We start from the raw sequence: 144,179 nt of genomic DNA, 5'->3' as shown, positions 1-144,179 counted from the left end.
CTGTAGGATATAACGGATATGGGACATGGACCAATGCTACTTACACATGTTTAGTCAATGAAAAATCACTTTTGAGAAACTGGAGTACAGATTCGGATTATTGGCTACGGTACTTCATGTATGAAGAAGGTAAGATAGTTAGTATACATTTAATGTGTACAGTTTCAAGTCAGAAGTAAAGACACGTGTGCAACGTATTGCTATAATAATAAGTATACAGTCGGACTTTTAAAAGCGCAACACTAAATTTATTTTTTTAATATTAATTTCAGATTATGCAATACTTGTTAAATACATATAGAAAAGTAACTTTTATTCATTACTTCATCGGCTAAATGAAGTTTGCAATTTATGGTGACTTCCTTAAATATATATGTTGACTGTACTCACATTGAAATAAGCTAATTGAACTTGGCAATACACTCTAAAACACAGAGTAGTGTGCAATAACACTTTTCAATTTGTTTCAGTTTCAGGTGCAAAAAAAATTAATTGTTTTAGATCAGGGAAATGCTGAATAGAAATATTTAATAGTAAGACATTCAATAGAAATTTTAAGTTTTTCTTGGTATTGTTTTGAATGCCTTTGTTATAGACAGTTATTGTTTTTAAGCGAAATACACATTATCTGTGTGTAAAAGCGTCTGAAGTGATAGTTCGGGTCATTTTCTTTGACTGAAAGTGTTATAGAAAAACTTCGTTATCCGGTATGTATTCTCTTTCCGACATATAAATGAATGCTGCCAGTGAAGGATTGTACAATCCAGAGCTTAGCTATTGAAATGAATAAATTTTTCATGAAATCGTTATTCATACTTTCAATCACAATCAATGAAAATTCTGTAAATTTTTAATACCATAAATAAAGCATTGACAGAACGTTACAGCTCTTTACTAAGACACGGGATTGTATATTTTCCTTTGGCATCCTTCTTGGACACAAACTATAATCAATGTATATAGACCTAAAGTATAGGAAAAATATCTGCATCTGTAGATTCTTTCAAATATGGCACGAGCGCAGTAAGGCACGAAGTTCATGTCAAATAAATAACTCCAAGTTGGGGAGCATTCTATTCCTTAAAAGTTAATTAAATTAACGTCACAGACACTGTGAAGTTTAAGATTTGAATATAAATCGTTGGATACTGTTTTTTGTAGTAATTTTATTCTTCAGTGTTTGGAAATTGTTGAATCTATACGATATCCATCTAAATTTAAGCAAAACAATCAAAATTACAAATGGACATTTTAGCGCCGACATCATAGCCCATTTTAGCGCCAGATTAATCCATTCACATGTATTTTCGATAGCCTGACTTACCTCACTATACTAAAAAAGGTGAACAGTATTAACCTGTTTTTTGGAAACATGAAGGAAATAAAGTTTCTTAAACATGTGGCAGCTACTGTTATGAGATCAACAAAGTATTTAAAGGCACGGAAATAGAACGGATATGTTCGGTAAATGTTAGGAATCACAAAAAATTTTTTGCCAAGGATGAAATAATTCGACTATTTAAGTATTAAATTTTTTCCATATAAATGCTGTCTTAATATCAGGCTAGAACAGAGTTGTAACAGTTCATTTCACAAACGGAACTAATCTTTGAGATGCATGGTTTCATGCAGTATTTTATTCAAACTGATATGACATTTTTACATTGTGCTTTCTTAATATTAGATTTGAATATTTTTTGCTGTAAAGAAGGAAAATATGGATTCTTTTATGTTGTGAAAATGAGCATTGACAATTTACCTTTTCGCTAAAATGGGATAAAACTTTGGTGTTGATATTGGTTGTAACGTCAGATTATTTTCGATTAAAGGCACTACGTTGATTTAGGCAGCCGACAAATTAATGAAAGTTAAATGCATCTTAACTTTTCTAAACATTGACAATGCTATCCTTCGTATATTTTGTTTCTGTTGTTATTCATACTATATAATCAAGAAAAAGTCAATTGTTTGCTGAAAGAAAAACTAAATATTGATTAGAAAAAACACATTTTTGTGTTTTAACTGTAAAAAGATATATATTTTAGTTTTCTGTTTTCAAATCAGTTACGACAGTCATTATCGTAACGCATTTGGCTAGAATTATACAATTTGAGGGTACTGAGTTGTTTCATTATGTATGATATTCAAGCATTGTGAACTGTTCACATAGTATAGCACACTATTTCTTTTCTTTTTTTAAGTTGTTTTCTTCTCTATTGTCAAATGTATGCAATATCTTTTATATTTTGGTATTACTATTTATATGATTTTCATGCTTATTTTATAGTTCAATTGTTATGATTTTGTTTTGCTTTCGAAATGTCGAACGTTAAGTTGTTCAATCACCGATTACTTTTATTATATTTTTTATCATTTCAGTCAAGATAATGACCTAAATAGGTTTATATAATAATGAAACTTTCATGTTTTTTCATGGTTTAACTATTATCGGATGAAATATGAGCCCACACATTATTTGGTCATTGATACAATTTTTGAACGGATGTTATAACTTTGTAATACATAATCAGTTGACTTAAAATCTTACACTTTCTATTTTATAAGTAACTACATTTGATCTTAATAATAGAGATGTGAAGTCAAATTAAACGAACCACAAACAAATGCAAAGGAGGTAACACACCGCGTTTACTAGAGCAAACATATAAGAGTTTTTATTTAAACCTACGGACAACATTAAATTCAACTACAGGCAATTATAATGAATCTTTGAAATCGTCATATAAATTTTGGCCGGTTTACAAATTTTGTTTTGAAAAAGTCTTATTTATTTGAAACGCGCGTCTGGCGTTCCAAATTGTTAGCGTAATGGATGTTTATATATACCAGTCATTTTGAAGTACTTTGAAAAGCAGGGAGTGATAATTCGTTCCTTTGTAAGTGTTCCCCAGAGCTCAGCAAATGGTGTGATTGTCTCCTTTTTTTAATAAAGAATATCAACAATATTAGTCATGACCTCTACCTGGGTGTTGATCTTTATCTAACGTGAGTCAGTTTTACCTCCCAGTCTCATAAGATCAGAAAAATCAAATCGCTGAACAACTTCTTTGCCAGTAATGCCAAAGGTTTAAATGGTCTTGACAAGTCATGTCTTCTTTGACTGTTCATGGCGTTAAAAAACTAAATCCCTGGGGTGTGTTTTAGTTGATTTTAGTCTCTGATGCATGTTTTTTGGCTTTTAACTAGCTTTCAGTAACTGCGAGTACTCTCAAATCGTACTTTCGTGTTAATTTGACCTGTTACACAATTTGTAATGCACTTTGTTATTCAATGTTTACTTATTTTGTGTTATATCTCGTCTCACTATTTTTAATATGTGCCACCTTTGATAAGTATTTAGTATGACGATAAATTTTGACTGCTGTTCTCGTACTATGAACAACAAATTTATTTATTTTGTAAAAAATATCTCTGTACTCCTAACAACAAAATTATTATATTTTTATTTACCTGTGTACGTTATTTTATTTAACGCCATTTTGTCCAAGGTTATCGTTGTCTTTTTGGCATTGTGTCATGGATCACATTTATTCGTTCAGTGTATGTTTACTTGTTTTTGTTAATTTGTCTTTTTGATTGAGTTAAGCCATTTCAATTGACATTTTATAGTGTGTCTTTCTGTGTGGTAATGTTATACCACTATTTCAGGTTAGGGTGAAGATTGACGCCTGTTAAAACGTTTAAACCCGCTGCATTTGTTTGCACCTGTCCTAAGTCAGGAACCTGTTTCAGTGGTTGACTTGTGGATGTGGTTTCTCGTTTTTGATATAGATTAGACCGTTGGTTTTCCTGTTTGAATTGTTTTACACTAGTCATTTTGGGGTCCTTTATAGCTTGCTGTTCGGCGTGAGCCCGTGTTGAAGGCCGTACTTTGACCTGTAATTGTTTACTTTTTACACATTGTGACTTGGATTGAGAGTTGTCTCATTGGCACAAATATCACATCTTATTTCTATTGACGTTTGTGTTGTAGAACGAAATTTAAATTTTAAGCAATCATAAGTTAGTTTGTATATCTATTTGTTTTATCCAGGGCAATAATATATTTTTGTTTTTTTTTTCACGCCTAGAAAAAGGAAATGAACAATGTGTTGCGATCTTGAAGAACAGTACTTCTCTGTCACTGGCCTACCAGTTCAGAACTTGTTCAGATCACTTGTCTGTTTTATGTAAAGACGAAAACGACTCAAGTAAGTCAATGTATTTTAAAAAGTTTGGTTTCAGGACAAAACTGCTTGAAAGAAAAGTAATATTTTATCAAACTTGGCTTCTGGCCCCTTAGAATGCGGACGACATTTTATGAATTGTGATCAATTAGTTAAAAGTCAAGGTCACAACAGCTATTGAGGCAAACGTTTGGTTTTCGGATGGTCTCTTTTGAATGATATTAATAACCGGATTTGTACTTGCATTGACTTGATGAATGTAAATCCAGAAAAGCGCTTCGGACGAATGGATTTTATAAAGCGTTGTTTTCATTTTTTGAAATTTTGAATGTTTCTTATGATTATACAATTAATTTTTATTCTACACTTTGTAACATATGGATTTGGCTTGTCGAAATTTTTTGATTAAATAAATAAGCTTCAAAATAAGAATAATTCCAACCCTGTATCATTCAATCAGGAGTCCTACGTTATCTTAATCTAAGTACTAACTTTGATTAACAAAGATGCCGGTAAAATGTTTATAATTTATTGCCCAGGCAAAGATGGAGATTGTCCCTTGGAAAGAACAAAACTCTATTGATTATGGGTCAATAGGTAAATGCTCACGATCAAAGTACCTATTGATTAAATGAAAAAGACAAATACACAACAAAACAGTACATAACAAAAGTAAAAACTGCGCAACACGAACCCCACAAAAAATCAGAAGTGATCTCAGATGTTCAGGAAGGGTTAAATGATCCTGCTCCAATAGAGGCAATCGTCATCGTGCCAATGGTAAGTACACATTGGGTGAAGTTTCTGTTATATAGATACAATGGATAAGCGTTGATTCTTGAAAAAGAAACCATGAGCCCGGTGGGCGAATGGTTTGTTTTTCATGAATCAACGCTTATCCATTGTATCTATAACTTAAACTATTGTGTTAATGTTTTTTCAAAATTAAAGCCTTTTCTTAATTAGAAGGTATTGTGAGTGAGTTTAAATAACCATGTTATCGTGTCCAACGATGCATTAATAAATCTAAGATCACAATTAATTGGTTAAAAAAATACAAATATAGCACAACACGTCTGCCTTTAAAGATCTTTATATTTTCAGGCATCTGAATATTATCTGTTTTTACAAAATAAGACATATTCGAACTTATTTCTAATAAAATTGAGAATGCAAATGGGGAATGTGTCAGAGAGACAACAACCCGACCAAAGTATGTTACCGAAATTTCTAGCAAGAAGCCTAATTCTAGGCACATCACGATTTTCTCGCATTGGAATTTGCGAATAAACATTCGTAAAATTATGTAGTAAAACAGATGAAATCATACGATATTTATAAAACAATAATGGACAATTAGAATGTAATCATTTCGTTTTAAATATGTGAAATAGCCAATAATACTCCAAAAATAAACGAATAAACTCGCTATTATTACAAAAATATCGACAATAGCATACAAAAGAGGAAAACCGCCAAGTCCCTACCTTTAACCCATTAATCTTAACCATGCTAACCTCGCGGCTACCATCTTATACTATACGATGGCCTATTATGTATATATAAAGGTACAAGCCCTTTGTGTTCTTTGTACCGATGTATATCATATGTTCGTTTATATATATAAAATAAACATAAAATTTAAGTTGTAACCTATTGGTAGCCGAGAGGTTTCCTCGATATGTTGATGTCAGTCACACATAACAGATTTCAGGGACGGGTTCGATTCCCAGTGAAGGCATATAGAAATTACAAAAATTAAAGGTAAGTTTTTAAATTAATTCCATTAGTGAACAGAAATCAGTAAATTAGCTAATTCAAACTTAATGAAATTAGGCACACAAAGGAAACAATAGAATATAATTTGGTGAGTCCATTTCAGCAACAGATTTAGGAAGCGTTGATTCTAGAAAAAGAATCCACGGTAAATGAATAGACTGACGTCACGACAATGGTTTAAGATTTGGTGATGTCACAACTGATTAAAAGAGGACTGTATTGTGATAAAGACAATTGGAACTTATCAGTGGTGATCTGTGACATACACATTCCGTCAAGGTCAACCAACCTGTGATGGCGATCGTCCATATCCCCGAGGTTATCAACATCCAGTAGACAGTACTTCGTTACTGACATGAAATACGGATATTGTTTGATTGAAATTAGCTGTTATAAAATATTGGAAATTATGTTAAATTAAGGAATATATCTCCCTCATGCAAAGCTCTGATTGCTTGTCTGCATTTGGCTAAACATTCTGAATTTTTGGTTGGATCAGCTTTTCAACGTTTGTAATAAGTTTTGGAATCTAAAATATTTTGGACTCCTGCATCACTGGAGGAACATTTATTTTCGAAATGTTCATCTGTAAAAGTGTTTTTTTCGCTAAAGATCAGATAACGCAAAAACAAAAACAAAAATGTGCACACAAAAACAAATATAAAAGAATTGTAATCCTAGACAATCTTATTCCTAAATTTTTCAATAAAGGGAAGTGCTCTCTTAAACTATGATTACTTGTTGTTGTTCAAAGTACAGTATCAACAAAGATACTTCAGGTATATTACGAATAAGATAAATAATTTATCGTTAAATCACATTAAGTAGTATCTGTAAAGTCTGCTGACCTGGCGGAAGGGTGGGATAGTTGGACTGCAGCTCGAATTAAAGGTTGTTTTTTTTTATGGATTGGGCCATTAAAAAACCACATTATTAACAGATCATCTTTCAGAGTCCACGTAACGGTTCTTTTACATTCGAAGAGATTGACACTATTCCTATCTAAAGTCCAAATTCCTACTAGATTGCGTATTTGGCATAAATCAATAAGGTCGCCCCCTGCATTTACATATATTTGGGCAGGTTTGCAAATGTTTGATAAAGCTAGGTACTTTTCTGCCAGATATATTTACAGAACTACATGTGTACTGATAAATGTATCATACCTTTAATATCCTAAAAGAAATGTTAAATATAGCAATTTTATTTCCATAGCGTTCCGCATTTTCTTAAGATATGTAATCAAAGAAAATAATTTACAAAACGTCATTATAGTGGTGTAGGCAGTTTTGAGAGACCACGGTTGATAAAAAATTTACAAGCACAGTACATATAGATAAATATTTGTGTAGAAGAATTTGCAAACCTTTGGCTTTGAAGTTCATGCATGTAAATTTATGCGTTTTATTTGGAAAACTTTCTTGCATCAAAGTTTTATACAGAGATATTGATAGTTGCAAAATATCTTTACAGAGGTACAATGTATGTACAGTTTTGAGAGACCGCAATTTACGCAACATTTACAACCAAAGTAAATGCTGTCAAATATTTGTGTTATATTTGCAATCATTTGTCTATGTAGTTCAAGTATGTAAAGATACGTGTTTTATTTTCTGAGACTTTCTTGAATCAAAGTTGTATATAGATAAATTTATATTTGCAAAATACATGTATATAGATATTTAATCAACTCTCAATTTCATTTCTCAATTTAAATATACTTTTATTTAGAATGTGATCAAATGTAAAGGTTTTTGTATACATTCTTAACCTTTCTGCGCTCAAAATGATGCAGGTGAAATGATATATAACTTCTAAAGGTAGCTGTATAGCACCATGGCCGCTATGATTTCATGTTAGTCATGAATTTATACAAAATTTGCATGTATATTTAGACGCGATTTGAAAGTCACGTGATTTGAAATAAAACATTTTTTCTGTCACCAAAATAAAACAATGATTGTTTGGAAAGTCAACCAGTGATACTATTGTTCAAATCAACGAAGTATAAGTTCACAGGCGCTTTGTTTTGTTCAGAAAAAAAAAAACACCAAGTGAAAAATGAATAAAGGAAACAGTAGTATACCGCTGTTCGAATTTAACATCAGAATTGAAAGATGATTTCGTCGTCTTTTGTGGTTTCTTTTTTTCTTTAATTGACAGGTTTTGTCAATTCCCCCTGTCTTTGTTTCAAACCGGCGAAGACTCAAAATGAAAAAAAAAAACAAACTAGAACTTGAGGGTCGTAAAACTTTAGTAAAAAATGCAAAACAAACAGCGTACATTTGGGCGTCCGCATAATAGCCCATTCTTTCGAAAATCTTACCTCACTATAGATGATACTATCTGATTCTATTACGATATCCTGAGCGAAGGTGAAATTTCACTAGATTGTGTATTTCGGCACATAGAATTAGAATTGAACAAGGTCGTTATCAGGGTACTTCTCGACAAAACAGATTATGTCTCAGGTGCACCTCAAACGAAATTGATAATGAGAAACGTTTTTTATTTTCATGTACATCATCTCAGACTAAGATAAACTGCATATATTCCAAGATTAACTCATTCTGTTCCAACTTTAACCACTTGATTACTAGTTGATATATCAATTTCGGTGTGTGATTTAATCGATGAAGGAAACATATTTATCTAGCATGTTTGTACTAGGCAAGAGGATTGCATGGTGGTACCTGGACTCGTCAATAATAGTATGTCTTCTGTATGTTTATAATCATAGACAATCCACAATATTCCATTATATATAAGTAATTTTTCAGTTTGGTACTATGTGCAATTAAGCACGTCATTAAGAATGCCCCTTGGTGACTCCTGCGGTAGGGTCACCTTACAATATGCATTGACCTCTCTGCATCAGGCACGAGGATAACAAGCCAGTTTTGAGCATGTACACCTAGTATTTAACCAAATTATTAATACAATTGTCTAACCACATATATGTACATACATGTATACCTGATGCATTTATCACCCCCTTGACTTGCAGCAGCGTCCCTTAGTGCCTTTTGCAGTTCAGTTACCTATCCACTTAATTCCCAATTAATAAAAGTATGTTTGGGATATGCCTGAGACGGTGGTATTATACAACTGTTCTTTCTTTGTACGTTTACTTGGTTATTGCTTTTGTTTTTGTCATAAGTTAGTTGTTAATAATGTATAAAAGAGAGGCGAAAGATACCAAAGGGACATTCAAACTCATAAGTCGAAAATAATCTGACAACGCCATGGCTAAAAAAAAGAAAAAGACGAACAGACAAACAATAGTACACAAAACCAAACATAGAAAACTAAAGACTGAGCAACACGAACACAACCAAAAACTGGGGGTGATCTCAGGTGCTCCGGAAGGATAAGCAGATCCTGCTCCACATGTGGCACCCGTCGTGTTGCTCACGGTAATAGGTCAAATTCGGTAGGTCACATTCGGGAAAAGGGGACGGGATTGTAGTTACGACATTAGGAACATATCCGCTATCGTCTGTGAAACGGATATTCCATAACGGTCAACCAACTCGTGATTGCGTCCGTAAAATTTATGAGGGGATGATTTCAACTTCACCACTTGTAACTCCTGGTTCAATAGCTTCCTTGTGAGCAGCAACCCTCTATCAAGGAAATCATGATAGAAAATACAAGCCCTGGAATATCGTATCAACTGGGAGATATATACTCCGTATGCAGGCGCTGCTGGAATGTTGCTACATAGAAATGGAAAGTTCACAATTGGGAAGACGAAATCATCTCTTCTGTCGTAAATTTTGTTTTCAACCTACCCTCATTGTCAATTTCTAGATGCAAGTCAAGATATGAGACAGACTTAAATGTATCTGTTGTATCCTTTATCTCAAGTTCGATGGGATAGATGCGTTCAACATAGTCACCAAATTTTGAATTATTTAGTGAGAGAACATCATCTATATATAATCCATTTAATGGAAATACAACAACTTCTATATCGATCGTCCTCAACCTCAACGTGCGCAATCAACAAATAGAACGACTGTTAGACAACCCGTATACTCCTTACTTGGAAAAGATATTCTCAAGAGAAAATGGTGGGTTATACATGGTATAAAGCTTAAGACATGAATAGAAGTTGGGTATCAATCATTTCAAAGCACTGTGTAGAATTAGTTCGAGAGAAAAATTATGTCTGAGGTCGATTTGGGTTTTTTTTTTTTACATGTTTTGTTTTATAGTTGAAGGACGGAAAATTGAAAGATTGAATAACAATTGTGATAAATGCTTTAAGGATCATCGGTTCAATGGAAAACTTGCGAGTCGAGAAAAATAGAAAAGCAACTATTAAAAAAAATAAGGTGAAAAGTCAATAGTTTATTTCCGTCGGTTACCACACTCAGTAAAAGTAATCCTAAAACTACAAGTAATCTGTTGAACCAGTTTTCATTATACATGTAATTGCAAACTCATAATCAATAGCGTACTTACATTTAATTGTTCAATTTGCCCCTGTTTGCAAGGGCAATAAATTTCGGTCTCTACAAACACTGCAAAGGACCTCCTTTGTGCACAAAGGAGCATAAAGGACCACAAAGGAGTAAAATAAGAGCACAAATGACCTGCAATTCTTTATATAATGGCGGGAAAAGAGATTTAATACGAAAAAAATGTTTTTATTAAATACTTGCGTTAAATCGGTATTAAAGTTGAAGATTTACGAAACTGTGTTCCAAAATCGGTACGGATATGCATAAGATTACGGACATTTTCAAGAAGATTTTATTATTCTTATATATTGAGAAAACATAAACATATCAATAAAGACTGGACATTAAACCAGTAAAGAACCTTGTAAATAAAAATGGTGCCAATGGTGGTCGGGAGTTTAATAGCTCTCGTAGTTTTTTGTGTAATATGTCGTTTACCACTAAAGGAAATATACCTAAAAGAATATTATCAGTATTTAAATCATATCAGCTGTGGTAATTACATCGTAGAAACTGATAAAAACATCTTCAATTAAATGACTATGGTATTACATCCCTTAACCACCGCACGACCAAATCATCAATGGCGGCTATGACAAAACAAATCTATTATAGAAGTAAACAAAGTGAAAAGTCCACGATTATACATGTATCTTTGTATTTTAATTCTTTTGATCGGAGATTTATTTCTAAACTCAGGGCTAATTAAATTCCCCTGTTGAAACTGTGCATGGTACATGTAGACCTGTACGGAGTTATCAAAAAGGTATTCTGTGTGAATATGGATGCAATCAATGGTTTCATCTCAGGTGCATAAATTTATCACAATTAGAATATTTCAAACTTTCCAATAGTACTGACAGTTGGTTTTGTAGACCATAACACCACAGATAATTTATTTTCAAACAACTGAGGGAAGTGTGAAAGCTACATCCCCGAAATCTAGCAGTGGCATACTTGAATATTAACAGCATTAGATACAAATTCGATAAATTTAAAGAACTTCTAACCGATCGTATTGTTGATATGTTATATATTGCCGAAACAAAGCTAGATGCTACTTTCAATGACGATTTTTTCACCGTTGAGGGCTACAAGCTTTACCGACGGGATAGAAATTCAAGAGGCGGAGGCATCTTATCACTCATCTCCTTTGACTTACCATCAAATAGAAAGGCAAATTTTGAAAGTGACTTACCAATAGAAAAAATTTCACATGAAGTTTTTATTAATGACAAAAAATGGTTAATTATGAGTACATGTATGTGTAAACCTCCATCTACAATTGCAAGTGACAATGACTTTTTAGATAAATTTTCAAAAAATCTTGAGCAAATAATTATTGTAAATTATGATCATAGCTATATTGTTTTTGGTGATATTAGTTTTGACATGTTAAATAATGACAAAAGCCAACCAGTAAAAGATGCTTGAGATATTTTTGATTTCGATCAACTTTGTGAAAAAACCAACATGCTTTAAGAAAGATTGTTATTTGTTAATGATATTTTAACAAACAAAAATCCATCATGTCTCAATACTATAAATGTTCCAGTTGGCATCAGTGATTGTCATAATTTGATTTCCACAACTATAAAATGTCACATAGCATCTTTACAAAATAGAGAAATTGTTTACAGAAGTTTTGATATAGTGAGTTTTAAAAATGATGTCAGTAAAACTGAGATTAAGGAAACCGAAGGGGTAAAGAGTGCTGAGCAAGTAAATAATATCTATCTGAAATATGAAGAATATTCCAATGTTTTGAATAAACATGCACCACTGCAATCTCGAAGCCAGAGCTAGAAAGCAACTTTTTCCATGTATAAATGGGAAATTGAAGAACAAATGAAGAAGGCTATATTGAAAACATATGCTGTATTCTCAATTTACAAATGATAATAATAAAAATGAAAAAAAATTGGATAAATACTAGCAGCAGAGAAATTTAGTTAATAAAATGAAAAAACAATAAATGAAAACTTCTTTTTAGAACGCTGTACTGGTGGGACAAAAAATGTACATTTTTGGTAGACTGGCAAACCATTTTTTTTCAAAAAGTTGTTTTATGTGATGACAGCAGAATCATAAATGATTCTGTAGAAGACTCAAATATTTCTAATGATTTTGTTTTGATTTGTTTCTGTTGCTGAGAAGATAGGAAATGATGTACAATATATCCCTTCCAGTCATCTTAGTATTTTAGAGACAAAGAAAATAATTAGAGTAAATGAGACATCAGTTTTTAAAGAGTGACGTGTGATAAAATTGAAAAAAATTGTGAATAAGATCAACATTAAAAAGGCAACAGGTCCAGCAAAAATTGTCAGGGAGAGTAAATCTGAGATTGTACCTCAGCTGATAAGGCTTATAAACTTTTCGGTTTATACAGGTGTTTGCCCCGATAAACTCAAAGAAGCTCAAGTGACATCGCTGCATAAAAAGAATTATCCTCTTTTAAAATATAATTACCGCCCTGTAAGTGTTTTATCCATTTTTTCTAAAGTATATGAAAAAGGTTTTGAGATACAGTTGTATGACTTTTTTTATTCGATATTTAATCCTTATTTTTGTGCTTAGATAGGAGGTTAAAGAAGTCAGACTACACTGCTCAGATTACTAGAAGACTTGCGTCAAACTTTAGATAAATACCATTTAATTGCAGCGGTACTTATGGCCCTTTCAAACTTTTTTGAATGTTTACCTCACGATATTTTACTGGAGAGGTTACTAGCTTATGGTGTATCTGCACATTCAGCATCCTTCTTGCATTAATATCTTTCCAACAGAAAGATAAATCAAATCAAAGTAAATGGTGTTCTGAGCAGTTGGACTGACATCCAGAAAGGTGTACCTCAAGGTCCAATTTTAGGCTTTCTATTATTTAATGTTTTCATAAATGATATTCTTTACTTTGTGAAACAGAGTTCTTTATAAAATCATGCTGATGGTAATACCTTGTTTTTCAGCAGTCCAGATTACAATTCACTTGTATCTACTAAAATCTGAGTCCCGAGTGCTTATTGACTGGTTCAGGATAAGCAAAATGCAGGCCAATCCTGAAAAATTTCTGGTAATTGGCGTCGGAAAGAAAACCTTTGCAAAAAGTCCAAGCATTCAAATCCAAGAAAATGTTCTTTCTTGTGAGGAAACTATCAAGCTGCTTGGTATTGATATCGATTATCAACTGAAATTTGGTGCCCTTATAAGCAGCTTGTGTAGAAAGGCACCACAGCAACTAAATATTATTAAACGACTGGGGTCTATGTTATCGAGACTAAATAAACTGACAATTTTTCATACTTTTGTTTTAAGTAACTTTAATTTTTGAGCGTGGCACTCCAACATGGACACTAACTCTAAAAAGTTGGCAAAAGTGCAAGAGAGAGCAATCCGTTTTGTATATGAGAATTATACCTCATCATATAAAGCCCTAGGCCTTCTAGATGTGGCAAAGGTTACAACTCTGCAGGTGAAAAGAATCAGGACAATGGCACTTGAGACTTGCAAAATCCCTACAGCCGATTGCAATGAGTGTGTAGGAAAAGGTTATATCTTTGGTTAGCTTGCTTGCTAGCTGAACCGTGAAGTCATTATTAGGTAAGGTAAACTACCCTCCTTTATGAGTAGACTATAGTCCCACAGGTAACCAATTCTATCTGTCTGTCGGACTAGTCTACTCAAAAAGGAGGGTAGTTTACCTGACCTAATACTGACTTCACGGTTCAGCTAGCAAGCTAACCAAAAGATATTACCTTTTCCTACAAACTCATTGAAATCGGCTGTAACAGTAAGGCTCCGGTGTGTTTGAATGACTTCGTCAATCTAAAGGACTCAAAATATGATTTTAGGTATAATAACATCCCACAGGTAAGAATTAATATATACGGTAAGAGATCATTCAGATATGCAACCGCTTCACTCTGGAATAGCTTGCCAAACAATTTCAGGACTGAAAATAGTTGTTCTCATTTTACGAGTTTGCTTCAGTCCTGGAATGGTTCGAACTGCCGTAGCTCAGCCTGCAGATAGTTAAACTCAGCTTATGATTGTCTCTGTGCATAATTATTGGGCGGGGACTCATAGAGGCCACTGCCACGTGAGTCCCCGTTTGGATCTATGCTCAGCATACCAAATGTTTCAATTTATACAAATCTGAAGTCTAGCAAATATTTATTTTTTTTTGCTTGCTGCAGACGCTTTGTTGACAGTTAAACGCTCATGCTTCATTTTATTTAGTTTTTAATTATCAAACAGATCTTCAATATTAGATTTCTTATTAATATGTTTAAAGTGTCTCATACTCTTATCTTTTAGTGCTAATCCTTAAAATGAATTTCTCAGTTTTTTTTTTCAATATCGAATTCATCTCATGATTTTTACCTAATAATTCAAAATTTTCTTAGTGCTTATTCCAAATTTCTAGTAGATACATTTTTATCATACCTCAAAATTGCTAAAACATGTTTAACCAAGTCTTTCTCGTATAAATGCCAACTTTTGAGTATGTCATGTATGTTGTTATTATAGTTTTTATGTTATTTATATGTTTTTATAATGGTCAAGAGCTCCTTGAGCTTGTGTTGTAGTTTTTATATATGCCGAATCAAAATAAAGTTTTCTTATCTTATTCTTATCTTACCGAAAAAAAATAAAACAATTAGTCAAGATTTCAATTCTACAAAGAATAAGTATTGTATATTGAGGACTTGATTGCGCAAGACATGAACAAATAGAAATTCATAATGATTGCAACTAATTATCAGTGATAAAAGCTCTCTTTAAAAACAAGAACACCGTTAAAAAAATAATTATATGTATTTAATTAATATTTAATGGATTTCCCATTAAGGAAAAGAATTTTGTTCATCTTTCTAACTATCATTACTCATTGAAAAATATACAAACATAAATTTTATTTGTTCAGATACTATTCTTTAATCCTTGACTTATAGTAATCTCATTGGCAATTATATTACATTTCATAATTACATAATTTTCTTCTTTTAAAAAATTCTTTTAAACATCAACTTTTTGATTAACTTCTCAAGTGTAAGCTCGTGCTTGTCTGTCCCAATAAATTAAATTTTATATTTTTGATAACGAAATATTTTTTTTTTTGAAATGCATGTACTTTCTAATTATCTCTTGTCTGTTGATTTCTATAGATGCTTTTTTTGGTTTATTTGTGTCGTCAGGTTGCCGACGTATTGTCGTATAACTCGGCCCAGATCTCTTGTTTCGATAGAGTAACAGAGAGATTAAAATTAACTCTTTAATATAAGTGTTGGGAGGAAAGAACTCTTTTGATTAGGCATTTCTGGTCCAGCACATCTTTAATTAGGGAAATTTATTTGTCTATTCACTCCCTCTTATAATCTATTTCACTTAAAATAAAAAACTGATGTAAACGATATTATTGCTATTCGGCTTTTGACTGCGACGACTTACTTTTTAACGGATTTGTAATACTTGACAGGCGGATACCCAGTTGAAATTAAACAAAAGAAATGGAACTCTTTGTTAGAGAAGGTAAAATAGCCATTTTGGTATATTTGAAGTGTTTACATCTGTTTCTATGGGCTTTAAAGGTTTAATAAAGCTTCATAATTTAGGACTTTATGCATCTTATATACGTGTTTTTACTTAAATAATAGACAAATTTTCATAAAACAGTCGATTTTGGTAGGTGCAAATAATAGTGGATCTTTTTTGTGCATACGCATAAATTCCGCCGAAAAAAATTCCACAGAAAGATAATAGATTGATCTTTCTAAAGCAATAAATTGCATCTCTGCCACCCGGCGACAGCTTTTTTGGGAAAAAATCCTAATTATGGACAATAATTTCATCGAAAAGAAAAAGTCAAGTGCACCTTTTTATGTTCGGGCGTGTTTGAGGTGACTATTCTGTCTTGAAAACGGAAAAATATTTGATACATCATCTCGCTTCAGATTCTATTATTTTTATATCTTTAGGCTACAGGTTGATTTAATAACATTAAAAATTCACAGTTCTAAAAATGAAATATATGGGTCAAGTGAAATATCTTTCTTATGAGTCATAACAACAGAGTAGGTGTGCGAATAACAAATTTTTACTAAAAGTACTTGACGACCTGACTTTACCAGTGGATCTTAAAAATGCATAACTTCAAAAAAAACTTCATTTTTTGTGTGTGTTATCTAGAATTATTAGTCTTCAACCTCAGAAAATGTTTAGTCTGCCCCTCCACGAAATATTTAATAAGATTTTTTTTCAATGTTTTTGAACTTTTGAAAATTCCACCTGACAACCGATCAGACAATAAATAGTTGACTAAATGCAGAAAAGTACATTAAATGATGCTCAATAGCTAGTAGATACATTTGTCTTTTAAAATACAACTGGCATATAAGGCTCGTAATGGTGCTATGTGGATAAATTTATCGGTTTTCAAGAGCTAAATTGGCAGCGCGTCATCCCTACAATGGCTTCCATTTTTACGATTGTAAAAATTAGTTGGCGTGATGAGGAGATAATTTTGACGTAGTAGAATCCTGACTGTTGAGGTATGAATGAGGTGCTCAAATGGGTTGTGATGTTTCAAATTTTCAACTGAAAATGTAATGCAGTTTGAAAACTAAATCCCAAACCAACAAAAATATTCCAATTTACCATGACAAGAGGAATCACGTATATTTAATATAGAATATGTTGTTAGCCAGCAAGTCACTCCTGTGATAGATAATGGTTTGAATTTTAATAATGAATAATAATATATACAAACTACCGTGCCGAACCATATATGATCTATATTTTAGCATAACAAAATTGGTCTAACACTAGCAAACAGGGTCGATATCATAGACTTGATAAAAATATTTTACTTACCTCTTTCAAAATTATTATATATTTTATTTGATCTTCATCATTGACAATGTAACTCTTGGTAATATTAATGATAATCCGATCAACATGACCGCGGTTTACGAGTGTCTTGTGTAGTGTGTTGTAAACGTAAAAAAAAACTAGTGGATAATCAAGTAGTTATATACTCTGTTTAATCAATTGAGGTAAGACTGACTCTGTGTTCCGGGCTCCATCCTAATTTTAGCGTTGTGCCCCAGGCTCCGCATTCATTTGTTCAATTAAGTAGGAGTTCGGAGACAAGATACGTGTGCTCCGGGATACAAAGGGAGAGAAGTGGTGATATAATTAAAACATTGTACTCTTATTGTGATAATTTTTACACTTAACTGATGATAAACCCCGTCGATCGAATAATATTTTACCATATTGTTTGATTTCATTGGTAAATTTCGTATACACATGTCAATCATGGCACGTGATGCACTGATCTTAAATCTTAATTACATCCAAACCTCGTCATTTTCCACAAATTGGAGAGCCGTTGCAGAAGGCAATTTACGAAACACAGCGATATCAACAATACGTGACTGGTGGACTAAATGGATAAAGAAAACTACCGCACATTTTTTATCGAGGATTTAATGTTTGTTTTCTGTGCAAACTAACTGAACTTTTTATGTCTAACGTTCAAGAATTCTGTTTTGCGCCGATATATTTTTGTATAGCGACACACTTTAAAAACGACTTTCAGACTTATGATTTCGCAAAACTGGGACTTTAAATAGTATGATCATTAACTGCTCGGTATTTTTCGGGTTGTTACTAATTTACAAATAAATGTTCATTGTTTACTGAGACATAATGGTTTGGTATCTATACTACTAAAATTAGATATGTATTTTCGGTGCAAAATATATTTAACATGCATTTTGTGTCCGGGGATACACGGACATGTCTAAATTAACTCGATCGATGTATGGGGTGAACAAATGAGTAAAATTCTGGACAAAACGTTATCTGTGGTATCCTTTATTTAAAGTTCGATTGGATAGATGCGTTCAACATTTTCATGCAACTTTTAATTCTTTAGTGAGAGGACACAGCTGTACACAGTGCAATTTGAATATAATAATTAAAGAAACATGAGGATACAGGCGGACACAAGTGGACAATGTGAATTCTATATAAAAATTATAGAAACTGATGGCTACAGGGAGACACAGCTGGGCACAGCGGAATTTCTATATAAAAATCTAAGAATCAGGGGCTAAAGGCGAACACAAGTGGACACAACGTTAATTCTATACAAAAGTTATAGAAACTGGTGGCTACAGGCAGAACACAGCTGCATGGACATAGTGCAATTCCTATATGAAAATTTAAGAAACAGGAGGATATAGGCGATCACAAGTGGACGCAACGCTAATTCTATATTAAAATTATATGAACTGATGGCTGCATGGGGACACCGTGAAATTTGAATATAAGAATTAAAGAAACATGGGGGTATAACGGACACAAGTGGATACAACGTTAATTATATATAAAAATTATAGAAACTGATGGCTACAGGGGACACAGCTGGACACAGTGCAATTTCTATATAAAAATCTAAGAAACAGGGGCTACAGGTGGACACAAGTGGACACAACGTTATTTCTATATAAAAATTATAGAAACTGGTGGCTACATTTGTTTAAATATGTATATATGCGAGTGTGGTGGTTGGTTGGTAAGGGGGGGGGGGTCTTCTTTTCTGTATTTCTATATCTATTGATTTTTTGTTTACTTTTTCTTTCCTGCCAATTGTCCTCTATTCTTTATATTTCATCACACCTGTATTCTGTTTTCCATGTTTTTCGTCCCGTTTTTTCTAAGCTTTATTTTTTTGCCCATAATGCTCTAATCTGTACACCACATTCATATCCTCATTCACGGTAACACATTCGTACCCTCATATATAGTAATTGAAACAAGAAAATTATACATATTACTGTATGATGTTCCCATATCGATACCAACATTCTTGACACTAAATACCTAATTGTACCTATTCTTTGTAGACCGATTTTAGTTAGCAATTTCTCTCCTGGTCAGAAGATTCCCAATGTTAATCGATCTAAATCCTGTAGTATGGTATTGATTATTGCCGGATAGTTTTTCTGCACGAGTAGTCAGGTGAAGGTCCGAGGCGATAGCCGAGGACCTTGACCTGACTACGAGTGCAGAAAAACTATTCGGCAGTTTGTTTCCGGCCTGTTTTTTGTTACCTTTGTTTTGTATCTGACTTGTACGACGTTTCAAGAAAGAAGTAGTACATTTTGCATGTAGAAGAGGTAGCAAAATTTAACAGATTCGAAACTTAAATGGCCATATACCAGTTAATGTAAGTTACAGTAAGACAGTGTAAACAAACTTTTTTTTCACTTCCCTTCATCCTATAGTTTTTTCTAAAGAAATTCAAGAATCTAATAATTTCATAAAAAAAGAACCATGTGAAGTAAAAGATGAATGTCGTACACATTTGAGACTTTTAAAAATGCATCTTCGCAAGTAAGTAATGTATGAAAAAGATTTCAGAGGTAAGCAAGCTAACATTTGATTTTTATTTGGGGGAAAACGGAAAGGGGAGCTTGGGTTTTAAAATAAATTTAAAATAAACAGGCTTGATTCTTTTTTGTTGAAAACATGCAGGATGTGTCATTCCATTCCCCCATTCCGCCTTAAAAAAATAATAAAAATCGTAAGTTTGCTCCCAAATATATAAATTCAATAACAATATAAAAAGAATGAATTTCCTATTTCATTAGTGAATGAAATGGTACGAAAAAATCGATTTTGTCTTGTTAAAATCACCAATATAGGCATATATTTTGGATTTTTTTTTTAAATTATGCTTATAGGTTTTTATATATGTCTCTATTAATAGTGTTGGTCAGGATCAAACACGTGTCACAATATGATCCAATCGCAGCTTACCGTCCAAAATTGGTGACATAAGTTGAATGATTTTCTTCAAGATTTGCTGCCTATTTGAACATGTATTACACGGACACTTTTTATTTATAGGATCAATCGTGCATTGGTGAGTTGAAAGGGATTTTATCTTTTGATTAGATTTGATTTTTTTTATATATATTTCCTGTCTTTTTTATTGAAATATAAACGTCGGTATCAGCACTTCTTTACTTTCAGCATTGTCCAGAATACTATTCATGTCCATATATTGAAAAAATAAATACATTTACGGACCGACCTTTAGCTACATAAGGGGGGTATGTTTTTTTTTCTGAGTAAGAAAATGATTTAGTTTATCAACGCTATCACCCAAATATTTTTTTTCGAAATTAGCACTTTTATATACGGTATTCGGAAAATCAGGAATCAGAACAAGTTTTGTCATCTGATTGACCACAATATATTTTTTTCTCATAAAATTGGGGATCAGAATATTTTTTTAGGAAAAAACATAACTCCCCTTTTGAAGTTAAATGGTCAATCCCTTAGTGTACTGATATGAATAGTAATATACTGGAATTGTTTGAAAAAAATATAGTTATTGAAGCCAACGTAAATATTTTAATGAAAAAGACAAGAAATATGTCGGTGAAACAAAAAGTTCAAATCTAATTAAAATTTAAAGTGCCCATGAACTCACTGATCATGCACGAGTGATTCTATTCATAAAAAGTGTCCGTGTAACAACTAAAAAGTGTCCGTGTATCATCTAAAAAGTGTCCGTGTAACACCCGTTAATGTACTGTTTTTCTATAGCTCTGCTGGGGGCAAAGTCGTACAAGAACGGTATTATTTTGAAAAAGGACGGATATTAAGCTATTGCGGATTTTCTTTGTTTTTTTTCCTTTCTTTTATATAAAACTTATAATATGTTAGCATTTATTTATAAACCATTTCTCTTTCAATTCTATAAATCGAAAAAAAAAAATAAAAAAAAATATCGGCAATCTATTCATACGCACACGGTTGTGCTGTATGGCTGCCGTCGTCAGTCTCAAGCAAACAAATTCTTGAAACTTGGCAATATAAATCGGCGAAATTTATTTTCAGTATTAATATGAATATCCCTAAATCGGCTCTTTTCGTAGATTTAGGTTGGGAACCGATAAATGATTTCCTTGATAGACAAAGGGTATCTTATTTTGCTAGAATTCATGACCTAGATAAGAATCATATTTGACGAACTAAAGGGCTTAACGCTACATCGAGGATGGGAATATCCCCAGTATATGAAAAATGTGTTCAATACTGTTGGTCTTGATCATTTTTACAATTCAAATGTTAACCTGAGTATTTTCAAACAGTTTTTTTGGAAGGTTTGTTCGTGAAAGAGAATTTCAAGTTATAGGAAATAAAAGCAGTCTAAATGCGTTCTCCAAACTTAACCTTGCGCCTGGTAGACAACCTTATTTGTCAAACTTGCTCGATTTTAAGTCTACACGGTTAAAATTGTTAGCACGAACAAATTGTTTACCCATGAATCAAGTTTTGTATAGAATGAATATGTGCGAGACTCCCATTTGTCAATGTGTTCATGCAAATCTGAGGAGTCCGTGGAACACTTCGTTCTCGAATGTTCTGAATATTCCCCTATACGAATTAAGTATTTTGCCGATATAAATGAGTACCTAAGTACTAACTTCACCGACTTTTGCTTCACAGAGTTACCGTCTTACGAAAAAATAAACATACTGCTAGGTGAATATTTCCATAAGGTTGATCCAAATGTTTGTAAACATGTTGACACTTTTAGTAAAAAGATGTTGAGTGAAATATACACTTACAGGTCTTCGATTTTAGAAAATTAAGCGAACTGTGATTTGCATGTGCAATTTAATTGATGTGATCTCTAAATGTTGAGATGTTATCTTAATATATAATGCTGTTATGTTTTACATGAAAGTTGACTTGTTTTAAAGAGAATCAATTTTTAACTCTGATATTGTCCTATGTGTATTTTATTTCATTGTACATTATTCATTGTATATGCTCTTAGACGCATTTGTAGGTACCCTGCCTGCAAGTGCCCCCGTTGTAAAGGGGTAGTTTCTTAATAAATATATATATATTCACATCCGAATCCATTGCTTCTTCGGTATATCATTATTAATATTTAGTTTACGAGTTTTCCATGGAAGACCGCACCGCTTGCCAATAGCCGTTAACTCGTTTTTGCAATGTTATTTTTTGACTCTACATTTTATCATCCCCATAGTAATTAAGTTACGGAGAGGACATTGTAACCGTTACGCGTCCAAAACACACTTGTGGACATCGTAGAGGTTGCGTTTTTCAACAGATCTTCACTATACTCCTGTACATATTAAATATAATTGACTGTTATAAGTTGTCCCTTTGTTATTGATACATTTTACCGGGCATAACATTTACGAGAAACACGTCTAGTGTCTTGTCAGAAGCTAGTACTACATAGCCTGTCGAAGCACTTGCGTTTAAGCGTCACGCCGTGTCAGTTTTTACTCATATAACTTTGGTTTTCTATGAGAAAATTGCCCTTTTCTCTTGTCCCCGGATTTGTTTTTGTTTCTTGATTTTCCCTTTTGTTGATCTACGCTTCGGTTTTCTACTCTTATCTTGTTTCACTATGCTTCCCAATTGTCTTTTTTAATTCACCTCTGACCAAACATAGGGGATCCAATTATATAAGTAAAACCCCCAGCCGAATATGTTGGTCAATGGTATATTCTTTTCTCGGAAGAATTTTTATTTTACAATACTATGCTGCGGCATTGGATTTGATCTCTTTTTTTTTTTGTCTGGGACGATCAGATCTCGCTGCTTGGTAATGATTACCCGACAGTATTGAAGATCACGTGGTAACTCTAAAGTGTTGCATTGTGAGGTTTTATGCTTTATTCCTGTCGTGTCCATAGCCCGTGTCTGCCTTTTCCCATTATTGTCAAAGTCTGTTTTGTGCTTTTGGGATTGAAAACAAAATATAATCAAAATATGAAATAGGACATTCGCTTTATCTAAATGTTCTGTACAACTTGTCACTGAATACAAATTTAAATTGAACATAGTGTGAGTGAATTAAAAAAAAACCTGCTAAGTATAAAGTACATTACGAAGGAATCTTGAGTAAAAAAATAACGGACTTTGTACAGAAATGTGCCGCCCATGTCAATATACATAAAACAATTGTCTGTTTAAATATTTACACTACTTTTATTTTTTTCATTTTCCTAGATTAAAGTAGCTTTAATCTCATCCTCTAAAAATATTGCATAGAATATTAAAGATCTCCCTTTTATTCATTCATGGGGGTCTGGATGGGGTCCCTCACTTCTGTATTCTCTTACTTTTTAAGCCATTTTCTATTTTTATTTATTTTGTCCATTATTCTCTATTCTTTATAATTTAGCACCGTATTGTTCTCTATTTTTTATTTTTTTTTGCCTATTTTTCTCTATTCTTTACTTTTTTGCCCCACGATTCTGTTGTATTGGTCCATTTATGTCTATTCTGTAAACCCCATCAAGACCCTCATTCAAACTCAATTCAAAAATAAAATTAAAGAATTTAAATCAGTAAATGGTTTACAACCAAAAAAAAAAGAAAAAATATCGTTGTGGTAAATACATATAGGCAACAAATAAATCCTTTCAATTCAGTTTCTTGTAACCATTACATCTTTGAGACGACCACTTACATCTTACCTGTCGTAGTCGTTGTCAACTGTAGGTGTAGACAATTGTTGAAAAGGTCTAATATGCAGCAAATCGTGAAGAAAATCATTCAACTTATGTCATCAATTTTGGACGGTAAGCTCTGATTGGATCATATAGTGACACGTGTTTAATCCTGATCAGAGACATATAAAAACCTATAAGCATGAACATTTTTTTTTAATCCCAAACATATGCCTATATATATATATAATAATAACGAGAAGACATGGACATGGCACATCCTGCATTTTTTCAACAAAAAAAAGGATGAAGCCTGTTTATTTTAAATTTATTTTAACCCCCCCCCCTCCCCCCCCCCCCCCCCCAATATCAAATGGTAGCTTGCTTACCTCTGAAATCTTTTTTATACATTACTTTCTTGCGAAGTTGCATTTCAAAAAGCCTCAAATGTGTATAACATTCACCTTTAACTTGAAATGGTTCTTTTTATAAAGTTATTAGATTCTTGAATTTTTTGAGAAAAAACTCTCGGCTTTAAGAATGGAAGTGAGAAAAAAAAATTGAGTTTAAACTGTAACTTACATTAACTGGTATATTGCCGTTTAAGTTTCTAATATCTTTAGTTTTGCTACCTCTTCTAAATGCAAAATGTACTTCTTCCTTCTTGAAACGTCGTACAAGTCAGATACAAAACAAAGGTAACAAAAAACAGGCCGGAAACAACCTGCCGTATAGTTTGTCTGCACTTGTAGTCAGGTCAAGGTCCTCGGCTATCGCCTCGGACCTTGACCTGACTACTCGTGCAGAAAAACTATTCGGCAACGGTTGTTACCGGCCTGTTTCTTTGTTACCTTTGTATTGTATCTAATATCTAATACAAATTTAAAACCAATAAAAATATAAGAGATCTAATCAGCATGACTAAACATATAGTTATACATGAAAGCTTTTGGAAATAGACATTATTTACACACCCATCGATAAGTTGTCATAAATCATTCATGTTGACGCTGGAGTCAATTAATGGCCAGTTTAGGAAGACAAATCAAGCTTTGACATAATTTCCGCTCTAGATATGCAAATTCAGTGGCAATGAAATTATATTAAAACTTTTCTTGGTGACCCCGACTGTGGAAAAAGGGGGTGGGGGTGGGTACGTGCCCCCGGTAATTCCGCCACTGTTAAGCCTTCAACTGACAAAGGCACTACCGAGGGATATATTTATAGTATTCTTACTTTAGAATTATTGCACTGACGGGTTTACAATTTTGAATGTACGCTGGATTACTATAATAAGCTCAGATGTAAGCTCGATTGTTGGTCTTATAACGGGCCTCAACAACACATGGTACACCCGAATATATTTTAAACATGAATATATTTATAATTACAATAAAAGTTGTTGTTAATGGAACATATACAAGTCTGTCAAGAGCTTACTAAAGTCAGCAAGAGATTATATGTTTTGAATTTCTGTTTTGAACCTCAAAGACTTCTAACTGGAACATATTTTTTTGTTTTATTTGTTGTTAGTATATATCGTGATGCAAGGATATTTTATTTACAATAGTTTCAACAATCGAAACAAAGAGGTGTGTTTATCAGAGCAAATTGACAATCAAATATTTGTATAAAAAACAAGTAAAAATCGCTAGAATGTCAATTGTTGCATGTGCCTGCGCAATGAAAATCGAAAGTACGTAAAGTATTTAAAAGTAAAAGTTGCACAAGTTTTGCTAAAGTGTGTGTTTACATCCTTCATATTAAGGTATAATATTGTACAGACGATTAACTTTTTGTCTTAAATTACGGCCTTAAACAGGAATTATTTGAGTATTATTGATAATGGTATCCTAGATGGCTGTGTCCGATTCCTACACAATACCACTGAGTTCGAATTTACAGTATAATTTGTGTTTTCGAAAAGTGTATCAATATAAAATTTACATTTCTGGCATTTTACATTAAAAACGATCAATTGTATCATATTACAGCCTTTAAAGTGAATTATTTGAGTATTGATATTTATGATTTATCATTGTCATATGTCCGGCTACAAAATGTATACCAGCTAATTTATGCACCGGAAGCTTGCCACTAATGACTAAAATAACGAGATCTAATTTGTTAGCCGGTATGGCGTAAAAACGACGAATCAAAGAATTCAACTTTATATATAACTAATATAGGACAATGGTGTTGATTGAAAATTTTATCATTCCAGGCCCTTTTGTTTTACACATAACTAATATTATCAATAATTAACAAGTTCCGGATCGAATCCGATACCGATACAAATAGTATATGTCACATGTAGTTTCAGGTTGCATGTATGTTCTGTATCTTCCTCCTTCGATAGGAGCACCAACATGGCGTTTGATGTAAAGGAGGAAAATTAACACACTGTATCGGTACAGATTTAATGTGAGCATTTGCCTACCCAAATTAACTATATTCATATCATGATATACTGAACACTAAATTAAAATTATGATTTACTGTACTTTGGTATCCGAAAACGTGGATAATGACGGATTTTGCTGGAAAACATTCAGTCAGTTCATCAAAGAGGGAAGACGATTGAGCACGGCCTTCAACAATGGGAAAAACCCATACCGTATAGTCGACTATCAAATATAAAGAAGATGCATGATTGCCAATGAGACAACTCTCCACAAGAGACCAAATGACAAAGAAGATAACAACTATAGGTCACCGTACGGCCTTCAACGATAAGCAAAACTCATACTGCATAGTCGGCTTTAAAAGGCCCCGAAATGACAAATGAAAAATAATTCAAACAAGAAAACTATGTACAAAACAATGAATGAAAAACAAATATGATATACAGCAACTAACGACAATCACTGAATTACAGGCTCCTGCCTTGTGACAGGCACATACAGAATGTTGCAGGGTTAGACATGTTTGCGGGCGCCCAACCCTCCCCCTAACCTGGTACAGTAGTGTAACAACACAACATATGAACAAACTACAAAAAACTGTTGAAAATGGCTTAACTCATCAGATCGATACAAAGCAAAAGCAGAGAAAACAAGTAACAAAAACACACACCAGACGTGGTAGGGTATTTATATATCCCTACAACTAAAAAGACACTAAGTACAGATCTGAGAGTACTCGCAATTACTGACAGCTAGTTCAAAGCAAAGAACAACTAATAAAAAATCATGTATCTAAGACTAGTAACGTATCAATCAGTACACATCCAACATCCAATGGATTTAATGAAAAGACGGCATTAACAGTCGGAGAAAAAACATGACCTTGTGCAATGCCAGTTAATTGTTTACTGCACCGTCTTTGAGATAAGATATGCTTACAATTTCAGCCATTACATACATACGTCGATTTTCACTGACCTTTAGGGATCACATCAAAACTTCAATGTAGGATTATAAACTACATTCACATAGATTTTTCCTGGACCCCCTCCCCCTGTAACCACTCATGTAACTTAATTTGGAAAATATTGATTAACCAATTTAGGCATATCCGTTTAAAGAATGTTTTAAATGCAAGTTAGCATGCAGTATTATGATGGTTGTTTCCTCAACAATGATTGATTCTTAGTTGTTTAACGTTCAGTGGGAAATATTTCATGCGTGTTCAGGACGAGAACACTACATGCAATAGGTATACGTAGGTCCTGTAATAGGGATCAACCGGGATAAGGGCTGGAAATGTGGACTACTACTAAAAAATTAGGGTTAATTGGAAAGAGACAGAAATTTAGCCTAGCAAAAGGCATACTACAGACCACTCAAACAGTTGTTGCAAAGGTTCTTAACATGCAGAGAGCGTGGCACTCTTTACATGTGGCATCGAATTTAACACCCCCTTCAAATTATACATCCCACACAACCGAACGGACGTCCCACTGTTCAATATTTTACTGGCGGTCGGAAGAAGACCGCCATTGACCATTTCTTATTCCCAAATCCATCACCCTTGGGGTTCCTCAACAATGAATGGTGTCTTCTGTTTGTATGGAATTTGGGCATATCTGCATAACTGGAAATATTGATGTGCATATGCTGATGCATCAAATGATACTCGTATGTGAATCATTTTTTACCTTTACTACATACAGTCAGTGTAGAACCTGCCTTTTTATGTGCCAACTGTGGGGAATCGCATAGTGTTTGGATGTTGTTTTTGACTTATATCTGATTTTTTGTTAAAAATGCTTATTTAAAAAAAATCATTGTTTAACAGATATGTAGCTTAAATTTAGTAGGGAACCATTTTTATTGGTAATTTATGGTAAGATGAGGAAATTTATATGACTGTAAACTTTTTATTAAGCATAGGTTTTATTTTATTAATCGAGACAAATCAATGTTTCACTGAGATTAAAAATTACCATTTAATTACGGTTCGAATGAAATAGATACATTTACCTGATAAAGTTTATTTTTTGAAATTGTTCGTTTTTAATGCTCTTCAACTTCATATTTGTGTGGTCCTTCAAACTCTTTTGACAAGAGCGCCACTGATGAGTCTAATTTGATTAAACGCAAAAAATGGGGTATCCAATTATTGTTAATGAGATTTCGCCTAAATTGACTATTCTGGACGATTTATTACCTTTGATTTGCATGAAAGGTCCAAACACATTTAAGATAGAACTTTCATATGTATTTATTTAACATCGAAAAATCAATGTAGGATAACAAAACTTGCAGCCGGAATGACACCCCTCCCTTTTTTTTACCTCGTAACTATGTGAATTAAGTTTTTTTCTATTCTACGTCGATCTTTAAATGTGATTCCTTAAGGGCATACGATACAGTTTTGATCCCATAATGAAATTTTGATGAAAATTTGCATATAGGCTATTTTTACCTGATTAAATCAAATATGTAATAAAAAATATACCATCGTGTGCTACTTTTTGAGCAAATTGAGGTTGAAATTTCAGATATTTCCTCAAAATTCGGATTTGTGGACGTATTTTTCCTTTCGACAGAAATACATAACTTTTTTGTTTTAAAAGATAAACACAAGCTGTTTTTTTGTTAAATTATTTGTAATTTCTGTTTTATATAAATGTTCTATAAATTTGTGCATTTTATTTTTACAAATAACTCATATTTATCAAATGTTCATGAATGTAGAAAAAAAACGTCATTTTTTGCTGTATATTTATCAAATTGCACTATTGACTTTTTCGTGAAAATCTGTACACATAATCTTCCTACGTAATCAAACCAAATGCCTTTTTAAAAAAGAGGGGTCCATGAACTCGTTTTCAAGTTAAATCAGTTTGAATGATAAAAATCAGTCGAAAACTGCATCTTTTCCCGATAAGTCACAGTTTGACGTCGCGAAAATAACAATTTACGTTAGCAACGTCATTACCTCCCCTGTAACTGTATCGTATGCCCTTAAAGCTTCAAACACTTTATAGTGTTAAGCAACATACATTTTGTAGTGTTACCAATTTCCGGTTCTTCTTGCCACTTACTGTTTGACGATCCATGCACTTGGGATTTTTATTATACTCACTGGGCATGGAATTTTTCAAAAATTTTTTCAAAAGTTTCAAAAATGATGTTCCCGTAAAATGTGAGCAGAACATTGGGTAATCGGGGTTTACAGGAACGACGTTAAAGCGATTTATCTATAATAAGCGCGGTGTCAAAACTTTTATTACTTATTTCAAAATGCACAATGAAAGTCAACTACGTATTAATATAATAAATGACAATACAAGAACCTTGTAAAATTTCTCAATTATGGTTTATAAGTACGAAAATTCAATTACGTGTCCGAATGAAACCATAATATGGGCGTGTAAATCTACTTTTTGGCAAATGTACATCACTAGAACTTTTAAATTACACCAATTTGACTTTTGTATTGCTGCACATACTAGTTTTTATTTTAGATTTTTTTTATGGTTAAATATTAATGTTGTCATAAAATCTAAATACAAGATAACAAATGTTCTGCCTAGGCTCCGTGTTGAAGGCTGTACTTTGACCTATAATTGTTAACTTTTTATACATTGTGACTTGGATGGAGAGTTGTCTCATTGGCACTCATACCACGTCTTCTTATTTATATTAATCTTAAATCTTTTTTCCTCAAAAACATCTTTTATGTAACAGTTTTTTATAATATTTTTTTTAAATCTTTAAACGTTTCTAAGGATCCTCAAATTTTCTAAACTTATCTTTGCTTTACTATATCGAATACCCTAAAATTAAAACACATTGTTTAGAATTATACCAGATTTTCTTAACTACACTGCTTTATGTTTGTAGGTGATATAAGCACACCAGTATTTGTGAATCGTAGTAGTCAGTTTTCTGCGATCTCAACGGAATCAACTTTCGATAAAACAGTGAAGCCTACTTTAACAAACATTTCAGATGTAAAAAGACCTGGTAAAGCGAATGATAAAATTGGTATGAAAATTTAAAACTTTTAAAAAAAAATACTGGGCGCAACACCAAAATATAACGCCAAACAACCACTGTAAATAAAAATAGTGCAGAACTAATTAATTTACTGACGAGTATCATTTGATGCATCAGCAAGACATTAACCTGGCTTTAAAAATGTACAAACCATTTATAGTATTTATTGTCTATCAATTAATTGATTATTTAGATACGTCAACTGTTATTTGGTAAATTTATCATACGTTATTTCAGTAAAAAACTAAAACAAATCATTAATGGTTGGGGGGAAGGCCAACCACGATAATAACTAATAAATTTTGGGCAACAGATGTCAGTTTGTTGTATGAGCCTATATTGCAGATTTCAGAGTGTATAACAGATAAACATATGACTAGATAAATGCATACATGCATGTTGCATGTTAAGCTCCAGCTGTTTTTTTTCCTCCAGTAAATACAGCTGCAATATACTTTTTATAAAAAATTGAAATAACATTTTGTATTGGTAAGTTGTTAATATTGCTATTCTGATACACCTATTTGTAGTTGAACATTATGGTCGCAATAAGTGTGGTATAAGTACAAACATATAAGGGATAACTTGTACAGACTAATCTATGAAGTAGGCGATACTTTAGATTTACCAAATTTATGATGAAGGATATTGCTTAAATGGATAGCACCAAGACCATTGTTAGCAAGGAAAAGTTTAAGAATAGATCGTATCTCCTACTCATCTTCCATAATGCGAACTGTCTGAATTATTACGCCACGCATGGATATTCCGTAGTTTTGTTTGAATTAGAACATTGTGAAACATTGTGAAAAACACAGCAGAATCCGAGAAATACACGTTGGGATGGTAATCCGACTGCGGCAAAAGCGTAAAGTCTTTGTTTAAAGCTTCATATTTGCGAAAGTAAAAGTTCCTCATATTTGATATCTTGTATACAAAATGATCCATTTTGTTCTGATGTTTCTGTCCGGCATATGTTTTTCGCCTCATTTTCATGGCGCAGCGTCTACTATAAATACTTTACAGCTTTTCGTCACGTAATTTTTTAACAGTTATTATGAATTAATTGGCAAGTACATTTGGTTTATAGATTTATTGCAGGGTATTTATGACCTTGGCCTCATTTTATGGTTTATAGGTGTAGGGCCCTGAACCGCGATGGTACTCCGAACCGCGATGGTCACGCTGAAGCGCGATGGTTTGAAGCTGAAGTGCGTTTTTTATCACTCTGAAGTGAGATGGTGGAATTGTGACGCTATCTTGTTGATAGCTACGCCGAAGTCCGATGGTGGTAACGCTGAAGTGCGATGGATTACATAAATCAATGTTCACATGTAAATGTTAAAGTCAATTGTTTGTTGGAAGTAGCTTTTCATTTTTTTTTAAGGTAAAATATCGGGTTATAACCTGTTTAACTTAAAATAGTCATGATAAATAGTCATTGCCGTTTCAGTCCTAACTGTAACGCTATAGTGTACTTTGTAATTAGCTTTAGACACAAAAGGAATTAGTTATTATAGTTCATACAATCGTTTAGATATTGACCACTATAAACGCTACATAAAAGTTTATTTTTCTTTATAACCAGTACTTATTGCGATAACTGAAAAACGTAGTAGTTATTTGAAATGCAAATACTACTTGATTAGTAAGAACAGAACAAAATACGCGGAGAATTTATACGGCTGTTGTAAATGAGAACAAGGAACAAGATAGTTTTTACTGCAACAGGAGAACATATTGAATGTTTGTATTTACCAGTTTATACTAACTAATAAAAGAACAAAATCTTATGATAATTGGAATAATTAAACATCTGTAGAGTTTAACTATAGCCATCACACGTCTTAGAGACCATCGCACATCAGCGAAAGGATCATTGCACTTCGGCGAAGACCATCGCACTTCGGCGTGACCATCGCACTTCAGTGTCCCCATCGCATCTCCGAGTCCTACATAGGTCAATACTAAATTCGTGATAAGGTCCGTTTCTCGGATACTATATGAAATAGGTTAACCATATTTGGTGTATGTAATGACAATAAAATGTTTTGCCTTATAAGTAAGTGTGTACGATGAACAATTAACATAACCTTCTACCTTTTCTTGAATAGAAACCACTTCAATTAATCTATTGAATTGAAGTTACTCCCGATCAACTCAAAATAATCAAAATTGTTTACAGCTTCATTTTTTTTTTTACATCACACAAAAAATCATGCATCAGAGTATACATAAATCAATGTGTTTTTTTTGTAAAAATTGTATTAATGTAAGTAATAAGTTATATATTCTAAACCTTAAAATGCTTCACGAACCCTATTCAAATCTTCACACTTCATTTTGTTCTAAAACACAATCAAGATAAAAAAAAATAATTATCAATGTTCTATAAGATTTAGACTATACATGTATGAATAAATGTATTTCAGATTGATTGCTTAAAGCCTACATACAAATAGTTCATGCATATTCATGACCAGAACAAATTAAAAATTAAATACAGATCAAATAGTCAGCTATACGTTCTGAAAGTTTGGCTGACTAGGGTAAAGGTGGAAAATTTGGACTACCACTGTAAAATGAGGGAACAGAATTTTTGCTGTTCATCAGACCACCTACAAACCCCTGAAAGAGTTAATAAACACACACAGCGTTGCATTCTCCCTTTACTAGGCATTATAGATTTGTGTGTTATTGCAGATTTGTGTATCATTGCAAATTTGTGTATTATCTAAAATTGAGAATGGAAACGGGGAATGTGTCAAAGAGACAACCCGACCAAAGAACAGAAAACAGCCAAAGGCGACCAATGGGTCTTCAACACAGCGAGAAAATCCTGCACCCAGAGGCGGGCTTCAGCTGACCCCTTAACAATAATGTATACTAGTTCAGCGAAAATGGACGTCACACTAAACTCCGAAACATATTAATAAACCAAAATTTAAAATACAAGACTAACAAAGGCCATTGGTTCCTGACTTGGGAGAAGCGCAAAAATGCGGTTAAACATGTTTTATGAGATCTCAACACTCCCCCTATAATTCTAGTCAACGTTGAGTAAACAAACACACAGCAATACGCACAGTAAAACTTAGTTTAAAAGAAGTCAGAGTCCGATGTTGGAATAGGTAACAGAAGAAGATAAGCAAAATAACAATGATCAACATAAATTAACAAAGGACTACTAGAAGTTACTGACATGCCAGCTCCAGACCCCAACTAAACTGATCGAAAGATAATGTCTTCATCATATGAAAATCAAGCACAATCAATCCCGTTAGGGGATTTAGTATCATACCATCATAAGATATACGAGACGAGAAGAACATAACCCGTATCATGTCAACAACTGGTTTTAGAATAAATGTGTTTATTTCCGATACAAAGATCCTATGAGTGAATCAATATTTATTCCAAAAAAATGCCATCATTAATGACCTTTGTGTTTCAGTGCAGATTTGTGCATCATTGTAGATGTGTGCATAGATACTGATTTGTGTGTCATTGCAGATTTTTGTTTCCTTGCTGATTTTTTTGTGTATAAAAACAGATTTGTTAATTATTGTAGATTTGTGTATCAAAATTACTGCTGGAGGTGCTGCATCTTTTGCAACCATTTTTATTTTTCTCCTGGTCATGTAAGTTTTAAAGTAACTTATTAAGGCATCTTTTAACTACATTATCATTTTGAAAGGGAGATTTCGTTTTACAAAATTGAATGGGGGGACCAACGTTTTTTTCTACAATATTTTGTAATAAAAATTCACAAAATGGAAAAGGATAAAACATTGTTTGTCAAGTAAAATTTTATATTGCCATAATATTTAACTATATCCTGTTGTATGCAGCATCTCTGCATCCAACTATGAAGTGTTTTCGGTCTTCTTTCTGCATGTATCGCTCTACTCAGCTCTTCAAAAAATTACATAAAAATGCGCTGTGACCTTAAATGACTCAACCTTCTAAACGTTGACCCAAACTTAGTATCGACGTCGTAATGTTTAAACCGACGTTGATGAGTATGACATGAACTTCTATCATGAAAAACACACAAATACAATCCGATAAATAGGTTACGAGATTTTCGTTACATTGATATCATAACATACCAGCTCCTCGACAAAATATTAAACCTTTTTAATTCGTTCGTTCCGCTCGCTCGATGTTGTGATATTTAACAGTATCAATATTCAAGACGGCGGGGCATATATAATTCGTTTGGAACATTAACAATGAAATTAAGAAAACAAAAAGATAAGAATAGTAAGATGGCATCATAAACTATAAATCAAAGAACGACAAACAACATACCGTACAAATTAAAAGGACAAAAAAAAAAAAAACTACAGTCCACATATTGAAGATGAGCAGCATGTAACGACTCCAGAACCGGTTGTGTACTCTTGTGTTTCGGAAAGGTCGGCAGCTTCTAATAGACCAGTGACATCCTTTGCGTTACTAAATGTATACGATACAGAGACTTCATTTCATACCAGATGTTTTTAACGTACACAAATGTAACCCTACGTAGGCCTTGGTGGACGACTAGTCTAAGTAGTTCACCTACAGTTGTCACTAGCCTGTTAACACTGAGGTGGTGAGTTCGAACCCCGCGCAGGGCAGGTGCGTTCGACTCCGAACTTAATAGACTAGGATTTCCAGGTTTTCCAGCTGAAGGTCAATGGTTCTCTACGAGCAATGCGCTTTCTCCACCAATCAACACTGGTTGCCGTGATATAGCCAAGACCGTTGAAAGTGACGTTAAGTGCCAATCATCAATCATGACGTAATAATGATTACAAAATTCAAAGATTTCCGAAATGGTAAGCAATTCCCGGTAAACTAGCTATAGAGGAACCTGTATGCTCGTTTTGAATAAAAAGGTTTCAACAAACAAACTAAATCGTAGATATAACAATTATTGTCCTTTTCAAGACACAATTTTCAAGCGCACAAATGTTTGTCTTGAACATTACTGCTATTAATTTGATATACTTAAACGTTTTTATTATTTCACATTAGTTTTGTATTCGATATTGCACATCATTTATTGATTTATTCAATAATCATACTTTTCAATGATACTGTGCAACAGCGCAGTTCGAGTTCATAATTTCCAGCCTGTCAACCATAACAACCCCCTACTAAAATACATCCATAACATCTTTAGATTTTGTAGAAAGCTTTACTTACTTTTCCAAGATTGTGTATGAACTATGATTGTATATCAACTCCATAGGATGAACTCAGGGGACAATCTAAGTGAATAATTTGTCCACTCCATCAGTAGATAGTTGGATATAATAACACATTTGAACTGTAGTGTACCATAAAAATGTATACTTAACATAGGTGGGACACCATACTTAATAATATGATTCCCTCCGGCATCACGTGCCATCATTCTTTCTTTTAGTGTTAGTTTTTCAAGCCTTTGATTTCATATCAGTATGTCTCATGACCTCTATGACCTTACCTCTTTGCGATTATATGTACTTTTTCATTATTTCAATTTTGTACCTTTGAATGGATTTTCTAAATTTCCACTATTCGTTATTGTCTGGGCTTATATAAAAAAAGAAACGATATGTTGTATTTATTAACAAGAATGTGTCCATAGTACACGGATGCCCCACTCGCACTATCCTTTTCTATGTTCAGTGGACCGTGAAATTGGGGTAAAAACTCTAATTTGGCATCAAAATTAGAACGATCATATCATAGGGAACATGTGTACTAAGTTTGAAGTTGATTGGACTTCAACTACATCAAAAACCACCTTGACCAAAAACTTTAACCTGAAGCGGGACAAGCGATATCCTATTCTCACGAGTTGTTAAACCTATTTCTCTTATGATCAACACTCTCATTGTGTTAAATAAAAAATTCCGCGAATCGTTGATCTAGTCTTTAGCACATACCACTATGACGTCATATGTCTATTTCCGGTGTCAAACTTTAACATCAAACATTCTAAATATTTTTGTACGCTTCAGAATGTAATAAAATTTGATAAAAAGAGGATTTCCAGATGTAAAGTGTGAGTGTTTATATAAAATTGAAGAAATCACCTATGTCCGTTGCCATGCACGAAATGTACATCGCCTTAACCTTTAAAAGTTAACAATGACCTAACGAATAGCCAATGGAAATGTCGTAATATCGTTTCCTGATGCTGGTTAAGCCAATCAAAATTAACGCAGTTTTCGTATCACTTTTTCGTATCACATTCCGTGCAGTGTGATACGAGAAATATCTCTGCAAGCAAGAAATATATAACAGGCCACAATCATAAGATATTATGATGTATAAGTCGATGATTGTCCAAATCGTGCTTTTCTCGTTAAATGATAATTTTACTTATTCAAAAATCATCTACCAGAACATCGATATATAATTTACCTCTTTCTACAGAAATTTAGCTTATTTTATTACTTTCAACGTCAAGCACAAGCACGTGCACAAACCAAATGAAATACTAGATTTAGTGATAGATTTATAAAATTGAAGGGTGCTTCAAAGTTGACTATGTCAAGTAATGTGACCATCGGCTTGTCAATGGCTTCCGTTTGCATCAATTCACATATAGAATTATTTTTCAGTATCTTTATCCAAAGACGAAAATTGATGAAAGCTTCCTACACCACTTTAACAGTACGACGAGATCAGAACAACTACAACGAAATACCACATCAAATGTCAGATTCCGTTACAGGGCAATACTATGAGGTGTCACCGTTATCAGAAATCTCTGCTTCAGGAGGCAAACCCACTGTCCAACAGAACATAGATCAAATACAACACATTGATACATCTGGATATCTTATCCCTTCTAGCATGCTACAGACGAGCGGAGACTATCATACAATCGCAGACTAATTTGAAAATTTCACATTATAGTTTGTAAATATTTTACACTTTGAATGCACAGACATGTACATTAGTTATTTTGTACATGTAATGTAATTCATTTGATCGTTTGTTTTGTACATTAACATTTTTCTCAAGATTAGTGTACTACTACATAATTTGAACTCTTCACTATAATTGAAAGTGTTTTAAGTTTTTTCAAATATCAATGCACATCTATGTTTTGTTATAGTTCAGTTATAGGTCAGTATTATTATCTTTGCTATGTTTTTTTTTTTATAATAAGCAAGTTAATATTGTATTACCTTCCAAGGACAATATACCAAAGCGATTTTTTGTATTAGAGACAGACATGACAATTGGGTTTTGCTGCTTCTATGCTTAGCATGTGGCATTTGCATTTGAGGTATAGCAAAAACTGCTCGACACGCAGTCAAAATAATGTATCCAGGAAGGGCGACATGTTTTCTTGCGGACTGTTATCATTGTACTAGTTAAAGATCCGTTCCATTCTGTCAACGTGTCCGTCTAATACAAAGCAGTGTACAAAGCTCATATTCTTGTTACACGTTCTTGCCTAATATGAATGTAATATATTTCTGTAGTGTTGGATATTTATATGCATATGCTTATTTTGGTAAGATGTTCCACTACATTAAGATTTTTGTAACGTGAATGTTTGCCACGCCATCAGTACTATATAACCTATGGCATATACTAGTATTTGTACAGATTGCCAGTCTAATATAAATATAGATCTCTGATTTCGTTATGCTTATAAGAATGAGCGAGCTACGATAGATCTGGATATGGTAAACCGTACGGCTTGCTTCTATGGATACCCAATTTACCAGTAAGTCATACATTTGGCCGGCATAACGGATAGATAAATTTTTTTGAAAGTCTTGCTAGAGACAATGGTTTATTTTGTTCAGTATAGTGTATTTTGCTTGCAAGTATTCAAAACAAAAACAAATCTCTAACGGAAGTAAATCTTTATAGTACCTTTCAGATAATACAAGCTGGTTCTTTTTTCTGTAGGATGTCATTTCAACAGCTACTGCAACTAATTCGTATATTATTTTTTGTCGAACGCTTTAATTGTATTGTTATCCTGAATTGAATATAGGACATTTCTGCATTTGCTGAAAGGATATAGTTACGATACTGTTGGCAGGTCATTAAAGATGGCCTATTTTGGAATTAATATTGATTCACTAATAGTGTCTTTGCATCGGAAATAAACACATTTATTCTAAAACCAGTTGTTGGCATGATACGGGTTATGTTCTTCTCACATATTTTATGATGGTTATGATACTAAACCCCTTACGGAAGGGATGGTGCTTGTTTTTCTTATGATGAAGACATAATTCTTTCAATCAGTTTAATTGAGATCTGGAGCTGCCATGTCAGTAACTGCTAGTAGTCCTTTGTTAATTTATGTATCATTGTCGTTTTGCTTAGTTTCTTCTGTTAACTATTCTGCCAGCTGAAACCCGCCTCCGGGTGCGGGATTTTCTCGCTGTGTTGAAGACCTTTTGGTGGCCTTGGGATGTTTCCTGCTCTTTGGTCGGGTTGTTGTCTCTTTGACATATTCCCTATTTCCATTCTCAATTTTAATTTGCTGCAAGTTTGTGATTTAGAGCCTATTTGTTTCGGAAGACGTTAACATTCAATGAACCTGCAGTCTTTCACGATGTCTTAATCAAATAACACTCTACAAAAACACATTGTCAACGTCACAAACAAGGCTTAATACGACCAATGACTGTATATCAGAAATATTTATGCAGTCGATGCTTTTGACTGCGCAATGAATTAAGCCGACATTAATTTACCGATGTTCAATACTCGTGCATCGATTAGAAAGGGACAAATCAAGGTAACAAACAGAAACAGATATTCGCATGAACTTCAAAAGAGAGGGACCGGATTTGTTGACTGGATATCCAGCGTCATCTGATATGCATGCATCACTCGCCATGCGAATTCGCACTGCGTACAAATGTCACAATCGGAAACAGGACACTTTTGTTAAAATTACTGATCAAATGACTTTTCTGGAATCTAAAGATCTAAGATCGCGAAAACATTTCGTTAGTGAGTTAACCTTCCAGAACACATTGGTCACCCCTGGAAGTTTGTTCTGCTCAGTTCTTAGTTTTTGTATGCCATGTTTTGAATTCTGTTGTTTGTCTTTTGGTTGTTTTTCGTTTTTTACCATGGCATTGTCAGGTCGTAATTGACTTGTTAGTTTGACTAACCCTTTGGTATCTTCCTCCTTCTTTTGAAACACCAACACATCGTATCAATGAACCAATTCGTGTTGACGACAGTAAAATTTATGTTATGTCGATTTCAGCCATTATTTCTCATGTCTCTGTTTGGGCAGTTTTTTTGTGTAATGTGCGAGGAACCGTATCAGCTAAGATATGTAAACGCCGTATGATGGATGAGAAGGTATGTTATTGGTGAGAAATAGAAAGTTGACAAATGGAAAAGTGAAATCTTCACGTTTGTCATAGATTCTAGTTGAAAGTCGTCTACCTGTGATAATATTGAGGACAATATCTAGATATTGATCATATAAAGCAGACCTTCTACATTCGGTAGTAATTTCAAGTTTACTAGGATATTGAAATGTGGGTAATTGAGTAACATAACATCCTCAATATACTAGTACAAGTATCTGAAAGTGAACTTTGCCAATTGATTTACTGTTTGCCTGTAAAGAGGTTCTATATGAATACTGCTTTATATCAGTACAAAAACAAGTCGGCTATTAGTGGTGTACATTTTGAACCTTTTGAAAAATACAAAATGACTGCTGAAATATCATTTCACCTAAGTCAACAAATATGTTGTCGATAAAGATAATCAAGCATTTTCATGATTTCATCTTCAGTGTATTTGATGTGGGAATCCGTGAGGTTCTTCACAAATATTTTTCGTTACCTTATACAAGGAATTGTATCGACGTTTCCAATTTTTGTTTAGTGGGATGTTGTTATTAATCTTTCAATTGAGCATGGGAATAGTAGCGTAAAGAGTAGAGGTTTTGATAATACTCCAAAATTATAAACCTTGTGATTATAGATTTTGGAGTATATCTATAGAATTTATAAGAATCTACATCTAATTGACACGGCTGGTGGAATATACCTCTTCACAATATTTCTGAAGGCTATCTTTTACTGTGGAAAGAATGGTGGTAATAACACAGTTGCAGAATAAAGTAGTTTCTCATGTTTATCTCACTTCTGACTAAAACATTTTGGGAAGATATAATGCTACGTACGTGACTATATATGATCAATATACCGTATGTCAAACACTCATGCAATTTGAAATACTGACGCCAAGATAAAGTTCATTAATGATTGTAAACAAATATGGCTATATGTTTCAATATATCTTACTGGAAGAGATTTGAGTAAATATGACTTAACCTTTTCACTAACACCGAAATTTTCTGTTTTGTGCCGATCTTGTTTTTAGCTGTCGTAATAAACTGACACGCCAACAATAGCCCGATACACGTTAAACTATATTTCGTATTAATGCATTTATAGTCCTACGGATAAAAATACTGTAACAGGGAACGGCAATTGTGTCAATACGTGTTGACAATATTACTGTTTGTTCTTTTTCACGTCCTAAATAACCTATCATGGTAATGTATTTTTTACGTATTGCTTAAGATAACGGCAAGTTCCATTATGACAAGTGCCTTACCAAGGTTTCTAAGTCTATGTGTAATGACTAAGTCTTAAATGTAATGCAGTATCTGCTTTAGGTTAATACGTAAACAAATAAATTCGACATATGTCAACTCTGCGTGAAGGGGTTGGAACCTTAGTTTCTTATATGAAATTTATCAACGTAGAATTTAAGAAAATTATTTTATAGATCAGTTTATTTAGTTGTTATTGACTTTCAACTAGCTTTCAGTAACTGAGAGTACTCTCAGATCTGTACTTTGTGCATTTGGTCTTTATATGAGTTGTATGATTGCCAATGAGACACATCGCTACTAGGGACCACAATTTAACCAGAAAATAACCGTACGGCCTTTAACAATGAGCAAAACCCATACCGCATAGTTTGTTTTTATATTGTACTGTTACACAACTGTTCAATGTTATGTGGAGGGTTTGGTACCAGAAAACATGTTCAACACTGCCACATTCTGTATGTGCATGCCCCAAGTCAGGAGCCTGTAATTCAGTGCTTTTCTTTTATTGCTGTATATCATATTTGTTTTTCGTTTATTGTTTGTACATAAATCAGACCGTTTTGTTTTCTCGTTAGAATTGTTTTACGTTTGTCGTTTCGTGGCTTTTTATAGTTTACATTGAAGTATTGGTTTTGCTCGTAGTTGAAGAGCGTACGGTAATCTTGCATTTTTTTTTTATATATTTGGTCTCTGCTGGAATGTTGTCTCATTTGCAATCATACCACATCGTTTTGTTTTTAACTAGATGGAAGTAGTAAGTTACACTTAATCATTATCAATGCGGTATAGATGGTTCGTGAACATGGTTTCATTTGAGCTTTTCGTTTATGCGGCTAATTCCTTCAACCGGTTTAACACGCGGATTCTTTTGAGGAAAACATTTGTTTCGTTTGACGACAGAGCAAATACAAAAAAAAGTTCAATTGAAACGGACGTGAAGAGTAATTGTTAGTTGCATTGTTTTATTTCATTTTAAACGATATATATAGTATCTGTATCCGTTTATTTTCAGGAAATAATTATTTTTTTACAATTATTTCCTTTACCATTATACAATAAAAAAAAATGTGGGGTTTAGCTTTGAAAATTTTTATACTACTAAACGCTGATATTGTATCTGCCAAATACTTTCTCAATTCATCAAAAGGTTAGTATATTTTCTCTTCTACGATAATTCTAATGTATTGTATAATAGTCTATACTTAATCGATAATTGGGTTCTTGACCAAAAGTGGCAATTATTTTATGTTTATTCACGAAGACTTATACATGTGTCATTGTGTACAAACATATGGAATAAGGTTTGAAGAATATTTACCTTAATGTCAATCAAAAGACCAAAGAAATCATCCTCGTTCATTCATCTGTCTTTCGTCAATTGCGTAAAAGATTAAGTAAGCACTCATTTTGTCTATTCCGTTATCAGATGATTCGATTTGTTGGAAATGTGGTTTGGTGATTCTGATAGATATTTTTCTCTCGTAAATTACTTAGTTTTTAAAGATTTAAAGAATGATGTAGGACATTTGTATTCACAGAAGCGGTTTAAGAAGCCACATTTAATTTTTGAAGGTCGTAAGATCGTACGATGACCTATAATAGTTGTTTTCATGTACACCGTCGTCCTCTGGTCTCTGTTGGATAGTTGTCTTATTGGCAATCACACCACATCTCGTTTTTTGTATAAGTGTGCCGTATGTAATAGTCAAAATAAGCTTTGTATATGAATCGTACTTAATACATGATTCTTTTACACAGTAACATGGAAGGATGCACAGAAACTCTGCAATGTTTATTCTATCGGCAACATCATGCACACGAAGAGAGATTTAACTGAGTTACCCGAAATCTTTACCGCATGGACTTCGTCACGGAATCTAAAATCAGATTGGACATCTTTTTATGGTAATTTGACATTCTTTCATTAAAAAAAAATACACACATCAATAACTGTAGATATTTTATTAGAATTTTGTTACTGTATTAGTTCACTGATTGTAACTGAAGAAAACACTGTAAATTCAGAACACATTGCGTGCATTTATTATTGCGATTGATAATCAATGGACAATTATCCGAAATTGATTAAATAGTTATCTTAAAATTCAAAATACAAATTATACCAGATCTAATTGATGTGACACTAGTAATGTCACGTTTGTTCAATTATTACAATTTAGAGTCATATAAACAAAAATTAAATCTAATGTATACCAAACTTTTGTTTGTACGCCAAACGCGCGTTTCGTCTGCATAAGACTCGCCAGTTGAATGTCCAAATAAAATACGAAGTTGAGTAACTGTGAAAACTAAAAATTCCACGCAAATCGAATCGCCTGAAAATTTTTACTCTATGAGAATAACATCGCCATATTAACTAAAGTAAAGGATATGTCGTTCCGCTTCTCACAATTTTAGAAATTATTCAGAAACTAAAGTTTCACCTTATATGGATTTGTCATTTTTGTCCTTTTTTGATCATATATCTCTTCAGCTGTTTCTGTTTTTATATATGTACATCCTTGGCTTTCAAATATTCGTCTTTGATCATTCCTGATAACGGTTAATACAGAAAAATGCTTCGGACGCCTGAAATGAAAAAGGTGTATCTTCCTTTTTTTAAGGTATCAAGATTACCTTGAGATATTATGAATCAAGCAGTGAATGAAATCATTTATACAATTCGAAAATTTAAAACAAGCTTGCAAGAAGGCATGTATTTTAGTGCGAATGTTGAGGTATTTGGCATTTCTAAAGGCTTTTTAAAGTCAGTGACTATATATTTCATGACCATTTTTTGTTGAGCGTCTCTGTATTCAAGATCATCTCCAGTTTCTGGAAAATGTTTGAAAAAATAAGAGTTTTGAAATATGAATTCTAAATAATTCGAGTTCAATTTAAACAAATAAGACTCCAGTTGGAATTCTTGTTTAAGTATTAAAGAATATATTAACTCAACCCTGGAAGAATTATTCATATGAGAAACCATTCTTGAATATATAATGATCTTCTATGAACTGCAGCTGTTTTGTTATATTTTAATAGCAATCTGTCATTTGTAATTTGATCATATTTCAGATAATTTTAGACCTCAATCATCCAAGATAATTTTTAAAAACATATAAAATAAAATCCACTGAAGTTGAGAAGAATAAACCACAGTTACTTGTATTTAATGTCAATCTGTATAATATGGAGGACAATCGTTATCATTGATTACTAAACTGTTTCAAAACAAAATCTTTTCGTTTGATGTTTTAAATAGTTAAACTTCGCCACATACCATTAAACTTGGTGTACCGTTGCGTGCGTGATTTTTTTTTTACAATTCAGAGATTTAATTTTTCTATTCCATTTTTATTCTAAAAATTTCAAACTACAAATATACAATGTAAGTCATACAGGTGCAGAAAGACGGTCACAAAATTTCAAATGCATTTCAGTAGGAATCAGCTTTTTTCTAAATTCTCGTATTGAAAGCATGTTCATAGATATCTACAATAGCTTGTCTTAACAGTATCTTTTTTGAATGCAAAAACATCCTTTATAATTCAGAAAATTCTGAAATTACTTCCATATTTTGTCCATCAATCGTAAAGTTTATATAATGTTTTTTTTTATCTCTTTTACTAAGTATAACAACTAGTTTTATGAATCAAAAATACGAGATGTGGTATAAACGCCTGTAAACAAACTATTCAACAGATTTGTATCGATTTTCAACTTCCATAATCGCATAACTGTTCTTTTCTGTGTAGTCACTCTGAAGTTTCATTAAAATTGACTAGAATTGCCATTTTTTTTCCGAAGGTCGGTAGTTTTGTCCGGGCACACTGGCATTATCTACCAATAATAACTGACCGCCACGGAAAAGCAATTAATGCTGAAAGAAGCGTTAAACCACAAAAATGTATCAATCATTAAAAGCAGTATGTTATTTTTTTTCTCCAAAAAAGGGGATACAAATGATCACCTTGCTTAAACTCACTTTCTAAAAAGTTAAAATTAAACCCAGAGACTTCATTACATGTTCTTATACATGTCTTTATATTATGATACATAGTATAAACTACAGTAAAACATTTCACAATTATATTTATTTGTTCCAGGTTTAACCAAAGTGCTGATCGTCATACTGTGTCAAATGCGCTTTAAAAAATGTAGAAAACATTCAAACCTAAATAGAGCTAACGTATAACCAAAAATATTGTTTAAAATGTTTTTTACATAACCACATCCGTATCTGATAGAGAAGAAAGGATATAGGGGATCCTTGTTTTATAAAAAGACCATAAACCCACTTATTCATGGTATGGTATCAATATTTCTGACCTGACACTACGTACTTTTTATTGCTTAATTCTTTAGAATTTAATATGCAATGTTTCGGGTTCTTTCGGGAGTATTCCCAGGTAAACCCTCATCAGAGGCCGACCTTTAGCTATTTATTTCGTATCTAGTATCATAGATAGATGTGTGTCTGTTTCATAACAGTTTTTTTTATTTAATTTATTAACTACACGTGCATATAGGTCTACGTTGTAGCTAGTCTTTTTACAGACTAAAGAACTGACCAAGTAGATCAGCACCTTTGGTTAATTATTCATATATATAATGAAAAGACTTATTGTCTTTATTCTCGTAATCTAATCTATCATAAATCTACACGAGATCTAATAGTTAGTAGTTATCAGTGCTATACTGTTGAATTCACACTAGACTGCCGTGTATGTTTTAACACCTATTTGATAATATACCAATGTCTCCATGTTTAACAATTGAAGAGGTTTGTGTAGATACCATGTCGGGTCTATGCATGAATATAACAGGTACCATTCTGTTTTCCCTTGTACGTGATCTCTTGAAATAAATCGGCATCACGTCTTTTTACATCTGTTTCACAGTATAATGATTGTATAATAAAGCCTCCAGTGGTGGGGTATTGTGAATCAATGTCTTCGGCTTAATGATTAATTATCATGTTGCCAATATTCTTATTGTTTTTTAAACCAATATCTGGTTTGGATTTAGATAGTTTGTTTTTTTTGTTTTTTTAGTTTTTTTTTTTTTTTTTTTGTTTTTTTTTGGGGGGGGGGCAATCGGATCTTTCCGAATTATATACGAAGTTGCTGTCTGCATCTATGCTAACTCAGCCTAAGTGTATTTGTTAGGGAGGAATCCGCAAGACATTTACACTTTAGACCGTATATATACGTTTATCTTATAAGTACATGTTGCTATTGATTCTAAGAATTCTCGTACCTTCAGAAGGAATGAAAACAATGTACTATTTCAAATAGTTGTTCACTCTGTTCACCTTCTTCATTAAATATATTAAATCCATCAATTCTCATTCTTTAGTGGAATTTAATATTATTTTCGTAGGGTATTTCTCTGTTTTATGTCTATAATTATGGTTAAATATAGCAATATCAGATATTTCCAGGGAGGCAACTCTGCCCATTGAAACGCCAACGATCTGTTGCTAGTATAATAGTATTACTTTCGTTGTTCATTGACAATCATATTTATTTGTTATTAGTTTCCATGTAACCTTCAACGGCTTGACATAATAATTATTATCGATATTAGTTGCTTAACGTCCTGTTGCCAATATTTCATGTATGTTTAGGACTGTGATATAGTGATGACATAAGGTTGTTTGCTAGTATAATAGTATAACTTCCATAGTTCGTTGACAATCATATTAGTTGTAGTTAGTTTCCATGCTACCTTCTAAATTAACGATTTATGGTTTTTGGTTGCTTAGCATCCAGTGGCAAATATTTCATGTATGTCAAGGAATATGATATAGTGATGACATAAGGTTGTTTGCTAGTATAATAGTATAACTTCCATAGTTCATTGACAATCATATTAATTTGTAGTTAGTTTCCATGCTACCTTGTAAGGTTTGACATGATATAGCGATAAATTAAAGATTTTAAGCTGCTAAGCATCCAGTGGCAAATATTTCATGTATGTTTAGGACTATGATATAGTGATGACATAAGGTTGTTTGCTAGTATAATAGTATAACTTCCATAGTTCATTGACAATCATATTAGTTTGTAGTAAGTTTCCATGCTACCTTCTAAGGTTTGGCATGATACAGCGATAGATTAAAGATTGTTGGTTGCTTAGCCTCCAGTGGCAAATATTTCATGTATGTTTAGGACTATGATATAGTGATGACATAAGGTTGTTTGCTAGTATAATAGTATAACTTCCATAGTTCATTGACAATCATATTAGTTTGTAGTTAGTTTCCATGCTACCTTCTAAGGTTTGACACGATACAGCGATGAATTATTGATTGTGGTTACTTAAAGTCCAGTGACAAATATTTCATGTATGTTTTAGACGATGATATATATAGTGATAACATAAGGTTGTTTGCTAGTATAATAGTATAACTTCCATAGTTCATTGACAATCATATTAGTTTGTTGTCAGTTTTCATGATACCTTCTAAGGTTTGACATGATACAGCATCCAGTGGCAAATATACTATGTATGTTTAGGACTATGATATAGTGATGACATAAGGTTGCTTGCTAGTATAATAGTATAACTTCCATAGTTCATTGACAATCATATTAGTTTGTAGTTATTTCCATGCTTCCTTCTAAGGTTTGACATGATATAGCGATAAATTAACGATTGTTGGTTGCTTAGCATCCAGTGGCAAATATTTCATGTATGTTTAGGACTATGATATAATGATGACATAAGGTTGTTTGCTAGTATATTAGTATAACTTCCATAGATCATTGACAATCATATTAGTTTGTAGTTAGTTTTCATGATACCTTCTAAGGTTTGACATGATACAGCGATAAATTAAAGTTTGTTGGTTGCTTAGAATCCAGTGGCAAATATTTCATGTACGTTTAGAACTATGATACATATAGTGGTGAAACAAGGATGTTTGCTAGTATAATAGTATAACTTCCATAGTTCATTGACAATCATATTAGTTTGTAGTTAATTTTCATGCTACCTTCTAAGGTTTGACATGAAATAGTGATGAATTGAAGATTTGTTGGTTGCTTAGAATCCAGTGGCAAATATTTCATGTATGTTTAGAAATATGATACATATAGTGGTGGAACAAGGTTGTTTGCTAGTATAATAGTATAACTTCCATAGTTCATTGACAATCATATTATTGTAATTAGTTTCCATGCTACCTTCTAAAGTTTGACATGAAACAGCGATGAACTAAAGATTTGTTGGTTGCTAAGCATCCAGTGGCAAATATTTCATGTATGTTTAGGACTATGATATAGTGATGACATAAGGTTGTTTGCTAGTATAAAAGTATAACTTCCATAGTTCATTGACAATCATATCAGTTTGTAGTTAGTTTTCATGCTACCTTCTAAGGTTTGACATGATACAGCGATGAATTGAAGATTTGTTGGTTGCTTAGCATCCAGTGGCAAATATTTCATGTATGTTTAGGACTATGATATAGTGATGACATAAGGTTGTTTGCAAGTATAATAGTACAACTTCCATAGTTCATTGACAATCATATTAGTTTGTAGTAAGTTTCCATGCTACCTTCTAAGGTTTGGCATGATGCAGCGATAGATTAAAGATTGTTGGTTGCTTAGCCTCCAGTGGCAAATATTTCATGTATGTTTAGGACTATGATATAGTGATGACATAAGGTTGTTTGCTAGTATAATAGTATAACTTCCATAGTTCATTGACAATCATATTAGTTTGTAGTTAGTTTCCATGCTACCTTCTAAGGTTTGACACGATACAGCGATGAATTATTGATTGTGGTTACTTAAAGTCCAGTGACAAATATTTCATGTATGTTTTAGACGATGATATATATAGTGATAACATAAGGTTGTTTGCTAGTATAATAGTATAACTTCCATAGTTCATTGACAATCATATTAGTTTGTAGTTAGTTTCCATGCTTCCTTCTAAGGTTTGACATGATATAGCGATAAATTAACGATTGTTGGTTGCTTAGCATCCAGTGGCAAATATTTCATGTATGTTTAGGACTATGATATAGTGATGACATAAGGTTGTTTGCTAGTATATTAGTATAACTTCCATAGATCATTGACAATCATATTAGTTTGTAGTTAGTTTTCATGATACCTTCTAAGGTTTGACATGATACAGCGATAAATTAAAGTTTGTTGGTTGCTTAGAATCCAGTGGCAAATATTTCATGTACGTTTAGAACTATGATACATATAGTGGTGAAACAAGGATGTTTGCTAGTATAATAGTATAACTTCCATAGTTCATTGACAATCATATTAGTTTGTAGTTAATTTTCATGCTACCTTCTAAGGTTTGACATGAAATAGTGATGAATTGAAGATTTGTTGGTTGCTTAGAATCCAGTGGCAAATATTTCATGTATGTTTAGAAATATGATACATATAGTGGTGGAACAAGGTTGTTTGCTAGTATAATAGTATAACTTCCATAGTTCATTGACAATCATATTATTGTAATTAGTTTCCATGCTACCTTCTAAGGTTTGACATGAAACAGCGATGAACTAAAGATTTGTTGGTTGCTAAGCATCCAGTGGCAAATATTTCATGTATGTTTAGGACTATGATATAGTGATGACATAAGGTTGTTTGCTAGTATAAAAGTATAACTTCCATAGTTCATTGACAATCATATCAGTTTGTAGTTAGTTTTCATGCTACCTTCTAAGGTTTGACATGATACAGCGATGAATTGAAGATTTGTTGGTTGCTTAGCATCCAGTGGCAAATATTTCATGTATGTTTAGGACTATGATATAGTGATGACATAAGGTTGTTTGCTAGTATAATAGTACAACTTCCATAGTTCATTGACAATCATATTAGTTTGTAGTAAGTTTCCATGCTACCTTCTAAGGTTTGGCTTGATACAGCGATAGATTAAAGATTGTTGGTTGCTTAGCCTCCAGTGGCAAATATTTCATGTATGTTTAGGACTATGATATAGTGATGACATAAGGTTGTTTGCTAGTATAATAGTATAACTTCCATAGTTCATTGACAATCATATTAGTTTGTAGTTAGTTTTCATGCTTCCTTCTAAGGTTTGACACGATACAGCGATGAATTATTGATTGTGGTTACTTAAAGTCCAGTGACAAATATTTCATGTATGTTTTAGACGATGATATATATAGTGATAACATAAGGTTGTTTGCTAGTATAATAGTATAACTTCCATAGTTCATTGACAATCATATTAGTTTGTAGTCAGTTTTCATGATACCTTCTAAGGTTTGACATGATACAGCATCCAGTGGCAAATATACCATGTATGTTTAGGACTATGATATAGTGATGACATAAGGTTGCTTGCTAGTATAATAGTATAACTTCCATAGTTCATTGACAATCATATTAGTTTGTAGTTAGTTTCCATGCTACCTTCTAAGGTTTGACATGATATAGCGATAAATTAACCATTGTTGGTTGCTTAGCATCCAGTGGCAAATATTTCATGTATGTTTAGGACTATGATATAGTGATGACATAAGGTTGTTTGCTAGTATAATAGTATATCTTCCATAGATCATTGACAATCATATTAGTTTGTAGTTAGTTTTCATGATACCTTCTAAGGTTTGACATGATACAGCGATAAATTAAAGTTTGTTGGTTGCTTAGCATCCAGTGGCAAATATTTCATGTACGTTTAGAACTATGATACATATAGTGGTGAAACAAGGATGTTTGCTAGTATAATAGTATGACCTCCATAGTTCATTGACAATCATATTAGTTTGTAGTTAATTTTCATGCTACCTTCTAAGGTTTGACATGAAATAGTGATGAATTGAAGATTTGTTGGTTGCTTAGCATCCAGTGGCAAATATTTCATGTATGTTTAGAAATATGATACATATAGTGGTGGAACAAGGTTGTTTGCTAGTATAATAGTATAACTTCCATAGTTCATTGACAATCATATTATTGTAATTAGTTTCCATGCTACCTTCTAAGGTTTGACATGAAACAGCGATGAACTAAAGATTTGTTGGTTGCTAAGCATCTAGTGGCAAATATTTCATGTATGTTTAGGACTATGATATAGTGATGACATAAGGTTGTTTGCTAGTATAAAAGTATAACTTCCATAGTTCATTGACAATCATATTAGTTTGTAGTTAGTTTTTATGCTATCTTCTAAGGTTTGGCATGATACAGCGATGAATTAAAGATTTGTTGGTTGCTTAGCATCCAGTGGCAAATATTTCATGTATGTTTAGGACTATGAGATAGTGATGACATAAGGTTGTTTGCTAGTATAATAGTATTACTTCAATAGTTCATTGACAATCATATTAGTTTGTAGTTAGTTTCCATGCTACCTTCTGAGGTTTGACAGGATTCAGCGATGAATTAAAGATTTGTTGATGCTTAGCATCCAGTGGCAAATATTTCATGTATGTTTAGAACTATGATACATACAGTGGTGAAACAAGGTTGTTTGCTAGTATAATAGTATAACTTCCATAGTTCATTGACAATCATATTAGTTTGTAGTTAGTTTCCATGCTACCTTGTAAGGTTTGACACGATACAGCGATGAATTATTGATTGTGGTTACTTAAAGTCCAGTGACAAATATTACATGTATTTTTTAGACGATGATATATATAGTGATAACATAAGGTTGTTTGCTAGTTTAATAGTATAACTTCCCTTAGCTAGTTCATTTACAATCATATCAGTTTGTAAATTATTTTCCATGTTACCTTCTTAGGTTTAACTTAGTGATGAATTATTGATTGTTGATTGCTATACGTCCAATTGCAAATATTTCAAGTATGTTTAAGGACTATGTTGACATAAGGTTGTTTGCTAGTATAATAGTTTAACTTCCATGTTTCAGTCAAATATGATTCGGTATCATTTTCCAATATATATATATATATATATATATATATCAGTGTCTTGTATGTTATATGCATACATTTTGTTTCTGTATTATTTTATTTTATTTTTATTCATTACTTTATTGTTTCAGGTATATCTTTGTTTCATATGTAAATAGTGATAGCTATATAGTAGATCTATGTTATTTACATAATTAGTTACATGTATATTGTATAAGATGTACAGTGTTATATACATAAAGAAAGATGTACAGTATTACATGTATATACATATAGAATTGTATACTATTACATTGTACATATAGTATAGTGTCGTACGTAGTTTCTCGATCAGAAATACGTCGTACCATAGCATAAATAAGGATCAAAAATTCTATAATTAAATAGAACCTGATTCAACGGGTGAGATCACAACTAGTGAAATATTCACCGTATCAAATTGTTTTATAAAAAGACCATAACCCACTTATTCATGGTATGGTATCAATATTTCTGACCTGACACTACGTACTTTTTATTGCTTAATTCTTTAGAATTTAATATGCAATGTTTCGGGTTCTTTCGGGAGTATTCCCAGGTAAACCCTCATCAGAGGCCGACCTTTAGCTATTTATTTCGTATCTAGTATCATAGATAGATGTGTGTCTGTTTCATAACAGTTTTTTTTATTTAATTTATTAACTACACGTGCATATAGGTCTACGTTGTAGCTAGTCTTTTTACAGACTAAAGAAACTGACCAAGTAGATCAGCACCTTTGGTTAATTATTCATATATATAATGAAAAGACTTATTGTCTTTATTCTCGTAATCTAATCTATCATAAATCTACACGAGATCTAATAGTTAGTAGTTATCAGTGCTATACTGTTGAATTCACACTAGACTGCCGTGTATGTTTTAACACCTATTTGATAATATACCAATGTCTCCATGTTTAACAATTGAAGAGGTTTGTGTAGATACCATGTCAGGTCTATGCATGAATATAACAGGAACCATTCTGTTTTCCCTTGTACGTGATCTCTTGAAATAAATCGGCATCACGTCTTTTTACATCTGTTTCACAGTATAATGATTGTATACTAAAGCCTCCCGTGGTGGGGTATTGTGAATCAATGTCTTCGGCTTAATGATTAATTATCATGTTGCCAATATTCTTATTGTTTTTTAAACCAATATCTGGTTTGGATTTAGATAGTTTGTTTTTTTTTTTTTAGTTTTTTTGTTTTGTTTTTTATTTATTTTTTTTTTGGCAATCGGATCTTTCCGAATTATATACCAAATTTTGTAATTACCGTGTTAAGATATTCAAGATATTTCTGCCACTTGTTTTCTAATATTTGGTTTCTTTCGAAGTTGCTGTCTGTATCTATGCTAACTCAGCCTAAGTGTATTTGTTAGGTAGGAATTCGCAAGACATTTACACTTATGACCGTATTTATACGTTTATCTTATTAGTACATGTTGCTATTGATTCTAAGAATTCTCGTACCTTCAGAAGGAATGAAAACAATGTACTATTTCAAATAGTTGTTCACTTTGTTCACCTTCTTCATTAAATATATTAAATCCATCAATTCTCATTCTTTAGTGGAATTTAATATTATTTTCGTAGGGTATTTCTCTGTTTTATGTCTATAATTATGGTTAAATATAGCAAGATCAGATATTTCCAGGGAGGCAACTCTGCCCATTGAAACGCCAACGATCTGTTGCTAGTATAATAGTATTACTTTCGTTGTTCATTGACAATCATATGTATTTGTTATTAGTTTCCATGTAACCTTCAACGGCTTGACATAATAATTATTATCGATATTAGTTGCTTAACGTCCTGTTGCCAATATTTCATGTATGTTTAGGACTGTGATATAGTGATGACATAAGGTTGTTTGCTAGTATAATAGTATAACTTCCATAGTTCGTTGACAATCATATTAGTTGTAGTTAGTTTCCATGCTACCTTCTAAGGTTTGACATGATACAGCGATAAATTAACGATTTATGGTTTTTGGTTGCTTAGCATCCAGTGGCAAATATTTCATGTATGTTAAGGAATATGATATAGTGATGACATAAGGTTGTTTGCTAGTATAATAGTATAACTTCCATAGTTCGTTGACAATCATATTAGTTGTAGTTAGTTTCCATGCTACCTTCTAAGGTTTGACATGATACAGCGATAAATTAACGATTTATGGTTTTTGGTTGCTTAGCATCCAGTGGCAAATATTTCATGTATGTTGAGGAATATGATATAGTGATGACATAAGGTTGTTTGCTAGTATAATTGTATAACTTCCATAGTTCATTGACAATCATATTAATTTGTAGTTAGTTTCCATGCTACCTAGTAAGGTTTGACATGATATAGCGATAAATTAAAGATTTTAAGCTGCTAAGCATCCAGTGGCAAATATTTCATGTATGTTTAGGACTATGATATAGGGATGACATAAGGTTGTTTGCTAGTATAATAGTACAACTTCCATAGTTCATTGACAATCATATTAGTTTGTAGTAAGTTTCCATGCTACCTTCTAAGGTTTGGCATGATACAGCGATAGATTAAAGATTGTTGGTTGCTTAGCCTCCAGTGGCAAATATTTCATGTATGTTTAGGACTATGATATAGTGATGACATAAGGTTGTTTGCTAGTATAATAGTATAACTTCCATAGTTCATTGACAATCATATTAGTTTGTAGTTAGTTTCTATGCTACCTTCTAAGGTTTGACACGATACAGCGATGAATTATTGATTGTGGTTACTTAAAGTCCAGTGACAAATATTTCATGTATGTTTTAGACGATGATATATATAGTGATAACATAAGGTTGTTTGCTAGTATAATAGTATAACTTCCATAGTTCATTGACAATCATATTAGTTTGTAGTCAGTTTTCATGATACCTTCTAAGGTTTGACACGATACAGCATCCAGTGGCAAATATACCATGTATGTTTAGGACTATGATATAGTGATGACATAAGGTTGCTTGCTAGTATAATAGTATAACTTCCATAGTTCATTGACAATCATATTAGTTTGTAGTTAGCTTCCATGCTACCTTCTAAGGTTTGACATGATATAGCGATAAATTAACCATTGTTGGTTGCTTAGCATCCAGTGGCAAATATTTCATGTATGTTTAGGACTATGATATAGTGATGACATAAGGTTGTTTGCTAGTATAATAGTATAACTTCCATAGATCATTGACAATCATATTAGTTTGTAGTTAGTTTTCATGATACCTTCGAAGGTTTGACATGATACAGCGATAAATTAAAGTTTGTTGGTTGCTTAGCATCCAGTGGCAAATATTTCATGTATGTTTAGGACTATGATATAGTGATGACATAAGGTTGTTTGCTAGTATAATAGTATAACTTCCATAGATCATTGACAATCATATTAGTTTGTAGTTAGTTTTCATGATACCTTCTAAGGTTTGACATGATATAGCGATAAATTAACCATTGTTGGTTGCTTAGCATCCAGTGGCAAATATTTCATGTATGTTTAGGACGATGATATAGTGATGACATAAGGTTGTTTGCTAGTATAATAGTATAACTTCCATAGATCATTGACAATCATATTAGTTTGTAGTTAGTTTTCATGATACCTTCTAAGGTTTGACATGATACAGCGATAACTTAAAGTTTGTTGGTTGCTTAGCATCCAGTGGCAAATATTTCATGTACGTTTAGAACTATGATAAATATAGTGGGTTTATGGTCTTTTTTTATAAAACATATAAAACAAAAAAACAAAAAAAAACAAAAACAAAAAAATAATTTATCGCTATATCATGTCAAACCTTAATAGGTAGCATGGAAACTAACTACAAACCAATATGATTGTCAATGAACTATGGAAGTTATACTATTATACTAGCAAGCAACCTTATGTCATCACTATATCATAGTCCTAAACATACATGGTATATTTGCCACTGGATGCTGTATCATGTCAAACCTTAGAAGGTATCATGAAAACTGACTACAAACTAATATGATTGTCAATGAACTATGGAAGTTATACTATTATACTAGCAAACAACCTTATGTTATCACTATATATATCATCGTCTAAAACATACATGAAATATTTGTCACTGGACTTTAAGTAACCACAATCAATAATTCATCGCTGTATCGTGTCAAACCTTAGAAGGTAGCATGGAAACTTACTACAAACTAATATGATTGTCAATGAACTATGGAAGTTGTACTATTATACTAGCAAACAACCTTATGTCATCACTATATCATAGTCCTAAACATACATGAAATATTTGCCACTGGATGCTTAGCAGCTTAAAATCTTTAATTTATCGCTATATCATGTCAAACCTTACTAGGTAGCATGGAAACTAACTACAAATTAATATGATTGTCAATGAACTATGGAAGTTATACAATTATACTAGCAAACAACCTTATGTCATCACTATATCATATTCCTCAACATACATGAAATATTTGCCACTGGATGCTAAGCAACCAAAAACCATAAATCGTTAATTTATCGCTGTATCATGTCAAACCTTAGAAGGTAGCATGGAAACTAACTACAACTAATATGATTGTCAACGAACTATGGAAGTTATACTATTATACTAGCAAACAACCTTATGTCATCACTATATCACAGTCCTAAACATACATGAAATATTGGCAACAGGACGTTAAGCAACTAATATCGATAATAATTATTATGTCAAGCCGTTGAAGGTTACATGGAAACTAATAACAAATAAATATGATTGTCAATGAACAACGAAAGTAATACTATTATACTAGCAACAGATCGTTGGCGTTTCAATGGGCAGAGTTGCCTCCCTGGAAATATCTGATATTGCTATATTTAACCATAATTATAGACATAAAACAGAGAAATACCCTACGAAAATAAATTAAATTCCACTAGAGAATGAGAATTGATGGATTTAATATATTTAATGAAGAAGGTGAACAAAGTGAACAACTATTTGAAATAGTACATTGTTTTCATTCCTTCTGAAGGTACGAGAATTCTTAGAATCAATAGCAACATGTACTTATAAGATAAACGTATAAATACGGTCTTAAGTGTAAATGTCTTGCGGATTCCTCCCTAACAAATACACTTAGGCTGAGTTAGCATAGATGCAGACAGCAACTTCGAAAGAAACCAAATATTAGAAAACAAGTGGCAGAAATATCTTGAATATCTTAACACGGTAATAACAAAATTTGGTATATAATTCGGAAAGATCCGATTGCCAAAAAAAAAAAAAAAAAAAAAAAAAAAACAAACTATCTAAATCCAAACCAGATATTGGTTTAAAAAACAATAAGAATATTGGCAACATGATAATTAATCATTAAGCCGAAGACATTGATTCACAATACCCCACCACGAGAGGCTTTAGTATACAATCATTATACTGTGAAACAGATGTAAAAAGACGTGATGTCGATTTATTTCAAGAGATCACGTACAAGGGAAAACAGAATGGTTCCTGTTATATTCATGCATAGACCCGACATGGTATCTACACAAACCTCTTCAATTGTTAAACATGGAGACATTGGTATATTATCAAATAGGTGTTAAAACATACACGGCAGTCTAGTGTGAATTCAACAGTATAGCACTGATAACTACTAACTATTAGATCTCGTGTAGATTTATGATAGATTAGATTACGAGAATAAAGACAATAAGTCTTTTCATTATATATATGAATAATTAACCAAAGGTGCTGATCTACTTGGTCAGTTTCTTTAGTCTGTAAAAAGACTAGCTACAACGTAGACCTATATGCACGTGTAGTTAATAAATTAAATAAAAAAAACTGTTATGAAACAGACACACATCTATCTATGATACTAGATACGAAATAAATAGCTAAAGGTCGGCCTCTGATGAGGGTTTACCTGGGAATACTCCCGAAAGAACCCGAAACATTGCATATTAAATTCTAAAGAATTAAGCAATAAAAAGTACGTAGTGTCAGGTCAGAAATATTGATACCATACCATGAATTAGTGGGTTTATGGTCTTTTTATCAAACAACCAAAGTGCTGATCGTCATACTGTGTCAAATGCGCTTTAAAAAATGTAGAAAACATTCAAACCTAAATAGAGCTAACGTATAACCAAAAATATTGTTTAAAATTTTTTTTACATAACCACATCCGTATCTGATAGAGAAGAAAGGATATAGGGGATCCACTCATGACACAAAATCAGTACATGTACTGCAAAAACACAAAAAGGGAAGTGACAGCGCTTTTATTGCTGTTCTTCATCTCAAAGTCACAATGAGGTATTCAACACAAAGCTAAACATAATATTACAAGTCATAATTGTATCCACCACAAAATGTCGAATATATCATATCACATGTTTTGCTGATTATCATCTGTAAGCATTAAAATCCTTGTAGATTGTAATTTTTTTTTTACCGTAAACGCCTTCTTAAACTGAAAATTGATTTATTTATTTTTTAAACAACCTGTAAACCTTGCTACGTTTTACATTTGTACGTCACATGCATCTGTGTATTTATTTTTCAGGTTGCTTGGACGTATCAGTTAATATGGTTACAATTAACGATACAAAACGAACTTTAAACCAATATTTTCCAGACAGTACACACGCCGTTGAATCCGAAAGCGTATTCAAGTGTGCATATTTTTGTACCACAAAAGGCAATGTTTTCACGTTTTTTGTAAGTACACAGTACTGCTATTTAAATAATAGACATTGATAAGAATTATATACACAATATTATCCTGATATTTCATTTCTAAAGATTTTTTTAATCTATCTATTTCAAACATGAGTTGTGGTGTTTTGCACAGATATATCATGTTAAGGAGGGGTATTTGCGAAAAATACCAGTCGAGAGAATGTTAAATTTCGCGAGCCGTAAGGCGAGGGAAATTCATTCTCAAGACTGGTATTTTTCGCAAATACCCCTCAAGAACATGCTGATGTTCAGTAGTTGTCGTTTGTTGATTTGGTTCATAAGTGTTTCTCGTTTCTCGTTTTTTTATATAGACCGTTGGTTTTCCCGTTTGAATGGTTTTACACTAGTAATTTTTTGGGGCCCTTTATAGCTTACGGTTCGGTGTGAGCCAAGGCTCCGTGTTGAAGAGCGTACTGTGACCTATAATGGTTTACTTTTATAAATTTTTACTTGGATGGAGAGTTGTCTCATTGGCACTCATACCACATCTTCTTATATCTATAAACACTGGACACTTTTAATTTGCAAAACACTCATTTGCAAATCCGCCGCCGCCTCTCCTTAGACCTACAGTGTCGTGTAAATAACCAAAATGTGCGGAATTACATGGGATTCAATAATTTCATTGCTTTTCTGCTGTTATTATTATATATATTTTGTAATTTGATTTAGAAAAACATGGGATTTTCAATATCCCATGGGATAAGGCAAATCCCATGGGATTGACCATTATCCCATGGGATTTTGGTTAAATCCCATGGGATTTTTTTGGGTCCCATGGGATAATTGTAGTCCCATGGGATATTTGTTGTCCCATGGGACAAAAAAAATCCCATGGGACTATAATTATCCCATGGGATTTTTAATATCCCATGGGACAAAATAAAATCCTATGATTCAAATTATAAATATACAGTAAATAAATGTGTATGTTACAATGAATTCTGTTTGGTAGTAAATTGTTTTAAGATGAATCTTTTTAGTTGAATATCTTTTTTGTTCCTTGGAAATGTTAATGCAATTATATTGTTCTATAACTGTTCAAAACTAAACTTTTAAACAACAAAGCAGATAATGTAAGTATCAATATATGTTTATTTATGAATTCTAGAACACTTTTTTGAAACACAATTTTTTCCCATTTGAAATCAATGAAAACTCTATTAATATGCTTAACATACTAGTAGCTTTTTACATAAATCTATTTTTTTTTTCAGGATATCCCTCCACCCAAAAAATTAATAGTTTCTTATCATCCAGCATTGTGTGATCGTAATGTATAGTCCACTTTTTTGCCATTCAGCACAGAACATTGTCATTATTGTGGTTTTAATATCTTTAGATATTTAATAGAACTGCAATTCATTGGCTGAGTGATGAAAATAATAACTGATCTGACTTTTGTCTTTGAATTTATTTTGGTCTTGTTTCTGTGTTTTCTCCTTCTATTCTCAGTGATGAATTCCAATCCTTCTGAAAAAGAACCAATAAAATCCGAAGTTATGGATAATAAAAAATTGTATACATACATGTAGCAAGAACATATGATTTTCAATAAAAATAGCTATGCGGTATGGATTTTACTGATTGTTGAAGGTTGTCCAGTGTCATCAGTTGCTAACCTCCTACATCCTTTGGTCTCTGATGGAGAGTTGTCAAATTAGCACTATACCACATCTTCCTATTCTATTATTATATAACAATCAATTTATGTATTCTTCTTTATAACATTTGGGTATTTTCCCCAGTTATATATATATAGATCAATGTTAAAACTTTAGGCAATTACAATAAAATTCCATTTTTCACAAGAATTTGCAATATATTATACAGAAAGCCAACAATAGAAACAGCACTTCTTTAAGCTTCTGAAGTTCTGAAGTTCTGAAAGAGTTCCACTTGTGTTATATTTCAATTAGAAAATACATTGAACTCTTTGGACATGTTGGAAATTATAACATTGATACAAAAAATTATATTGTTTTTTTTTTCTTATTTTTGTGTTGTTCGGTTGCTGTCTCATTTTTATATATGGTTATACATATATCCTAAATCTTCTTTTTTATATACTTAATCATTAATACACAATGTAGTAAAAATGGGATATTTTTTATTTTGATAATCTCAAAACATTATTATTCTATCAAATAACTTATTTCCAAGTTCACAAAACACCAATGTGTCAGATATTAATTTTAAGACATGTATAAACATGATCAACAAGCAGTTGACCGGATGTCATGCAAAAATCTCACTAATATTAAACTTTCACAAAAACTCCATAATTAGCGAGTACTATTAAAGTTCTTAGTACAGGACAAATTCCTAGTACAGGACACAATGCCTGGCAAACACTAGCATGTGTCAATGTCTAGTCAATCATGTAATCAGGCTCAAAATCTTAGTTTGGCACTGAATTTAAAAATTCACCACATAATGAACATGTGCATGAAATTCAACTTCATGGTAAGCTATGTACCTTAACCTAAAACTTTAACCTAAGAATGTACTATAATTTCACATTATGACATTTCTATGTTCAGTGATCCATAAAATCAGGGTAAAAACAGTAAATGTGGTGTTTAATGTATACACAAGAGTGCACACACTGAAATGTTGCACCTTCTTTACTAATCATTGATATCATGTTGATAGTCCTAAATATAAAGCTTTACTACAACTATCACATAAACTCAACATGATCCAAGAAAATGAATTCAAGGTCATATAAACCTGACAAGAAATATATGTACACCTTACAATCATTCAAATTACTAAATACAGTTGACCTACCGGTATTGCTTATAGTTTCTAAGAAGCAGACTTAACCAAGAAAACTAAACATTGACCAATGAACCATGGAAATGAGGTGAACATCAGATGAACCATGCCAGGCAGACATGTACAGCTTACAATCCTTCCATACAACACATATAGTTGACCTATTGCTTATAGATTAAGAAAAACAGACCAAAACACAAAAACTTAACACTGAGCAATGAACCGTGAAAATAAGGTCACAGTCAAATTAAACCTTCGGGACTGACATGTACATCATAAAATGTTTCCATACACCAAATATAGTTGACCTATTGCATTTAGTGTTAGAAAAAAAGACCAAAACTCAAAAATTTAACTTTGACTACTGAACCATGAAAATGAGGTCATGGTCAGATGACACCTGCCAGCTAGACATGTACACCTTACAATCATTCCATACACCAAATATAGTAGACCTATTGCATACAGTATAAGAAAAACAGACCAAAACACAAAAACTTAACTATAACTACTGAACTATGAAAATGAGGTCAAGGTCAGATGACACCTGCCAGTTGGTCATGTACACCTTACAGTCCTTCCATACACTGAATATACTAGACCTATTGCTTATAGTATCTGAGATATGGACTTGACCACCAAAACTTAACCTTAAATATAAAAAAGAAGATGTGGTATGATTGCCAATGAGACAACAACTCTACACAAGAGACCAAATGACACAGAAATTAACAACTATAGGTCACCGTACGGCCTTCAACAATGAGCAATGCCCATACCGCATAGTCAGCTATAAAAGGCCCCGAAATCACAAATGTAAAACAATTCAAACGAAAAACTAACGGCCTAATTTATGTACAAAAAATGAACGAAAAACAAATATGTAACACATAAACAAACGACAACCACTGAATTACGGGCTCCTGACTTGGGACAGGCACATACATACAGAATGTGGCGGGGTTAAACATGTTAGCGGGATCCAAACCCTCCCCCTAACCTGGGACAGTGGTGTGACAGTACAACATAAGAACGAACAATAATAAAATGCTCCGCTGGGGCGCAGCTTGATACGACTGCAGAGGTCGAACCCTGACCAGTTGGGGCAAGTATGGACACAACATTCAAGCTTGATACAGCTCTGAATTTGGATTGTGATTAAATATTTGACACAGCATAGGTTTCTGACACAGAAAGAATGTGGTCTAAGAACTTAAAAAATTTTAATTTACCTATTCAAACCATATCATAATGATTTGCTTTTATATATAAATCAGAAATAACCAATTTAAAATGGAAAATTTTAAAGAAAAAAAAAGGAAAAAAAATCCTCCCCCCCAAATTTTTTGAACCCCCTTATGATTCATCACCCCAAAACTCAATAACAGCCTTCCCTTTGTGGTATGGTACCTTGCAGTACAATTTCAGAGAGATTCATACACTTGAACACAAGTTATTGTCTGGAAACTAGAAAAATGCTTGTTTTTTTGTCCCTTTTTGGCCCCAAATTCCTAAACGTTTAGGGCAATTACCCCCAAACTCAAACCCAGCTTTCCCTTTGTGATATGGAACCTTGTCATAAAGATCCATACACTTACACACAAGTTATTGTCCTGAAACTAGAAAAATGCTTGTTTTTTGTCCCTTTTTGGCCCCTAATTCCTAAAATTTTGAGGCAATTACCCTCAAAATCAATCCCAGCCTTCCCTTAGTGGTATGGTACCTTGCAGTACAATTTCAGAGAGATCCATACACTTGAACACAAGTTATTGTCTGGAAACTAGAAAAATGCTTATTTTTGGCCCCTTTTTCCTAAACGTTTTGGGCAATTACCCCCAAACTCAATTCCAGCTTTCTCTTTGTGATATGGAACCTTGTAGTACAAATTCAGAAAGATCCATACACTCACACACAAGTTATTGTCATGAAACTAGAAAAATACTTGTTTTTTGCCCCTTTTTTGGCCCCTAATTCCTAATATTTTGAGGCAATTACCCCCCAAAATCAATCCCAGCATTCCCTTTGTGATATGGAACCTTGTGGTACAATGTCAGAGATCCATACACTAACACACAAGTTATGTCTGGAAGTTACAAAAATGCTTATTTTTGGCCCCTTTTTGGCCCCTAATTCCTTAACTGTTGGTACCATAACCCCCAAAATCAATCCCAACCTTTCTTTTGTGGTATTGAACCTTATGGTAAAATTTCATAGAGATCCATTCACTTAAACTAAAGTAAGAGTGCGAAAACCAATGTGTCTTCGGACGACGACGACACCGACGACCATGCCAACATCATACCAATATACGACCGCAGAAAAAATCAGTTGAAAGAGGCTTAACTCATCAGATGGATAAAAATACAAATACTACAAATACAAGTGGACGTGGCCGGGTACTTGTACATCCAAACAACAAAAAGACACTAAGTACAGATCTGAGAGTACTCGCAGTTACTGACAGCTAGTACAAAGCCACTAACAACTAATAAAAAAAATCATGCATCTAAGACTAAGTTCTTGTTCACTGATCCATGAAATGAGGTCTAGGTCAAGTAAAAACTCTCTGACGAGCATGAGGACCTTGCAAGGTACGCACATACCAAATATAGTTATCCTATTACTCATAATATGGGAGAAATTAACACTACAAAAAATCTGAACTTTTTTTTCAAGTAGTCACTGAACCATGAAAATGAGGTCAAGGACAATGGACATGTTTCAGACAGAATTCGTATCATGAGGCATCTATATACAAAGTATGAAGCATCCAGGTCTTCCACCTTCTAAAATATAAAGCTTTTAGGAAGTTAGCTAACGCCCACTGCTAACGCCACCGCCGTAGCCGCCACCGGATCACTATCCCTATGTCGAGCTTTCTGCGACAAAAGTTGCAGGCTCGACAAAAATACATGAACATTTTAAAGTACTAAATTTTGAGTATATACATGTAAAACCACAAGTTACTAACTGAAGTTCATGGTGAACTGTAACCAAAAACTTAAAGTGAATACAATTAAGAGAAAGACAGATGGATGCACAAACACTATCATAACAGAGCATAAAACTTACCAAACAAGATGTTTTACATTTATCCTTCAGAAGCAGGAAAACTGAAGTGTTTCTTTTCTTTCTCTGCCCTCCAGGATATAAACTTCAAATTCATTCATGCAAAATATGAAAATCTGCAAAAGTAGGACCTTGTACCGCAGCTTATCCACATTTTGACTTTTGAACTGTATTGTTCTTTTCATCTTGCTGGCAACCTAAACATAAAAAAAAATGATAAACACATAATTCTGGATTAACTTTCTGTATCTATTTTTGTTGGTACAAACAATTTTTTCCAACTTTAAACTAAATCTGCCTCTGCTTTAAAAATCAACTGAAAACCATGTATTTATCTTAATTGAAAACAATTTCTTGAGTTTTTCTCATTTGTATCACCCTGTCATGCCTGTTATTATATATAAATTTTATTTTTGTCCCTTTTTAAAAATAGGAATGGTTCAAATTCCTCAATAATCATGATAATTCTAGTCAGTCAATTAAAAATGTATGAATAAATTATTTAACCTGTATACTATTAATATCAATATATTTCATTTTTGATAAAAACTAGGCTCTGTGTTGAAGACCATACCTTGACCTATAATTGTTTACTTTTATAAACTGTGTGACTTGGATGGAGAGTTGTCTCATTGGCACTCATACCACATCTTCCTATATCTACAAACAGATTCTATGGGCGAGCAGACATTATACCCTGGAGGTGGTTTTAAAAAAAGCATACGACTTAGATGTACCATAAGCATGGAAAAACAATTCAGCAGTCAGTTTCACAAAAAAACTTACAAGTAATATTGATAGTAATTAAGTCATGTACAATACAGTATACTTACGATAAATTGTAAGTTTTTTTTTTGTAAAACCGACTCAAGTATACTTATAATCAATCTTAGTCGTAAGTATTAAGTATTATTCATCTTTTGGATAATTTGTTGGTTTATTTTATGAATATACAGTGGCAGATCCAGAACTTTTCATAAGGGAGGGCCGGCTCCAGTCATGCTTTAGTGATCCCTATATAATCAACCAAATTTTTCCCAAGAAAGCCCCCCCCCGCGGATCAGCCTATGATATATGTTTATATATCTCTCTGATATGCCATTTCAAATCAAATGTGTATTAAATAAAACTTTACACTAGAAAAGTAATGGATAGTTACTCATTTGGGAAACTTACAAGTTCACAGCATGCCGGTGCCTGTGACTGTGTTCAAAGTGGTGGGTTTTCACCCTCGTTGTATTGCGGAATAACGATTTAGGCAAATTGAGAAAAACATCATGTCTGTGGTTGATAATAGTGTGTGTGCATTAATTTAATTTTCTATACCTTCTTATTTAATATTTTTCCAATTTTGAGTACTGACGGCAAGTGTTGTAACCAATGTCTTGAGACCGTGCTATTTACAAGTGCGATCGAGAAATGCAGGGGAAAGAAACTTATCAATTATGTTTATTCTTAAGACAAAACTGAGCCGCCGTAAAAATGAACCGTGTCGAGGAGGTTACTGACACGTAATAGGGCAGAGACATATTTACACATATGTGTATATATGTCTCTGTAATAGGGTCATCCCTCGAGAACATTAACTAGTACATTGATAGTTTACTATGCAGTCAGTATCCCGAAAAAAAAACCGTATGGATGCAAAACGCTTAGTGGTTTCGGCTGACTACTAATACGTGCACTTTGTCTAAAAAATATCCCGGCAGCGTCAAAGTTGAAGTCAGGATCTTGGGAGGGGGGGGTCTTCTTTTTCTATGTTCTTTTTTTTTTTTTTTTGCTATATTTCTACAAACTTACACTTTTTGCTCATTACTCTCTTTCCTCATATTTTAGCATTTCGTTATTCTTTAATCTTTATTGTTTGCCCGTTATTCTCTATTCTGTTAACCCCCATCCATACTTAAGCTTTCGGTAGTTTATTTTATCCTATTTCTGTCTAAATACATTATTTATCACAAAACAAAAACTTACTAAATATTTTTTTATGAAGTCCTCACCAGTTGCGGATCCAAAAAATGTCATAAGGAGGCACTAACTGTCATGCATAAAGAGGGGGCCCGCTTCATTGATTCTCTAAATAATCAACCAATTTTTTTCCAAAAAAGGGGCGGCCCCCCATGCCCTCACCTTAATCCACCTCTAAACCCTTCCCACTTCGTATCCTTGAATTCAGATTCAAGATCTCTCTGAAAAAAGTAAGTAAGTAAGTCACATTTGCTTATATCAGGTTTTTGAATTGAACTGGCGGATAGTTGTTTCATTACCAATCGTACCACATCTCCTTATTTATATATATACGAAAGCTTTATTCATATTTTTTGGTGTATTGATGAATGTGTAAAGATGCAGCAATTGTAATACATTTTAAAATACAGCACAAGAGATGCAGATTATATAAAACCAATCTCACTATACAAATCCTTGATAAAACTTATAAGTCGAAGACATACTGACAAACGCCATGGCAAAAACTTAAAAACGACCAAATGACGTACAACAGTATATAAAACTTGACTATAGCATTTAAAACACATAAGAAGCACCCAGACAGTCAAACAGAAATTAAAAGAATAAATAATTTGTAAAGATTTTCAACTAGGCCTACAGCTATATTTTCTTATCGGCTAAACATAGGTTCTGGTATTATGTGATGAGTCATTTTTTCATGCAGACCCAGTTTTATTGATACCTTGAACTTAAAGTGGTTTTATGCATATCAGCCCAGATTATGTGTGTAATTTTATTGAACAATTCAACAATACACGTTCTAAACAGGTTAAATTCAATTTAAAAATTTACAAATTCAGATCTACTGGCATTCAACACCCAATTACTTACTTGCTGTATATTGCTAACTTTGATTGTATATTGTCAATCCCTCCACATCGTGAATACGCCATGCGAGGTGTTGGATAAGTTTGATACAGGGTGGCGGCTTCGAAGCGTAGAAAAAAATCCAGGTAAATGAAAGTGTAAAATTGTGTTGTTGAAAATTTTAAGTACTAAATTCCTAAATTTGTACTTAACTCCGTTCTACGGGTAACATGGTTGTTTGATATGAAAATGGGATAAAAAGCATCCGGAAAAATTAATTATCACGTTATAAGTATTCGTAAATGGATATGAAAAAACTTAACAAGGAATAAGTATTGGTAAACGGACAGAAAGTCGCAGGACAAAGGTTTAGATTAATTATTTTACAATTGTTTAAATATATGAGAGAAAGTTCTTGACGAATTGACTTTATTTATAGATAAATGTATTTAGTTGAGGAAATGATTAATTCGCCTTCAAATAGTTTTTTTTATCAATAACTTATAAAAAGGAGACATTTTTGACAGCATGACTTCAGTTAATTACCAAACCAGTTTTGCAGATTGTTTTCTTAACAATCATTGTTCATATTAATATTTAAAAAAAAATATTTTTGTTTACAAGTCCGTTTCCTTTTAAAAATGTTTCAGAAAAATACTGAAACGTTTTTAAAATTAAGTTTATTCAAAGAAAAAAATTTCCCAAAACTGAATCGTGACTTTTTACTTGTTACTTTTTGTTGTACGTTCTAAGTGTCAATCCTAGCAAACAAAAATTTGGAAATAAAATCGATTACAATGTAATTTTATAGAAGGAAAAAGGGGGGTTAATGAACAAATTATTACTATACACTCACATACTTCTAAAAAGATTTGCATATGTAAGCTGTCTATAGATAATGTTAAATTATTTCAGGAGTTTCAATTAATTTAGGAGAAAAAAAAGATTATAAACAGTTTAGTTTTCAACGCCTACTACTACAAAAAATAGTGATTCTTTTTGTAGATTTGGTACTTCAGTTTCGACTCAAAATTTCCTATTGTAATTGTTAGATGCCAAATATTTAGGAGAAGATTGTATTTGTACTTTATGTAATTGTGGTGATATTGGCGACGCGATTCATTATATTATAGCAAGGATTTGTAAAAATCCTTGATTATAGAATGTTCGGCAATAGACGAAAGTAGACAAACCCTATTTAAACGGGGTTTTGATCTCCAAGGACGCCACATTTTACATCCAATAAGATCTATATTTGTTAACGTTTTCAAATGAAATAACTTGAATTGAAAATTTCCAGACTATGTGAAGATTTCTTATATTTCTAAATGGCTTCAATTATTACATACAAAACGAAAAATTTATTTAACTTTTTTTGTAAAAACAATATTCATGTATTTTTATATTTTTTCCAAGGAAACGTTTTTTTTTTGTTTGTTTGCAAAGTTTACTTGTATGTGTTTATAACCATCACCAATCAGTCCTAATTAAAGATCAAACGTTGTAATCAAAATGATGATTGGTATTGAATATGATCATCGGTCATGCATGACGTATCCCAAATAACTTCTTTAATGTTGGTTTGATTTTATCAAAACCAAAATTATAAGATCAAATATTAAATTATCTATCGAATGTATACCCTCAACGCTCACTAAAACATATATACATGTCCTGAGTGACTTTTTATGTCCTGTCTGCACTCAGGAGGTCCTGAGCGGTTTTCAGACGTACCGTTAATTTACAGGCATATATTTGAAGCTTTTCTTAATTATGTACATTATCTATAGGTATACATGTATCAGACAAAAAGACTTTCCAATGAACTTAGTTCTAGTTATCTTAGTTCCTAGTCACAGGCACTTGTCTCAGAAAAAAAATGTCCTATATACTTTTAATGTTATATTAAGCAGGGACTTTCTATACTAAGTTAGTATAGAAAGTCCCTGTATTAAGGTATATAGGAAACAAAATTCTGAGACAAGTGCCTGTGGTCCTAGTGTGAAATAAATCCACTGGGAATTGGCCTTTTTAAACACATCTATATATACGTTTTCTCAAGGGTTTGTACATGTAAAGTGAAATTATGTTTACTCAATGCGTAGTTACATAAGTTTATTTGCTACTTTTTTCTTCTTTATTTTATATAAATGATTTTTTTTTTTTTTTTAATTTTAACATTTTTTTCTTCGAAAGAATTGTAGTGTTGCAATAGGGAATGGACACAGATACTTAACTACATTTAACGAAAAAAAATTTGTGTAATGTCATCAATCTGTATTACACATAGACAGGATGTTCTCTAGAAAACTATGATATTTCTAATACGTTATACACACCCTAGGGTACACGCACTGTCGTAATGGAAAATTACTGCATGCTTTAATTACCTGTAATCAGCCATGCAACAAATCAGTTGACTGACCATGTCATTACAGTTTAAAAAGTTTTTCCTCAGATCAAAACGGAATATTCATTTTAACTTTAAAATTTAAAACTTTAAAAAGTAAACTTTGATATAATTATGACGTTAAAGAATTTAACAATTTAAAAATCGGATTTTCCCAAAGATTAAGATACAATTATATTTATTATTCTGGGACTGACAGATATATCACAGGCACTTGTATCAGAATTTTTTTCCTATATACTTTTATTCAAGTATATAGGATTTTTTTTTCTGAGACAAGTGCCTGTGAGATATATGCATGCATAAGTCCCAGACATATATAATTGTAAATCAAAATGATTTACATAATTACTGGGAAATAATATAATGTTTCAGTTATGTTGATGTCACAAATACACATGAATTATTTGATGATGCATGCTGGAATTTCTTATCTAACTGCATGGCGGTGACCACAGACATATATATATATATCCATTTACTAATTTTATAATTTCTTGAGAAAAAAAATCAGGAGGGAAGTCAGAGGGAAGTGAAACAAACATTTTAAGCTTTTATTAAAAATTGTTGGGAAAACAATAAAATACGACACTGAGTTTTGAAAAAAGAGTTTATGATTGGTCTTAATTTTTTTTTTTTAATAAAGACAGAAACAATTTTTTGTCCCAAGAAAAAAAACAATGCCCCCTTTTTAGCCAAACCATCACACGCCGATGAATGAAGAATTCCAAGTAGGGTCACAAGGTCACATTTTAAAACTTTTTCAGTCGCCCAGTCTCAAAAAGCAATTTTGACTGGCATTGTTTTTAATCGAATTATGTTTTTGCAGGTCAGGTTGCAAAGTGGCGGGTCGCGATCGGATTTGACAATGTCAAGTTGACAACGGTCCTAAAAAATATCCGAAAAAACGTTCAATACTTAATTGATAGGGGGTGTCGCTGGGGTTCTGTTACCCCACCCTATTCATATAATTTAGATCTTAAAAATGTATTATACCTTTTCATATATTGCGAGGGTAAAATTGTAACCTTTTCCCATATTGGTTGGTTTTCGTGGGGTGTGTTGGAAAAGTGGAATATTTAAGGCTAAGATTCTGTATGTAATGTTTACTTACGGTGAGACTTTCGGCTGTGAAAAAATGACAGGGCTTTTCATATACAAGTAATTGGAACTTTATCGACCTTATCATATATTTCTGATAGTTTTCCCCACCTATTCCCATATTTTCAAGCTGGAAAAAGTGACCTATTCCAGCGGCACGTCAATTCACCTTGTATTATAGGAAGTGCCCCCCCCCCCCCCCCCCCGAGTTAAATACACAAATGTATAATACTTTAATTCAGGAGCACAGTCTGTCTTTACCGTAAATAACTTCGAGATTAATATGTAAGTTTACTTTGCTAATCGATGTTCCTGTAATTCAGATTTAAATTTATTTGTGAGACCCCCGTCACTATTTATATTCACTCAAAGAAAGGGGTTCTCCGTTACTGGGAAAATCCAAGGACGTATTGTGTTAGTTATACGTCCTTGGAAAATCTTATCTGATTCAGGATCAATTTATCGGTTACACTCCCCTATCACCAGTGATTCTTTGTGAACTGACATTCTGAAAAAGGTATACTGTTGACTATCAATTTGCATGATTAGTTACAGATGTCGACTCGGACTACTGCAGAAGACAATAATTCAGTTCACTGATTTAGATTGAATAGTGGTTCGGTTAATCCCCTCTTCCCCAAACAAGTAAGAATTAGGTTACATCTTTTGGTAGTCCAAATAATTATGACGTCTAGCAAGGCTATTTTATTTTTTTTATGCCCCCGCCGTAGCGGTGGGGGCATTAAGTTTTACCCTTGTCCGTCTGTACGTACATACGTCCGTATGTCCCAAAATTGGTTTCCGTTCTCTAACTTGAGTTTGCCTCAACCAAATGTTAAAGTAAAAACTTATACACAATGCTTATTACCACAAAACACAGATCAAGTTTGAATTTTGGTGGCGTCACTTTAACCGTTCACAAGTTATGCCCCTTTATAAATGGAAAAATTGCAAAATTTTTAGTTTCCGTTCTCTAACTTAAGTTTGCCTCAACCAAATGTTATAAAACTTATACACAATGCTTATTACCACAAAACACAGATCAAGTTTGAATTTTGGTGGCGTCACTTTAACCCGTTCTAGAGTCATGCCCCTTTATAAATGGAAAAATTGCAAAATTTATATTTTCTTCTAAATACCAAGTAATTTTTAAAATTGGAATTATCTCCCTTTGTCCATTATTATAGTTGAATCAACTACAATCAATGCTTTATACAATGCAATGTTTAATTTTGACTTCCACTGATAAAACACAGATCAAGTTGAATTTGGGTAGTGTCACTTTAACCATTATTGAGTTATGCCCCTTTATAAATTGAACGATTGCAAATTTTTAGTTTCCATTCTGTAACTTAAGTTTGCCTCAACCAATCATTATGAAACCTATACCCAATATTCATTACCACAAAACTAAGATCAAGTACAAATTTTTTGTTTCCGTTTTCTAACTTTAGTTTGCCTCAACCAAATGTAATGAAACTTATACACAATGCTTATTAGTACATAATACAGATTAAGTACGAAATTAGGTGGCGAAAAATTACCATTCTTGAGTAATGTCCCTTTATAAACATAAAAATTGCTGAATTTTTCATTTCCGTTCTCTAACTTTAGTTTGTCTCAACCAAATGATATAAAACTTATACACAACCGTTCTAGAGTTATGCGTGTTTACAAATAGAAAAATTGCTGAATTTTTAGTTTCTGTTCTCTACTTAAGTTAGCCTCAACCAAATGTTATGAGACTTACACACAATGCTTATTACCACAAAACTCAGATCAAGTTCAAATTTGGGTAGCGTCACTCTTACCGTTCTTCAGTTATGTCCCTTTATAATTTTTCTATCTATCTATCTTCATATTTCCGCACTCAGTCACAACTTTGACTATTACGTGCCCAGAAAAAAGTTAAAATAGCCTTGCAAGACGTCATAATTATTTGGACTAATCTTTTGGCAAATATGGTCGTACCACAGGGGTTTGTTACAATTTGCCGGGTTTTCTATCCTTACAAACCCTGAAAAACTTACCAGGCCAGGTGATAAAAAATCTGTCTCCCCTTTTTATCCCACCAGAAAATCAAAAGGTTGTCTCCTTACACCTACATGACAAAAACATGTACAAATATGGTATCATTGCCAATGTGACGGCTCTTCAACAGAAACTTAAACCGTAGAAGTTAACAACTATATAGGTCACCGTACAGATTTCAACAATGGGCTAAAAAGCCAAACTGCGTAATTAAGCTACAAAAGGCTAAAATAGATAGACAATATCTGACAAGGGTAGAAATGTTCAGAATGTTGAAAAAAAAATCTACTGTCCATTTGCATCAAAACTAGCAGCTGACTCATAGGAGTTGTTGCCTTAAATACAGATTTTAACCATTTTTTTTTCTTCATATTTCTTGAATTTGCCTTTTTATCTTGAAAACTGTAATAATTAAAGAGAAACTTAAATCTTATTAAAAAGTTATTGCTTTTCAATGATGATTTTGATCCAGTTTTTGCAAAAACTTGGAAACTTTAAATCTTGGGTAAACTCCTTATATTATACTGCCTGGTCTCGTGGTAGCGTGTTCACCTCACGTGCAGAAGGTTGTTTATTTTGAACCCAACCGGGTAAAACCAAAGACTTTAAAGTTGGTATTTGCTGCTTCTCCCCTAAGCACGCAGTATTGTTAAGGAGTAAGAGCAAATACTGGTTTGTTCAGAGTCAGAATAATGTGTCAAGGTAAGGTGACATGTCTCTCTGAGAACTAGTGTAAGAGATAAATTGTCTGGTCAGACAAATATAACTAGTATAAAAAGTCCATGGATACAGAATTTACTAGTATATTTAGTCCGATGTCAGTAATTTATGTCCCCAGACTAATTTTCCTAGTCCATGACATCACTATTCCTAGGTAATAACATGAATAAGGCCCCTATATTTGGTGAATGGAATGATTGTGAGATGCACAGTCTGTCTGGCATGTTTTATATGACCTTGACCTCATTTTCATGGTTCATTGGTCAATGAAAAGTTTGCATTGTTTTGTCAGTTTATCATATGCTTTAAGCAACAGGTAAATTATATTTGGCGGATGTAACGATTGTAAGGTGTGCATGTCTGTCTGGCAGATTCATATAACCATGATCGCATTTCATGGTTCTTTGGTCAATGCTAAGTTTTCTTAGTTTTTTATATGGTCATATATTGGTATGACGTTGGTGTTATCGTCGTCCGAAGACACATTGGTTTTCGCACTCTTACTTTAGTTTAAGTGAATGGATCTCTATGAAATTTTACCATAAGGATTGATTTTGGGGGTTATGGTACCAACAGTTAAGGAATTAGGGGCCAAAAAGGGGCCAAAAATAAGCATTTTTGTAACTTCCAGACATAACTTGTGTGTTAGTGTATGGATCTCTCTGACATTGTACCACAAGGTTCCATATCACACAGGGAATGCTGGGATTGATTTTGGGGGTAATTGCCTCAAAATATTAGGAATTAGGGGCCAAAAAAGGGGCAAAAAACAAGCATTTTTCTAGTTTTATGACAATAACTTGTGTGTAAGTGTATGGATCTTTCTAAAATTGTACTACAAGGTTCCATATCATAAAGGGAAAGCTGGAATTGAGTTTGGGGGTAATTGCCCAAAACGTTTAGGAATAAGGGGCCAAAAAGGGGCCAAAAATAAGCATTTTTCTAGTTTCCAGACAATAACTTGTGTTCAAGTGTAAGGATCTCTCTGAAATTGTACTGCAAGGTACCATACCACAAAGGGAAGGCTGGGATTGATTTTGGGGGCAATTGCTTTAAAATTTTAGGAATTAGGGGCCAAAAAAGGGGCAAAAAACAAGAATTTTTCTAGTTTCATGACAATAACTTGTGTGTAAGTGTATGGATCTTTCTGAAATTGTACTGCAAGGTTCCATATCACAAAGGGAAAGCTGGAATTGAGTTTGGGGGTAATTGCCCAAAATGTTTAGCAAAAAGGGGCCAAAAATAAGCATTTTTCTAGTTTCCAGACAATAACTTGTGTTCAAGTGTATGGATCTCTCTGAAATTGTACTGCAAGGTACCATACCACAAAGGGAAGGCTGGGATTGATTTTGGGGGTAATTGCCTCAAAATTTTAGGAATAAGGGGCCAAAAAGGGGCAAAAAACAAGCATTTTTCTAGTTTCAGGACAATAACTTGTGTGTAAGTGTATGGATCTTTATGAAATTGTACTACAAGGTTCCATATCACAAAGGGAAAGCTGGGTTTGAGTTTGGGGGTAATTGCCTCAAAATTTTAGGAATAGGGGCCAAAAAGGGGCAAAAAACAAGCATTTTTCTAGTTTCAGGACAATAACTTGTGTGTAAGTGTATGGATCTTTCTGAAATTGTACTGCAAGGTTCCATATCACAAAGGGAAAGCTGGAATTGAGTTTGGGGGTAATTGCCCAAAATGTTTAGCAAAAAGGGGCCAAAAATAAGCATTTTTCTAGTTTCCAGACAATAACTTGTGTATAAGTGTATGGATCTCTCTGAAATTGTACTGCAAGGTACCATACCAAAAAGGGAAGGCTGGGATTGAGTTTGGGGTGATGAATCATAAGGGGGTTCAAAAAATTGGGGGGGGGGGGGGGGGTTTCCCTTTTTTTCCTTTTTTTTTCTTTAAAATTTTCCATTTTAAATTGGTTATTTCTGATTTATATATAAAAGCAAATAATAATGATATGGTTTGAATAGGTAAATTAAAAATTTTTAAGTTCTTAGACCACATTCATCCTGTGTCAGAAACCTATGCTGTGTCAAATATTTAATCACAATCCAAATTCAGTACTGTATCAAGCTTGAATGTTGTGTCCATACTTGCCCCAACTGTTCAGGGTTCGACCTCTTCGGTCGTATCAAGCTGCGCCCAGCGGAGCATTTTATTCATTTTATCAGATATTATAAGCATATGTCTACTTGTTGGTGTATGGAATGACTACCAAGTTTAATATTACTGTGACCTCATTTTCATAGAATATTGATAATATCAAGCAAAAATGATGAGCAAGACAAGATACAAATGATCCAAAATTGTCAGTTGCCTACTCATTATGTAATAGTAGTTATTGTCATTAAATGATAATGTTTACCCTTTTATTAGTAGGGCAAGAACATTAAAGATAAAGGGAAACTATAAACAAAAGAAACTATCAACAAAAATAGATTTACAGACGTCAAGAAAGCCTAAATGGTAAGTCCACTTCTATAAAAGTTATTGCCCTTGAATAATGATTATTATGAAAATAAGATGTGGTATGATAAATGAGAAAACTATCCACCAGAGTTCAATTAAGTGGATGAAAGCAATGCAATTACTTATTAGAGGCCAATGATGACCTGTAAATAATGACAGGCAAAATATGGCAGGGTTGATATAAAAATAAGAAGCGGTACGATTGCCAATGAGACTTTTCTCCAATAGAGATCAAATGACATTAAATTTAACAAAATTAGTTCACTGTACAGCCTTCGACAATGAGCAAACCCTATACTGCATAGTAATCCATAAAAGGCCATGAAATAACAAATGTAAAACAATTCAATAAGGGGATGGCGTCATTTAAAAAGGGCATGGTGTCTATTCCATGCTAAACATGCTTGGGGGAAACACCATAAAGGTGAAAGCTAAGTGCCTGATTTTTGCACAAAACAATAAACAAAAAACAAATATGATATATAGCAACAATTGACAACCACTGAATAATAGACCCCTGACTTGGGACAGACACTTACAAAATGTGGCATGGTTTAACATGTTTGCTGGCGCCAAATCCTCCTCTAATTAAGGACAGTGGTGTAAGTGTCAGTTCAATATAAAAACTATAAAATCAGTTGAAAAGGGTTTTTTCTGCTCTTGGGTCAGGTTATTTAAGGAATGACTATAATATTTTTTCTGTCTATGAAGAAATAACATCAAAAATGTGGTGCACACTGAATAACCCGCGTAGCGGGTTATTTTAAAGTGTGCACCACATTTTTTATGTTATTTCGAATAGACAGAAAAAATATTACAGTCATTTCTTATAATTTAATTCTAAATTCCATTTTAAACCGGAGTAAACCATGAAAAAACGTTGATGACGTCACAGTCACATGACAAAATTATGTCTATGAGCTGATAAACAAAACAACGTCAGCCAATCAGAAGATGCGTTACATCCAAAATTGAATTATTTTGATACATTCCCGTTTTCATTCTCAATTTTATTAACTCATTAGAATGCAACAAAGCAGAAAAACAGCTACCAAAAACACAGACCGGATGTGGCTGGAAATTTATTCTTTCCCTTTAACAAAAAAGAATCAACATACAGATCTATTAGTACTCACAGTTACTGACAGCTAATTCAAAGCAAATATCAACTAATAAAATAAACATTTAGTGAACACCCAACCCACCCCTAACCTGGGACAGTGGTTTTAATAACAGCACAACATTTGAACAAACTGTAAACATTTGTTGCAATTGGCTTAACTCGAAAGACTGCAACAAGGCACAAAAAACAACTAATATGAAAACCATAGACACAAAGCACTGAAATAAGAGTTCTTACAATTTTAAATATTCAAATGAAATTTTTATCAAAATGTACATAAATATGATAAAATAGCCATTTTATTGCTGTATTTCTCTTCATTTATAATTTTTGAGTTTTGTGTATTTGTAGGTCAGACATCTTGGTTTTCATGATCATCATTCAACAGGTCAATACTGAACAGCAAACTTAAAGTTGATATTTTTCTACATAGTGTGACTTTTTTATTAATTTGAAATGGAATGTGTTTTTTTTCCTACATAAGAAAGAGGAAATTTCAACATAATTACTATAAACAAAAAGGAGTCATATCATCATGATCATAGATGCTCAAGAACTTAATTAATCATGTAAATGCAACAACATAATTATCAATTGAAAGAAGGGAGGAATGAAAAAATATATTAGTATTTTGCTGTCCAAATGAACTTGCTTTGTCCACTCATTTAAATCGCTCCATCCAATAAAGATGTACGGAGGAAGATTTTTGAAGAACAGATTGCATAAATGTTTTGTCTTAGAATTGTAGGAATATTCTAGTGGATGAAATAATTTATTTACTTGACTCTTATATAGTGGACTGAATAATTGTTCATAGCAAGCTGAAACAAGAAAACTAAAACTTAACAGGAAAAGTCTTTATTTTATAAATTTACAAATATAAATGTAATATTATGAACACCACAAAGGAATAAGATTCAAATCATTTGCATATTCATGTATTGCAATGGAACTATAACAAAGAAAACTTTACCTCATGAAAAGAGTAAACTATTAACTGTGCTTTGTCAATTTATTCAGTCAGAATATGAAATATTTTTTTCAGTTCTATTTTTCATAATAAAACAAAGAAGACAAAGAAGACAAATCAATATTTTTTTCTTTTATTAAGACGTCATCATTTTATTTCAGTTAAAGGATTTTATTTTTTGACTTTAAATATTATTATATTTCCAAAATAATAATAATCTTTATTGTCATATAAACAAATTAAAAACATGTTTGTGACAAAATGAAAAAAACCAAAAATATACTCATATATATATTATAAACTTTTTACTACCAAACAGAATTCATTGTAACATACACATTACTGTATATTTATAATTTGAATTCCATAGGATTTTATTTTGTCCCATGGGATATTAAAAATCCCATGGGATAATTATAGTCCCATGGGATTTTTTTTGTCCCATGGGACAACAAATATCCCATGGGACTACAATTATCCCATGGGACCCAAAAAAATCCCATGGGATTTAACCAAAATCCCATGGGATAATGGTCAATCCCATGGGATTTGCCTTATCCCATGGGATATTGAAAATCCCATGTTTTTCTAAATCAAATTACAAAATATATATAATAATAACAGCAGAAAAGCAATGAAATTATTGAATCCCATGTAATTCCGCACATTTTGGTTATTTACACGACACTGTAGGTCTAAGGAGAGGCGGCGGCGGATTTGCAAATGAGTGTTTTGCAAATTAAAAGTGTCCAGTGTTTATATATCTGTTTAATTACACCGAATGTTAACGTTCAAAAACGCATTGATGATCGTGACGTTACAAGCGTCCATCGGATAGAGTATTTTTTGGCAAATACCACGGCAGAGGGTAAAAAAGGCATATCCTTTTTGCATATACCCCGGCGGCGTTAAAAAATGAACGATATTCATTTGATAACAGTAAATTGGTGAAAAATACACTGGCTATCAACCAATCAAAACTCAGGATTCTTATATAAGGTGTAATTATTACTAATACTGACTTAATTGATATAGGATTTTGTTCCAATAGTTTGCATGATGAAATGTATTTAATTAATGAATATGAATACCATTTGCTATACAACACAATTTTTACTTATTTTAATCATCATCTATTATTAATCTTCTTATTATACTATTATCATAATATTTATTATTATGTTTGATTTCAATTGCTTTTCCAACACCTTTCTCTTTTGATGAAACGTCACGCAATCTATGGAAGAACTTACTATTTATTCGATTTGAACATCGATAGAAAGATACTGTAATGCTTTCATATGAACCTAGGTTTCATCTAAGTTTTGTCGACGGTATTCCTTGCATTTACATGATGTTCACGAAGCTTGTTATATAAACAATCATAGTTACTGTTAACAATTTATAGTTGGGTGCTATTAACACAATAATTCTGGGTTGTAATTCGCTAAACTCCTTGAATGAAGCTTAACATGTAATATGGACTCTGGTCTATCACATCCAGTCCGTATATTTTGTTTTTTGTTGGGACTTTTATGTTAATGAGTTGTTTACCTAATATTTTGTTTTAATTCATAAACCAAAATTTAAAATCAAAGATTATGTAATAGTATGATTTTAAGTATTTCATTGCAAAGCCAAATATAATGAAAAATATTGATAACAGCATTCCATATCGTTATACGACATTGCTGAAAAAAGTCCATACACATCGGGTACAAAAGTAGTACAAAAATTCAAATTATTGCCAGACTAAAAGTGACTGCCTGGGAGATCGGAAAACCACGTGTACTTTATATCATGTACGGAAACAGAACAAGCGGGACGGGACCAAAGACAGGTCGGACCAAGACAACTGGAACCAATATTAATATAAAGACAACTCTGACCAGTTTGAAACATTGGTCTGGTCCATTTAAGGACATTTCAAATTCTAATCAGTTTCAAGGACAACTCGGAAGACTCTTTCATGGCATGTTAAAAATAGCTCTTTAATACGACTCTCAGATAATTCTGTAGACATTTATTTGTGAGATCGTAACGGATATAACAAGACACTGTCAACCAAAAGGTTGTTATGTGTTGTAGAAAGAATTTACCAGGCTTGGTCGTACTCAACCTTATGACACCTTATTTGATTTAAGTTCATTTGATGCATTTTAATAAGCTTGTCTGTTTTTACCATATTTCTGTTACTACTTACTAATTGCCAAACGAAATATGTTAGCCATTATCTCATACACTCATTGAAAATAATAAATTCAGCTTAATTTATTTTAACTGCTGATTAATGTATGAACTGCTTGTTACAAGTGTTTACAAAAGTAACTAAAAGCTGAATATGATCAACGAAACAAAATTACTTTGATGCTTTTACGAAAGTTATCAAGGTCGCTAAATTAGTCTTTATTATATTTATTAGAAAACAGTCGCATATACAACTAAACAACAAATATCTTTACATGCAATAAACTTAAACGCAATAGATGTTCGTGTTTGTGTCTGCCATTTTGCTTTTAAGATGTAGAAAGTGGTTCAAATAGACTTTCAAACTTGCATGCTGTATTTTCAACTGATCAAAGTTGTCTTTAAAACTGGCCCTAGTTGTCTCAATATTGGTCCATGTACAACCCATTAAATAGTGATATATACTTGTGTAAACTTATGATGTTGTCTATTTTTCCTGACTTCAGGCTTAGGTTAATCCCCGGGTTTGGTATCTTCTCCCCCTGTTATACTATTTTTATCTGCTGATATATTAAGCCTGCATGTACTGCATTATTATATACTTAGGATAAGGTTGTTAACTTTTAAACATATTTTTCTTTCAAAATTTGACATTTTTATATTCTAATTCAATATTCTGCTTTTTCATTTTAGAGACGCGTTTGCAAGTGTATTTATGAAAACGAATTGAAGTCACAGTTAGTGAAGATTCCATTATGTATCTTTTGGGATCCAACACAAATGGAAAATGTTAAGGATGTTTATTCGATATCGCGTCGTTCGCTTCCAATCTTTAAATTTGAAACAGGTATGCCAGTTTGCCTTTATTCAGAAATTTCTCGATATGGAATTCAAATTCAGTCGGACAGGTATCGTCGTAAAAAGAGAGGTCTCACCATCAATTACCAGTTGAAAACTTAATTTGCCACAAAAAATAAAAAAAATATCATCACTATAGAATACAATGCTTGTCCCTGAGCACCTGCTTCATGTCATGTTCAGTGAAGTTTTTTTTTTGGTTAATGTTTTTATTTTATTAAATCAAAATACGGACGTGAAATGGTTTCAATGCGCAAAACTCGTATTATTGTTTTTACATATTTCATCATAACCATGATAGCAGTTAACCTTTAGAGAACACTAAACCAAAAGCAGTATTCAAGAGCTCCAAATTAACATTAGCTCAAGTACATAATTGATTTATTTTTTAATTTATCTTTACCGAGGTAGTGAGTACATTTGGAAACTGATAGTCCACCTGCTTTGAGACTTAAAGTGTGAAAAGCAAACAAATAATAATAATAAAAAGATAGTAAAAAATATTACAATGTAAGAAAACGTTCTAAAGAAAAAAACAAAAACGGACCTATACTGTTCGCTTAAACGGTCTGAGGTCAATTTTGCATATCGGATTTGTAAAAGAGAGACGAAAGATACCAAAGGTACATTTAAACTCATAAGTCGAAAATAAACTGACAACGTCGTGGCAAAAAAAGGACCAAAAGACAAGCAACAGTTTAAAAACCACATACCGGTAATTCTATAGACTGGACATTTACACACAGATGAATCAATTCAACCCTGTTAAAACTTATCCACTGGCTACATTAGAAACAGTAGTCTAGGTTGTTGCTAGTCAACCAGCAATGGTACTGACCCAATGGTAGTAAAATACCTGTATATTCGATTTGTGCATTCGAATCATTTGGCACATAAGAGTAAAGATAAAGATAAAGTGTATACCGGCTTTAAAAGATAATAGCTTATCATACACTGTAGTTCTTCAAAGTTATGCAATATTAAGTTTTTTTTTAGAAATATGACATGATACGATGATAATTCATTGCATACATTCTTAGACTTGCGGACTAAGGTTATTCAAAATGGTGATGGAGAACCTGATGAATATCATTGCTTAGCAAAAACAAATGGTACTTTCACGACAAATGACTGCAACTCTGACAAGATGTTTACTTGTGACGGAGGCAGGTATTTTAATTCGAATTTGATTGGACTTTTTTGGACACGCAGTTTAAACATATTAACATACGAGTGCAGTAGCATATTGTTAAGATTTTCGACAAACAACTAGTAGTATAGCGGCCATTCTTCCGTGTAATAGAGAATGTGTTTAAGTTTCCATTTCAAATATTCTGCTTGGTCAGTATTTGTAAAGTTCATGTACTCTTTTTATATATAATAATCCAATCTCAAATCATTCTCAAATCTCATTGCCAAGTGTTTACTTTAAGTATTTAACTTGCTTCTAATTTAAACATGATAATATGTTTGGTGACTATATCTGTTAAATAATTGTTTCTACACACGTCTCGTTATAATTTATATTGATAATGTTTGCTTTTTAAATCAGTAGTATCACAACTCTTAATGATTTCCTGCATTTTCCTGGTATATCTTCTAACTATCGAGAATATGATAGTTTTAAAATGACCTTTTTTTTAATACATTAACAGTGATCTGGAAGGATTTTTTCTCTATGGGCCCAGGGCCCCCCAAAAATAAATTCAATGGGCCATTTTTAGAATTAATGGGCCATGTTGTCAAATGAGTGGGCCATTCGTTTACATTAAAAACAAAAAATAAAAAAAGTGTATATTTCACTGTACTTACAAGTATGATTCTAATTAATATCATGGATATTGTTCCTGTGATTTTGTAATTTCAATTTCAATGAATATACAATAACTTCTTCCAAACCGGGCAATATTTACGATAACCTTTATTTACAATGTTAAAACTGGTACTGTTCCCTTGTTCATGTTGTTCATGTTCATGTTTTTTTTTACATTAAATTTGGGTCTTCGTCGATACCATACTTATTCCAGACGTTCCGTATTAGAGGACGTTTCTGGCATTTCATTTGCACTTGTATTATTATTACTTCATCGCGATGACAAGAATAACAGTAGAGAGAAACGTTAATTGATAAGACACAACAACAATTCGCTGAAGGCATGTTTACAAAATGTCAAAACGAGCCAAAGACCAAAAAAAATGACAAGGACAGTTAAGCCCCTTTTATGGAGACAAATACTATGCTATTCATAAAAAGGCTTTTGGGTTTTTCAATCGAAATAATAGCAAGCTTACTGAAAAGATTATAATTAGAGAAGAATTCTCGCCTGTACTAGCCAATTTTCACAAATTTAAAGTCGTTTATAAAAAAATATATCATGAATGATGGTTAATTACGTTTTTTGGGTAATCAGTCATACCGCATGTTGCTATTATTACCATAGGAAAACACCCGAGACGTCCCAAAAAATATATAGGTGCTCCTATCATTGGAGTAAACACTACACAGTTGTGTACTCACAAATGGCGGCACGAAATACGATCGGAAATCCATTTGACGATATCTCAACGTTTCAAAACGAAGTGAAAAATATCATGCGCCACGCGGGCGCTTACATTTGTCAATCTATGCGCCATTTCTGGTCGATAAGCGCAATTGGCGCAAGGCGCACGTCCTTCCCGATCACTGCATTAAGCCAGCAAGTGTTTACCGGTCTTCAAATATCATAAATCCATTCAGAAAACAATGCAAAGTAACAAACAAAAACTGAAGTAATCGCATCAACTCAAAAAGGAGCAAGACCGGGTACGTCGACTGGATAATCGTCTACTGAATGCATACAATACCCGAACAATCGAGAATCTGCCACAATTGGTAAAATAACAAATCAGATGACTACTAGTATTCTGTTATCCAAGAGAGGCGAAATATCCCACAGGGATATTTAAACTCAAAAGTCAAAAACAAACTGACAATGCCCTGGCAAAAACCGAAACTAGACGACATGACAAACACCAGTACACAAAACACAACATAGAAAACTAAAGACCGCGCAACAAGGATCTAAAACTGCGAAAACATGTCGCTAGTGAGTTCAGACACAGAAACATTGTATAAATAACAATCTACCGGAACTGTAAACATTCAGACTGTTAAGCATTCAACTTTTCAAGTATTTTTATTGAATTATACGGTCTATGTTAATGTACCTAATAATATTTTCTCGTTAACAAACGTTTGATTTACATTACTATAAGTGAGCAAATGTGTTTGCATTGGAAAAAAACCACTATATTGTAGGAGTCTGTGGAAAAGGGACATGGACTTCTGCTATTTACAAATGTATAGTCGAACATGAATCACTTATGAAAAAAGAGAGAAACTATTCTGATTATTGGCTAGGATACTTCAAGTATGAAGAAGGTAAGATAGTTTATAAATCCTTACTGTATACAAAGTCAATAGTATAACTCAACAGAAACTTATTAGTAATTTATGTATCCCATTATCAGTAGGTATTGATCTATCAAAGCAGCTTACTGGTTATACAAAAAATAACGCAATAGCACTATTATAATGCTTAATACATTTCAAACAAAATTTACGGGCTAAATCTGACACAGAAAGAAGTGTTTTAATTATTATTCTTACATTTACTCCAATTCTCCGCATTTTGTTGTGACAATTGAAATAGGTGATATTGAATATAATGGAATAACATTTTTATTTTATTATTAATTAAGACGATATAGTAACAAAAAAGGTATGACCAATTTTCCAGGAATTTTGTTCACACCAGTGTAATTTTTAAAATGTCCTTCAATCCTAACTAAATTCACATGGGTGTATTTAAAGGTTTTAACAATTGTAAGACTTACTTCTAGACAGATAACATAATTATGACACTAGAAAATAGTCAAAATCGCAATGATGACAGATGTTGACAGACTTTGAGTATTTATTCGAAAGTAAATATAAGAATGATGTCGAATAACAAAGTTAAATAATGTTGGAATTAAATATGTGTTGTCTCTTGTAAACAAACTAATTCACATAGTAAGTGACACCTTTCGATGCAAAATATGTAAAAAAACAAAAAACAAAAAACAAACAAGACTAGTAAAACTTCAGCATCAACATGTAGCTCTACACAGCATTTTTATTTTAATTATTTCCTCATATGTATGATATCATAGAGACAGTGTCCAGATTATATCATCCATTTGATTTGTCAATGAAATTAGCAAATCTTAAAAAGGCTAAATTATAGTATGCTAGCAATTATGGCCAGACACTGCCGTTTATCCTTCCTCCTTCGTTTTGTTTAGTTATACAACTAAATAAGAACCATAAATGAACAGTTATCGTATTTTCGTAAATCACTTACTTTCTGTGTATGAAAGTGCATATGGTTGATGATTCGAGTCAATTTCTGTTGACTAAAAATAGAAATCTGCTATTTATCCAACTGATTCAAAGCCTCATTAACATGATTAGGTTAACTGGCATCTTTTGCTTATCAGAGCATTCAACAGGTTGAAGCAGATGTACGCATGTCGGCTGTTGCATCTATAGCAGGAGACGCTTACCCTGTCAATGCACCTTTATTTATCTCTGCTTGGTCAATAGCAATTCAATGATAATTGTCCTTTTTTTGTAACAAATTACCTGAAACTGGATGGCAATTTGTTGAATTTTTGTTTCAAAATTTCAGTCGTTTTACATTTTATATATTGCCTGTCAAGGTTAGGCATTTACTAAATTGCCTGAAAATTGAGGTCTTTTACAAAATGCCTTAATCTAGAAAATGCCTGTAACATATACAATAATATACAAACACTTTTTTTCCGACAAAAATCGTTATTTTTCAAATTCTTTTTCTGAAACGAACATGAAGTCTAGTTTTACAAAGACGATAACGGGGACTTGCGGAATTTTTATTTTTTTACACCGCAATTGAATAAAATTCATAACAGCATTGATGTAGACATCTGTTATCTGAAGTTATCGTGTGTGTCACTGGCTGTCGACAAAAAAAGATTTCACGCAATTATAGTATATCAAGGACCTCTCAATGGAGATGTACACGATTACTATATTTTTACACATTTCCACTCATAAAATAAACGTTTTTACATATATGTTTAAAGGAATTTGTTTTAATTTTTATTGATATTATCACATAATTAGTATATCCAGAGATGAAATGATCAAGGTATAAAGAAAACACACGTCGTGAGTCCTTTTTTGTAATCTTTTCCCAACTTAAGTTATTTATACTTCCTGGAATCAATAGGACTGAATAACTCTCTGGTCCAGTCTTTTTTATGCGTAAGTACTTATGAAGTTCGTGCGTTTAAAAGACAAATTCAATTCTTAAGGTATTTGAAATTTTATATTATAACATTTATTTGTTCTATCTACGACTATGACATGTATGATGTATTAATGATTTTTTTCACATTTAGAAAAAGCAAATGAACAGTGTGTTGCGATCTTAAGGACCGATATTTCTCGATCACTGACCTTCGAGTACAGATCTTGTTCGGATCACTTGCCTGTTTTATGCTTTGATGAAAGCTACCCAAGTAAGTGTATACATTCTATTTTTTTTTTTTGGATAACAATGGTACTGAAACTCTTATTAAATCAAGGTAAAGATCTATGACGTAGTTAGTATTGTTTGTTTAAACCACCATTTTCTTCGGGAAATGCCTGTTCCAAGTCAGGAATATGGCAGTTGTTTTTAACTTGTTCCGTTGTTTGATAGCGTTTGATTTTGTCTTTTTTGTGGACTTCCCCTTTTTGAATTTAAATTTGCCTTTGAGTTCAGATTTTTTTTCTACTTCTTTGCCTACTTTTAATCATATTTTCACTGAAATGTAATTTATTTAAAGTTTGATTTTATTCTTTGGCACAAAGAAGTGAGTATTTTGCAAAATGATGCAGTATAACAAAACGATAAGTTCAAGAGTTACATTTGTAAATGTTTTCAGAAACGTGCTTTAATTAACAGACGCCAAGATACACCTTAAAATCTTAGTGATATTCTTTTGTAAATCTATATTGCTTTACAATAAACAAGAGGATGACAATTTGTCAGCTTCTACTCTAACTCCTGTGGCTTTCTTTGATATTTTTTCATGTTTATCCTTTCCATTTTCATTACAGGTACCCGGTATTGTACAATAATAACCAACAAGCGACTGTCAAAATGACAACAAACCGTGTTGTATTACATATGAAGCAATGAGTTTTTTTTGTGTCATTTTAAGACAATGACAAGTCCTCAACGACAAAAGTGAAATATAATCAATATCGAAATTGACCTCTTTATTGCCACCAGTAGCAACATATCAAATTTTAAAAGCATAGACAATACATTTTAAAACTTATGGCATGGAAACTACTTAAAAAGTAATTTTTGCAATCAATCAAAGGCAATTGCTGAGAGGGAAATAGCTCAGGATCGGCAAATGTATTGTTGTAACAACAATCCCGTCCTATTTTCCTCGCGATTTTGATATCACTTAATGTATACTTACTATGAGAAAAAAACGACGTTGCTACTTGTAGAGCAGGTCTGCTTACCATTCCTAAGAACCTGCTATCACTCTTTTTTTGGCGGAGTTCGTGTTGTGCAGCCTTTAGTTTTCTAAAAAATGTGTTGTGAACTTGTCTATCTTTTCGTCGACTAGCGGTTTGTTTACCATGGCGTTGTTAGTTTGTCACGACTTGTGAGTTTTGATTGTTGCTTTATTATCTTCCGTCACTTTCTTTACATTTAAAAATTTGAAAAGCATTGGTTGAACAGTTCTCAACTTATTTAACGGATACAAGATCAACAGCCATTTTTAAATCAACTTCTTTGTAAACGAAAAAACCCGTTAAATACAGGACGATTATTGGAATTGAAATGAACTATACGTATAAACATAGTTAAAACATCCGTACCATTTATAATAAGTTATTTTTTTTTTATAATATATAAGTCATCTTAAATCATTTCACAACTGACAGTCTCTCATTGTTCAGCCTTCAAGGTTTAAAAATTGTTCCCATGTTTCATCTTGATTCTATAATGATTTATCAACATCTTTTAGATTTAATTTCATACACAGTACATATAAAAAAGAAGATGTGATATGATTGCCAATGAATCAACTCTCGACCAGAGACAAAATGACGTAGGAGAAAGCAACTGTATGCTAGAAAATGGCCTTCAAAAATGAGTAAAACGCATAACGCATAGCAAGCTATAAAAGGTCTCGAAATGACAAATGTTTATGATTAAAACGAGAAAACTAACGGCCAGAGGTATGTACAAAACAAAATAAACCAAAACAAATATGATATAAAGCAACAAACGACAACTGATGTATTAAAGGCTCCTGACTTTGGACAGGCACACACAGAATGTGACAGGGTTAAACATTTTTGCGAGCGTCCAACCCAACCCTAACATGGAGTAGTGGTGTAACAGGAAAACATAAGAACAAACCATAAAAACCAGTTTAAAAGGGCTTATCGTCAGATCGATACAAATCACACAAAAACAAAACTATTAAAAACACAAAAGACACAAAATACAGATCTAGAGTTATCGCAGTTACCGAAAGCTAGTTCATGCCAATGACAACTAATAATCGAATTATGTATCAAAGGCTAAATCAATGCTTTAAATATCTGTTTTATGATTCACAAAAACAATTATTTAGATAGAAGTGTTATGACCGTTTTGTGACCTCTAGTTGAACAAATCTACAGCATTTTGGTCTCTGGTGGATAACTGTATCAATGGCAATCGTATTACATCTACTTATCTTTTATAATATAGCATTAAAATAATATGATGTTACTTGAAAAGATTATAACTCCTGACGTTAACAATTAGTGTAGCATTAGTCAGTGTCTTTGTGTTGCACAAAAGCCGTGTTATATATTTGAGACATTTCTATAACATATGCGTGTTACAACCGTACAACATACTTGCTTTGTATTGTTTTTAAATCAAAGTCCATAATGAAGAACTGCTTACGTAAATATATTATGAAATAACAATAAACATTAGAATTTGTATTTTCATTTATTGTATAAATAAAAAAAATGGTTATAAAGTTTCGGATTTTTTGATCGACAAGTTAACAGTTTTTAATATTAAAGTTCTAAGAAAAGATAACGAGTATCTCAATTTTAACCTCATTTCTTGGAATAAAACGGGTGGTAAAATTGCTTATTTCATTATAACCCATGATATATTTTTCAATCTTAAACATAGCTAAAAATCATAAAATGAAAAAAACTCAGGAAACTGCGTCGAATCCCCAAAAATTGAAATACATTGTTTAAAATTATGCCAGACTTTGTTAACTTTATGGACTGTTGTTTTATATTTGTAGGTAATATCATCACCCCAGTACTTAGGAATCGGGGAAGTGAGTTTTCTGAATCCTCAACAAAATCAAACTTCCAGAGAACAACGAGGCCTACTTTAGCAAACATTTCTGATGTAAAAAGACCTGGTATAAAAAATTATACATTTGTTATGAAAGTAGAAACAATATGCAAAATACTGGACGCAACAATTAACTGAAAATATGGTCCTACAACAAGTCAACGGGAAAAAGAAATCGAGGAAACACGTAATCTATTGAAAGGACCTAAGCTTGGCTTGAAACATTAACAAAACATTGTTTAGTATTTATTTTCTATCAATTAATAAAATGGTTTAATATTAAAATGAGACAGTGACAGTTACTGTTACAATTTGTAAATGAACAATCCGTTATAGGAAAAGTTCTAGAAATTCATACATGATGGATTTACAAAACTCAGATGTCAGCTCTTTATGCCTAGTTTTGCATATTGTGAATGTTCATTTTACCTATGACTAGCTACAGTATAAAGCAAGTTGCTGTTAAGCCCTGTTGTTGTTTACCAATAAAAAACTGGATAGTAGCAAAAATTCAGAAATAAATTTGAGTATACAAATATATGCGTTAGATACTTACATTTTAAAATAAGAATACTACTAGCATATGAAAAGTACATGTCAATACATATATATTTCATCTAGTTGTAGGAGAAATAGTCGTTGTTAATGTTGTTCTGTTCGGATTGTGCAGCCTTTTTGCCGTTCTGATCATTTTCAGGTAAGAATATGTATTTATGAGTAATAATGAAAGCAAATAAATACTCCTTTTTGTTAAGAAAAAAAAACATAGCTACTAACAGAAACAAAAGAATGAAGATACCAAGGGGACATTCAAAACTCGAGTCGAAGAGAAAGTGACAACGCCTTGACAAAAACAAAAGATAACGAAAAGTACACAAAACAATTATATGAAAAAGTAAAGGCCGCGCAAAATGATCCCCAACTGAAGACGCTTAGTTTTATTATAGAGTATTCATGTTCACAAATGTAACAATATATGTCTAGTTTGAAGAGAGTATATATATATTATATACCATCTAAATAAAAGGATAAATGACACTAAAGAATTGTTACGTACATAATGAAATATACTGGTGTTTGTACACTTACTGTCATGTTTGTTATAATGCCCATAGTGAGTCCTAAATTGTTTGATATATACATTTTTTGTACCTTGTATTGTATTTTGTTGTACATCATATAACACTAAAACACATGTTTGAAATAAACAGGAAAAATGGTTAAAATATAAGTAAAGTTATGTTCCTAAAACGTTTTTTTTTTTTCATAACATTTTGATTTAAGCGCTATAATAAGATGCAGACAAATAAACAGCACATTGAAAGCAAAGATAGACCAGCAACAATACCATATATTCAGCGAGTAGCTCTACATCAACCCGAGTATTTAAAATAGGGATTAATGTATCAGAATTATTCAAACAACACAAACAATTTTAAAGGGCGAAAACGTAAACAAAACTTTACATTTAGATATGAGTTATACAACCTTTTAGCTCAACTTAGCCCATAGGGCCAAGTGAGCTTTTCTCATCACTTGGCGGTCGTCGACCGTAGTCGTTAACTTTTACTAAAATATTCTCCTCTGAAACTATTGGGCGAAATTTAACCACACTTGGCCACAATCATCAATAGAGTATCTAGTTTTTGAAATGTGTCCGATGACTCCGCCGGTCAACCAACATGGCCGACATGGCTAAAAATAGAACATAGGGATAAGATGCAAGTATTGTCTATTATCTTGAAAACCACTAAGAATAAAGAAAATCCTACGAAGTAGAAATGTTCAAAATGATGAGCTCTACATATTGTCAATGTACATTAAAACTGTCAGACAACTTCTTATAGGATTAAATGACGAATTTCATCGAAAGATGTATTTCCCCTTTTATCATGAATATTATAATAGATAGAGAGAAACTTTAAATGACAAAAGTATTCAAAATAATAAGATCTTCAAATAAAACTCATTGTAAAATTCGTCAGACGACTTCTTATTGGAGTTATCGCCCTTTAATGACAATTTTTGCATTTTTTGTGCGTTTTTGTCTTATACATGTGTTATATCTGAAAAACTATAATAGATGGATATAAACTTACTGTGTTTATCCTGAAGGCCGTGGCCTTTCTCAATAGCAATTGCTCAAATAGTTTATCAAATTGCATTTTGAAATTATTTCCACCAACTGATCAACTGGTGAAATATTTTAACAAATTGGTTCAGTGAAAGTTTGGTAGTTTGAAGTGAGTGCAGTGAAATAAAAAGTAATACTTACCATCCAACTTCTGTTAGTTAATGGCTATGTCATGACATTCAAACAAAATAATGACATACTTTAATATGAGTCACTGGTTTAAAAGGGTCTAACTTTGGCATGAAAACTTTTATCCTAAATAAATTTTATGAATAATTAGTTCAAAACATTGTCTTGTAGGTCAATAATTTATAGCTTTGTTTTCTAACAGCAAGCTAGTGCGTAATTGTAATTTTGATATTTTTTTTCAAAAGCAATTACCAATCTGCTAATATTAAAGGGAAATAGTTTAAATGATAAACAGCAAAATTTTGTTTTGTCAACTATCAATTTCCTTCATTTTATAAGTAATGTTTTTGTAACATTATTTCCATGATCATTAAACTATTATCCACTGTTCTGAAAAGAACACTGACATTCATTTTTAAGATGATTACAATTTTGAAAAAAAAACCCGTTAAAAACATATAATGGGACACATTCAAAGTTGTATAAATCATATAGATTCCTCTGTAAATTTAGAGGGTATCATCAACACAGTAGTCAGCAATTCTGTGTTGACATGAATTGTCATTGATATGGTCAAAATTATAAATTTTTTGCAAAAAGTTGAATTGTTCAAATTACTAATGATTTTCTACCACGGAGTATTAGATTACTTATAAGCAGTATTTGGCAAAACCTTTCGGAATTTTGTTTCCTCACTGCTCATGAACTTCGTACTAATTTGGCATTTCAAAATGTTTGATTCGAGTCGTACTGACGAATCTTTTGTAGGCAAAATCATAAGCCTGGTATCTTTGATTCAATTTTTGATATACAATGACTGAATAAAATCATTTCCCTTTCATGCCAGCAGATCAGTAATTCTTATAGAAAATATCATCCAAATCACACTTACACAATAACTTTCTCTTAGATAACAAAACTATAAATTATTGATCTTCAAATCAATGTTTTGAACTAATTATTTATAAAATTTATTTAGGATAGAAGTTTTCATGTCAAAGTTAGACCTTTTTAAACCAGTGACTCATATTACAGTAAGACACTAATTTGTTTGAATTTCTTGACATAGACAATAACTAACTGTAGTTGGATGGTAAATATTACTTTTTATTTCACTGCACTCACTTCATACTACCAACCCTTCACTGAAGCAATTTGTTAAAATATTTCACCAGTTGATCAGTTGTTGGAGAAAAATTCAAACTGCAATTTGGTAAACTATTTGAGCAATTGCTATTCTGATAGGCCAAATCCTACTGAGTAAGCACAGTAAATAAGCAAAAATGATCAGCAAAGCAAGATCTACTAATGAATCTACTGGCCGAAATCGTCATTCACTCCTTATCCTTATCGGAGTTTTTGCTTTTTAATAACAAATTTTTACCCACATTAAGTGTTCTGCCTCTTAGTTTGAAAAATATTTGCTATTAGACGTGTCCAACATTCATGTATTTAGTTATGATTTTTCGTTTGTAATTCTTGTTGGATATTGCGTTATGTCTTATCGTTTGTGATCATTTGTGGTTTGAATTCTATTTTTATTTTCAACATGTATGTAAACGTTAAGATAATTAATCAGCTAGTTCTTTTATGATTTTTAGTTTAAAGCTACTATATGCACAGGATTTATTTGTTTTTGCAATTTTGATTAAGAAGAAAACCCGGTTAGAAAATACAAATAATTACACCATTACTAGCACAATTCTATATTAATATTCTTGTAATGGTTAGAAAATACATAAAATAACACCATTACAAACTTTATCCCAATTTTATATTCTTTTTTTAAGAAATTTACTTGTGACGTCACTTTTTGTGGCGTTGATACATTCGTGTGACGGACAGTGCATAATTCTATTGTGATGTAAATGGAAGGTGTACGTTGTTATTCTGTGATTTACATGTTGTTTTGTACTATTATCTTATTTATTTATGTATGTCTCTCTCCTGAGTGTTCTTGCGTTTAGTTGTAAAGTATTCCTGTCACGTAATGTTGTCATTTTTGCGGTATTTTTAACATTGCCATATAAGCGGGAGGTTTGGCTAGCCATAAAACCAGGTTCAACCCACCATTTTTTCTTAAGATATCCTGTACCAAGTATGGCAGTTGTTATCAAATAGTTAGTTTCTATGTATGTTGGCTTTTGTTTTTGTAGCAGTTCAGTGTTTATATTGTTCCGTTGTTTTCCTCTTATAGTTGATGTGTTTCCCTCGGTTTTGTTATGTGACCAGGATTTGTTTTAGTTAAATCGATTTATGACTATTGAACAGCGGTATACTACTATTGCCTTTATTTGTAGATAGACAGCCACTTTAAACGCAAAAATTATCAGAAAGACAAGATCTTCAAATAAGTCAACATATTGAAGTTCCAGCTCTTTAATGACGATTTTTTTAATATTTTGGGTTTTACCTTTAATCTTGAAAACTATAGATAGACACTTTAAATAGCGAAAAAAGATCAGCAAGACAAGATCTATAAATAAGTCAAAAATTGTCTAAATCGTTAGTAGACTTTTTAAAGGAAGGATTGGCCATTAATGACAATGGTTTTACCTTATTCATCCTTCTTGTGTTTTGGGAAAACAGTGAAGAAGATAGAGAGAAACTGTATATATAAAAAAAAAAATCAGCAATACAATATTAAGAAAAAAAAACACAATGTTGCAGAGTGTCCATTGTTGAAGATGCACACATACCTAAGTGAGCGACACAGTTTCTTTGGAACCTCTCGTTATATCATGCCACTATATTTTATAAACACAAAGAATTGCCTGTATGTTTAACGTTGTCAATGCTACATTAAACAAAGCACACACAAAAATAGACAATTCATCTTTATTTATCTAATTTCAGAAAGCGCTTAGCTTTACAAGTGTGTCAAACAGCCAACCAGAAATTAAGAAGGAATAACATCAACACAAAACCGGTGGTACAAACAGATGGAACTAGTGAAAAGAATAAGGGAATACGTCAACATGAAAACAATACGGATCATGATAACTATGTTGAGCCTTGGGAACTGCGTCAGAATATCGTTCATATGGGTGAACTTTACCAGCAGGATATCATAAATTTGCAAACCGAGGAAACGGAAACTTGAACTGTACATATGTATACATGTATATAATATATAGATGAAAACAATTATATTTTATTATTATATTTATCATTATTATTATTATTATTATTATTATTATTATTATTATTATTTATTTATATTAATATAATAATTATTATTATTATTATAATCTTTACTATTAAATTAATTTGTTTTTGCTAAATTCAACAACCAAAATAACAAAGTACACTTCCTTTTATTTAGACTGCTCCTTCTGATCAATCATGTTTGTATCAAGTATGATATCAAACAGCATCGAATAACACTGGTATCTGGGAAAACCATCAAGAGGTAAAATTGAAATGGAAAGTTTTTAATGACAAGAACATAAAACGTCTGTGGCTATATAACCCTTTATTATACACCTAAATCCAGTTAAGTTAATCTTATTCTGATGACATTGCAACCTTACTTGTAGTGCATGTAAAATCATATACTTAGTTACTTCAATAAATATTTAGGTACTCATTATATAAATGTATTATTACTTATCTAGAATACCGAAGTACATGGGTCTGTGCATATGCTTGCATTTTGGGTGTTGTGAAGTACAACAAAGGCCCTCAAATAATATAGATGAAGTTATGAACATCTAGTCAGGTGAATAATTTCTGTTCCGTTTTCAAAGTCATTATCAAAAATTAAGAAATTCGGTTTACATTTACCCTGTACTTGTACTGTCAAACTTGTCATATATAAGATATATTAAAAATAAAAACTTCAAAGCCTGTAATATCATCATTCAAGATTGTTGTTGTGCTATTACTTTGACCAACACATTTTTACTGAAAAATTCATGTACCAAGTCAAGGATATATCAGTTGTTATCAAGCAGTTCTTTTCTATGTATGTTAGCATTTGTTTTTATTCGACTGCAGTGTTTCTGTTGTTCCATTGTTTTCCTCTTATAGTTGATGTGTTTCACTCGGTTTTAGTTTGTAACCTGCATTTGTTTTCGCTTAATCGATTTATGACTATTAAACATCGGTATACTACTGATGCCTTTATAGTCACAAGGATCTAACTGTTTTTCTTCAAACATTATAATGGTTTTGAATATATTCTTTGTGGACTGGTCTATGTCTGTTAAACTAAAATGTAAAATGAACGATCAATGGTTTAATGTTAATGAGCCACAACAGCAATAAATTTTCCTGTAAAAATTTCAACCACATTTATCATTTTAATGTTTCTATAAAGTCGGGATTATGGAGAATATTCATCTTTCAACAAAGGAGATCAATTTATTCAAGAAATGCAACCTTATTGCGTACACAATATTGCATATAGAGGTATATGTACTATTTTTTTTAGTGTAAGGGACAGCATTGTATTATTATTTCACTGACATTTAAAATTTGTACCTTTTGGAATATCGACTAAACTGTTTTCCATAATTCTATTTTTTCAAGCTGAAATCACTATAACTACTTACTTCATAAAAAGCAATTCCGGAAAAACAGACTTGTTCAATTATTATGGATAGTTTAGTTACAGGCTTGTCACTGTCGTTTATTATAAACATTCTTAAACCAATGTTGTAATATATCCAAAATATGTAGATTAATTAACAAAAGGAATTGGAATTTACATCAAATCTTGAAATTTCACTTATACGCATGTACGACGTACTAATTGCATATCGGGTATCACATTTTATACAATTCATCATTCATGAAAGAGGAGATTTGAGAAAACCAAAAATCTACTCTTCTGTTTTTAAAAACGGACGACGAAAATATCCGTTCTTTCTTTTGTACTTAACCTACACATACATCCTTATGAAGATCGAAATGTAGTAAACGCGTCCAGATGAGCTGAATATTTTTTCTAAGATTCATTCTACCATTCTTTCTACAGTAAAGAGATGCCTTTCATAACTTTTGTAATAATTTGCGAATAACCAGCTGTGTCAATCGCATGTTGATTCTTAGAAATTCTAAATATGTATCTATAGGTTGCTATTTGTAAAAACAGCTGTTTCACAAACCACGCCTCTTTTTGATAGATCTAAAATATTTTGTTTTGTTTATCTACTGGTTCCAAGATATGATCTTTATGTTTTATATCGTAAAGACAAAACAATGTTACCAGCATAGATACACATGGATAGCGGTGAAATTGAATTCCGAGGAAGACCCAAAGTGAAGGGAGGTGTAGTACAGCATTTTAGTATAAGTTTAAACTCCCAGAAGTTCAGGGCAAATAAATGTTGAAAAATAAAGATATTGTTTTTATTATATTTGCTGAAATAATATTTAAGAAAGTATTTCCAAATTAGCAATGTATCTCCCTCGGACATTATTTCTTGTTACTCTAATCAACTTTTAAACGTTTGTATTAAGTTTTGGATTTTGAGATATATTTAATTAATCAGCGTTTTTTTTTCTCCAAAATGTGAATCTTTGATATACATTTTTTGTTAAAAGTTGTGAAAATTCAAGCATAATAATGAACCAAACTGATTCAAAATAACAAAGCCATCAAAGACTTTATTATTAAAAAGTTTGTTATTTGGATTTTCAACAACTTTGTCGAGTTTAATTAAATCATCTTTCAAACAGTCGGTATTGAAAATGTAGGAATTGTGCACCATACTAGCAAACTTATTTATGAAACTTTTTAATTGTATTTTACAAAACCTTTCTGATTTTTAGTCTTCAATGCTCTTCAATATCGTACTTTATTGGACTTTTAACTTTTTTAATTCGGGCGTTATTTATGAGTGTTTCTTAAAGGAAACGCGCATTTTGTGTAGAAATTATAAGCCTGATATCTTTGATAAGTTTTCTTACATCTTACAATTGACACATATGGACGATATCGAACAGGAATCAAAGACACACGTGATAATTTTAGCTTTCCGATTGTCACAAACCCTTTGTATAGCAGATAAATACTTTCTCCTCCTTTGCATCTCAAATGATACGTTACGTCATGTTACGAAGTTTATTTAGTGTTATTATCGATATCTTATGCTTCGGTAAATAAATTATCAACAACAACAACGTTCATTGGCAATTTTTCTTCTAAGATACGGTCACAAAGGCAAGTGGTTTAATTATTTAGCAGTAAACTCAACCTTTTTAACTCGATCAGCGGAAGTCAATGAACAAAGGTGAAAATCAATGAAGAAAAATAAGAACTAAATTTGATTATACCAGCATGATTGAAAACCAAATAAATACAATTAGAACAAAATGTACCAAATAACTAATAGCAAACTTGTGGAACTTGCCAATATTTAAATCATGTCGTCTTAAACTCTAATATTGGCTGCTGTACTGGAAGCCAATTTTCAGTGTCAGTGTTTCGCTGTAAAAGCTAATATAGAATGCAGTTGTATCTGAATATTTTAAACAAGCTTGTTTCTTTAGTTGTTTATTGATACGTCTCAATTTAGATCATTACCACGACAAGTTCATGGAAACATATAAAATTTTAACTTTCACCTAATTTCACAGTATTGGAAGTCAATTTCCAACTTTGATTAGTTCTGATTGGTAATATGGTCATCCTGTTTATCTAAAAGAAATAAATCGATAATCTCCAAAAAAAAAATGTAGTCAGTACAATTTGATCTATCGAATACAAGGATGTGTATGTCATTTAAACACTACATACAATAAACTCAATTTCCCTAGCATAGTATACGGTCTCCACCAATACTATAAACAAGTGATTTAGTCAAAGCTCAAGCCATAAATGACCCAATGATATATTCAAGTTATATTATTTTTTAATCCAACATGTTTCTAAATATTTATTGTCCGTAAATATTTGATTGAGATGAGAACAATCTCTTGACATAATCATAATTCAAAAGTTGACGATTAAGTACTTCCATATTGTGTTCCTGGTACAAGTATTTCACAAACGGAACATAAAAACTAATTACTATTGGATCGAATGTGCCAAATCACAAGTATCATTTAAATAAATTATCTTAAATGATAAAATTGAAAAAAAGTATATATATCCTCTATTCTTCTCCAGGAAATAAACTGGATTCTGATAATTTCCTTGATGATTGTAGACATGTTGCGTTTAGTATTAACATTGATTTTACTTTTAAAAACTTATCTCGGGACAGCAAATTATGTGTTACATACATCTCAAGGTATGCATATTTTATATTATTATATATACGCATTATATTAATATTCAATACTTCAATCTTTGTTTTTATATAAGTATTTAGGTTTATTGAGAAGAAATAATTAGTTGTGTCTTCTCTTAAAGGTGCACTGAATTTTCAAGTGATATTTATATCCTGCTGGTCCGAGGACACAGTTATCGTCCTTAGATTTTCGTTGTCTACAATTATAGTTCCTAGTGTGGACAGTGTATAACTTGCAAATTTTTTTCATACACTTTTCAAATTTTAAGCATGAAGTATTAAGTAAGGGGATGAAATTACATGTTAAAAAAATTTGGTTGCTGAATCTTTATGTTAAGTAGTGATTTGGTCCAGTTAAAAAAGGTCAAAAACTAGTTTGTCTGAAGCTGTCAAACTGAATTTTAGACCCCCTTAACATAGAATTGTCAATATTTTGAGTTAGAATTGGTAGATAAATAAAGGCAACAGTAGTATACCGCTGTTCGAATTTTCTATAATTTTTCTATAATTTGTCCCAATAGTAGTACACTACACTGTGAACATCTTTTTGAGATAGAGCAGATGCGATTGTTTTATTTTGACTTTTTTGTCTAAAAGAAATGCACTACGAAATAACTGTGTTCTCGGGCCTGCTTCACTGACGCTCTCTACAGAAATTGATAATAATTATTACGACAACCTTTTTTCAAGATTACTTACATATGCCGACATTGCATAGAAACCCATTAATCTTTATGTTAATTTTGTCGATGGATTTCTATCTCGTTAAGGTATAAAAAACATGTCCATTTATTCATACAAAACAAACAAAGTTAAATTGAATTTACACTTAATGTGCTTTTGGAACATTTGAGATCACCATCAACGTAATTTGTGGTCCATGTTGCTCAGACTTTAGTTTTCTTTTTAGTGATTTCTGGACTGATTGTCTTTTCGTCTTTTTTCATTTTTTGCCAGTGCGATGTCAGTTTATCTTCGACGTATCAGTGTTGAATGTCTCCTTGGTATCTTTCTTTTTTTGACATGAACATATCTTTTTTACAATTTTTACGTAAAATAAATAAACACGTACTACGATAATCATAAAAGTTATAATACTTGATACTATGTGTGGTAATTAATTACAAAACTAAACGAGACTTACCGTGGTAAAAGTTGAAGTTCAGTTGGAATTTAACTTTTACCAAGGTAAGTCTCGTTTAGTTTTGGAATTTAACTACGTCATCCCGTTTTCGGGACCAGATGAGACTTCAAAGAGCACAAGCCCTGAGATAAGTCAAAAATTATATTAAAAAACCTCAAAAAAAAATATCCCTCCTATATACAAAGTTAATTTTACAAATAAAGTTCTATGTACTCAGAACAGCTCTCTGAAAACGTTGTTCATCTGACTCGATCGGCTTCTTATACAATTAGCAAAAGTCACTGGTCCAACCAGCTCTTTGTAAAATACATTCCTCAGGAATCAGGTTATGGAAAGCCTTAGAAACAACAGCTGACCTCGTGCTATGTGAAGAATACGATTTAAAATTTATTCCTGATTTGGACATAACAGTTTTGACCCATCTGCTAATTGTTTCTCTTAAAACTGGTTTAAACGGTTTCACATAACTTATAAAAAGCTTCTGACTATTACCGCGAGTTTTAGCTGTTCCCATCAAATATTCTTTTAAAACAGTAAAAACACACAATCTCCTATCTGGAGGATAAGCAAAAAGTTCAACAAAATGTACATTAAACCCAGGTCTATTCTGTTTCAATAAACCTGAATAAAACAAGGTATAACTATCCTTTCCTTTTACTAAATTGTCTAAACATAGCAAAAATAACGACTGTGTCCTACAAGCCGTGGATAAAACAGTTAACATTACTAACTTCAATGTTAAATCTTTCAACGAAATATATTTTACGGGAGATAACTTCCGTAAAAAATTAAAAACTTTAGATACTTCCCAAGTTTCACTATATCTAGGTTCTGAAGGTCGCAAATTATATACACCTATCAAAAATCTGATGATTAGAGCCAACTGTCACTCCATTAAAAATTATTCCTAAGGCTGACAAAGCAGATCTTGCACAATTTATCGTACTATAACGTAATCCTTTATCAAAAAGCACTGTTAAAAAATCTAAGACTTCATTTAAAGCTGGTTGAAGTGTATCAAGAAACTTTAACTGATTGTGAAGAGGATGAATCTTTTCCGTTCCTGGAATGGACAGCAGTCTTTTCTTTCGAGGCAACATTTTTGGAAAATCTATCAACATTTCTAGTAGTACTGGGTACCATGTCTGCGTCGGCCATAATAGTACAATCATCAGAACCTCTGCACTGTCTTTCTGAACTTTCTGTAGACATCTACTAATTAGAGAAAAAGGGGGAAAAAGATAATAAAATACCTCATCAGACCATAAAATACTAAAAGCATTTACAAATACTGCCTCAGGGTCAGGTTTCCAATACGAGAAACTCTCAACTTAACAATTTATTCTAGAGGCAAATAAATCATGGCCTGGACTACCCCAAATGTCTACTAATTTATGGAAAACTTGTTTATCAAGCATCCACTCTAAATGATCATCAATTTTTCTTGATTCAACATCTGCAGCATTATATTTACCAGGAATATGTTCTACTGAAATCCATATATTTCTTTCAATACACCAGACCCACAAAAGTTTGGTTATTTCATTCATTTGCATGGATTTTATACCACCCATATTGTTGACATATGCAATTGCACTAGAATTGTCACAAAAAATCTTCACATGTATATCTGAATAATTTTTACAAAACGCCTTCAGAGTATAAGAAATGGCTAACAATGCCAGAACATTTATGTGATAAGTTTGCTCAACATCATTCCATCTTCCTTGAATTTTTTGGTCTTTAAATAAAGCACCCCAGCCTTTTAATGAGGCGTCAGTTGTCATAGATTTTTCCTATTAATGACTCTTTTCTGACAATGTAAGTTTTCAACCCACCATTTTAAATCTGCTTTCATGGCAGATGTTATAGTCATATTTTGATCAAAATTTCCAAATGACAATTTTAAAGCCTGAATCTTTTTAATTTCTAAATTTCTGTAACATAAATGTCCAAAATCCACAGCTGAAAGAGTGGATATTAACAAGCCTATAACATGGGCAACTAATCTTATACTAGCTGTATTATTCTTGATCAGATTCTGACATTCTAATATAATTTGTTCTACTTTTTCTTTTGGCAACACAACTGTCATAGATACAGAATCAATAACACTGCCTGAAAAAAACAATTTGTTTGGCAGGCTTGAAAACAGATTTTCTTTCATGAATGATAAAACCAAGCCACTCCATTAAATCATTAGTATTTTGTACATTTTTTATGCACTCATCTTCAGTATCTCCAAGCAAAAGAGAGTCATAAATATAAGCTACATTCATATAACCAAATTACCGTAAAGTTGCCATAACAGGCTTCATTAACTTTGTAAAGATTCTAGGTGCTGATAGCAAACCATCTAGTGAACAAATATATTGAAAAATATTGTTTTTCATGTAAAACGTAAAAGTTTCTGATGTTCCTCTGCTATAGGAACAGAATAATATGCATGACGCAAATCAATTGAACTGAAAAAACAATTTGGTTTCACCAATTTTAAAGCCATTTCAAAAGTACCCTTTAAATGATGGGGAATAATAAAGGACCAGTAAAGGCCGATTTTGGCCTCAAAATTCAGGTTCATCTGATGAAAGATTTTGGACATTTTTTAAACACTTAAGTGTCTACTTCAGTCGATTCAATTAGTTTATGTGAAAGATTTGAACTGATTTAGTCATTAAAGACGCTCAAATTCAAGCTTAAATATGAAAACTCTATCAAATATACCATGATATGTCACTTTTCAGACGGTTTTTTCAAAAATGAAAATGGCCGCATCCGTGTTCATTCTCAACCTTTATATATGTTATGTATTATCATCAAATACAACTTACATTTAAATATTAAGAATGAACACAAATGCGGCCACTTCCATTTCAGACGGAAACCGTCTAAAAATTTACCAAAATGCTAAAATTTCGAAGATTTCAGTAATTTAGCATGACTTAATGATGCTAGTACCCGATACATGAGCATTGTATTGTAAAAAAAAGCCCATATTTATGTGACAGAAGTATTCTTCTTTCTAATAAATAGTTAAAATAAACATTTTAACAATTTTGTAAAACTGCTATATTTTGGGGCCAAAAATGGGTCTTACTGGGCCTACTCCTTTAATCAACTCTTTTAAATTATGAATCACTCTATGCTCATTTGTATTTTTCTATGGAACTGTAACAATTGGAGAGATATATTGATCTGTATCAAAATTAACTTCCACTATTACACCCAAATTTTTCAAATTTTCTATCTCATCATTTATAATTTTTTCTTGGCCTTTATCAACAATTCTTGGATATGGTGTGAGACTTTGAGTGGGTATTGAATTATCAATAAATTCAAGGTGACAGTGTTCAACTGTATCCAAAATAAATTTATCAGAAGTAATTTTTTGCCAGTTTTCAACATAATTTTTCAATCTACCAGCTGTAAAAGTTTTGATATCAGAGACATCCACTAAACTTACCTGTTTAGCATAATTTACTTCCTCAGGAAACTTGGAACACCTCTCAAGTTTTTTGAAGCACCTTGATCATTTGAATACTGGCCTCTACCACCGAAACTACGACCACGACCACCTCTGTATCCACCACGACGAGAGCCTACACGGCCTCTACCAAAACCTCGTCCTCTACCAAAACTACCGCCTCGAGAAAAACCATTTCCTCTACCTCTTGCATAATTGTTATTATTTAAATTACGACTAAGTCTGTTCATATCTTGAATTTCTTTTGACTTTTGATGGACATTGTCACCATAAAGCATGTCAGTGAAAGGAATTGAGGGTGAACTCGAGTGATGATATTCAGGACTTAAATCAAATCTTTGATATTCCTTTCTCTTTACATTCGTCATCTTGTTATATTGTGACAGTAAAGCTAACAAATCAATCACCAAATCTATGCAAGACTGAATTTCTTGTTGACAATTGTCACCCAAGTCAGGTTTTAGCTTACACAACATGTTTAACAATTTTGTAATGTTACAAGATGCTTTTACAACAGTTTTTTGATGCTGTTGTATAACTGAGTCAAAGGACCTAGTTTGAGGAGAGAGTAAATCCCAAATAAGCTGATTAACTCTAGTTCTTGTAAGAGAAACACAATTCTCTGGTCTAGCCACTGATTTCATCAGTTCATTGTATTTTTCATCAGAAATTCCCTCACGGAAAAATTCATTAAAAGTATCAGCTAATGTGTCATCTACACTTGTATCTACATTATCTTTAGACCTGTAAGCTTGTGCAGCAGCTTTAAAAACATTTTCACCCTCTTTGTCAACAGTTTTTTTTTTAGCTGGAGGTTCTGCAACCTCAGCATCTACAACATGATCATTATTGTCATGATTATTATTTTTATCATAAACTCCTTCAGGGTCTGCACCCTGGCTCTCATCGTAACCCTCAGGCTCAGCAAAATACAACTCGTCTACCATAGATTTGAGAGACACGAAATCAGTTTTTTGTGAACTCTGTTCTTGCTGTATATTTTTTAGAACTGAAAAAACATCAGCTTAAGTGGGCTCTTTGCTAGCTTCGCTATTATTTTGACTAAAACCTTTTTGTCGTGAAGTAACAGTTCCGGCCTCGCCAGAGCTGACAATCTTTGCCCCATTACAACTACTTGTATCGTCATTCTTGGAACGAGAATCATCACCGGATGCTTTTCTTTAAGGGTTTTTTCTTTTTGTCTCATTTGAAGCACTAGAACCTTTCTTCAAAGATTTTGCATCAGTTTAAGAGAGCATGGCGTCCGCCATTGTAACTAAAAAAATATCAACTGCCGTAAATTGGTCTAATTACCGTAAATTTACAACAGAGAAGAATAAATAAAATTAAAATAAACAATAAACCCCTCGAGTTTATTTACTTGAATAAACAATAAATAATAACTACCTCGTAGTTATAGTACTAAACTATTTCATTATAGAAGCTACAAATACAGACCACGTCTGCCTTCTATGAAATAAAGCTACGAACTGAAGCTACACATGCGCACGAACATCTCATCTGGTCCCGGAATAAAATTGTTATTATTATTATTATTATCATTATTATTATTATTATTATTATTATTATTATTATTATTATTTGTTTGGAGTTGAGATTGTGACTCGTACAGGTAAAGGCCATTCAATTTATTAATATGTGTAAAGAAGTATCGGCAGTTATATGTTATACACTATTTTTACTACAATTTCATGAAACAGTAACATGGGAGGATGCACAGAAAATCTGCAATGTTCCATCTATAGACGACATCATGTACTGGAAGGGAGATGATACTAAACTACCTAAAACATTCACCGCATGGACGTCGTCACGGAATCGTACATCAGATTGGACATATTTTTTTGGTAATTTGAAAATTATGTTAAATGTAATATATACTTTTTTGTGCTTTTTTTTTTAAATATTTGTTCGTTTTTGTTGTGGTTTAGATTGTGACACGGTGTTGACTGCTGTACCCCTATTTTACATTTTTACCTATTATGTCTGTTTGTTTTATTCACGCATCGTTGTCAATATAATGAAATTTGATGCGACTGTCATACAAGTGAGAGGTTTAGCGTTATAAAAGCAGGTTCAATCCACCATTTTCTACATAAGAAAATGCCTGTACCAAGTCAGGAATATGACAGTTGTTGTCCATTCGTTTGGTGTGTTTATGCTTTTGATTTTGCCATTTGATTAGGGACTTTCCGTTTTGGATTTTCCTCGGAGTTCAGTATTTTTGTGATTAAACTTTTTTTTTACATACTGTCATATCAGAAATCATAAATAGAATGTAAGAATATATTAAGGAACATTGTTACTGATAACAAATTGTAACAAAAGAGAATTATGTGAATAAGGATTAGTTTAAAATTAAGGAATGTATCTCCCTCATGCAAAGCTCTGATTCCTTGCCCGGCTTTGGCTATACTTTTTTGTTCTTTTTGGTTTATTTTTAATAATTGTTGGATTTTCAAATATTTTGGCCCCGAGCATCACTGAAGAAACATTGATTGTCGAAATGCGCATCTGGTGCAGAAAATTGTTTATGTTATTGTAAGCATGTATTATTTCAATTAATGATAAAAGGCCAAACATAAGAAATTTATATTGAAAAAATATACTGTGAGTCGAAACAAAATTGCGATGTTTTTATTTTTGAGCAAAATCTGACTGAATTGGTCTGGCAACAAAAAAGAATTTGTATGTTTAGTACTGATAGAATATTTGTATGCAACATTTACCGAAATTGAACTTTTGTCTATATTTTCGATTATCGTATATCAAAATCCATGCAAAAATGTCTGCATTTAGTTAATGAAACAACACATGCAAATAATGCAATCCGATTAAAACTTAGAGGTCTAATTGATACAAATTATGTTTTCCTGCTATTTAGCAATAAGTTTATTTCATGTCAAATCATATTAGGAAAATATATCAATATTGCATGCAACGCTATCTGAGTGTATGAAATTAAAGCATCTGTTCCATGTAACAATATTGTGCAAATTAAAATTGAAATTTTCAACATGATTCGCTTGAATATAAATCTAAAAACCAATCCCAGGCAAGATTTAATCTTTCAAGTCAAAATAATGTTAACAAATCATTTTTGTCAAAACTGCAAAAAGTACAGGAATTACTTGACATAATGTATAGATATATGGCTATTGATGAAGACTTTTTGTAAAGACAACTGACTTTTTGTTGAAGAATGTATGTTTCCTTGTAGATGTTTTTTTAGTCATTTTGGGTTACTGTACCATAGACGTTTACTCGACATCTAATTTAATTGATAGCCGTACTTAGAGGAAAATTAGCGACATCCGGTCTTCTTTAATCTATAAAATATGTAAATCGTCTCATGTTGCCAGTAAATTCAAAGATCTGCTATCAACATGAAACTAGCTAAAGGACATAAAAAGAAATGATAAAAAAGGACAAGGTTTTCGACTCGAGACGGTCATATGGATTTGTAGCTGGGTTAGCGTCTTTAGTGTGTTTGTTTGAATTATTCAATTCAGTTAATATGTTGTATATCTATGATAAATGTTTCGACAATTTTGGCTGTTTTATACTAATTATTGTAATGTTAACAATGTATGTCTGTTTCCTTTCCTCGCACAATTTTATCAACATGACGTTACTATATACAATTGTCATACACGTGGGATGTTTAACTAGTAATAAAACCAAGTTTAACCCACCATTTTCTTCTAAAAATGAATGTAAAAAGGCAGGAATACGACAGTCGTTTTCTAGTCGTCCCGTTGGTTGATATAGTCGAGGGTTTGGTTTAATCAGTTTGTATGGACTTCCCCTTTTTTTTAAAATACATAAGAGTTTCATTATTTTGATATTACATTGTTATAAATTAATTAAAAACTACTTTTGATGTTTCTTTTATTGATACGAAAATGTGGCTGAAAATAGAAATGTTTAAAAAGTCACTTCTGGTGTCAGAAAACAGCTTATCTTGCACTGATTTCCAAAATAAATAGTTAATAGTACTTTTTGTGAAATAAGTAGCTTATTCCGGTCACAAATGATTTACAAAGACTGCAAGTATGTATGGTTCCGATATACTTTTGTGTGAACTAACGGAGATAATGTGCTACTTCCGGTTAAGACAATGTCACTTCTAGTTTTTCAAGACAACTTCCTTTTTTCACAGATTAAAAACATGAATTTTACGTATTCTCAAGGAAATTCCGGTTTACTTCAGGTCATATCCAGTCTATCTTTTTCAATGAATCATATATCTCCAAACCCTTTGCAAATGCTCCATTAGCTCTATCATTTACCAGTTTGAGATAACAACCAATCTACCTTGTAAACATTTCAGTGGCAGTATATAATGTTATAGAATCGCTTCAGATGAAATGTATTATGTTAACAACACAAAACATTTTGGAATCATCCTTTTGTTTCTATCTTTTATATATATGTATTTGCAGTGGAGATGCGCACAAAATGAAATGTCAAAAAATTAAAACATGACCTTGAACTGCGACTCCAATTGTAATTATGGCCCAATGATCTTTAATCAAACGACCTTAGGTATTTAGATCTTACGGTTTATGAATTGTATGCTAATAAAAAGGTTGATAACTTCTAAAGGATGTTACCGGATTGCTTTGGAAAAAATGATCGCAATTTCCAGAGGATGTAAATTTCACTTCAGAAACATTTTTGTCAATATCTGATTTTAGCGGAGATGCACACAAGAAAAGCAGTGTTAGGGGGATTACTCTTTTAGAGAAAAAGATTTAGTTAAAATGAGTGAATTTCAAAGCACAATAACTGGTTAATGTCACGTGTAGATGCCATATATATAACGAACATCTTTCGAAACTACAAAACAGCACTAGAAAAAAAAAACACAATTTATAAAGGCATTTTCACTGAAAGGTGGAAAGAACTTATAGTTCAAAGAAGATGATATATTTAAGATAACAAAGGGTTTCAGGTAAAACTGTTTTGGAAAACAATTCACAATTGTTATTCTTCTGGTGATCCTGGGTTTGTAAAAATAAATTATCAATCATCGTTTTAATTCTTATAGCATTAAATTGAAATAAACCACATTTCTATATTAAGTTAAAATCTTTACTATCGTTGTTGAGCGCAAACATTGTGTTCCTTGTTTAAATTATTGATTTCCTTGGTTCGGTTAATCATTTTGAGCCTCTTGCTTCTTATGAATATTTAGTCATTATTGCACTTAAGCAAGCAAATCCATTCATAACGCTAACGTATTTATGTGTATTTATTTTATTGTTTCAGGTTGCCTAGACGTATCAATCATGATCGTTAAAAGGGATGCAATAAAGAAAACATTAAACGAATATTTTCCTGAAAGTATATATGCCATCAAATCCGACAGCGTATTCAAATGTGCATATTTTTGTACAACACGGAGCGATTTCTTTTCATTTTTTGTAAGTATACTGTTTTAATATCAAATTCAAAAACTTAGTAAAGAATACAAAATGTGTATGTTATCATCTATTAAAACACAAATTGTTGTGTTAATACGACTATTATAATTTTGGTTATGTATCCTTTATTTGTATCATGAGAATAATATCTATTTGTCAATTTGCAAAATAAGTTATTCACACCATCGCCTTTTACATTCCATTGTTTAACCAACATCAGCTGTTAATGCATACGTCAAAAATATTAAACTTTCCCTATTATTAAATAATTGATTGGTTGTTGGTTGCTTAACATCCAGTAGCAAATATTTCATGCATATTCAGGACGAAAACCAATTAACAGTAAATACAATAGGTAGGTTTTATAATAGAGGCGTCTGGGATTAAGGTCGGAGAAATTAAGACTGCCACGGAAAATGCGAGTATATTGGATAGGGACAGAAATTTAGCCTTGCAACAGGTCACATAAGGACCCCTCAAAGAGTTGTTGCAAGGGTTCTTAACGTGCAAAGAGCGTGGCACTCTCTTTACACGAGGTATCGGATTTAACGTCCCCATTCTGACCGGACGTGGCTGCAAATTTGTACATCCCGCACAGCCAAACGGACGTCCCACTTTGGCGAGGGTTTTACTGTCGGTTGGAGGAAAACCAATTGTGACAATACTTCTATCCCCAAGCCACCCTTGGGGGTTCCCTATTATTAAAACGTCATTCAATACATTGAAGACATTTCTTGCATGAGCGGTATCATTATTCGACTGAAGTTTGGTAGTAAGTTAAATAGCACAAATATCTTTTTATAAGTTAAATTGACCTAAGTCTTAAGAAAAGAATGTATTGCCGTTAAATGCACAAGTTTGACAAATTTTGAGTGTTTATCAAAAGAGAGGCGAAAAATACCAAAAGGACATTCAAACTCATAAGTCGAGAATAAACTGACAACGCCATGGCTAAAAAGAAATAAAAGAACAGAGTTCCAATGTCCCCCGTGTTGCACATATTTTATATTTCCAAGGGGCATAACTCTTTTAAAAAAAGTCAATCGTCCACAATTATAGAACTTGTCCGAGATATTGCTGATATTAACCTATAGTATAAGTTTTATAAAAATCTGGCAAGAATTGGTATGCTCTAGAGCGCTAACGAGGCCATTTTCCATAAATTTAATATTTCCAAGGGACATAACTCTTTTAAAAAAGTCGATCGTCCTTTATTATAAAACTTGTCCGAGATATTAATCTATAGTATAAGTTTTATAAAAATCTGGTAAGAATTGGTTCCCGTGAGAGCGCTAATGAGGCCATTTTCCATAAATTTAATATTTCCAAGGGGCATAACTATTAAAAAAAAGTCGATCGTCCACCATTATAGAACTTGTCCGAAATATTGCTGATATTAACTTATAGTATAAGTTTTATAAAAATCTGGCAAGATTTGTACCCGTGAGAGCGCTAACGAGACCATTTTCCATAAATATAATGTTTCCAAGGGTCATATTTCTTTTAAAAGAGAGACGAAAGATACCAGAGGGACAGTCAAACTCATAGATCGAAAATAAACTGACAACGCCATGGCTAAAAAATAAAAAGACAAACAGACAAATAATAAAACACAAGACACAACATAGAAAACTTAAGACTAAGCAACACGAACCCCACCAAAAACTACGGGTGATCTCAGGTGCTCCGGAAGGGTAAGCAGATCCTGCTCCACATGTGGCACCCGTCGTGTTGCTCATGTTATTACAAATCCGGTAAATAGTCTAATCCGGTAGGTCACATTCGTGGTGAAAAAGGAAGTGGATTGTAATTACGACATAAGGAAAATATCTGATATCATTTGTGAAACGGTTATTCCATAACGATCAACCAACTCGTGATGGCGTCCGTAAAATTGATTTCAACTTCACCATTTGGAACTCTTGGTTCAATAGCTTCCTTGTGAGCAGCAACCCTCTATCAAGGAAATCATGATTGAAAATACAAGCCCGGGAATATCGTATCAATTGGGAGATATATACTCCGTATGCAGGCGCTGCTGGAATGTTGAAAAAGAGGGACGAAAGATACCAGAGGGACATTCAAACTCATAGATCGAAAACAAACTGACAACGCCATGGCCAAAAATAAACAGACAAACAGACAAATAATAGTACAGATGACACAACATAGAAAACTAAAGTCTAAGCAACACGAACCCCACCGAAAACTGCAACCTAGAAATAGAAAGTTCACAATTGGGAAGCTGAAGTCTATCGGCCACCATTATAGAAATTGTCCGAGATATTGCTGATATTAACATAGATTTAAAGTTTTATAAAAATCTGTCAAGAATTGTACCTGTGAGAACGTTAAAAAGACTGGACAGACGGACGGACGGACGCCTGGTATTTCCATGTCGCCCACAACGCGATACGCTGGGGACAAAAAGAGAAACAGACAAACAACAGTACACAAAACACAACATACAAAACTGAAGACTGAGCAACACGAACCCCACCAAAAACACGTGGTGATCTCAGGTGCTCCGGAAGGGTAAACAGATCCTGCTCCATATGTGGCAACCGTCGTGTTGCTAATGTTAGTACAAATCCGGAAATGCGTCTAATCCGGCGGAAAGTGGTCGGAATTGTAGTTACGACATTAGGAACATATCCGCTATCATCTGTGAAACTGATATACCTAAGCGGCGAACCAACTCTTGGCGTCCGTAAAATTAACGAAGGGATGATTTCAACTTCACCACTTGAAACTCTTGGTTGAATAGCTGCCTTGTGAGAAGCAACAGTCTATAAAAGAAATGATGATTAGAAATGCAAGCCCTGGATTATCGTATCAACTGGGAGATATATACTCCGTATGCAGGCGCTGCTGGAATGTTGCTACATAGAAATGGAAAGTTCACAATTGTGAAGCTGAAACCATCTCTTTTGTCTCAAAGTTTTGTTTTCAACCGACCCGCAATGTCAATTTCTAGATGTACTTCAAAATATGATGCAGACTTAACTGAATCTATTGTATTCTTTATCATGAGTTCGATGGGATAGATGCGTTCAACATAGTCACCAAATTTTGAATTATTTAGTGACAGAACATCATCTTTATAGCGGAAAATTAAATTAAAGGATACTGCTATCTTCTATAGTTTCTTCTTAAGAAGTTCCTGTATGAAGTCAGCCTCATATGAATAAAGGAACAAGTCGGCAAGAAGAGGGGCACAGTTGGTTCCCATATAAATGCCGATTGTTAATTGAACAACACGCCCTCCAAACGAAACAAATATGTTGTAAGATTCTTGTATCTACGTTGACCATTCTTTTTTTTATGAAACTAAGCAGGACCAACTCTTTCAATTTGTCTTTCAGTTTGGAATGGGGAATACTTATGTAAAGTGTAGAAAAGTCAAATGTTTAATACTATTTCAGGAATATATTCCACATATATTGAAAGAGACGTTCATAGAAAGACTTAAAAACTCTGTTTAATTATTTTTGTTTCGTTGTATACATTTTATGCAAAAATGTTAAGTATGCAATAGAAGCTACCTGAGGCTTTACATATTTTAGGAAAAGCTATTGACTTTTATAAATTTTTTTTCAGTGGGTATTTGACTGTTTTATTTATTTATTTATTTTTTGTAACCTGTTAATCAAATACTTGTATTCTGCCTTGTTAATTTAGAAAAACGTATGCAAGTGTATTCATATGTACGAATTTAAATCAGAGTTGGAGGAGATGCCTGTTTGTATTGTTTGGACACCAACTGTAAACAATGTTGATCAATCGTATTCGATATCGCGTTCTACGCTTCCAATTTTCAGATTTAAAAAAGGTATGCAATATTTTTTTTATTAAAAAATACTCGATTAAGAATTCATAATCCAAAGTTGACACTCATCGACATAAACACTACGTTACTAGTTCAAAATTTTTAAAATATTACATCGAATAGTGTGAAAAATACCACTTATCATCTATTGATTGCCCATCAACGCCTTACTTATGTCCTGTCTAAATTAAGTTAATCCTGTTAAATTCTAGACGTGTTCTTGAAATTAGATTTGTATGTTCAATTGACTGATATTTCGTCAATTTGTATTCCTCTTATGTTCTGCAAAATTATTCATTCAAATCAACATAACATTAGCAGCATGAAATATTCATTTAATGCATTTCAGAAGCAATCGTTATTAGAAAACATATATTCTCTCAATCGATTTATGACTTTTGAACACCGGTATACTACTGTTGCCTTTGTGTGCTTCTTCTTTTATATTTGCTTGCGTGGTGATAAAAAATATGTAAGTAATGTCTTAAAAGTGTGAAACGAACTGTGTTTTAAAAAAACTTCATCAAATACATTTAATATCAATTGTTTGAATTAAATGTCTTGGAGCACATAAAACAATAAATAGCCTTAACAGAATACCAAAACCCGACTAAAGTCATTTTTACCTACGAGAATAACAATCTTTGCACAATACACCTTTACCTACTACATTATATAGCACTTACTACTGGAGAAACAGTACACTTGGCGACAGGTATTGCATGACGCAGTAATAAACAGGTAAACTGCCAGTTCCGTGCGCACAGCATATTTTTCTACAAAAAATCTTCACTTAGTAAACTCGTGAAACTCGGGACCAATAGTTCGAAAAGTCAAATATTTTAAACTATCGATGGCACAAATTTGTGTACTGGTTGATATTTTAGTCTGTGAAACATGATTTATATATTTGCTGTAATTGATTTTTAAATAGCTTTCACTATCTGCAAGTACTCTTGGATAGATACTTTATGTCTTTAGTCTATTTGTAAGTCGTTTTGGTGCATTTCGTCGATATGATGGGTCAATCCTTTTTCAACGTCACTGATTTTTACAGTTTGTTAGTGCTATTTCAACTGATTTTTATGGTTTGTTCTTATGTTGTGCTGTTACATTACTATCCAAGGTAAGGGTAATGATTGAACATTCGCAAACATACATATGTTGGGGCCTCGGTGGCCGAGTGGTCTAAGTAGTTACTACTGTAATCACTAGCCAGTCAACACTGAGGTTGTGAGTTCGAACCCCGCTCGTGCGGGTGCACTCGACTCCAATCTTAATTGACTAGGATTGTCAGTTTTCCTATCGAAGGTCGGTGGTTTTCTCCGGGCGCTCCGGCTTCCTCCACCAATAAAAACTGGCCGCCACGAAATAGCCCAAAAGCGGTGCTTAAAAGTGGCGTTAAAACACCAAAAATCAAAATCAAATCATACATATGTTTAACTCCATCACATTTTGTATTTGTATGTTCAAAGTCAGAAGCCTGTAATTCAGTGTTTGACGTCGGTTGCTGTATATCATATTTGTTTTTCGTTTCTTACGTTTGTTTATAAAACACACCGTTGGTTTTCTCGATTAAATTGTTTACAATTTTGTCATGCCGTGGTCTTTTATAGCTTATTAAATGAACAGACACAATATATCAATTTAATCATTACAAAACTCATCTGCCAATATATGAATTCACTTAAAGAGTCATTTGACACAGAGTTTGTGCTGGGGACAACTTTTAATTTACTTACTTTTTCCTTTGCAATCGATATTTACTTTCACACATTCAATTATTTTACTTGTTGTTTTGTTGGTATCGTCTACTATCATCTGATTAACGTACATTTACCCATTCAGAATATAAAGGTCATTACGAGATATATAAATAGTTATATTACCTAGAATAATCTATGAAGATTGATGGGTCAATCAACGCTAAAATAATCCGTGTCTTTAACAACCAATATCTTGAAATATCCATTTCGCATTACAGTACTTGTATATATTTTACCGTTTTTAAACGTTTTGATAAAGACAATTTTAATAATGAGTAATTAAGGTATTTCCTTTTACTATAAGGAAAGACCTTACTGTATTTCTTCTAGTTATTATTATTAGGTCTTTCCACTTTTCTGTGGAAAGACCTATTGATTTTGTTCTGATTATTAGGTCTTTCCACTTTTCTGTGGAAAGACCAATTGATTTTGTCCTGATTATTAGGTCTTTCCACTTTTCTGTGGAAAGACCTATTGCTTTTGTTCTGATTTATTTTTTTTTTACTTCTTCCGCCACTTTTATTTCATGCGGTTTCGCAAGATGTCGCTTTGATGTTTGGTATACGATATCGCACAGTATATGCGCCTTTGAAATTAACCCTGCTTAACCGAATACTTTTCTCTGTAGGAGTTATCTCCCCGAACACTGTTTTCCTTTGTTATTGCATCTTTTCCGTAACCGTAAAAAAAAGCGACACATTTATTTTACCAAAGTGACATTTTTAAACATGAAATTGACAATTATCGCCCTTATCTTAGGCAATAATATATAGAAACATTTATCTATTGAATCAGTATGAAGATACCCATGCTTGGACGCAAATAGTAACTTTGAGTAAACCAGAAGTAGCTTCCCATCAATTATTTAGAAAATTGATGTGGAAAGACCTTCAATTGATCTCTGAACAATTGGTTTTTAACTTATTTTTTTTTCTTCTTCCGCCACTTTTATTTCTTGCGTGTAATTTTTGTTTCGCAAGATGTCTCTTAGATGTTTGGTATATGATATTGCACAATTTATGCACCTTTGAAATTGACCCTGTTTAACCGAATACTTTTCTTTGTAGTAGTTATCTCTGCAAACACTGTTTTTCTTGTTATTGTATCTCCTCCGTTACCAAAAAAGATAACCACAAAATTCTTTTTCAAATTTTTTCGTTACATCATCAGAAAGTTTTGGCTGATTTAGATCGCAGCGATCCAGTGAAATCTCATAGGAGTTATCTACCTTTTCCAACTAAATTTGTCGTCATGTTTTTGTAACTCATAAACCGTAAGCAGTATAAACCTAGATTCTTATTATTTGAGGTCCTTTGGTCCTAACTAAGAAAATGAGGTCAAGGTCAAAGGTCAAGGTCGTGTTCTCAATGTTATCTTTGGCTTGTTATTGCATTTTCTCGGATATTTTTAATGTAATATATAAAAGAACCTGTGCAAAATGTTTGTTTTTTGTGATGAAGATATGATACATTTGGTCTGAAACAATCCAATGACATCTTAAAGGAGTTATTGCCCGTGAAATGTTTAATTTCCAGGTAAATTGATTATATCTCCGGATTGGTACATGATAAAGCCATAAGGTCTTTTGCAAAATGTTTGGGACATATGACCTTGACAAATATCAACCGGAAGTGACCTTGAGTGAACCGGAAGTAGTTATTCTTGCACTTTTTTTATGGAAAAGTACATAAAAACCATATATTTTTTAAATGGGCATACATAAACCTATCATTATAGACCGAAAGTTAATTTCGATAAACCGGAAGTAGCTAATTATCTCCCTTCAAACAGGCAAAAGCATATAGAAACCCGATATTTTTGGAACTAGTGTAAAAGCAGCTATCGTTTGAGACCGATAGTGAATTTCTAAACCGGAGTTGACAATTATCTCCCTTATTTTAGGCAAAAATATATAGAAAGCATATGTTTTTGGATTTAGTGTGAAAGAAACTATCAAATGAGACCTAAAGTGATATTCAATTATCCGGAAGTAGCAAATTAACTCTCTTATTGAAACTAAAAGTATATATAAACCATTTATTTTTCGAATCAGTATGAAGAAACCTATGATTGGACGATGATAATTACTTCTTTTGAAAACCGGAAGTAGTTGCTTATCAATTATTCAACTATTTAGAAAATTGATGTGGAAAGACCTTCAATTGTTCTCTGAACAATTGCTTTTTAATTATTTTTTTTTTCTTCTTCCGCCACTTTTTTTTTTGCGTGTAATTTTTGTTTCACAAGATGTCGTTTAGATAATTGATATATGATATCGCACAGTTTATGCGCCTTTGAAATTGACCCTGTTTAACCGAATACTTTTCTTTGTAGGAGTTATCTCCCCAAACACTGTTTTTCTTGTTATCCTATCTCCTCCGTAACCAAAAAGGATAACGACAAAATTATTTTTCATATTTGTTTTCGTTACATCTTTAATTTTTTTTTTATCTGATTTGGATCGAAGCAATCCGGTGAAATCTTATCGGAGTTATCTACCTTTACCATATAAATTTGTCGTTATGTTTTTGTTACTCATAAACCGTAAGCCGTATAAACCTAGATTTTTTTATTTGAGGTCCTTGGGTCCTAACTTAGAAAATGCGGTCAAGTTCAAAGGGCAAGGCCATGTTCTCAATTTTGTCTTTTGCTTTTTTTGTATTATCTAAGATACTTTTAAAGTGATATATAAAAGAACCAGTGTAAACTGTTTGCTTTATTGTGATGAAAATATGATACATTTGGCCTAACACAATCCAATGACATCTTATAGGAGTTATTGCCTCTCAAATGTTTTATTTTAATGTAAATTGATTATTTCTTCAGATTGGTACATGATAAAGCCATTAGATTTTTTTTGCAAAATGTTAGGTTACATGACCTTGAAAAATATCAACCGGAAGTGACCTTGAGTGAACTGGAAGTAGTAATGTTTGCAGTTATTTTATGGAAAAGTACATAGAAACCATATATTTTTTAGATGGGCATACATAAACCTATCAGTTGAGACCGAAAGTGACATTATATAAACCGTTAGTCATAGATATAGCACTAATTTCCTCGTATCAAGGTACAACACCTGTGTGTTGGTGCAAGAAGTGTATGACATTATATTTTATAAAAATATGGAAGGAAAGACCTTGATATTGTTCGTGAACAATTGACCTTTAATTATTGATGTTTTTATTATTAGTATTATTATTATTATTACATGTTTTACTATGTCATATACTTCAATTTTTATAGAAACTCTTCTTTCATATAATATATACCGCCATTTCCTACGGAAAATACCTGTAGCAAGTCAGGAATATGACAGTTATTTTCCATTCGTTCCGTTGGTTGATTTTGTCAGTTTTATGGACTTTTTTAATATTCCTTGGAGTTCGTTATTTATGTTATACTTTTTTATAATAATCTCCATCTTATAAGAAGAGCGGCCGAAGAAACCAAAGAGATATTCAGATTTATAACTCGAAAAAAAACCTGACAATGCCATGTTAAAAAGAAAAACGACCAATAAAACAGCAGTTTACAAACCTCAATATAGAAAACTAAAACGATGTAAAGTAGCATTACATACCAATTGTAGCTAATGAATTGTATATGATATTTTTAACTAAGGTTAATACAAAGTCAATGACAGGTTAATAAATTGGAATTTCTGATTCTGATGTATGTAGTTTACAGTCCATTTTCCAACGAGGAACTTAGTTTTCAATGTTGAAACTTTTTGAAAAAAGAAAAGAAAATAACTCCTTTTAAAAAATTATTTACCTCTGCATTGTTTTCCTATCAAATTATAATTAACAACACTGTAAATATAAGAAATCCGACTTTAAAGTTAATACAAAAATAAGACACGACACAACATTACATTTTAATATATGGCATATATTCCAAGACTTTAGGACTGAGATTATACACAAAGATGGTAAAAAACCTCGAAACCATCATTGCCTTTCCAAACGAAATGGTACATTAGTGACAAATGACTGCAACTCTTCAAAGATGTTTATTTGTGAAGGAGGCAAGTATTTCAGCACGATTTTAATGTTACTTTTTTTAGAGATAGTTTTAAATGCAAACACACGTATACATGTACCGTACATAATCACTTAAATTTCCGAAATCATCCTTTCAGTACTTGATCTGTGTGTTTCTTTGTATATGTTTTCAGTACACAATTCCATTTAATTTCTATTGAATGAAAACCAGTTTGGTGTAGTTTTAATTATCTTTGAGTATTCATATTGTCAAATATTTAAAAATTTACATAAACAAAACGATGTGTGCAAATATGGTAGGATGTATTTTCACAATAACAATCATTACAGTTTTTTACTCTAAAAGAGTGAAATGTGTTATTATCCAAAGATTACTATATTGTAGGAACCATTGGAAACACGACATGGAGTAATGCTATTTACACATGTCTACGCAATAATGGATTACTTTCAAAAAACGAGGTTGACTTCCGATATAATTGGGATTATTGGTTACCGTACTTCAAATATGAAGAAGGTAGGTTATGGATTATACATTTTGTACATTACTCTATACAAAGTCAGAACTTAAATCACATTGACAGCTGATCTATATAATAATTCTTTTAACTAAATCAGTGGGTACAGGTTCATATACATACAGTGTATACAATTAATACTGCAACTTTTGTGCCTATTATGACATATTGAAGGAGGTCTTTTAATATTTCTTAGTTTACTTTATAAAAGAGAGGCGGAAGATACCAACGAGATAGTCGAAAACGCACTGACAATGCCATGGCTAAAAACGAAAAAAGACATAAAGACCTAACAAAACAGAACAGTAATAGGTAAAGAGAATAGATCCGACGCAAACTTCAGATAACTAAAATTACTCATAAATAAACTAATAATAGATACTAGGATTAAAATATGTACGCCATACGCGCGTTTTGTCTACGAAAGACTTCTCATAAATTATATCAATTGAAACCCATACAACACTAGTACTTCAGACATAAGTATATCTGGTTAAGTTGGAAACAGAAGCTAGAAATTTATTACATGTTTATTTCATTTAACCATAAACAGGACATTGTAAGTCTTGAAAAAGAAAGAGAAAAAGGCGAACGAACTGACAATATTCGTTATTTATGTTTGCATAGTTACAATTACATTCCTAAATATTACTGTCTGAAGTATATAATATACAAATGAAAAGGTTTTGTATGATGCAAAAGAGAATATTTATCAAGTTAAGTGAACAAAGGTCGAGGATTTTAAAAACTTTTTGGCACTATACGACCTTTAATAAAGAACAAACCTCATACCGTATAAAAAGCAATAAACGACCTCTAAATGACATAATATGAACCGTTTTAAAAGAGTAAACAAACGGTCTGTCTGATGTATGCTTACAATAAAGAAAAAAAATTAAAAAAAAAAGTGTACAGGAACAACTGAATTGAAGAGACCTGAATTTGGACAGGCAAATACAGAATATAGAGGGGAAAAACAGGTTTGTAAACGCTAAAACTAACCTTACCTTGAACAGTGGTGTAATACCGCAACATAAAACACATTTATAAATCAATTGGAAAGGATAGACTTATTAGATCAACACAAGTCATACATAAAGCTCTAGCAAAAACACAAAGTTGCTTAATCTGTGACTATGATGAAATGATGATTTTTTTCACGTTAAGACAAAGCAAATGAACAGTGTGTTGTGGTCGTAAGGAACGATAATTCTCTACCACTGACCTACCAGTTCAGACCATGTTTGGATCGCTTGCCTGTTTTATGCAAGGACAAAAGCTTCCCAAGTAAGTCTATATTTCAAGTTTGAATCCAAATGATAAAGTAATTCTTTCTAAATCAAGGTGAAGAGATTTGGCTAAATTATTATTGTTTGTCCATTTAATTTTTTATCATAAATTTGCATTGTTTGTTTGACGGCTCTGCTTGTTTTTAATTTGTCCTTTTATACAGGCGTCTTTTGTGGAAGACAAGTTCTTTGAACCTTATGTTTTTGAAGTTTCATAACGTTAAGGTTCGTTGATCGAGCGGGCTGCGGCTCTGTTGAGAGTAATGAGACAATTGCAACCATCCACAAAGGCCAATTGAAATAGATGTATACGCATATTGAATTGTGCTAAACAGTTTGTAAAAAACTATAATTGTCTCGTATTCATATTTTTAAAAAATTTAGTACCTTGCAAAATGGCTAAGCATTACAAAATGACAGAGTCAAGAGCATGAAGAGTAAACTTGGTTTTTTACATATCTGAATCAAATGATAAGGTGACAAGAGACCCACCGAAATCTAAATGCAGTCGTTTTGAAAATTTAAATTCTATATAATCTATTAGGTTTAACCTCTCCATTTTCATTACAAGTATTCCATACAGTGCAACAATAATCAAACAATGGAGGAATATATATAGACACTGAATTATATTACAGGAATGTACATAAGTAAACTATTTCGTATCTTTTCGTTTGATGTGTTTAAGCTTTTGATTTTGCCATTTGATAAGAACTTTTCGTTTTGAATTTTTTTGGAGTTCGGTTTTTTTCTAATCTTACTGTTTGTAATATGTTGACTCTATGTGACATTGTATAAGACATCTGATATATTTACACTGGATGTTAAGCAACCAGAAACTGATAATTGATGACAATCTTGTGGTACACCAGTTTTTATGTATAATTGTGTATAAAACTAGCATAATTGACTATACATGTTGAAACATTCCTAAATGAATTTAATGTACAATTCGGAACATTATAATCAAAGCAATCCCATGATTAACCAAACCAAAAGCTTTCTTCAAATCTAAATATATAACCCTAGTTATGTATTGATCTCAAAATGTATAAAGGTGGCATATTTTTCTAATATTATGAAAAATAGATGGAATACTGCATTGACCTCGTCGTCCGGAATTTGGTTTGTTAGATGTTTCATTTGGTTATATACTACATCATGTACTACTAAGCTCCTGTATGATTTATGTGTAATCTCTTTAAAGTGTTGAGTTACAGGGTGTAAGAAACTTTCATATTTGCATTTACTGTTTAACGATCCATACACCTTGAATGTTTTATCATACCAAATAGGCACAGACTTTTTTTAAATTTTCTAACGTAAAAACATGATTTTCGCGCAAAATGTGAGAAGACAATTAGATAATCACGTTTACAGGATCAATTGAAAAGAGATTTCTCTTAAATTTGCGCTCACGGTGTTCAAACTTTTTACGTTTTTATTTCAAAAGGTGTGGTGGAAGACAACTACGTAAAGATATTATACAAATGACAATGAAAGTCTTAGAACCTGTTTAACAGGTCGGCTTATAAAATTTTTTTGCCATGTAATGCGAAAATTGAATTAATCATTCCCACTTATAAAACCATAAAAAAAATGGTTTTTTTTTTCGTTGTGTCATATCACTATGGTTATGAAACCATACTGTGGAAGTGTAATTTCAGTTCTGGCAAATGTGCAATATGAGAGCTTTTAAAGAACATCAATTTTCGTTTCTTGAATGCCACAAATACTATTTTTTTATAATCATACTATTATTAGAAAACTTAAATACAAAATCTAATTTTTCTAAAAAAAGTATAAAAAAATAAGCACAGTGATCTATATTTTATTTTATAATTTTTCAAGATATTATCTCAATCTTTTAACATTTTCTGAATCGTAAAATTTACTTAATCATTGGGATGCTATTCCGAATCCCATTAAACTAAAATACATTATTTAGAATTTTGCCAGACCCTCTTAATGTTTGTAGGTCATACAATTACGCCAGTATTTGTGAATCGTGGTAGTCGGTTTTCTGGAGACTCAACGCAAACAATTTTCGGTAGAAAAATTGAGACTACTTTAACAAACAATTCTGATGTACAAAGACTTGGTATAGAGAATGAAGAAACTGGTATGATTTGGTTTAAATCCGAAAAATACTGGACGCAACACCGAAACATACACTTTACAAGAATAAGAAAGTGAAGAAACACTTGATTAATCATAGCCTAGCCTTACAAATGCACAAAATTTGTTTGGATTCATTTTCTATCAATTAGATACGTAAATTAGATAATAACTGTTGCGATATGTAAACTTATAATACGCTTAAAAGAAAAAAAAAACACTGGAAATTCAAACTTGGTTGGAGGGTACGCCAATGCAAACATCAACAAAATCCACTAGTGCTTGGCAACAAATGTCAGTTTTTGTGCCTATATTGCAGATTTTAAAATGTCTTAAATATAAACATGCACATGACAAGATACTACACACAAGTTGCTTGTTAAACCAAATATTTTAGTAAATACAGCAATATCCTAACGTATTTAAAAAAAAATATGAAATAAATAAATTTTGTATTAAGAGGTCCTTTATATTGAGATTTTGCAACACTTGTTTGTAGTTGAAAATTTTGATCACAATATGTATAATATAGGTATAAAGGATGACTTGTATAGACTGATCTATGAAGTAGGCTGGTATTTCACATTTTTATGATGAACAATATTACCTAAACTTACAAAATCATGCCCATTGTTGGCAAAAGAAAGTTTTGGAAAGAATCGTTTCTTCTTTTCATCTTTCATCATCGAACCCTAACTGCTTAAATCTGCACATCCATTTTAATTGCAGATTTGTGTATAATTGCAGATTATTGTATCATGCATTGAAAATTTGTGTATTATGAATTGCAGATTTGTGTGTCATTACACAATTATGTTTTATTGTAGATTTGTGTATCAGAATTATTGCTGGAGGCGCTGCATTCTTTTCAACCATTATTATTTTTCTCTTGGTCATGTAAGTTCAAAACTAATCCATTTATGCATCGCTGAATGAACTAAAGGGCCTTGTCAAAATGTAGGGGTATAGTGGTCAATTTTCGCTATCATATAGAAAGGGGAATATTTTTCTAACAAAACTGGAAAGGAGGATTTAAGTTTTTGTAAGAATTTATAGATTTTCTTTCAACAATATGAAAAGAATAAAGTGTTTTTGTCGAGTAAATGTACATTAGCATAATTACATATCTTGTTGTATTCAACATCTCAGCCATCAACTATGAAGTGTTTTCGGTCTGTCTTTATGTTCTTAAAATCTTTCAACCGGACTATCACTTTGTAATGTTAGAACCGATCAATAAGTTGAACCCTAACTTATCAAGTCTTCTCCCTGCTTTCTACTGATTAAAAAGAAAAATAAGTGTTTCTATCATGAAAAACACATATTTATTAATTACATTCCGATTAATCGATAATAAGGTTTTTTTTCATCTTGATATTTAAAAAGAAGTAGATGCTCGACAAAATATAAAACTCTTAGGACTCGTTCGTTCCGCTCACTCGACAAACAGTTCATTTTGTGACTGGCAGTTTAATATTTGACTGTATTAATATTCAGGAAACCTAATAATCGATACTTACCATAGTAGTTTATGATCTTTTAAATGGAAAATCCGTAAATTGTATAGTTCATACAGCAGATTATTAAGGGCTGCGCCGTGAAGATATGATACTCGCCTATCCAGTAATCTTTATTAAAGGTATTGTTTAATACCTTGCGCAAGTAAATCTTTCATGTCATACTGGAATAATTGAGCAAAATCAATTTTCGAGTCTCATTTAGATCATATTTGATGCTTTAATTATTTTGCAAATAACAATGTTCTTTTTATTTGATCAACTGTGATTATCAAAAGATTTGTATAATTTTAGGATATAAACTTTTTTTTAACTTTTTAGCTGGGATTTTACGAATAATTAAATGTAATCAAAAGAAATATGATCATTTGAAAATATCAGGAGTAACTATCCACAATTTGTCAAAAGAAGCTGTTTTGTATATTCATATTCAGCATAGCAATGATTTAAGTATCCAAAACATGTCAAAAGCAAACATTGATACGGCGGAGCATTACAAATCAATAACAATAAAATCATGAAAACAAAAGATTAAAAAAGTAAGATGATACCAAATGGGCAATATCACGTACAAAAGAAAAAGGACGAAAAGACTTCATAGCCGACTGGAAGATGTTTTTTTTTATTTTTGCTTAACCCTACGAGAAGCTTCACCGGCTGAGTGGTGTAAGAAGTTCATCTTCAGTTGTCAGAAGCAAGTTATTAGCGATCGCCAGATTTTCCGGCTGAAGATCAATGGTTCTCTTCAAGCGTTACGGCTTCCTCAACAAATACAAACTTGTCGCCATGATATAACAAAGATTGCTGAAAGTGACGTTAAACACAAAACATAAAGCAGTAACCATACAAAATACTGATAATGATTTCAAAATTCAAAGATTTCCGAAAGGGTGAACAATTCCAGATACAAAATCTATGGAAGCGACTATATGTTCGTTTCATATAGAAAGGTTTCTACAAACAAAACAAATCCACAAAATGACAATAACTGCCCATTTAGCTGTTTCGGTTCTCATACATCTTTGGCTTTCAATTATTTGGCTGATGAAGTTATATTGTAAATCCAGAAAAGCGCTATGGACGCATACAATTTATTAAGTGTTGTTTTCATTTTTTGTAAAGCACTGGGTTGATACCTCTTCTGGTGGACTATCAGTCTCCGATGGTATCATCAGAGCCAATACTTCGGTACTGACATGATTTATAACAAACCTTTCAAAAGATGTCCGTTTATAATGTTTTAAATTATAAAAATCTCAGGTTTTAACTCCCTTAAGAAAAATTGACCTTAGATGGAATCGGCTAGTTTTTTAGATCCTTTTTTAACATATAGCTATTCAACTGTTTCGATACTTATCAATCCTTGGCTTTCAAATATTTGTCTTTTGATTTTCCTAAGGAATGTAAATCTAGAAAAGCGCTTCGGACGCATGGAATTTATAAAGTGTTGTGTACATTTGTTTTCAAACGCACTTGGTTTGTCTCTATCATAATTGATATTCATTTGATATACTTTAACGTTGTAATGATTTGACATAAATTGTTTTATTTTTTAATATTGCAAAACTGATTTATTCAAGTTTCATACTTTTCATTGATACTCTAAACTGCTCAGTTGGAGTTCGTAATTTTCTACATAACCACCATGGTTCGCTCATCCCTACTCATATTTATCCTCAGATTTTGTCAAACATATTGAATACAAAAGCTTTACTGAATTTTCCAAGGTGTATGTTCAATTCTAATAATTAAGTATGATTATATGTCAACTCAAATGTATGATTGATTCAATCGTGTGTTTTCTTCGTAATGCTCTTTTAATTATTTCATTTCAAAAACCATTTACTTGACATAACCTCTTTCTGCAGAAATCTAGCCTTTTTATTGTATTAATTGTCAATAAAACCCAATGAAATGCGCAAGTTAAGAGATAAATTTAACTACGGAGTGCTTTAAAGTTTACAATGTCGAAGTTATGTGACTATCGAGTTGTCGTTGTGTTCCGTTTGCACCAATACACATATAGTCTGATTTTTTTTCAGTGTCTATATCCAAAGAAGAAAATTAATAAAAGTTTATTTCACATCCTTGATAACACGACAGGATGAAAACAGCTATAACGAAATACCAGATCAAAGATCAGAAACTATTACAGAGGAATATTATGATGAGGTGGTACCATTATCAGAAATCCCTGTTTCAGGATGTCCATATACTGTCCAACAGAACATAGAGCATATACAACACATTGATACAACTGGATCTCCTATTCTCTCTAGCATACTAGAGACAAGTGAAGGCCACTATCAAACAGTCGCAGACTAAATTGAAAATTTCGCAACACTTTTTGTAAATATTCACGCTTCGAATATACGCATGGTCATGCTAATCTATGTTTTACGTGGACTGCGATTTATTTGATCATATATTTTTGTAGCTGACACAATTTATCATTTTCTTTTAGTGCACCCTATGAGGTTTCTTTTTATGTAATTAATACGTTAACGAAGGAAAAACAACTGTATGGAGATTTTTTAAACAATGTATGAGAAGGACATTTGCAAAATCAATAGAATGAAAGTTACTGGTCGTGTAGTGACCTATAGTTGGTAACTACTAGGTTATTTGGTCTCGGAAGGAGTGTTGTCTCATTAGCAACCATACCACATCTTATTTTAATATCAACATGAACGAGTGTGTGTAATGGAGGATAACAGAGCTTTAATATAATGACAGGTTATATCATATGACAATCACTTCCATGTGTGCAATGATTGACGTTTCTTTCTTTTTCACAGTTCAGTACATTTCTCTTCAGTATTGTTTTCCATATCATTGGGAAATATTGAAGTATCAGAGGAAGCTGTCATAGAAAAGTTACGATCTTTTTTTATTGATACCCATTTCATTGATTTGTATGGATAACTTTTAGGTAACACATCATATTGATAAAGATTCGAATTTAAAAAAAAAATGAATCTGCTCAATGGTTGTTGGGTTATACGAATCATTTTTTTTTATGATGGATTACTGTTTAGTGTCAAGAATACAGAGGTAAATGCATATTCAAGACGAAAACATGATAAGGTGATAAAATATAAAACTTGCACTGTAGTGGACCGACACGCCGAACCAGATTTTTATGTGATAGTAATAGTCTACAGCCAGACATGTCCCCCTACCCGGACACATTCTTCTAACTCCAAGCGGCATATGAAATGTTACCTTCTCTCGACTGGTATTTTTCGAAAATACCTCTCCAAACCATGATACATCTGTTCAATTTATTATACACATACTGTAAATAACAAAATTTCAGATAGTTTGACATTCTTTGACATTACATGAATATATCTAAAATAAAATAAAAATTCAAATCCGGAAAGATCTGAAGACCTATCTGCTTTTACAAATGATGACTCTAGTTTCTCTTTAAATTGTTTTTATTAATAAATAATTATATAAGAAGGTGCAGTTATGTGCACAAACAAAAATATCACAAACTGTCAGAAAATTAATTGCAGACAAAATCCTTAAAGCTTTAATTGATCGAAAGTTAAGGACGGGCTACACTGTACGAAAAACATCAAGATTTCAATGAAAAAACAAATGAACAATACAGTTCTGCCTTTCAAAAACTGATAAATTTTAGAAAATATAAATAAACAAGAAAAAAATGATTGCCAGATAAGCTACCAACAATTTACTTCTGAGGAAAGAAATCAGGCAAAGAAAAACAAAAAATTAAATTGATGCCCTCAACTCAAAAGTAATATATCTCGGGAGTAGGTTTGCGCAACAAATACAATACTCTCACAGACATGACAGATTCAAACGCTGTTTTCGTGATTTTATGATACCGTCGGATAAAACTAGCAAACCTTTTATCAAGTCGAATAGTTTTGTAATGATCAACGGAAAGATCCGATAAAGACAGCAGACATTGCATGTTGAGAATAATGTCAAGATTCCGACTGAATAACACACAAGATGTTTTATTTGCTCCTTGCTTAAAAGAACCAAGTACTTGTGCGAACCGAACTGATATGAGTGTTTAAAGAAATAAAGAGACAGGATAAAATTTGATATTTGCCACAAAATAATATAATATGTATAGTTTTTTTTTTAAGTAGATGGATCCAGTTTTTTTTAGCAAGTAAATTTTTGAAGCAAGGGTTCCTGTTGACAAAATTTTAGTCATCTCGAACAATTTATAGACTCTATTATGATTTTATTAACCGTTATGGAATACATGTTCCTATGTCAAAGATGTGCGACATGTTTCACTTCCTTTCCTTATGATATCAGTAATTGTGAATAAGTAACCAACTTGATACCGAACTTTGTAGGCGATTCAAGAGAAAACGAATCCAAATTGTGTTATTAACAATAAATTTTGCAGTGAGAAAATCTATACAATACAGCGGATAAAAACAATGATGTCAGAAACAACTAATGTATTCAACTGATTGAATACATAGGTACTTACATAATTCATCTGGTGAATAGCTTTAGTGTTATTGCTGTAAAATTGAGGAATATTGTCTCTAGCAGTATATCACATTGACACGAGGTTGCGAGTGCAATATGATATACTGTAAGGGATAGTATTCCTTAATATTAGTTTAATAAGACTTGTTTTTTTAATATAAAATCAAAATCGTTGCAATCAGAATCTCTCTAGTGTGTACCAGACTTTAAGGAGAAAGTATAACAAGGAATATCGGTCAAAGGTGTAATATTTTAACTAATCGGAAATGCTCTTTTTTATGGAAGTTCATGTAGGAAGAATAGAAAAATATCGACAAAAAATTTAATTTATAAAGAAATTTACACATTTTACAAGAAACAAGTGAGATGTTTAGCTAGCTATAAAACCAGGTTCAATCCACCATTTTCTACATAAGAAAATGCCTGTACCAAGTCAGGAATATGACAGTTGTTATCCATTCGTTTGATGTGTTTGAGCTTTTGATTTTGCCATTTGATTAGGGACTTTCCTTTTTGAATTTTCCTCGGAGTTCAGTATTTTTGTGATTTTTCTTTTTTTTCATATATAATTACTATATCATTATTAGTAGTATATTATGAAACAGAACATCTTTAGCGCTATCCTGTCGTTGTCATTTTGCTTAGTTTCTTCTGTCACCTATTCTAACATCGGACTCAGACTTCTTTTAAACTGAGTTTTACTCAGTCAGAATTCTACTTCGTCAAAATTATTTCCCAATTACGCCAGGTAATTTTTACAATCGTAATTTTTACGATTATAAAAATAAGGTGGCGTAATGGGGAGATAATTTTGACGAAGTAGTATCCTGACTGTTCAAGCTTCGTGTGTTCTTTCTTTTTTTTTTCCTCATTCGCCTAATACAATTAAAACCTCAGAAGGAATAAGGAAGTAATAGGAGAGGACTACATATATATATATTATGGATGTCAACGAGTACTCGAGTATTCGAGTATCGATTGGTAGTACCGAGTATCGAATACCAAAACGATACTCGACTAATCGGGTTCCTGTTAGAATATTGCTGTCTTTTCTATATAAAGTTGATCTTTTGGAGAACTTCTTGCGGAAAATTAAATAGGCATCACTGATTAATCATACTTAGTCTAATAAACAAAATACATTTTGTTTCAAATGCATATGCTAAATTGTCATTTAAAATGCCTCCGAAAATACTTTTGCTATACCTAGGCTAACACATTAAACTAAACATGTCTTAGCCATTCCGTCACGTCGGTACTGTCAGAGCAAATATTTTCGTCTGCAAAACTGTTAGTTACAAAGTTGCAAAACTGACTGTCCCCAATAATAGTTATGTTTCCAAATAAAATAAATTCGTTGCATCGTCTGGTGACCCTCAGTGAATAGTTAAACTTCTAATCCTTACGATTTTGTAAACATTAAAAAAAAATGTGTTTTCTTAATGATTACAAAATACTATACTATATGGTTGTTCCTTGTTATAATGTTTAAAAAGGTGTTCATTAAATTATACATTTATATTGATAAAATTATTATTTCTACTTAATTAGTAGTTGTAGGTAATGAGTTATTAATTTTGGTGTGTAATCCCTGTCCGAGATACTTATGTAGATGGGTTTTCGTCCGTTGAACAACAAACCACAGAAAGTTTAATAGTTTTACGTATTTTTGTGTTTCCGTGTTGTAGATATATTACCGAGCGAGTACTCGAGTATCGCTCGATAAAACCAACGAGTACTCGATTATTACTTGTTCACTGAGTTGACAGCCATATTATATATATAACTTGCCATTATTAGCTGCTATAACTACATCCTCCTCATTGTCGCACTAAAGTCGGATATGTCTGATCACATTTTTGATTGATTTTAATCCAAAGTTTGAAACAACACAATCACTATTTTCCACATCGCTATTTTCTTGTCGGAAAGAATTTTGCTTTAAGAATATACGTTCATCGTCTTTATCCATTTTGTGACATCAAATGCATGTGAAGGTATTCACGGAAGTCCTAGCACACGCAAAAAGCACAATACACATGCACTGTGTCCTCATTTACATGTAGTTTACCTACAACTGTACTTTTTTTTCTATTGTCTACTGTTTAAAGGGGCCAACATGTAGGATAATATGAATAAAGTTTATCCAATACAATTTACACACTTGATGAAAATAAATCTTAGCAAAAGTTTGTATGTGTCTGTTTTTTCACCTTCTTTGACAAGTTAAACAATGTTTTAAGTAAGACATAATCGGCTTATATCCTTTACGTAATTTTCTATTGTATGATTCAAGAAGGAAAAAAATCATTGATATTTGGTGTTGTATGATTGGGGGGCAATTATGGAATACTGTGTTTTTGACAGATATTTGATAATCGCACTTAAAATATGTGATCGGGCTGAGCGCATAGTTCTTTAGATATTAGACAGACATATGATAATATGTTGACTTTTTTCGTCTTTGTTTTAAATCATTGTGTTGCTGTCCCATTAACATTTTTTATATAGATGCTCGATAACAATAAAAAAAATTCGGTCATTTATGGAGTTGTAACCAGTAACATAGAACATTAGCATACGATATCGATAATTGAATTCATAATCAAGAATATCAAAATAAAACCTGACTGATTTTAACGATTACTTTTAACGTTGGATTTTGTAAAGTCTAAGACTTCACGAATCATATTAAAAAAAGTATGATCGGCCTTAGTTAAACGAAACTAAAACAACTATGCATAATTAAATATGTTTATTAACAATGTAATTATAAATCCATTGAACAACTTTTCTTTTGTTTGTTAAGAATAAAAATAGATGTTGGGTATACGTCAATGAGACAGCTACCCAAAAACAAAAAAAAACATTGAATCGCTGAAAACTTGTCCTAATATTAAATAAGTGTGTGGAGTAAACGTCAATGACACAGGAGCAATACAATTAGTATTAAATTCTGTAGAGCTTTAGGAGAAGTGGTAACTGTTTTTTCCTCAATAAACACAAATACTCGTATAAAATTCAAGCTTGAAGTCGTATTATTCACTATAAAGGCTATAAACACATTAAATTATTCTGTATGGTTCGCGAAAATGTTATTCATTTATATTTAATATATATAACCGAACAAATAAAATTGAGAAGGAAAATGAGGAATGTGCAAAAGAGACAATAACCCAACCAAAGAGCAGAAAACAGCCCAAGGCCATCAATGAGTCTTAAACACAGTGAGAAAATTCCGCACCCGGTGGCGGACTTCAGCTGGTCCCTAAACAATAATTTATACTAGTTTAGCGAAAAAAGACGCCAAACTAAACTCCAAAACATATAAATGAACCAAAATTAAAAGAAATATACAAGACTTACAACGGCCAGAGGTTCCTGACTTGGGACAGGCGCAAAAATGTTGCGGGTAAAACATGTTTTGTGAGATCTCAGCACTCCCCCCATACCTCTAGCCAATGTGGAATAAACAAACGCACAGCAATACGCACAGTACAGTACAGGCGAATATCCAGTTGAAATTAAACAAAAGAAATGGAACTCTTTGTTAAGGAAGGTAAATAAACAGCTGCGCCATGAGTGCATGATACGCCCGTCGTCTTGTGTGTGAATTTTTATGCAATAAGCATAAATAGTTTCTGACATACGGCGTGACATGCGAAAACCCCCTTTTTTTTTACAAAAAACTCAATATCTCAAAAATTAAATTTTGAATCAAAACCAAAAAGTATACAGATCTTTAGATTAATATAACTAAGAAGTGTGTAAAATTTTAAGCAATAATCATAAATCGTTTTTGAGATACGGCGCGACATGTGAAAAACCCCTCCCCCTTTTTTAACAAAATACTCAATATCTCTAAAATAAAATTTTGAATCATCACCAAAAAGTATACAGATCTTAAGATTAATATAACTAAGAAGTGTGTAAAGTTTTAAGCAATAATCATAAATTGTTTTTGAGATACGGCGCGACATGTGAAAAAAAAACACACACCTGTTTTAGTTACTAAGTCCCGTAACTCAAAAAGTTTTAATCTTATTTTCACCAAAAAGTATACAGATCGTTTGACCATCATAAGAAACAACTATGTTAAGTTTCATGAAATTTGGATAAGTCATTCTCAAGTTACGGTGCGACATGTTTACGCCGGACAGACAGACAGACAGACAGACAGACAGACAGACAGACGGACAGACAGACAGACGGACAGACAGACAGACAGACGGACAGACAGACAGACGGACGGACGACGGACATTTGTATACCATAATACGTCCCAGCAAAAATTTGACGGGCGTATAAAAAGGCCAAATAGGTATATTTGAATTGTTTACATCTGTTTCTATGGGCTTTAAAAGTTTAATGACGATGCATAATTAGGATTTTATGCATCTGATATACGTGTTTTTACTTAAAATTATAGTATGGAGCTTCGGGGGCAGAGATGCAAATTAATGCTTTAAAAAAATCAATCTATTATCTTTCTTTGGAATTTTTTTCGACGGAATTTATAATTATGCACAAAAGAGATCCACATGTATTTGCACCTACTTCAATCTACTGTTTTGTGAAAATTTGTCTAGAATTTAAAAGTTTACAAATATCTCGAAGCTCCATACCACAATTGATGTAAAAACACATATATAAGATGCATAAAATCCTAGATTATGCACGTTCCTTAAAGTTTTTAAAGCCCATAGAAACAGATGTAAACAATTCAAATTAACCAACTTGGCCTTTTTGACCTTCTGTAACAAAGAGTTTCATTTCTTTTGTTTAATTTAATTGGGTTTCCGCCTGTTGAAGACAGGTTAACGTTGCAGAAAAAGGTTCAACCATATTGAGTGCACCGCAGTCGATTTTATTTCAAATGCAACATTTAAATATAATGAATGAACACACATGAAGAGATAACTAGCGTTCAAGCAATTAAACTTATTTTGTTGTTCATCGGAATTTTCTTCCTCTTATATTATTTCAATGAATTTTAAGAGAATTATGGTCTAAATGTTATATCTTTTTTAATTGGAAAAATGAATTGATATAGTTATATAATATCTAAATTCATCGCCAAGAAATAAATATCCGGCGGTCAAGAATTCGATCAGACGTATTAACCTATAAAACATTATACGTGAAAAAAAATTTTATTCAAAATTTTCTCGTATGACGAAGGCTCCATCATTCCTTCCTCATTCATCGAAATTGACCTCGACACGGCGGTTGTCTTGAAAGAGACAGTTATTACTTACCCAAACCGGACCATCTGAATGCACCCCTCCCACTCCTTTTCGGTTTTTAATGCAAGGCTCTTGTCGCTCTTTTTTTTAAGTTTATTTGTGTTTTGCTGTCTTTTGTGTGTGTTTTTTTTTATATTACCGAAATATATTTTTGTACCTCGATTTCCCTTTGCAAATAACGCTTTCTTTTTTTCTTTCAAAACAAAGCATTGTAAGTGTACATATCCTTGTCTCTGTGCTTAATGTATAATTATTGTATTCAATCAAATTTACTATTGATATCTAATCTAAATTAAAGTGTTTGTAACTGTTCATAAATACATTGGAAAGAAACAAATTTAATACGTATTTTGACGTTATATACAGTAAAATACCTTTATTAATAACTCCCACGTTTCAATAAATTAAATGCAGGAAAGGAATTTATGTTCAAATTTATACAACGCAATTACAAATTGTCTAAACACATATTTAACAAACATAAATAATTAATCTAGCACGTAGGTTTAGTTAATTTCTTTAGACTTCATCGGTTTCTGATAAAAAAAAAATACCACTACGAACAAAGTGCGAATCGGACACACGATTGATTTCTTTAACCTGCGGTTACGTGTTCCTTTTTCTGTTACTTATATTCATCGTCGTTGATAAGTGAAGTTTTGCATTATATTCCTTTACAGACAATGATATCATTTTGTTTAAATCTTGCAAATCAACGCCATCACCTGCAAATTATAAAACTTTTGTAGCCCCTAGTTCTTGAAGCAAGATTTGCACTTTATACACAGAGTGAGGTTAATAGAAAAGAAAGGATATGGGGTATCCATCCATGACACAAAATCAGTATATGCACAGCAAAAATAAAAGACAAAAAGCAAAGGAACAGCGCCTTTATTGCTGTTCTTCATGTCAACATCACAGTGAGGCCTTCAACACAGAGCAAACAAACTCTCAATATTAGGTTGTTAATCAAATTCTTGATTAGCTATTTTGTCTAAGGAATAAGTTGTGGCTTGCACATCAACACTTGGTAAATCATCTACTTCAGATGAACGGGTTTTCTCCTAATTGTAATAATAAAGTTATTTTACTTGTGGTCCTCGTATTGCGGCATTATCTATCAAGCATTAGAAGCATCATTTTATTTTTTTTATTTTTATTGTTGCTGAAAATGCTGTAAGGAAGAATAAAAGCAACACAGAAATTGATTTGTATGTCCAAAGTCGGACAAGGATATAAAAAAACTTGTGCAAAAAGAAAAATCTAAAAGCACAAAAAACAAAAAACAAAACTTACAAACGAGCATTGTCAACACAATTGGTGCTAAAGGAGACAAACCAAAACATGAGAAAAATGGCCGTGAATAAGTATTGACGCTGCCTGTGTTTAAATCAATTAAATAGAAATCGTCTTGATGAGTAACGAAATCATGGTATTGGAACATGACGTTAATAAAAAAATGATTTTGTGTAATTATCATTTGTTCTTTCGTTGTCATTTTTTTTTTTCAAAATGCTGAAACAAATTGTGTGAATTGATGAATTTTATTTCAGTCATTGAACAATTATTTACCTGTAGGAATCTATTATGCTCCTTTCAGCTGTCCAATATTTTTTAAGAAAGAGGAGGGTTATTCTTTAAAATATTGGACAGTTAAGGCAACATCATGGTTTCTTACAGGTAAATGATAGTCCAATCACTGAAATAAAGAACGCGTACAAGAATAGAATGACGTCACAACAATGTTTTTTAAAAATGTGATGAATCGTTTCCACTCAACTCCAACTTTTTTACGTCAACCAGTGGAAAAGGATTAACAAAGGTGTATTGAACGTATACATATACACCGTGTGGAACGACACATGCGGGATGTTGGCTATGTTTGACATGGGGTGGCGGTTTTGAACCGTTCAAGGTAAGTAAAAGTATCAAAATTTCTTTTTTGATAATTGTTAGCACCAAATAATGTATTGGACGGAAGGAACCGATCCATTATCTATTTCCATTAAACAGGAGCAGACGTTTCCAGTGCTCTGTTTTTTCAAACACCTCTACCTAGTTTTCCGTGTTGCAGATTTTGAGACTTCATATGCAAGTTTCAGGATAAAAAACTACTTTTGGCTATTTTCACCCGTATGATTTATATAGAAATGAATTCCTATCATAGAATTTAACCAAATGCCAGCTTCGAACCCAAAATTTTTTGGTTTTAAAGTAAATTTTTCATCGAAATATAATGTGGCGTGCGGGGTGTCAGATTTTTCGTCCCAAGGGGATGATGCATTGATTAAAAGAAGGATAAATTTGCCTATAATTCGGTCTTTCTCTGATAGTTTGTAATTCAAACACACCCACTCTGTTATGATGACTCATCACAAAACTTAGGTATTTCATTTGGCCTATATTCTTGTTTTTTGAGTAATGTGCATTTTCAATGTTAGAAATGGCTTAAGACACCATAACATGGAGCAAAACCACATGCAGAGTAGATCTCCGTGTAAGATTTGACGAAGGCCGAAGCCACCAACACATGAACTTCATCAAATTTCTGCACCGGTTTTCTCAAAATGGACTTACTCCGAAACATTTACTTACTCACTCCACAGAAATACTCACTGGCATCTATATTTACATTCTTTTCCTTTAAGAAAGTATAAAGATAGATCATGTTGGCTTGTTTGGCTTTCTAACAATTTTGATCTGAGCGTCACTGATGAGTCTTATGTAGACGAAACGCGCGTCTGGCGTATCAAATTATAAGCCTGGTACCTTTGATAACTATTGGCATACATCTGTTTCTATGGTCATTGAAATTGAAATGCAGCTGCATATTTTGATACTTGTATTATCTATTATATTCGTTCATACATATATTATAGCATTGAGCTATGCAAGCCACAAGGAAAAGAAGAAAAGAAATATTGTCTAATGGGAATTTGTTTTTCTTTTACATATAATTTGGATACATGAAAGAAAATCAGTCGCCAGATTATGTTCTCCTAGATTTTTAATTGCTGTTTTCAAATCGCTTAAAATTGATGTGTCATCTTCTCATGGTCTTCTTGTAGCGTTATTACCATTTGTAAATATAGATTCCGTTGTTTTTTTCTGTGGAGTGAGTAAGCGAATTCGTTTAGGAGTAAGTCCATTTTGCGGCGTGCACGTGTGCTTTGTAGAGAAAACTGGTGAAGAAATTTTATGAAGTTAAAGTGTTGGTGCTTCGGCTTCGGGCAAATCTTATACGGAGGTCTGCTCATTATTTGAGTTTGCTCCATGTTTTGATGTATTTAACCATAGCCGTGACTTCTTCCTGACCATGATAATAAATGAAAAGGAAAACAAATGATGTTCAGGTATAAAAAAAAATTACCTAGAGTCTTTTTCTCTATTTCTAACATTAAAACCACATTACTAAAAAAACTAAAATATGGGCCAAATCTATCCTTCTTTTAATCAATGCCTCAACCCCTTGAGCTACAAAATCTGACACCCGGGATCTGACGCACGACACATAACATTTCGACGAAAAAAACAATAAATTTTGAGTTAAAAGCTGGTATTTGGTTTAATTCTATGATAGGAATTCATTTCTATATAAATCATACGTGCAAAAATCGCCAAAAGTAGTTTTTTTATCCTGAAACTTGCATATGAAGTCTCAAAATCTGCAACACGGAAAACTAGGGAGAGGTGTTTGAGAAAACGAAGCACTGCAAATGTCTGATTCTGTTTGATGGAACTAAATTATGGTTTGGTTCCTTCCGTACAATGCATTTTTTGGTGCTAACAATTCTCAAAAAAGAAATAATTTTTGATACTTTTACTTACCGCTTTTTCTCCGCTTCAAAACCGCCAGCCCTGGTTAGACATAGCCAACACCCCGCATGTGGCGTTCTACACGGTGATATAGCAAATCAGTTAAGAAAAGAATATTTAACTTGACAATACATGCACAACTATGATTGAAAACATGTCAGAAACAATTATTAAAAAACTTGATGTACCAAATAGTTGTTGCAATTACTAACAGCAAACTCAAGTCTGTACCTGCTAATATATAAATCGTGTTGTCTTACACTCTTATATCATATAATTTAAGAAATTACCAAGAAAGTAAGGTTCCAACTCCCTCAAGCAAAGTTGGTCATGTATAGTTCCTAACGTTTCTACGTAATTAGATATTCCTCGCTTTCAAATATCTGGGTTTGAGCGTTCCTGATAAAGGTAAAACCAATGAAGCGTTACGGACGTACGAAATTTATAAACTGTTATTTTCTTTTGAGATTGGCTGCTGTACTGGAAGCCGATTTTCAATTTCCAGAGTTCTCATTTTAAAAGCTATTATTCAAAGAATATAATATGGATGAAAGATATTTTATTTTAGTCCTAAAAAGGTTTGTTCTACATATATTACTGCCGAAACAAATTCACGGTAACGGAGGAAACGATTAAACTCGAAGAACCCCTAAATTTCACTATATTTAAAGTCGACCTTCCACTGTCATGAATTTTGTCTGGTAGTATGGCCATCCCTTAAATTCAAAAGTAATAGATAATCTAAATCAAACGTAGTTGGTTTGTTTCATTTGAAATTATGAATAAAAATTATTTTTAATATTCACTGTGAAGTCATTAGATTGCAATCGAACCCCCACTCCCTTCCCCCCTCCCCCCCCCCCCAAAAAAAAAAAACCAAAAAAACAACAGTATACGGTTTTTGTTATCTTTGTTATTACAATGAACAAAAGAATTATTCATATTGCAGCACATAACGGTCCAGAAGAATATTAAACTTCTATATATTAAGTAATTCATATAGAAGATCCAATTTTTTAAAATTATTTTTCTCCATATAAATTAATAGTGATGTGAAAAAAAAATATCTTCAAATGATAATCAATAATAAATATAAAAACAATTGACAAGTACTTTCATAGTCTGCACCTGATACAACCATTCGCAAAGGCGCCAATAATAATAATAACAATTGAAAATGATCAATTATTAAAGTTTCTATATCCGTTTTTTTTCGTAGAAATGAAGTGGGTTGTAATGACTTCCTTGGCCTTTGTAGAAATGTTGCATCAAGTAATAAATATTTTCTTACTTTTGAATAATATCGAGACTACAAATTCTGTTTTCAATACAACTCAAGGTAGGCTTAGTTTTTCTTGTATAATGGCCACATTTTATTATTACATGTATGTAGTGCAGATCTATAAATTGTCGCCACACTAACAGTGACAAATTTTGTATACTTCTTAACAGTTACACAGTTTATGTCAATGTACTTGTGTCCTCGAACAACATCCTTACGTATTATATATATTGTTATAGCGGCTCCAAGGATATAAACCTCAAGGAACTCAACAGATCAAGTTAATAACCATCTTTTAGCAACCTGGATACCGTTACGCCCGTTAAAAAATATTTTGTTTCAAAATGTACCTCTCAAAGATGTTAATTTAGGATATCTTTTTGCGTAAAGATGTCGCTCATATATATTTTGACCAAAAATTATACGTAAAATGGCAATCATAGGTCAAATATTCAAATTCGTTATAATACCATCGCAAGTTACCGTTCTACACTTAAGTTTTAATAGTATAGCAACCTGTTCATTTATTTAATTTTAAATAAGTGTACTTTTTTTGCAATTTCCTGAGTCAAATAACCATGATAACGTTTTTGATCATACCTCTTATTTTACTGAGATACTTAGTCATCAAGGTTATTATAAGCTATGTCATGTGTGGTTATTATAGATATGTTTGAGGATCAGAAAAGTATAACACGTAAAAAGCCTGCTAGCAATGATTTTTTCATTAGAAGCTTTTATGAAAATTTTATTATCATAATCATTTTATTTGTTTGGAGTTGATATCGTGTCTCATCGAGATAAAAACACAATTCATTTTCTACATATTTATAAAGTAAACACAAATACGATATGCACTAATTTTGATAGAATGTTTTGCATTACAGTATCATGGGAGGATGCCCAGAAGATCTGCCATGTTCCATCTGTAAGCTACATCATGTACACGAACAGACTTTATACTGAGCTACCTGCAACATTTATTGCATGGACGTCGTCACGAAATCTTACATCCGATTGGACATCTTTTTATGGTATTTTGGTATAGTCATATAAAAAAAAACCAAAATATAATTTAAAGATTATTAAAAGAATCTTTTTTCAGTCTACTAATTGTATTAGAAGAAAATACTGTAAATTATAATTTAATTTGATTAATGACCAACGGACAAAATACAATATTAATATATATTTTTTTCAGGAAATGAAACTGCGAGTGGATGCGAATCTATTCTGTTGAAATTTTTAACACTGCGCTTGTTTCTTGTCAATATCCAGATTTATGTAATACTATATGTGCACACGAATACACATAGTCCATGAAACACTTGTGACCAAACGGACTATTACAATGTTTGACATAAAAAAAAGACAAATCCCCGGCAATTAAAAAAAATCATGGTCTATCTTCAAAATGAATACCCGTTTTACCAAAGAGGGACGAAAGATACCAGAGGGACAGTCAAACTCATAGATCGAAAACAAACTGACAAAGCCATGGCCAAAAATAAAAAGACAAACAGACAAATAATAGTACAGATGACACAACATAGAAAACTAAAGACTAAGCAACACGAACCCCACCAAAAAACTGGGGGTGATATCAGGTGCTCCGGAAGGGTAAGCAGATCCTGCTCCACATGTGGCACCCGCCGTGTTGCTTATGCAAAACTGCAAAAAGTACAAAAAACTAATTGCTTTGTTGTATAGACATCTTTCTATTGCTGATGGCTGTATGTTGCCCCCTAGATGTCTTTTTGATTGTTTTTGTCGTTTGTTATCTGCATCATTGACGTATTCCGACATCTACCTTTGTACAAAGCAGCACTAACGGCTAAATGTACATCCTAATGAGCCTGTATTCAAATATGATTAAAATGATATGCGAGAAATAGTAAATGAAACATTTAATCAAATACGGAAAAATAACAAATATCTAATGGTCGACAAGGGTCTTCAACATGCCAAAAATAATTCATCAAAATAACTATCTGAATGACATACCTATTATGAAAGAGGAAAATGCAATCCCTGAAGACTTTCCTGGAAAGTATATGGAATTGTTTCGTGTTAAAACTTTTTTGTGGGTGCTTTCTACACTATCCTTTAATAACGATCAGCGGGGGAAATGCAACTTTAATGATTTTACAATAAAGATAAGTATATAAACACAACTTACTTTATAATAACAGAAAAAAATCACCTCCAACACAATAATATTTCATTTCATAACATAAATTATCATAGTTACTCAAAGCAAGCTAAAATAGTCTACCTGGTATTAGAATCATGCAGTTCTACGCTCTTAATTCACCGTCTGCACTTTGGAGTAGATTTCATATATCAAACTTGTGAACAGTGCCAGAAGACAAGATTTTAAAAAGGCACAGTGTAAATTTGCTTAGAAATATGATTCAGAAAATTTGAAATTTTTCAAACTGAAATCAGCAGACTGATGTTCGTCTCCCAAAATACCAGACGTAATGATTGAACAAAAACAGTTTATTATAATTACAATTTAAAATTTGTAATTCATATAATCAGACTTAAAAGCGCATTTCAAGCTTGTTTGCTTTTTAAATAAGATATCAGACAAAACTGGTTCTGATATGTAAATTCTTTAAATTCCTTCAAATGAATTTATCCCTCTATAGAGTGAACCTCAAAGTATTGGTAAAAAGTGAGTGATAAGAATGAAGTTACTAGTAGATTAGAAACTGCTGACACATTCAGAGCACCTGAGATCTTCCCTAGTTTTGGTATATGATATATGCTTCTTAATCTTTAGATTTCTGTGAACTGTTGTATTAATAGTTGTTTGTCTTTTCGTTGTATTTCTCTTGGTGACGGTGTTGTCGGGTTTTTTTTTTCTCAATATCAAAGAATTTTGATCGTCTCTTGGAATCTTCTTCCCGTTTATAGGACCGTCGATTCAAACGTTTTTAGTAATAAAAATATTATATTCATTGAATTCAAACGCTGAAACATGCATATCAGAAACCTGAAAATATCAACTCCTATATAGAGAAGGTGCAAAAAGATATGACAAAAAGCAAAAGTAAAGGAAGAGTCTTCTCGTTTAGTCCTTTTTTTAAAGGATTTATAGGAAATTAATAAAGGTGAAATGTAATTGTTCGAAAAGACGGAAAACTAGAAAATATATATTTTAATGAAATGCTATCAAAATAAATTACATTTCTATGTTAAGTTCAAATCTCCAACAAGAAGTTGGAGTGGAAAGATTGCGTGTTTTGATAACATTGGTTTTGCATGTTTTGTAAAGAAACATTAAGCCTCTTATATCTTTGAACTATTCAAAAGATATTGTCACATAATTGTGAAAACAAACAGGTAAATAAATTTTCTTATACCTGTTTACATGTATATAGTGCATTTTTATTTTTGTTTCAGGTTGCCTGGATGTATCAGTCAAGATGAATACAAGTGAGGATGTAAATAAAGCTTTAAACCAATATTTCCCAAACAGTTCATACGCAATAAAATCGGACAGCGTATTTAAATGTGCATATTCCTGTACATTAAAAGCCGATTTGTTTACATTTCATGTAAGTATACTGCATTTATATTAAATACAATTAACTTTGTCAAGAATAGCAAACAAAGTATTATTCTGAGGTTTTTTCTTAAAGATTTAATTAAATGTAATATTTTTTTTGGAACCACGAATTTTCGTGTTTTACTTTTGCTGATCACAATGATTGTGGTAATTATTAACCCTTATTTTTAAAAAAGAAAAACATGAACTTATGATACAGAATTGTGAGTTGTGATGGCCTGTACTTCGTTGATTTATTGAAATTGATACTTTTGATCTCAAATGCCCATTTGAAACATAGTTTTGACAAAATCAAATAAAACCCAAGGCCTTATACCGACAAATCATTTGATCCACATTAACCATTGCAAAGGACATATTGTACATTTAGCTACATTTTTAACGCCGTTTATATTAAAAACAAAATCTCAACAAAAGACTTAATTTCCATGGACCAATTAAAAACCATTAGTCGAAAAATTACAAAACCGTGACCTTTGAAAAGAAAAAAAAAACGAATGAAAGACACATTAATCCACAAAACACGACACAGAGTATAGAGTGAGGAACAGGATTCCACCAAAATTAGGGGTTGAACTTTGCACAGGTGGCGCGGGAAGGGTACACATTCCCTGCTCCACTAATACCATTCGTCCAGCTGTTAATGGCAAGTACCAGTTTAGTAATAAGTCAAAATCCAGGAAATAGGACTAAATTGTGACTAGGACAGCTGCAAGATATCAGTGGTCATATGTGGCACCCTTAAAACACAATTCAAACAAGTCAACCAAATACGTTTGGCGTCCTTAAAACACAGAACCATTTGTAAATCTTCGTTCAGTAGCTTGTATGTTGGCAGTAACCGTCCATAAAAATCATGAAAGGAAACTCAAACACTGCAATTACATTTCAGGTAGATCAATACGCAGGCAATACAGAATAATGCTAAACAAAAAAATGGAAAGTTCACAATGGCAAAATTGAAATATAAGGAATGTTGCCCTTTAATTACGATTTTAACCATTTTTTGCCGTTAAATCTAAACTTTAAAACTATGATAGATAGAGGGAACTATTTAACCTGCAAAAATTTGTAGCAAGTCAAGATCTAAAGGTAAATCAAAATGAGTCGGAGGATTCTTAGAGAACAATAAAAAATCATGAGTAGCAGAAAGACATACAAAGCCATGACAAACTAGACTGAGCAGAACGAACCCTGAAAACTAACCGGGGTGATCTCCTGTGGTCCAAAAGATTTAAAAGATTTTATTTCACACGTGGCACCCATCGTTTTACTCATGACTGCAACAAGATATGTTTGAATGCTGCTGTCGACCTTTATATGACGATTGTTTTTACATATTTTTGCGTTTTGGTAGAAACTATTGTAAATATAAAAGAAAACTAATAAAAAAAAAAGATTTGTATGACAAAATCAATTAATTTTCTTTTTAAGAGTTATTGCCCTTATATGATAATTTTTGACAAATTTAGTATTTTTA

General features: G+C 32.3%; 2 protein-coding genes and 6 long non-coding RNA genes across 9 annotated transcripts in view; 6 read left to right on the top strand and 2 right to left on the bottom strand.

Moving 5' to 3' along the window:
- The first annotated feature begins 30,129 nt into the window (after positions 1–30,129).
- On the top strand, positions 30,130–38,044 carry LOC127707798 (uncharacterized). The gene is made up of 3 exons (XR_007985013.1): positions 30,130–30,395; positions 33,979–34,048; positions 37,013–38,044. It is a non-coding gene; the product is annotated as an uncharacterized LOC127707798 (long non-coding RNA).
- Positions 38,045–42,075: 4,031 nt separating this feature from the next.
- On the top strand, positions 42,076–58,642 carry LOC127707805 (uncharacterized). The gene is made up of 3 exons (XR_007985019.1): positions 42,076–42,166; positions 42,778–42,924; positions 58,494–58,642. It is a non-coding gene; the product is annotated as an uncharacterized LOC127707805 (long non-coding RNA).
- LOC127707795 (uncharacterized) lies at positions 45,600–53,133 on the top strand. The gene is made up of 2 exons (XR_007985010.1): positions 45,600–45,848; positions 52,912–53,133. It is a non-coding gene; the product is annotated as an uncharacterized LOC127707795 (long non-coding RNA).
- Positions 58,643–59,744: 1,102 nt separating the features above from the next.
- Positions 59,745–67,878, bottom strand: LOC127707794 (uncharacterized). 2 transcript variants are annotated; one of them, XR_007985009.1, is made up of 3 exons: positions 67,361–67,878; positions 64,523–64,716; positions 59,745–60,142 (listed from the first exon to the last, which is right to left on the bottom strand). It is a non-coding gene; the product is annotated as an uncharacterized LOC127707794 (long non-coding RNA). The 2 variants fall into 2 exon arrangements; XR_007985008.1 differs by lacking the exon at positions 67,361–67,878 and having other exon boundaries at positions 64,523–64,901.
- Positions 67,879–84,491: 16,613 nt separating this feature from the next.
- Positions 84,492–95,089, top strand: LOC127707786 (uncharacterized). The gene is made up of 5 exons (XM_052212553.1): positions 84,492–84,629; positions 86,675–86,794; positions 89,606–89,728; positions 90,283–90,358; positions 94,781–95,089. Exons 1-5 carry the CDS (start codon positions 84,572–84,574, stop codon positions 95,025–95,027), a joined length of 624 nt encoding a protein of 207 aa, XP_052068513.1. The 5' UTR covers positions 84,492–84,571; the 3' UTR covers positions 95,028–95,089.
- An 8,697-nt stretch (positions 95,090–103,786) lies between these two features.
- LOC127708552 (uncharacterized) lies at positions 103,787–104,740 on the bottom strand. Its single transcript, XM_052213457.1, has one exon. It carries the CDS (start codon positions 104,738–104,740, stop codon positions 103,787–103,789), a length of 954 nt encoding a protein of 317 aa, XP_052069417.1.
- Positions 104,741–105,518: 778 nt separating this feature from the next.
- LOC127707803 (uncharacterized) lies at positions 105,519–113,069 on the top strand. Its single transcript, XR_007985017.1, has 3 exons — positions 105,519–105,661; positions 109,089–109,243; positions 112,925–113,069. It is a non-coding gene; the product is annotated as an uncharacterized LOC127707803 (long non-coding RNA).
- A 26,032-nt stretch (positions 113,070–139,101) lies between these two features.
- Positions 139,102–144,179, top strand: part of LOC127707806 (uncharacterized) — a 5,625-nt gene continuing 547 nt past the window's right edge. Inside the window, exons 1-3 of the long non-coding RNA XR_007985020.1 lie at positions 139,102–139,179; positions 140,010–140,156; positions 142,534–142,688. This is a non-coding gene — a long non-coding RNA (uncharacterized LOC127707806). The remainder of the gene's footprint in view (positions 139,180–140,009; positions 140,157–142,533; positions 142,689–144,179) is intronic.

Source organism: Mytilus californianus, unplaced genomic scaffold (genome assembly GCF_021869535.1).
Source record: "Mytilus californianus isolate M0D057914Y unplaced genomic scaffold, xbMytCali1.0.p SCAF_7, whole genome shotgun sequence".
Taxonomy (NCBI): domain Eukaryota; kingdom Metazoa; phylum Mollusca; class Bivalvia; order Mytilida; family Mytilidae; genus Mytilus; species Mytilus californianus.
Note: the sequence above shows the minus strand (reverse complement) of the source record. Positions and strands in the feature narration are given on the sequence as shown.

What these genes read in the sequence shown, in the direction of transcription:
- LOC127708552 (XM_052213457.1), bottom strand. Translation starts at nt 104,740, where the DNA reads ATGGTAGACGAGTTGTATTTTGCTGAGCCTGAGGGTTACGATGAGAGC.
- LOC127707786 (XM_052212553.1), top strand. Translation starts at nt 84,572, where the DNA reads ATGAAAAAAGAGAGAAACTATTCTGATTATTGGCTAGGATACTTCAAG. An exon ending in ATACTTCAAGTATGAAGAAG is followed by an intron (nt 84,630 to 86,674) that starts GTAAGATAGTTT and finishes TTTCACATTTAG; the next exon opens with AAAAAGCAAATGAACAGTGT. An exon ending in CTTTGATGAAAGCTACCCAA is followed by an intron (nt 86,795 to 89,605) that starts GTAAGTGTATAC and finishes TTATATTTGTAG; the next exon opens with GTAATATCATCACCCCAGTA.